Genomic DNA, 144179 nt, shown 5'->3' with positions numbered 1-144179 from the left:
GTATGCTGTGGGATGGTCTGTATGTCAAATTGCTCTGATTGGTCAATAAATAAAACACTGATTGGCCAGTAGCTAAGCAGGAAGTATAGGCGGGACTAACAGAGAGGAGAAAAGAAAGAACAGGAAGGTAGAAGGAGACACTGCCAGCCGCCGCCATGACAAGCAGCATGTGAAGACGCCGGTAAGCTACAAGCCACGTGGCAAGGTATAGATTTATAGAAATAGATTCATTTAAGCTATAAGAACAGTTAGCAAGAAGCCTGCCACAGCCATACAGTTTGTAGCCAATATAAGTCTCTGTGTTTACTTGGTTGGGTCTGAGCGACTGTGGGACTGGTGGATGACAAAGATTTGTCCTGACTGTGGGCAAGGCAGGAAAACTCTAGCTACATATGTACACGTGTGTAATATACATGTGTGGAAGCAGATGCTTTCCTCAACCATGGTCAACTTTCTTTTTTTTTTTTTAATGTGTTTGAATGTTTTGCCTGGATGTTTATGTGGGTACCATGTAGAAGCTTGATGAGTTCCACATGAACTAGCAGTTCAAAAGCCAGAACAAGGAGTCAGACCCTTAAAACTGGAGTTACAGTTCTGAGCCACCATGTGAGTGCTGAAAATTGAACGCAGATCACCTGCTACAGCAGCTAAGTGCTCTTAACCACTGAGCCATCCCTTCAGCCCAATGTGGTCTCTCAGTAAAACTAGAGCTTACTGATTTGACTAGGCTAGCTGGTCAGTGAGCCCCAGGGGTCCTCATCTCTACCTCTCCAGCACTAGACATATAGCAGACATGCAACACCACACTCAGCTTTTCTGTGAGTGGGAGGGATAGAACTCAGGCCTCCTCCATGCTTATGCAACAAGCTCTTTACTGACGGAGCCATTTCTCTACACGCCCCCCCCCCCCCCCCCCGTGTTAGATCTTGAACCATGAGGAGCTAGACAATCATCACGGACCCTGAGGGTTGAATGATGTTTTCGCTTCACCTCCTTTACCTGTGGCTCAATACAAACTAAGCGACTCATTGAAGAGGAGATGGATGAGCAGAATTCCGCTGACCTATCCCTCCAGTGAGCATGCAGCCCTTGGCTAATTCAAGGACTGGTGAAAGAGAATCTCATATGGAGAGTAGCTGCGCCCTAGTTTCCTTTTGTGTGGTGGCCACAGAACAAATCTGTAGTGAGAAGGATGGGTGCTGTGTATTTATACAGCTCTCAGTATTTCAGAAAGGTCCCTCAGGTGCTGCAGTCAACAGTCACGCACCCCACTGCTGGGAGCCATTCATTTCCTCGTACTCCTCATGCTTCTAAGTAATATAGATCACGTCTCTCAGGACTATGTGATCCTGGGAAACTCACATAAATGTCATGAGCCTTGGCATTAGCATCATTCTTCAAATGTCAAAAATAGACCTTTAAGCTAGCTCCTAGTTATAAATGTAATGGAAAGGAAAACACACACACACACACACACACACACACACACACACAGACACACACACACACACACACACACACACACACACACACACACACACACATCAACACTGACTGTTCTAGAACAGCCATGAAACTCCAACACAAGCAGCCAAGAATGGCTTTTTCTTCCTCTGGAAGTGAAGTATCCTTTTGTTAATTTATTTGGTTAGTTTGTTCTCTCTCTCTCTCTCTCTCTCTCTCTCTCTCTCTCTCTCTCTCTCATGTGTGTGGGTGTGTGTGTGGGGGGGGTGTATGATAGTGCGTAGTGTGTATGCCTGTATATGTTGTGTTTACGTATCTGATTTTGCTCCCCACCCCCACCAACCCTGGAGCTACACACAGGGCCACACTCAGCTTTTTATCTGCTCACTGAGGACCTGAACTCAAGTCCTCACACTCACCGGGCACCCACTGAACCATCTTCCCAGCCCTAGACGTGAAAGTATCTCTAGCCCATCCTTGTTCTCAAGGAAAGAAATGAAGTGGTGCGGATAGAGCTAAGTCTTCATAGCAAGCCGGAACTGGGTGTTAGCCTGACAGGAGCACCACTGTGAGATCACACCTCAGAAGCTGAGAACTGAAAACAGGCTATGGGAGTATTCATCACAGGGCCGGGCACTTTCAAAAGAAGAAATCTGCAAAGGAAATGATCAATGACCAAAAACCTGAGAAGTAAAACTTGAGGACCTTCAGGAACCCAGAGTCTATCTAGGTGATTTGAGGAGGCACTATGGTAAGGGACCAGATGAAAGAGAAAATAAAGCTTCGTGTTTCCCTTATTCCATCCCTGCGGGGTTACTCTTACATGAGTTTTTTTTTTTTTTTTTTTTTTTTGGTTTTTCGAGACAGGGTTTCTCTGCGTAGCTTTGCGCCTTTCCTGGAGCTCACTTGGTAGCCCAGGCTGGCCTCGAACTCACAGAGATCCGCCTGGCTCTGCCTCCCGAGTGCTGGGATTAAAGGCGTGCGCCACCACCGCCCGGCATGAGTTTTAACTGGTGGGTGTCATGTAAATTCCTTTCTCAGGCAATTCCATTCTGAAAAGTGAACATTACCTAAATGGAGTTTTCTCCTGTCTATAGACCACTCTGCTCACAGCAGGCTGTGGGTGTGGAAGACTCCAGTCTGGTGCCCATGAATACCACACCCACTTCTCACTCTGCAAAGGAGATGAAGCTTTGTCCAGCATCCTTATTAGTATATCTGATGTTGCTGCCTGATGGAATCCCTGGTGATGCTGGAATTTTAAATGAAGGCTGGATCTTTAATCACTAACCCACATGAACTTCTTTCAGACCCGTCATCATTTTCAAGATTCACTAAATAAACAAACAGCCGCCTACCTATCCACCTCCCATCACATGCTCCGACTGCCAAAAGGCAGGCAGTTTCCATGGAAGACTACACCCCCAACCTGCCAATCAAGGCGTCTTTAGTCCTCAATGTCTCCGCTGCCAGCTCAGTGATACATTTACTGGTGCAAATGATCAGCTAACCAAAGGGCTCCTGGTTCACTCTTCCAGAGGCAACTTTCTTTCCAAAGGTGAGCTAGCCCTCGGTTCCTCAAAACAACTCTGCTCACATCCAGCTTCCCACGATTCTAGAAACCACCACTAAAGACGTCTATCCTCTCTTTTTCTCCCCAAGCCTATAAAAAGACAATCCTTGAGTACACAGTAGACTTAAATGTAAAATGGGCAGATTCATGCTCTTGACCCTCAAAACCCCTGCTGTATCTTCCCGTCGGCAGAGCCATACCCTCTGCCGTGGCGCTTGGCTGTGTCAACCTGGCTGAACTGGAGTTGCCGGTTTTTTCCAATCAGACACTAATCTGAGTGTGGCTGTGGAAGGATTTGGCAGATTCAGTATAAGCCCTCGCTCAGTTGACTTTAATTAAGGCAGATCATCCTGCAGCTTGGGTGGGCCTGGCTAACCCAGCAGGAAGGCCCTCCGAAGCTTAGAGAAAGCTCCTCCTCCGAGAGGAGAAAGCCAGGATGAGCGTGGTGGTCCAGGTCTTCAGTCAGCGCTGGGAACTCTGGGTCAGAAAGATCGCCGCTTAAACTACAGTGTGAATTCTGTACCCTGTCTCAAAATTTTTTTAAAAATCAATTAATTAGTTGGTTTATGAATACAAAAAGCCATGTGTGAGCCATGTGAAGAGCTCCTCGCTGAGCTGTCTGCCTCTCCCGCCATCCCCATTTCTGCAAATGAAGCACTAACTGATCCCGCTCCTAGTCCACGAGACACAAATTCACTGTAAATACTGATCCTCACCCCGGGCCCACCACACACATACCCACGGGAATGTCCTTCTTAAGGGCCCTTAATCAGGACTGCCCTGTTCCCCTCTCCCATGTCTATTGCAGAGATGGTGTTTCTTGCCCAGAAGACTAACCTGTGTGTAAGTATAGATTTATTTTTTTATTGTTCTGTAAGTGTGCTTATATGAAATCTCTGCTAGGAGTACAAATGTTAAATTCTGCTTAATTATGTATGTTCTGTCCAGTGTTGTCCTGGGTGGCGCATGCCTTTAATCCCAGCACTCTGGAGGCAGAGCCAGGCGGATCTCTGTGAGTTCGAGGCCAGCCTGGTCTACAGAGCAGAGAGCCAGGACAGACATCAAAGCTACACAGAGAAACCCTGTCTTGAAATATAAATAAATAAATAAATAAATAAATAATTGTACTGTCCAGTTTTTACTGAAAAGAATTAAATAATTTGAAATTGGGATGCTGAGGCTAACTTAAGCCATATAGATGATCATGGTATCAATTTCCAAATGAACTGTCTTCCCACATCTCCTGTATATTACCTCACATATGTTCAGGCTTTAGATGGGTCACCATGAGGTGTTTATGCCATATGGACATAGACTTAAGTACAATAATCTTATGGTATACATTTATAGAATTTTTCCATAGATGCTACTTCATACAACCAGTGATTTGACCCCAGCAGCATAAGCATCAGCTGGGAACTCGATAAATAAATATATATATATATATATATATATATATATATATATATATATATATATATATATTCATGCACACCCCAATTTGCTAAATCAAGATCCCTGCCAAGGAGGGGTACCCAGAAATCCATATTTCAATTACTCCCTGTGGAGGAGACTGACACCCTCTAGTGTCACTTTAACTGAAGACTGAGAATCTAGCACTGGTAACGTGCAGACAAACGTGCAGATATTTATACACGTATAAATATCGTGTATATTTATACGATGAAGTTGAAAGTCAAGAAAAGATACCATTTTACTGGGTTTGAACTAAAAGGCTTCAGTATGAAAGCAACTACAATCCACAAACAAGGCATAAACTTCCCCTCTGGACAACACTGGAATCAGCCATATATTCAGAAATATTGTGAAGTTTCTCCGTGGTGCTAGATTTTCTCAGAAATTAAGACGAACGTGTGCACAAGTTACTTTGCACATTACTGCAACAGAACATCTATGATGTTCACACTTGCCTACAGGCCAATCAACCAGAACAGGATGATTCTAGTTCACAGTTCAAGGACGCCATCTGTCATGATGGGCGATGGCATGGCAGCTAGAGCCTGAAATGACTGGTCCCAATGCTTCCACAGTCAGGAGGCACAGAGAGATGGATGCACTGCCTTCTTTATTGTCTCTTTTTATTCAGTCTGGAACCCCAGATGTTCTAGTTAGACTTCCGTTGCTGTGATAAACACCAACCATGACCAAAGGCAACTTGAGGAAGAGAATGGTTTGTTCAGTTGATCTTGTGGGAAGTCAGGGCAGGAATTCAAGCAAGAACCTGGAGACAAGAACTGGATTAGAGACCATGGAGGAACACTGCTTAATGCTATGGCTTGCTCTGCATAGCTTGCTCAGTTTGCTTTCTTATACAACCCAGAACCACCTACCCAGGAGTAGTGTGGGGCATTTACCCACCAACCCCACAGCTTCCCAGAGTTTTCTTGAGTGTGAGCAGCAGGAAATATTAGATAGAAGGATTTATAGCGGAGAATCTTGCAGAGATGAACAGATAAAAAATAAAGGATAGCCTTGAGAGGGCCTGGAACCTATTCCAACGGGCCCCCACTGTCTCTGCCCCAGGGTTTTTATAGAGACGCCAAGGGGTGGAGCAAAAGACCTCCTCCCCCAGCACAGCCAAGTGCAGGCCATCTCAGACACCTGCACTCAGGCCCGTGGTCCTGATCATCCTCTATGCGGACCTGCTGGGTAAAGCCACAAGGAACCCAAGAACGGGCTCCCACAGAGTAGCACTGCCCACACTGAGCTGGGACCTCTTCTGTGGAACATTAATCAAGAAAATGCCCCCCCACACACTTGCCTACAGGCCAATCTAATGGAGGCATTCCCTCAACTGAGGGTCCCTATTTCCAGATGACATGAGTTTGTGCCAGCCTAACAAAAGTCAACCAGATCACCAGCCTATGAGATGGTGCCACCCACTGGTGGGTCTTCTCATCACAATTAACCCAAACTAGACCCTCCCTTACAGACATGTCCAGAGGTTTGTATCCATGGTGATTCTAAATCCCATCAAGTTGTCAATCAAAATCAACATTACCACATATGCACATAGAGATGATGTTGGGAAGTATTAGCTTTTGGTTATTCTTCATCTGTCCATCCTCACGTTTGTGTTCACCCGGCTACTGAGCAGAAACCGTATTCTGTGTGTTTGTCATTAAAACACAGAAAAAAAAAATGAAGATACCTGTAAACTTTTACTTGTAAAAGACTTTCTTTTCCCTGAAACCATTTCCCCATACCACCAGCCCTCATCCCCAGTAGTGACAGAATCCCCTGCCTACAAGAGATGGGTAAAGGATGCAAAGCAAATGCCATGAGTTGAATGTGGTTGGCTCTTCAAAAGTCCATGTGCTAGAAGCTTGTTCCATGGTGTAGCAGTGTTGATGGGGTATTTAGGGGCATGGGGCCACATTCCAAGATTCATGTTCGATGCTTATCTCTCAAAGTGGGTTGGGCCTCAAAAGTATGAGTTTATCTTTGCAAGTATGGGGTGAGACTCCACATGCATGTGTCTTTTCCCTTTCTACTTCTCTACATGTTGTGATGCAATTAATGGTGTTTTAACTGGAATGTAAATGCCATGGATGAAGGATGCTAATGCCATGTTGTCTGGATATGCAAGTCAGACCCCACCCACCCCATCCATTGTGCACAAAAAAAAAAAGGAACCTAGGGCAGAAGCAGTGGCTCAGTGGTAAAGAGCATCAAGTTTTGTCCTCAGCATTTATGTGATAGCTAACAACTATCTGTAACTCCAGTTCCAGGGAATCTGACACCCTCTTCTGGCCTCCACAGGCATTGCACATATATTGTACACAGACATACACACAGGCAAAAATATTCATATACATAAAATAAAAATAAATATTTTTAAGTTGAGGAGGCAAATAAATGTCTTTACTTATAAAATACTCAGCCTCAATTATTTTGTTATAGAAACACAATGGTTTAGTAGAGTAATTTAAACCATCACTTAAAGGATGAGTTTCACAGAGAAAAATTTAAAAACCAGTGTTGAGTGCAAATCAAAAGAGAAGAAAAGTAATGGAACAAAAATGAAAGATGTGAGTTCCCTGCAGTCATTTCCGTAGAGTCACACATAGCCTCCGGGGAGATCTGTCCTGCAGGCCACTGACCAGGCCGAGCACATGTGGGTACACTTCCCTACAACACTCAGGGTAAAATGTCAAATGCCTTAGAAGAGTATGGAAGGTCAACGCGGAATACTGGAGAAATAAGGACCAAACTGGAACCATCTGTGAGTGTTAACCTCAAATTATGATTTTCCTCAGATGATGACAGCAGGAATTCAATATCCCTCCTTGAATTGATGTCATTTCTAGGTGTCCCTCGGGCTGTATGGAATATCCAAACTGTCCACACTCATTTTCTTTTACCCCCAAAGACAGGCAACCTCTTCTAACGGGATCAGACTCCACTTATGCTCTAAGGACCTTTCCCTCTGCCCACCTCCTCTGCTCCTTTCTTGATTCTGTTCCTTTCTCCCTCCCCTACATTAACTGGTCTTCTTATTTTATTCAGGGTTCCTTCAGACCACTGTGCATAAGATGCTCATACCATACGGACCAGCTCCGATCTGGTCAAACAAACTCATCTATCATCCTCCCTTCCTTAGAATCATTCACAACCAGCTGTTTAGTAATTTTATTGCTTGTGTTTCCTGTGTCTTTAGAAAGACTGTGAGAACAAGACCACTGGAAGCAAACTTCAGAGAGCTACTTTCAGTCTTTACTTCTGTTCTGGAAAAGCTTTTTGTCATCTGTATAATAAATGAGTCAAACTGTTGCCATGATGGTTTCTTCCCACTGTAAAATGTCACTATTCTCATCGTGTAGCTAAACTGGGATTATTAAGCCACAGAAATTAACTTTGTTTCAAGTACAGTAATAAACTTCTATATTTCAAGAGAAAATTTGCAAACAACAGTCATACCAGGTAGCCAGTCGGAAGCACTGTAGCCAAAGTAGATCCTCCTTTTGTCTTCCAGCCTTTTTCATACTCCCCCTTGATATGCTAACGTTTGCAGTGATACAAGTTTTTCTCCAGGAACTGCGGGAAACTCTGCACAGCACTGCCACTATTCTGTCATCCTCTTCCACCTTTTTCTTGTGAATTCCATGCAACGAAGTAGCTCTTGTTTCTGGGCCTTCCCAGAACCTACCATAAGCATGCATCCCACTATGGCTTACATATGAAATGTCCCCAAAGGTTATTGTACTAAAATCCTAGGTCTCCACTTGGGGAAGCTCTGGAAACTTTGGAAGATGGGGCCTATCTAGAGGAGGTGGGCCCTGAGGGTGGGACTATGGGATTATCTGTCCCTGACTCCTCCCTGTCTTGTTCTCTGTTTCCTGTTTACCATGGTGGAGGCTGCATAGTCCAGGCCTCCTCTGCCATGATGGACAAAATGCCTCTAAGACTATATAACAAAACAAGTCAATCCTTCAATAGGGTACTCAATCACAATGAGAAAAGTAGCCCGTGCATTTCTAATAACTAAAGATAAAATTCTTAGTCATAAAATTGTACTACCACACTACAAAAAGACACTACAAAAAGGAAACTTATATGTGTTTTGCTGAGCATAAGAAGCCAATTCAGAAAGGCCACAGATTGTATGATCCAAAGTATGTGGCATACTGGAAAATGCAAAACTATCTGGCAGGTAGAGACCGAAGGTTCAAGGTCATCCTCAGATACATACTGAGTTCAAAGCCAACTTGGATTATATGATTCTTAAATAAATAAATAAATTATTTAAAAGGAGAGAGAGAAAGAGAAAAAAGTCAGTGGATGGCAGAAACCTTGGGGAAGGAAAGAGAGAGGGGCAGTTAGTTAGATGGGGCCTTATGGAAACAAAGCACATGTTCTATGTGATACATTCTGGTGGATGCAGAATGTCACACATTTGCCAAACCTATGGGGCTGGACAAAGCACTCAGAGCAGTCACAAAAAGTGACCCCCTAAGGAAAACCTTAAGTTAATAGCCTTGTGTCTTAGTTAGGATTTCTATTGCTGTGATAAAATACCACAACCAAGAGCAACCTGGGGAGGAAAGGATTTGTTTCACCTTGAAGATCACAGTTCTCAAAGCAAGAGTCTGGAAGTGCTGGGCAGTGGTGACACGCACCTTTAATCCCAACACTTGGGAGGCATAGGCAGGCAGATCTCTGTGAGTTCAAGGCCAACCTGGTCTACAGAGTGAACAAGGTCCAGGACAGGTTCCAAAGCTGCACAGAGAAACCCTGTCTGGAAAAACAAAGAAGAGTCTGGAAGCAGGAACTGAAGCAGGGCCCATGGAGGAGTGCCACTTATTGCCTTGATCCTCACAGCTGCTCGACCTGCTTTCTTATAGAACTCAGGAGCACCTGGCTGGAGTGGCACCCCCCAGAGTGAGCTAGGCTCTCCCACATCATTTATTAATCAAGAAAATGCCAACGTCCATAGACCACCCTGATGGGAATATTTACTCAATTGAGGTTCCTTCTTCTCAAATGACTCTAGCTTGTGTCAAGTTGACAAAAATCTAACCAGGATGTCACGTATCAAGATTAGGTCATCAGTTGTAACCAGTGCACTACAACAGTGCAAAGTTTAATAAGGGAAACTGAGGCAGAAAGGGTGGGGGGTCTATGAACACTAGATATGTTCATTTTCTGTAAACCTAAACCTGCTCTAAAAAGAATGCCAATTTTAAAAATGGTGAATGACCTCAGCCCACCATCCATCACACCACCTCATGTCACTTGGTTCTGTTTAAGGGAGTTTTAGTGTAAAACTGAAGGTGGCTAGACTGGACATTGACAAGATGGGGGCATCTGGACTGAGCATAGAAAATGTGACGGGGAAGAGAGTGGACATGGAGAAGTTGGAGGCATTCAGACCGGCTCACAGTCCCACACTGACAGTGGAACAACCTTTCACACCCCTACTTCTGATCTAAACAGGATTTCTATAGCTGGCTTGCTTGTTATTCAGCTCTTACCCACCTTTCGGTTGGTTTCTTCATCCAGTAACATCTACTCATTTTTCCATACCTTTTCCTACGGTTGGGCAGTACTGTCGAATCATTTTCTTGTCTGTTTCACTAATTAGCAATTGACTTCTAAAAACACAGCTCATCTTCAATAAATGCACTTACTAAGTAACTGGTCAATTAGAAAGACTGGCCCCCGGGGGATTTATGACATCATTAGGTCTCCAGTGTGGCCTTGTGCAGTCACACTCAGGTCCCATATATCAGGAGGAGAATCTGTAGTAGCAGGGGGAGGTGCCCTGTTCTGTTTGCCCAGCTGTTGGGTTCAGCCCCAGGCCAGTGAGTCCATCTCCGCAGAACCATGTGCTGTCACAGCCAGATTTATACTCTAATTATTTGCCTTTCTTTTGCAACCGCTACAGTTTAGTGGTCATCGCATTTTCTTCAGCCCTAGTATCCTTTTTCAAATTGACTGCCATACCATTAGGTTTGTTCAACTTGTTTCTTCTTAGGAAGGGAGCTTTGCAAAGGTATCTATCGATCTTCTCTTGCTTAATAAATACACTGAGTGTTCTTCTTCAATTGTCTTCTGTACGTGAAGCAGCACTTTGTTCTCATACAGAAACCCTTTACACACAGCTACATCCATCACTGATAGAAAGCCACCTGCTTCAGCATTCCTGAACACTCCTCTCTGAGGACCTCCCCAGAGAGAGGCAGTGGGGATGATGAGCTGCTGCGGTGGCATCCTGAAGGACAAAGGCAGATGCCTCACTCATAGCCTCACCTCTGAGGAGTGATGACAAGAATACATCGTGTGCAGCAGTGAAGACGTGCGTGAGGATACAATGCCTGGGCTTAAAAACCAATCTCTCTCTCTCTCTCTCTCTCTCTCTCTCTCTCTCTCTCTCTCTCTCTCTCTCTCTCCCTCCCTCCTTCCCTCCTTCCCTCCCTCCTTCCCTTCCTCCCTCCCTCCCTCTCTCTCTCTCTCCCTGCAGAAGCAAAATACACACGATTTGCTTTAACTAAAGGAGACTGTAGGCTGTTCTCCACAGCCAGTTAATAGCTCAATAAGTGAAAACAGTGAATACAGAATCCTTCAGTTAGTTATTGCTTATGGTAATGTAGAAGGAAATTCATCTGCGTAGGTCTCCAGTAAAGGCTGGTGGGATACAGCCAATGTAAAAGTCGTATTTTAAAGAAATATTTATGAGACCACAGTGAGACGTTAATACAATAGATGTTAATGTAATCTCTATCAGAGCAGTTAGAGTGAAAGAGTGGTGGACTGGGAGATCGTAGCAAGTAAGAGTGTTTGCTGTGCAAGCATTAAGACCCGAGTTCAAATCCCCAGAATCCTCAAAAAAAAAAAAAAAATCAAGGTGTGGTTACAAGTGTGCCTATAACCCACCATTGTGGAGATCACTGGGGCTGGCTAGTCACCCCAGTTCACTGAGTGACCGTGTCGCAGTGGAGAAAGGTACAACATGACAGAGAAGGACATCCATTCTCTGGCCTCTGCATGCACATGGGCTCACATGCCCCCCCCCCAACCTTCATACACACCAAAAAATAAATTTAAAAAATGACGTCAACAACAAATGCTTAGACTGGTGCCGAGAAGAACTCTTCCTGATAGGATGCAAAACAATACAGCAATCCCGGCATCATACTGAGCATTTCAGCTTATCAGTTAAAAAAAAAAATTTACTCACCATATGACCCAGTGTGGTAGTTAGAATAACAATGGCCCCACAGGTTCGTATGTTTCACTGGTTGATCTTCAGTTAGTGGAACTATTTAGGAAGGATTAGGAGGTGTGGCCTTGTTGGAGGCAGTGTGACACCGGGGGTGGGCTGTGAGGTTTCAAAACCCCATGCCATCCCAGGTAGCTCCCTCTTTGTCCCTCTGTCTCTCTCTGTCTCAGCTATTGCTCCATACCATGCCTGCTGCCACCAACCCTCTGAAATTATATATAACGTTCATCTTTATTTGTGATAGCAAAGAACTGAGACTCACTCATATGTCCTCCAGTGAGCGGATAGTAAACTGTACATTCAGTGAAATGCTACACAGCCATGAAAAGGGCTGAGTTATGGATTCGTGCAGCACCTTGGATGACTCCCAGGAGCATGAGTGAAAAATGCCAATCCTGGAAGTACAGTATGATTGCAGTTATGGAACATTCTCAAAATGTCGTCCACCCTGCTTTCCAGGGTGAGGGAAGAAGGGACAATGAAGCAAGTGAAGGGTTAGCATGAGTGAAGTCCCTAAGGCAATGGAAGAGTTGAGCATCTGAGTAGTCATGGAGATTCACAAATCTGTGCCTAAGTTCCTGTGTGTACATTCACTGTACTGGTGTTAATTTCCTGGCTTTGGCTTTATACTATAGTTATACACGATGTTGCCTTGGGGATAAATAGGATGAAGGGATGCATGGGACTTCCATCTACTATCTGTAACCAGTAATTATTTAAAAATAAAAAAATTAAAATAGTATCTAATAATATATTCATGCTATAAGCCACATATTGAATGTAAGTACAAAAAAATGAACACTTACATACCAAAAGTTACTAAAAAGAACAACACCCTATTGGTGTGGCCCTGTCCACACCTGAAGCAAAAGTTGAGTATTGTTTCTTTCATGTGCTTTTCATAGCTTCCACAATATCAACACACTAATTCTATAACTGGTGTTCAGAATTCTGTTCTTTTGTTTCTTACCAGAAGGACTCTACTTGAAGACATCAAGTGAAGCATGCTCTGCTGGAATTAATGATCCAGAAAAGAGCTGCTGAAATGAAAGTAATCCCCTGAGACAATCAATGTGCCCCCTCTCTCCAAGAAAGATGGGAAAATTAAAACCAGGTAGAATCCAGCTTTGGGGAGAAAAGCTCTACTTCAGTGAAATATACCTTTTATTAATGAGTCTACTTAATACTGTGGCTGTAACATTTAAATCAGATACACTATTTTGATACTGACTCAAGCTATATTATTGATTTCCTTGGGCTGTCCTTGATTACCTTTGGTAACCATCAGGCAGCATGTGTACTCATACTTAATATAAACTACCATATGACACTAGGAGAAGATGAACCACCCATGTGATAACTAGAAAATTATCCTGAGATAAGCATAAGGGTTAAGGGCTTTATTGAAGTATCTTCTACTTGGTAATTACTCTAAGCTCTCTTCCCTTCTTCATATCCCATGAGCTTCATTGCTGTTCTATATAACAGATAAATTATTCATACGCTCTATATTTATACTTCATTTTTCCCTTTGGATAATCTGCATTTATGAACTTATTTTTTGTAAGTATTTCTAAAAGAGGCCCCGCACATCTCCAGGATGAGTTTAATGACAAGAGATAACAACGGTCTATGATTTTTCTCCAGCTATTTATGAAAACAAAGAACAGCTTATTTATTATTCAGATGTAATGCTTCTATTCATCAAAAAGGCATTGATTTCACATTTTCAGCTGAAATAATCCTAAATTATTTTAAGTCATGAAACAAATACCATCCAAATTGTAATTTCAAGATAGGCTCACAATCAAAAGGAAGACTATAGTGAGTTGAAATTCAAATCAATGTTTCCCTTCTCCACATCTTTTTAAGCTAGAATTACAGAAATGAGAAAGAGAAAATTCATAAATGCAACAAGAGAAAATTCTCCTTACCACCTGATAGTCATAGCAAAATCCTGTCCACTGCTCTTTCTTAAACAGAAAGAAACACAAACACAGAGGTCTTAGTTGGAAGGATAAAACAAATACACACATGATAGACAGGGTGGAATAGAATGAAAAATACAGACAAGTGTAAACCTGAGCCCTGTTCCCAGAGAACTGTGGTCAATTAAGAAGCAAGTCTGAGTCCAAACCTCCAAACTTCTGGACTTCAAGTCACAGCCCTTAGAAGGCCTGATGTCCACTGGTTGTTGCCATTGAGTTGAAGGACAGAAATGCCAAGAGGACCAATACCACATCCTTCCCTTTAGGCCTCAATGAATGTCTATTTTATTTGATATTTCCTACCTTCCCCAGAATAAGGTGGTAGACCCTAGGCAAGTCACCACCTTAAAGACTTAAGGGTCCTCTGTCCTTGAGCATTTTCTCAATTTCTTCCAATGTCCCAGCTCAGTCACAGTTAGATGAGTGATTAGTAAATTTTTCTGGAATCTGCTAGTAAGAACTCCTTTGCCATATGGATAGCACTAATTGAATTCAATGGGTTTACTCAATTAATTAATAAGGAGGACATGAAGTTGGGAAGGTGATGGATTTGGGGAGGAGATGTAGCCATAAGTTTTCTCAGGTCCCACCAAGCTCCATGGTCCCATGTTCCTCTGGTCCTGCCTGCCCCACAGTCAATCAGCTGCTTATAAAATAATCATTCAGAGGCTTAATATTAATTATCAATTGTACGGCCTATGGCAGGCTTCTTGCTACCTAGCTCTTATAACTTAGCCCATTTCTATTAATCTATAAGCTGCCACATGGCTGTGAAATTACCAGTCTGCTGGCATCTTGCTGCTACTTTGGCAGCAGCTGGTATCTCTTCCCACTCTCCTTTCTTCTTCCTGTCTCTCTCTTGGATTTCCTGCCTGCCTCTAAGCTGCCTTGCCATAGGTCAAAACAGCTTTATTTATTAGCCAATAGGAGCAACACATATTCACATCACAAAGAAAGACATCCCACAGCACTTCCCCTTTTCTGTCTAATCAAAAAGAAAAATTTTAACTTTAACATAGTAAAATTACATATAATAGAACAGTTATCAAGCAAGAATTACAGTTACAATATCTAGTCTATTTGTATTTTTCAAAATTAAAGAAAATATTCTATCATCTATCCTATATTTGTGAGTCTTAAGTTTCATATCTAACTGACCTTTTATCATAACCAAGGAAAACTATAACTATCTAGTCTTCAACTACATCAAAGACCCCAGAAGGATATACCATTATCTAAGTAAACAAGAAGTGCATTGTAAGCAACTTCCAACATTCTGGAATGACAGAGACTGTAGCTAGTATTTTCCTGGTCTTGCCTGGCCCACAGTCAGGACAAATCTCTCTCACCCACCAGTCCTGCAGCTGCTCAGACCCAACCAAGTAAACACACAGAGACTTATATTACTTACAAACTGTATGGCCACAGCAGGCTTCTTGCTATTTAGTTCTTCTATCTTAAATCAACCCATTTCTATTCATCTATAAGTTGCCATGTGGCTCGTGGCTTACCAGTATCTTAACATCTTTTCATGGCGGTGGCTGGCAGCATCTCTCTGACTCAGCCTTCCTGTTCCCAGAATTCTCTTCTCTGCTTGTCCCACCTATACTTCCTGCCTGGCTACTGGCCAATCAACATCTTATTTATACAAAGCAATATCCACAGCAAGAGACAGCTGGCTGCCTGGACAGTCACCCAAAGTTCCTCTGCAATGTTGGGGCATCCATCTTCAGCCGATAGGTCTAGAGTTTTTTAGTGGCTTCTCCCTGTGTCTTGTAGAATATCTGTCAGTCTCTTCTGTGAAACAGGAACCTGAAGGACCATCTTGCCTTGTTTTGGCAAATTTTACTGGTCATGTTTCCATGGGTACTGTATGTCCACTAGATACAACATTTTGCCAAGTAGTCCAGGAAAGAACAGTTTCTTGCCCAAATGATTAACTTTTGCCATAAAGGAAGCAAACTCCATATGGAGTTTCTTCGATGCCCATCATCCTCTTTGAAATAAATCAGTGCTGCCAAGAGCAGATGTGTCTCATTGCCCAGAAAAGTCTAAGTCTTTAAAACATTTAAAATGCCATATTCTGTATGTCTTTGAAGTGTTTGAAGATTACCTACCTAATTGAAGCCTATCTACATATACCTAGAAAACTTAACTAACATGAGTATAAGCTTGATTATCATAGATGACTAATTATTAATCTGTATTTCTTAATTATACATTACAATTTTAAATGAGCTGCATAAACATAATATCTCAAACAAGAGCAGAAATACAGATACAGTATAACAATTAAATTTGTATCAATAAACTAAAATCCATAGCAATTTAAAATATTTCAAATGATCTGTTGCTTTTTAAAAGTAGATTCAATAATCTACCCTTTTATCCTATCAAGGAGATGTGATGAAAGGTCCTGGGTGGGACGAAAGAGGGACAATGACAAAGGTGACTGTGAGACACACTGTGTATGTGTATGACATTTTCAAAGAGTAAATAGAGGTTTAAAAAAATATTTTGATCTCAGCTACCTCCCCATTCACCCCAATACCAGCTACTTCATCTTCTGGAACCATATAAATAGTCCAAATGCCTTTGCATCATTATTATCCATTACCAATAATTACTAATACTCTTAAGTTTTAATCCATGTCCCAGAAACTCTGCTAAGAACTCTGTATGTACTGCCTTATCTGGTCCTAACAGCTTCCACCAGTAGGTATGAAAACGCAGCCCCGTTTATAAAATAAAGCCAGCCACAGCCAGAGATTCTGAAAAACAACTGAAGATCACAAAGCCAAAGGGTGGCAGGGTCAGGATTTGAACTATCTACTCTTAAGCACAGACTTCCCTCAATGCATGAGATAATAGCTGTGTGCACTTTCTGAGTCTGCTCTCATAGAAGCAAACCTTCTGCTCAGAACAAAACAAAACAAAAATGCATTCCAGCCAGTGCAGTAACTGTGAGGGTACTGCCTCAGACACCCAGGCTGGACTTCAAAAATAGCGTAAGGGGAGAGGGTAAAGAGATTTTATCTGTGCCATATTGGACCTGCAGTAGGGAAGGCAATGTCAAATTACCCACAGTCTCTCTCTACAGGAAACTGTCTAGTGCCCGTGCCCTTCTGCCTAACGTATGAAGAACCACAAAAGAATTTTAAAGAACTTTGCTGTGATGTCTGTGACAATGAATTTCTGTAGGATATAAACTTCTCAAAGTGTAAACTTTTCAAAAGTGGAGGTGCTGTCCTAGGTTTGTAACACACACACACACACACACACACACACACACACACACACACACGATTTTTAATTAAGTGAACGGTAAAAAGAGTAAGCAACAATCTATCTATCCACTCCCAAATGGACCTTAAAAATATATCCTGCTTCAAACCTCAAGCGAAGTTACCCCAGTCAAAGCAGTGTGTCTTACTGTGGGCTGTCAAAGTAACAATCCCTAAGATAAAGTCTGAGTGCAAACAACAGTTATGTCAGGAATGAATCTCCAAAATCAGAGATAAAGAACTGGAAAAAGTAAGATGGGGGATGGTGGGGGTGGAGACGATAACTGTGATGGTTTTGTCGACTTGACACCATCTAGAATCACCTGGATAGAGTCTCAATGAGGGATTTTCTAGATCAGGTTGGCCTGTGGGTATGTCTGGTGGAGACTGACTGTCTTGATTCTGTTCATGGATGAGGAAAGACCCAGCCTACAAGTAGGCAGCACCTTCCTCCAGGTTTGGGCCCTGAATTGGATGAGAGTGGAGAAAGTAAGCCGAGCATGGGAATGAAAGCACACATTCATTCTCTCTCTCCTCCCAGAGTGGGTGTGACAAGTTCTTTCAAGTTCCTGCCTTGCCCTCCCTGTATTGATGGAGGATAACCTGGAATTGTAGGCTAAATAAACTCTTTCCCTTTTAAAGCTGCTTCGTCAGGGTAAGCATCCGAAGGAGTGCAACCAACAAACCACCCGACCCTTCTCAGTGGGTGGAAGTGAGGTTCTGAAACCAAATGGAAGTGGCCATCTGTGTTTATCTGCCAGGACTACTGTCTTCATTACTTTTCTCATTCCTGGGGGGGTGGGGAATGATGGAAGCATTTTAAGGTTGTGAATTGCAGAGGTGAGGAGTGGAGTTAGTTCAGCCCATAACAGTATTTCCCTCCTCAAATGGAGGGTTAAACTGAGAAACTCTTAGTTCTCTGGAGGATATCAAATTCCAGGGCTAACATTCCAGGGCTAACATTCCAGGGCTGGACAGCTGGCTCAGTGGCTAAGAATACTTGCTATGCACGCATGAGGACCTGAGCCTGATGTAAAGGAACTGGAGTTGAGGAATGTATGTAAATACAGAGCCTGTGCTTGCCTGCCACTGGAGAATATAAAAGATGGTGTTCAATGTGGGGAAGAACAGAGCTGTAGAAACAGCCTGTGTTTGGAATGTCAAGGATGCATACATTTCCCATGGGTTCTGTGAGTTCTGGGAGCCCAGGCATGAGATATCTTCATGGAATGTGATGAGCTACTCAGTCACAATGACAGAGTATGGAGAGAGATGGGAGAGGTCGATGATATTACATCTCCTGCCACATCATTCCTCACAAGAACCCACGCACAGACACCATGAGCCAGCATCTGGGAGCTTGAAATATCAACAGCCAAGAGGAACAAACAACCCGAGCCAAGTAAAGGTTCCTCTTCTCTTTCATCCTAGCCTCTGCTTCCCCATGTCCCAACCCCAGAAGAGCCAGGAGCTGGAGACAAGGAAGAAAGAAAGGGAAAGAACAGCATTAAAGAATACCACAGCTCTTTCCTAGACTAGAAGTCTCCACATTGAAGAGCAGAAGCTCAGAGCTGAACATGAGAAAGGAGATTTTATTCAGACATTTCCAATTCTGAACTTCCTTCTTCAGCCAAGTTCTTCTTCTTTGTTTTGTTTTGTTTTTTGTTGTTGTTGGTTTTCATTTTCAATATTTATTTGGTGACCAATATTAGTCATATGCTTTGTTGTTGCTGTTTTTTGTTTGTTTGTTTGTTTATTTGTTTGTTTGTTTGTTTGTTCTGAGATGGTTCTCTCTGTGTAGCCCTGGCTGGCCTAGAACTCAGAGATCTACCAGCCTCTGCCACCTGAGTACAGGAGTGTAGTTAAAGGGTTAAAGCCTTTGCCACCATGCCTGGTCCTTTGCATTAACAGTCAAGAAAATACAATTACAAGACAGACCTGGTGAGTGCCACCCACCTGTCATCCCAGCTGCTCAGAGGCAGAGAAAGGGATATCACAAGTTAGAGGCTATCCTGGGCCACAATGTTTGAACCCAGCCTAGACTACACTATGAGACCCTCTCTCAAAATAAATTCCTAAAAGGGGTGAAGCTATAGTTTAATGGCAGAGTGCCAGCCTAACATAGAACAAGCTCTAGTTTCAGTCCCTCAAACCACACATACAAAAAAAAAAAAAAAAAAAAGGAAATAAAAAAAATACATTTTCAGAATCTAGGATCCAGTCTAGAATCAAAATTAAATATTTTTCTTCCCCTGGCCCTTTTTTTAAATGTTTTTTAAATTGCCATATTGTTATAATGCAAGCTTGTGCCTGAATTACAGCCTTAATAAAGCAATGACAGTTTTATGTCTCAGAAGCAGGATGACCATATTAACCTCTCCTCAGTGGAGTTATGAATTGCACATTCTGCCCACATCCCTTCAGTGTGGCTTCCAAGGCACAAGACAAGGGGAAGCTTCTAGAGAAGGGAAGTGTGCATGTTTATCATCAGCCCTGTGGGAGAGTTTGCATAATTACTGGAATGATTAAGGCGGTGTTTCTCTGAAATAGAGGAGTGTACTAAGTTATAATCTGTTTCGTGATGATGCATAAGACAGAAGTGTGTGCTGCACCTGATAGAGGACCCCTCGGGTCGCCAAAATAAATAAATAAGTGCAGAGAGGCTGGAATGAATTCAGAAGTGGGTATAAACAGGAACTTCAAGGGGAAATGAGCTTTGATTCTTGACAAGAGAACCGTTTGTGATCTGAATGAGGACGGCTGAATAGAAGAGGGAGCTGTGTGCTCCTGGGACAGGAAGTCTCTATTGGTTTCTCTCTAATCCCATGTTGTAAAGGCAGCTTAATGGAGAGCGGGGCCGGCAGGCAGCGCTCTGATGAATCCTGAGATTGGAGTTAAACCTTCTCTAATCTGACTCACCAGCATTTAATCTTGTAACCATGCATCCTTAATCAAAACTCGGAGGGAACCTTTAATCTTGTACAAATAAAACAGAAGACGATTAGGGCACTGGCCTGCCTGCTTCCCAGCTGCTCCCCCTTCCCTGTTTTCTGGACACTTGCCACTGCTCTTATCCCCCAGAAGCCCCCGTTACAGAAAAACCATATTCTGAAAGCTGAGGAGCATGAATATGAAGAACACGATAGTTAATAATTCGTGTCAGTCTTGCATCTATTCATCTATTAGTTCTTGTTTCCATGGTTAATGAGCACCTACTTCTCATCAGTCAGTCACCATTTTACATGTTAATGTGAAGCGTGAACAAGATGGACACATCTATTTTTACAGAACGCATTTTAGATTCTAATAAGGATTTTATCGCCCTTTCTTTGTTAATGCAGGGGATTTTGGAAAATGAATATGTTTTGATAGGGGTGAAGAACACCACAGAACTTTCTCCTGTCTCAGAGATGGTGAGGTATGAACACTTCACCGTGTGTGACTCTTTCATGGCTGGTAAAAGAGTCCGAGTCCTTTTAAAAGACTGGGAGCCCGCAGGCACAATTCATCACCTCGCTGGACGATGTAGGCAGCTAGGCAAAAGGTCCCAGGAGTGCCTCAAGGAGCTCTCCCGAATAACAAACAAGTCCAGAAGCAAGCAGGAGAATGCCTGGAAAGGACAGTGTGGTGTCATCCTGTGACATTATTTCCCTTGACCATACCACATCCTGCTGAGTTCAGGTAACACCTCCCTCCTACTACCATTTAAGGCAATCTGTTTTAGAAATGTGACTAACATTTTTTTTTTAATTTTTCAGCCTCCAAAATCAGTTCAGGTAGAGGATCCAGATTTAAATGATCAACAATTGACCACACAACCCAAAAGGCCACAATAGAGTTAATTGATTAACTAGAAAGCATTTATCTCAACTGTGGTCAAAATAATTGTTACTATAAAGTACAGATCTTCTGAAGCAAGAAACATGCTTTTGTATTTGAAAGTGTTTTCTATGTCAGATCTTTCTAAATGTGCTAAGAGAGGCATGGCGGGCCTCTATTTATTCCTCCATTGTTCCTTCTTTGAGAATGAATGAATCGGATTCACGGGATGCTGGTAAGAGGACAGTATATTGAAATTTAAAAGAAAAAAGTAATATTCTGCTCTCAGATTTATTGTATCCACTATCCTAAGATATTGGGCAAAGCTCACTGTGGCAAAAAATTAAGTGACAAGTTCCACAATGGAAATAATATTTTCTGTTGACATTGGTGTATGCAAGAGTGTAAGCAATTCCCAGATGGTTTATTAACCAGAGTGAAAAACACTTCCCTCTCTTAGCTGTTCTTTTTGGTTAAGACCAAATAGATCACCAGAGGTATGCTGAAAGCCAGTGGGAGGCACCAGACACCACACTCCTTCATTTATATTTACTATTTATCTCAAAGACCCTTTGGTTCAGAGAAGGGGACTATTAGTTATCTGTCAATTGCACCTCATTTGTGAAAAGATTTTGTGTGCAAAGAACACGTAAACATAATGCATACTAGAGCAAGCAAGGTAGCTCACCTGGTAAAGGTGCCTGTGGCCAAGCCTAACACCCTGAGTTGGATCCCTGGGACCTGCATGGAGGAAGGAGAGAACTGACTTCCACAAGTTATCCTCTGACCTCCATAGGTGGGCTGTGGTATGCATGTGCCCACACATACAAGTATTTTTTATTATTATTATTTCGAATGGGTAATAGATAGAAACACTGAATAGAGACTGACTTGGCAGGGCTGGTATATAGCTCAGTTGGTAGAGTGCTTACCTAGCATGCACAAAGCCCTGGGTTCAGTCCCCAGCACTGCATCTAATGGAATTGAAAAGAAGAATATAGAAATAAAAAAAGGATAGGATCGTTTCTAGGTATGATGGAGGGGTTTATGATAGATACGAGGGAGGGAGGCCAGAGACAGGGATAGCTAGGAGAGTCCAGAGGGCACACGACCCTGAACTGGGTCATATGAGGAGATGGGAGAGGGAGAAAGGAGAGCCAGGAGACCAAGAGGCCAGGAGGGTAAAGGGTATAAAAGGACCAGCAAAGCAAAAATGTCTCAATCAAGGTAAAGGGTGGGTAGGCCAGCCAGGCCAGAGGGACAGAGGGACGCTGAGAGAGCAGCCAGGTCCTCTTTGATATTTTAAATAGGCATCTCAATTAGCAGTTTGTCCCACCTTTGAGACCTAACATAGACCAGGTGGAACAGGCTTGTAATCCCAAAACTCAGGAAGTGGAAACATGAGACTCATAAGGTCACTCAGAAAAAGAACCTAACTGACCACACTGTAGCCAATCCAGCAATGAGGAGGGATGAACCACAGGACACATGCTGTGGGATGTCATTCCATATGCTGTGAATATGTGTTGCTCTGATTGGTTGATAAATAAAACACTGACTGGCCAGTAGCCAGGCAGGAAGTATAGGCAGGGCAAGCAGAGAGGAGAATTCTGGGAAAAGGAAGGCTGAATCAAGAGTCACCAGCCAGACACAGAGGAAGCAGGATGACAAGGCAGAACTGAGAAAAGGTACCAAGCCACATGGCTAAACATAAATAAGAATTATGGGTTAATTTAAGTGTAAGAGCTAGTCAGTAATAAGCCTGAGCTAATGGCCAGGCAGTTATAATTAATATAAGCCTCTGTGCGTTTACTTGGGGGATGCGAGTGGGAAAGATTTGTCCCTACGGCCAGCCAGCCAGGATACAGGAAAACTTCTGACTACAGACACAGGCATGGAGGCCCTTGATCTGAACAGAAAGCAATGAAAATCCTCAGGGTGCTTCGCTTCCCCTTTCATTCTAGAATAGCAAAGGGGAGAGAAGGGGAGACGGGGTGCAAAGACCATGGCCACTCCCCACCTCTGCTAACCCGGAGCCCAGCACTCTATTTTCAGGTGTGTGTCTCCCTACACAAAACACAGCAGCTCCCAGACAGTCCCTTTCCTTTCTAAAAGAGAAATAACACTTTGAAATATTTGAGACACAAAAGAGGAAATAAGAAGTCATCCACACATGTTTTTATGTCCCCATCATCTTGTTTAAGAAGATACTACCAGCCAATCATAGTCAAATCCATTTTCCCATTTCAAATTCAGCCTTAGCCTCAGTTCCAAAGCCAACCTCCTAAGTATTTCTTATACTTTTACTCCACAAAAAATACCCCTAAATAATTATATGTTGTCTTATATGTTTTTAGCCCCCATGTACAATTCCTTTTCATCTTTACACGGTTGGTTTTGTGTGTTTTTCAATTATTATGTATTCTCCTGTAAGCTGCTTTCTCATGCAGTGTTATATTTATTCTTTCATGAGCGCAGTTGACTCAAGGTCGTTGCCAACTGCATAGTTCGTCACTGCATGAAACACTACATTAAGTTACTTCACTTTGCTACTGATGGGCACAGAGTTCCTTCTATACATTTGTTCACGAGTCCTGTGGCTCTTCTGTATATGGGAAAGATTTCCTGGGGGGTGTTTAGAGGACTGGACGTACTGAGCCGTGGCACACTCCGTGAAGCTTCATCTGTACTAAGTATTGCAAACTGGCCTCAGAGCGGCTACCAAGAGACACTTTTGTGTTCCACACAGTGGCAGCCATAGCTTTACATCCTTGTCAACACCTAATGCTGTCAGATTTCACAATTTCTGCCAATATGATAAGTGAGACATGATTTCTCCTGATTTCACTTTCTTCCTAACTTCCAGTGAATTACTAATAGTCATTTATATTCTGTTGTGTGTGACATTCCATTGTCTTTCTTTTTAGAAAGACACTTTCTTTACTTTACTTTTTTACTTTCTTTACTTTTTCTTTTACTTTCTTTACTTTTTCTCCCCATTGGCATGTAGAGCTTTTACGAAGGATGGATAGTAATCTCTATTGATTACACATATGATTCTTCTGGTTTTTCTCTTATGATATGCTTTTATGCCAAATCAATTAACAAAGTATTACTACAGTTTATACTATGTAGACAATAACTTGTATTTTCCTATCTTATTTAATATTTATTCAGGCACATTAAATTTTTGTTAAGCTTCTATTTCAAGTTTACCTTTTCTCAGTACATTTCAGGGTCAGACCTTAGCTTCACTTCCATACATGGTACAAAAGAGTACAGAATAGTGACTAAGAACACAAAGTCTGAAGCCGGGCTTAGCATCACAACTTTTCAATCTGTCATCTAACCTGTTTGAACATCGCTAAAATGGGTAAAATAATACTAACACGTACACAAGCAAGAAGCAAACTCTCCTTAGAACACACAAAGGTAATTCAAAACACCTACCAAGTTCACAGATGCAATTGTTGATGCTGTCGTCGTGTTCATTACCACCACCATGTTACATGAGTTCTGCCTGTGAGCAGTCAGTCTCCCCACTCCTCTGTCACCTCACACACACACACACCCCGCCTGCCTCTTCCTCACTGGCCTAACAATGTCATTCTGTCCTACATCGGTTTTGTGGATGTAAGCACTGTTCTGTTTCCTGACCCTCCACTGACCTATTTATTCTCCAGGGAACTTCAAGCCAACATCTAACACTCCCTGAAGCTGTGGGTCTTGTCTCTTCTTTCATCCACATTCCCCTTCAGCACTATCACTCTTGTCTATTAGAGAAGTCTAAAGCGAAGGGTGCTAGTGGTTTCTTGTCGTTGAAGCAACAAGCTCCCATGAATTAGGTGGCTTCAAACAACAGGGACTTATTCTCATAGTTCTGGAAACTGAAAGTCAAAAAGCAAGGTGTCAGCTGAGCGATGCTTCCTCTGAAAGCTGTAGAAATTTCCTACCTCGTGTCTTCCTGGCTATTGGTGATCTGCTGGCAATCTTTGTCCCTTGGCTTGTGGTTGCATCACTCTAACTCCCCATCTCCCCAGGGTGTCTTCTCTGTATCCCCTACATAGATCTCTTTGTAGACACCACTGCATTCCAGGATGACCTCATCTTAGCCAATAACATACATACTGTCCCTGTTTCCAAATCAGGTTACAGTCTGGGTTTCTGTGGGTTAGGACTTCTTCCATTTTAAGCAGGTAGAAAATACAGCCTTCTCAAGACCCTGGGCTTTAATCAAAGCTTCTAGTCTCCACTCAAACGTCTCATTCACCGAATGCTAGCACACTGTTTTCATGAAGGGATTCAACATTCCTGCACCCAGTTGTTCCAACATGGACATCCTGTACAGCAAGTTACTGCAATCCTCAAATGCTAACCAGTCCCCTATGGGAGTGTGAAGAATGAAGGTTTCAGGACTACCTCCAGAGACTGACTCCATAGATCAGCACTAATGTGGAAGTTAAAGGCCACACCCTGGGAAACCCTGATCTTGACAGTAGTGTTAGATGCCCATCCTAAGGAAGGGGTGATTAGTGGAGCTGCCAATATCAGCCCTTAGCACCCAGGCAGCTGCTTATGAACCCACAGGTCTTGGAAGAAGATGTTCATGGAGGGCTAGAGTATGCTTGATAAATACTCAAGAAGTTGAATTAATGTTCCTTCATGATTTACAAATTCCACCTGATGGTCAACTTCCCATGCTTATGGTAGAGACTCATCATAGTCTCTGTGACTGTAAAGGAGAGATGTAGGGACAGTGGATAGAAATTATGCAGAGACACGTTAACATACCATACAAGCTAAAGACTTTCTGCTCAAAAGGTGTTGGATTTTGAAGCATTTCAGATTTCAGATTTTTTTCCAATGAGGAATGTGCAATTAGTTTAGTCTATGCAAATTTAAAATCTTTGAAGCCAGAACAAATTCCAGTTGCAAGCATTCAACCCATACTTGGCAAACAGCAGGTAGGTAAGGAATGTCTTTTCCTCTCCTTCATGGTTCCACTTCTCCAAATGCAAGAGATGTTGAGTTGTCCTACACCTCCTCTTTTAAACATTTGTTCTGATTTACTGTCTGCCTGCTAATAAAGAAATACAGAAGGAAAAGGCTGTCTCTAAATTACTGGATCAAGACTTAAATGTGAATCCTAATCCACTCTTAAGGTGCTGTTATCAGATTCAGTATATTTGTTTGAGTTTTCTAAGAGTACATCACCAGACTTTATAATAGGGAAAGAAATTGTTTTCCTGGGAGATAAGATTAAAAAGAAACAATTCACCTTTGAGAGAGAGTTGGGCCACTTCACTTACAGGTGATGGAATTTAAATGAAGTAGGGAAAGATGAGTGTTTGTGCTTAGATGGTTTCTCTTGGGTCAGAGGCTACCATAGAGTCCAGGAAAAAATAACTATCCCATAATATTATGATAAAAGCAAGTCTTATTCTTTCCTTAAGAAGACATAGTATAAATGGGACATCTGCCCAATAATGCATATTTTTAAATTACAATAAGGTGAAGACTCATTCACCCAAAATTAATGGCAACAGAAAGTCATTATAAATTCCTTCCTGGCTTCCCAGAAGGCTTTCTTAAGAATCCTGACCTGTGGCATCCTTCTTCAGTGACCTTAGGCAGGTTATCCAAGTCTCCAATATGACTACGTCATTCATAAATGAAGATCAGGAAACACTGACTTCATAGGGCCATTACTAAGATCAAATAATATAATATCTACCAAACAGTGAGCACAGTACCAGGAAAACCTTGAAAATTCAAAAAGAAAACCAATTTTAACTATATATGTATATGTGTTAGCCCAGGAATGACATCATGGAGAACTTCCTATTTAAAGGGTGTGGTGTTTTGCATAAGAAATGTCCGCCACAGTCTTGGACATTTGAACATTTGGTCCCAGTTGGTGGCACTGTTTGGGAAGGTTTAGGTGGTAAAGACTTTCTGGATGAAGTATGTCAATAGGGACAAGCTTTGAGATTCAGAGCCTTGCCTTTTACAGAGTACTCTCTCTGCTATATGCTTGTAGTTCAAGATATGAACTCTCCAATTGCTGTTCCTATTGCCATATCTGCTGCTTACCACAATGCTTCTTACCATGATGGGCTCTTCTCCCCCAAAACTGTAAGTCCAAATAAACCCTTCCTCCTCTAAGTCGTCTTGGTTATGCTGTTTTATCACAGCAACAGAAAAGTAACTGATACAATGGATGTTCAGCTATAGACCCTGAAACTACTACTCCTCTACAGAGCAAGTACCACATTTTGATGTTATCAGAATGCTTCTCCTCTGCTGCCATTTTCCTAGATGTTTCCAAAATCTATTACTCCCTCAAATAGAGAAAGCATAAAAACTAGAAAAAAAGAACTTGTTGCCATAAGACTAAGCACCTACCTATGTTTTAAAGCTGGACAAGGTGACCCAGTATGAGGAGTAGGGTCCCAAAAGCCTGTAAAAGAGTCGGAGATAGCCCCTGCTCCCACTGTTTGGAGTTCCATAACAGAACCAAGCTACACAACTGTAACATATATGCAGAGTGCCTAGGTCAGTCCCATGCATGATCCCTGATTGTCAGTTCACTCTCTGTGAGCCCCTATGAGCCCAGATTAGTTGATTCCCCAAACTCTGCCTCTTGTTTGGCTGTGGGTCTGCATCTGTTTCTATCAGGTGCTAAATAACACCTCTCTGATGACAATTGAGCTAGGCACCAATATGGTCATAGGAGATGGCCAATTCAGGCCATGTATCTGCTATTATTAGGAGTCCAAGCTGGGATCTTCCTTGTAGATTCCTGGAAGATTCCCTTGTGCCAGGTTTTTTCCTGACCCTGAAATCTCCCTGCCCCCTTTCCAGTAGTCTCTTTCAGTACTCTCCCTCTCTACCCCCAACAACCTGATCACCCATGTTCCTATTCCCACCTACCTGTGTTCCACTCATGAAATCTCTTCTGTATCTCCTTCCCAGGGAGATCTGGGTATCCCCCCATGAACCTTCCTTGTTACCTTGTCTCTCTGGGTCTGTGGATTATAGCATAGTTATCCTTTATTTTACAGCTAATATCCATTTATGAGTGAGTACATATCCATTATGAGTGAGTTCATCTTTCTCAGTCTGGGTTACCTCACTCAGGATAATTTTTTCTAGTTCCATCCATTTGCCTCAAACTTCCTGGTGTCCTTGTTTTTAATAGCTGAGTAATACTCCATTGTGAAAATGTACCACATTTTCATTATCCATTCCTCATTTGAGGGACATTAAGGTTATTTCCGGGTTCTGGTTATTACAAATAAAGCTGCTATGAACATAGTTGACCAAGTGTCCTTGTGATATGATTGAATATCCTTTGAGTACATGCCCAAGAATGATATAGCTGGGTCTTACGGTAGGTTGATTTCCAGTTTTCTGAGAAACCGCCACACTGACTTCCAAAGTGGCTATACAAGTCTGCACTCCCACCAGCAATGGAGGAGTGTTCCCCTTGCTCCACATTCTCTCCAGCATGACCTGTCATTGGTGTTTTATTGATACTTGTGGGAGACCTGCCCTTTCCTAAATAGAAACACAGAGGAGTGGATTTGGGGGTTGGAATAGAGGGGGATGATTGGAGGGACTGGAAGGGAAGAGGGAGGGGAAACTGTGGTCGGTATATAAAATAAATAAATAAACAAACTTATTTTTAAACAAACACAGAGACAAAAAAGAGAAAAAAATCAACTTTAGTAGCAGAATATTCTATAGGTGACAGTTTTTAGCATCCCACTCTCAGAAGGCTACCAAGTCAAGCATAAGGACTGGGAGAATGATGTATCCTCAGCACACCAGCATAATAGCAGTGAGTGTTGCAGACACACTGAATAGGTAGCACCTACAAAGACCTGCCTTCAGCAACATATCACAAAAGACACAAGGTACCAACTCCTCTCGTCTACAGCAGACATCAAATCTAAGTGGTTTTCTCCTTGATGACTAAAGAAAAAGAACAAGAACTTGGAGTTTTGCAACACATCAGAAAAAAGGGGAAAGAGGATACCAACTGTAGCCTCAGAGATAGAGCTCACCTTTAAAACCTACCTGCTAAAAGGAAGTTACCAGGAAATGGGTAGCTTTCAAATTATCACAGGAATACTAGACTCCTACAAATCCACAAGGTAGATGGGTTGAACTGAACCAAAGAAAAGATTGAAATTAGAAACTGAATGAATTTCAAACTCAAAGTTTAAAGTAAAACGGCTGCTGCATCAAGACAGATGATGGGCACAGGGAAGGCTGCAGGAGAGACTTAAAGATTAATAGCAGGAAAGAAAAGCTGTAGGAAGCAGATGTCACCATGACAAACCCGATACATCTTATGAAGGGGAAATCATAGCAGCTCTTAAAGTGGGAGAAAGGCAAAATGAGGAGATGAGCAGTACAATCTTGAGGCAGGGTTGGGAAAACTGCCCAAAAATGTTAGACTGGAGTGACAGCTGGTGCCTGTAAATACCAGCATTTGTGTGACTAAGGGAGGAGAAGGCTAGACTAGGCCACAGTGTGACAAGCAAAACAATAATCAAAATAAATTATTTCAAATGTTTGAGAGCTTATGAACCCATAAGTATGTAAGTGAAAGGACTCACTCCCCCACGATCCATGAAATAATTAGATAAATATATAAATAGTAAAGTGAACAGAATGTTTTATATCTTTACAACTTAGGACAAAGGGGCATCCTAGAGATACTCATTTGAGATAAAGTCTGGTTCCTAAGAAGAGACATCGTCAAGGAGGTCAAATACCCCCACGTCAATAGCAAAAATTTTCTTTTTTAAAAAGAAAATATAGAAACCTAAGAATTGTTATGTAAACAACAGGAAAACAGAGTAGTATTAAAGGTCATACATCTCATTAATACCTTCCTGAAAACAACTACCCTAAAGATAACTGTCATTACGACAGAAGAAGCTAGATCACAAGCCCGAGAAAGTTGTTTTAGAAAATAAATCAAATAAAGAACTTTTAACCATATCACAGGTGAATTTAGTCTGAATGGTCAAGTATCATTAAAAATCCAGATACAGCCAGGGTGGTGGTGGTCCACACCTTTAATCCCAGCACTCCAGAGGCAGAGGCAGGTGGATCTCTGTGAGACCCAGGACAGCCAGGGCTACACCGAGAAACCCTGTCTTGAAAAAAAAAAATCCAGACACAGGCAATAAAAAGCATAGAAAAGGGAAAAAAAAAGTAGAAGTTTTAGTAGTTTCACAACAATAAAGCAGAGTCGAGTATAACAGGAAGCAAATGCGAAGGTGCTCGAACATAATGTGTTACAGGGAATGAAAATAAATGATCAGGTGTCCTTGATAGCTAAAGAGCATGTGTTAATGAAGGCACCTTCACATTTTCAGTGCAGTGACTTTAGGGACAGCAGGTGGGTGCGGAAGGCCCAGTGACTGAGGAAATGCAAGCATACAGAACAGCTCAGAACCACAAGTGAGACAGTGAAAAGGGGGCGGGGGGAGGGGGGACAACACCAAGTACAACCTCCTGCTGCATCAGAGGTCAACAAGTCTAGCAGTGGCTTTAATACTCGTGGCTTTGTTCCTTTCTCTAAAAGTTCAAGAGTAGATATTCCGGGTGAGCTTGGTCATTCCATCGAATCACCAGGGCCAGATCATGAGGTACTTCCGCTTTGCTCTCCTGGAGTGGTGCCCCTGTCTACCATGGGTGTTACAGCTCAAAGCATCATGTTTTTATTCTACCTCGAAGCAAGGGAAAAGGAATATGACCCCTGTTCTTCTGAAAGCGTTTTCCAGAAGTTACGCCTGTCTCTTCAACCTTCACTCCTTATTTGTAATTTCGTTATGGGCCAAACACACCCTACACACTATAGAGGATGCAAAATGAATGATGATCATCAGGGAAGCCCTTTGGCCTTTGCCCCTGTAAACACCAGGATGCTCTTTTTATGTTTGGGTCATCTTAGTAGATCAAATCAAGGAGAAAGGGGTTTAAAGAGTAGTATTTGAGCACGACCAAGAGGGCTCAATAGGGTCTTAAACCCAATCAGAAACCAGCTGGTGACGCCCATAACACCCATGCCAAGATTTTGCCCATGGGCGTAGCTTTGCCAAACCAATCTTTATTGCAGCTCACAAGATTCACAGCTGGCTTTTCTCCCCCAGCAAGCTGTGTAGCACCTTCTGGTACTGAGAGCTAGCCGTCAGGGAGGAAGCTTCTAGGTCAGTACCAGCTTGATTCCTTCATGTCCCATGACCAATGTGCGTGATGTCTTCAACAAGAGGCTTTTACCATCAAGTGCTGGTGTCTAATCAAGAGCAAGGGCCATAGCCTGAATTGTTTAGGGGGCATCTATGGGAACCCCTGACCAACAAGTCAGGAAGAGGAATCCCACACCTGGCACTGAGCTTTTAATTTGGCAACCTGTGACTAAGCAAACTATAAAAATCTATTAACCTTCATTCCACTTCATTTTTTACATTGAAGTCAATTTTAACCATGAGAAAAATGAAAACAAATACCACAAGTAAGTATGGACTTTTTTTATAATTTTGGCATAGCGAGTATATGTAAGAAATTTTTAATTAATTTGATGCTTAAAGGATTAAATTTATAATTTCAATATCAAAACCATGAGGATAACAAAGATTGAACACAAAGATGATCTTGGAAATCATACTTTGACCATATATATATAAGGGTAACTTAATTTCCATAATATATAAAGAAAGGTAATAAGTCAAAAAGAAAGATATGACACTTCCATATAAAGATGAGTTGAGCACTTAAAGGGCTCATCTTAAAGAACTACTAGCTGGCAAGTATAGATTCAAAAAAATCTTATTTGAGTAATAATGAATGAAAGTAAAATTGAAACAATGGGATACTTTTTCTAACATTAAATTATAAAATCTTCAGCTATCACTGTACTAAGAAATTGCAAAGATACTTTGAAATATGAAGGCCCACTTCATAATGGAAGAAGAGCAACTCGGCAATAAAATTCAAATTTTTGTTTTCCCATTGACCAAGCCAGGCCCCTTCTAAGAACTCCCTCCAGGGAACATGCACATCACATCCATAAAACACCTACAAGGATGTACAGAAATGATAGGAAACTGAGCCAACCTGTTAGACAAAAGGAGGTTTAGAGATATAACTACCAACCTCCAAAATTGCCCCTTTCTTTATCCAAAGGTGCTTTACACTTCTTCAGTAAGATTAAACCTAGTTTGTTATTTCGAATCATATTGCACAACAAGATATTCAGTCATGAAGAACACATTCACTGGGGAAGACAGAAATGAACAGACACATAAAATAACTACAAAGTCTGGAATGGCTGTGAGCATAGTCTCACGAAGATGAAACAGGAAATAACTGGCAGAGGCCTGCTTTAGTTACATTGGTCAGAAAACACAGTGCCGGAGCAATACTGAAGCTGATTTCACAGAAGAATTCATACACAACAGTGCCAGAAAGAAGCATCCTGATTCCAGGGAACAGCTTACACAAACATCTTGAGGTTAAAAAAAAAAGACTTGAATGCATCTTCAAAAGTGACTCCCATACAATGGGAGATTATTGTAGCCTCAGGTTAGAGAAGGATGCAGAGGCACAGCCAGCCTTTGTGAATTTAGATTTTGTCATAAGTATAATGAAAAGCCACTGAAGGTTTGCAAGTGTGATGCCCCTAATGATGTAGAGAAGATGATCGCTCATAAGTGCTGGGTAGAAAATGGGTCCTAGACCAACAAGCAGAGAACTGGGAGACATCCAGAACTGGGGTGCTGACACAGTCCAGGTGAGAGAAGGACCATGATCAAGATTAGCTAGCAGCAGAGCCAGAGAAAGGTGATGGGTCGAGATACTTCAGGGAATAGAGTATAACTCGGTTGTTGGATGCCAGAGAGAAAGGGTTTTATGGGAAAAGGAAAAAATCAGGAGTGACTCGGGTTTCTGGGTTGAACAACTGGAAGAAATTGTGCTATTTATTAGGAAAAACCACATGAGATGGTGATGGATTTGTTGGGGTTGAACTGTCTATTGGAAATGGTGTTCAAAAAACTTGCCTGGGTTGGAGGTCAGTGTTGGAGTCTTGAGTCACAGTGATACTGTAAAAGCTGTGAATTAATGGAGTCATCCAAGAAAAAAAGAGAGTAAAGGGAAAGAGAAGAGGATGCTGGGCATGAAGAGATGCTAACACTCATGTGGAAGAGTGGGAACTCGAAAGAAAAGGAAACAACGCAGGGAGCTAAGAAACAACAGCCTGGTGGTAGACAAGGGCTAAGATGTGCAGTCCAGACCTGCCAACTGCTGCGGAAGCAGGGAGATGAAGACAGAGGTACAGACGCTGCTGTGGCTCTGTGAACTGCTGCTGATCCTGAGAGAGACTGGGGAGAACCCAGGGAAAAAATGGGTTAGAAAAAAAAGTCTTCTTAAAGATGTAGAATCAATACCACTAGTAACCTTTGAGAAAGCTGGAATGCAGGGTAATGGAGCTGCATTCAGGACCTTAAGGGAGACAGAAAACTGAGAAAGGGACTGTGTTCGCCGGTGTGTTGAGATGGGTGGAGATAATGGAAGTGGCTACCCAAATGGTCCAGCAGAAAGCTGGCCAAGGGAAAGAGCCAGCGGTCATGGCGAAGCCTCCCATGGCACCTCCTCATTGTGCACAACTTGCGTGCCTTCGTGCTTCCGTTAAAAAGCATTCTTTGAAGAGTTTCTTTGTCACAGTGGGTATCCACCTAATGTCTAGGGCACCAAATGAAGGAAATAAGTCCATGGGTCTCTGGTAATAGGCATCCATGTAGGTAAAGAATCTACATGTAGGTACAGAAGAAACAGATGTACGGGGAAGATGAGGGAGAAAGGCACCAGAAAGCATGTATGAGGGACAGCAAAAATAACATGGTAGGAAGCATTTAATAATGTACCTATGAACAAAGAATGAAAGAAAATGTAACAAGATTTGTTGAGGGCCAAAAGCACAAAGGATTTCCATTTTCATCATTATGATCAACATTTACATCATACATTTCCTGTGATAGGTATATTTAGTTTCTAAGTATGATTATCTTTTAACAGTTTCTAGCATAAAATTAAAGCAGGCATATACTTAAGATAATCATGTTAAGATTCAGTTGGAAGAAGTGAACATTCAATTTAATGTTTTGTTGAAACCCACTGATTAAAATATATTAAATATTTAAAGGTATTAAGATATGAAAATACTTAAAATTAATAAGCAAAATAGATAATAAATATGAAAGCTTTATATTCAAATCATATTTTGAAAACTTAAAATCATCTGGTCATAATTAGATATTTCTGGACTCATTCTGAAAATTTGGGAATTATAGTTTAGAATCCTGCATTTATCTTCTCTCCTTTATGAGCCATGCTTCAGGTTAAACAAATAGATGTGAAGAAAGTGTTTCCGTACACAAGAATTACAATCAATTCAGAAAGAGAGATGAAATAAAAAATATCATTGTTAGGGTCCTGGGAGAAGTCCCACAAAAGACCACCACCCATGTATGCAATCAACAAGAGCATTTATTATCTCAAGAAAGATTCCAGTATACTGGGGCCAACCATACCACACAAAGGCAAAATGACAATGACCCTGAGAGGAGCTTGCAGGCTCCTTTTAAGCACAGGCAAGGGGAAGTCCTAAGGCAGTAAGGTCACTTTAGAATACAATTGGCTTAAGTAAATACCAATCATATTAGTATGTTCTAATTGGCTCGGGCTAGTCAGGGGCTGGTCAGGGCTACAGTTTTCCACTCAGGGGCAGGCTTGGACAAGTCCCAGGCTTTGTCCTTATTTGGTTATTATCTCAGGTTGGCTTAGGCCTGAGTACGTGCAGTTCTCTTTGCCCGGCTGACAGGGTGTTGGAGATTGATTGTCCTTCGTTTGTGGCTCTCTCAGAAACTGCATGTTCAGTTTCAGGAAACTGAAACTGAGGCCTGATCTCTGAGAGAGGAGTGAGCAGTGTGTTATGGCATCTGCTTGGTCCTCTCAACCATCTTGCAACTCCCTATGAAAGAATGAACCTAGGCAATAGTCAGTGGTGATTGTAGATGTAAATCTTAAAATGGATAGGAAATGCTAATCCCATTAGACCCAACAACCAAAGTTGGAGCGGAACACACAGAAGTCATGGCTGATGGTGTGATACAATAGTGAATACCCAATAATGGTCATGAAATATTTTTGACCCTTACAAAAAAAATAAACCAACATTTAGTAAAGCTTCTGGACTTATTACCAGTTTATAAGAAGAAAGCATAGGCTGAGTGGACATGGTAGTGCACTCCCATAATCCCAGAACTGAAGAGGCTGAGGAAAGAGTATGGTGAGCCCAAGACCAAGCTGGAATGTATAGCAAGACCCTGTCACACACATGCATGTGAACACATACACAAACACAAATACAAATAAAACTATAAATACAAACAAGTCAAATAACACAACAGGATAAAATAAAGCTCAAGATGTGAGAAATCATTGAAAAGGAAAAACAAAAAACAACCTGTTAAACAGACAAATGGTATGATGGTTTGGATGAGAATGTCTTCCATACATTCATATGTTTGAATGCTTGGTCAATAATTGATGGAACTGTTTGGGGAAGGATTACAGGGCCTGGCCTTGTTGGAGGAGGTGTGTCACAGGGTTGTGGATCAGATGTAAGCTCTTAGCCACCATGTCTACCTGCCTGCTGCCATGCTCCCCACCATAATGGTCATTGACTATAACCCTCTGGAACTGTGAGCCCCCAAATTAAATGCTTTATTTTATAAGTTGCCTTGGTTTGGCCATGTGCTCTGTCATAGCAATGACGAAGTAACCAAGACAAATGGCTTGGGAAGAAAGAGGGAGAGATATTGTTAAGTAGTAAGACTCAAATGTGGGTCACCATCAAGATTCAACCTCAAGATTTAAAAATTTTATAATCTTTAAAATTATAAAAATAATTACTTTTAAAACTAAAAGATATGTAAGTCAACTTTAATTAGGAACTTTTGGCAGTCCTAACTTGAATACATATGCTATTTTGAATAAGATCAAGGAATTTAAACACAGGAGACTGGCATATTTAAAATAAGAAGGTTATCAGGTATGATGATAATATTGTAATTATGTTCTTTGGAAGCCTGTATCTGTAGTTTCATATGAAGTATTCACAGATGAGAAATTAGCGTAATGGTACATGTGGACTGATTGAATACAATTGGGAGTATTGATGATTTTAGAAGGAGGTTCATAGCATCATCAAGTGTCATCCTATTCTCTGTTATTTCAGATATATTTGAAAACATGATTAATGGGGAAAAAATTAAACCAAGTGAAAAAGACAGTGTGGCATTAAAACCTAAGACTTGAGACCCGGGGCACACACAGCCCTTTCAGAAGCTTAAGTCAACCTTCAACTTCATATTACACACAAATGTCACTGTGTGGTTACTCGTCTGCACTGACATTCTCTGTTCCAAGATTTATAATGAATGGAGCCACCCAGCCACCTGCGAGGGCTTCTTGTTTCTATCATTTGGCAGAGAAAAGAACACATTTCTAGAAGAACACATTTCTAGAATCCATTCAAATATCTACCAAAATTCAACCTTTCAGCAGGTGAGTGACTATGATGGGATTAAAATTCACAGCCAATTACTTCCTAGCAAGCAATTCAACCAGTGGATTCACTTGAGTTCCTTATAACAGAAGACCAATGAAACCTAAGGAGCAAGTGGCTGTGTGCTGCTGAATGCACAAATATTGACTTACCGTGTCCCACCAGGCTGTAAGATTTAGTGCCCAATCTGAAAGCATGCCATGTAGATACCAGGACACCATGAGGCAGCTAAGAAGCCTCTATAGGAGGCTGAAGCCTTACCGAAATTTCATTTCAGATACATCCAAATAGGAGAGGCATATGGCTGTCAAAATACACCAGTTCTTCTGATTCTTTCTTTCTCTCTCCTTTACACCATTAGGACCTGGGACCTTAACAGAAAGAACTTCTATGGCTTTCTCACAATGGTCTGCACTGGAAATACTATCTTGGCCAAATTCAACAGAGAGAGGGGGGGAGGGAGGGAGGGAGGGAGGGAGGGAGGGAGGGAGAGAAATTCTTACAAACTTGCATATGCTTCAACACCAGCAGGTCTAAGGAAGTGTTCTTGAGTCCAGTAGCATTCACATCCCCTGAGAATATTCTGTAAGTTCCACTTCATACCTACAAAACCAGAAACTCAGGCCAGGGATTAGCACCCTATGGTTTAGCCAAACAATTCTGATGAAAAACAAAAGAGAAAATTTATACATTCAGGGGAACTAAATGAGACTTGAGGAAATACTGTGATTCTGTTTAACTCTTGAGAACCTGGGACGGAACACAATAAGATATTCTCATTTAGCCCAGGGTGAAAACAGAGCCATTAAAAAATCAAAAGACATCATCGATGTGAATTAACCATTGACAAGGTAAAAGTGAAGGGGTCAGAAATATGTGTCCAGTGATTGTGAACCACACTAATCCTTCAGAGTGAGTTTAATTCTGCAATCCCCAATTTGCCAATACTCACTGGCAAATGAATGTGTTCATTAAACAAGTCCAGTATCTGTTTCTTCAAACTATATATATATATGACACTCAGAAAGATAGTATTTGGGGAGTTCTCCCAAGGATGTATAACACTGGCATCACACTGCAAGGTAATATGCATGAACAGAATTGATACTGTAGAAGACTCTAAAATGACTCCTGAAGAGTTAGGAAGGCTGACAGCTTCTACAGCATTCTTTCTTTCCATCTAGAGAGAAGAGGAAGAGTCTTTAGAAAGATAAAATGAAAAAACACATTCAAAGACTATGGGTTTCTACCACACATCTCAGTTCCAATGTGAAGTAGGTCACCACTTGTTTGGAATCCAAACCATGTGCTCCTTGTATAGAGCTTTGCATCTTCTCAAACCCGCTGAGAAGGGCATGGAAAGGTTCATGTACTTGGAACATCTCAGGGGAAAAGATGTCCAGAAAGCGGCTTCTTAAGTAGGAATTTGAAAATGCTGTCATTTCCCCAGAATACATATGATTTCACAAAATTTAAATCCCTAGGGTTTTCCTCTTACTTTTATTTTTATTAGGTTATAAAACTAGTGAGATAATGATTCCCACTAAAAAGAGTTATTTTCAGGTTTTAAGCGATCACCATATTTCAAACTCTTTTCATATTATCTTAATTATGGTGAGACTGCAGAGTATTTATAAATGTAGAGGAAAGTCACCCAGATAATAATATTTCAAACACTCCCTACATTCTATTTAATTAATAAACCCACAAGCCATCTTTTTGCAGAAATAACTGCCTTAAGCTTCAAAAAAGAGTTTTCAGTTTAAAAGTAGCAAAGTTTAACATTTGAAAGTAGGTTGTTTTATTACTGTCTGTGGTAACAGAAAAAAACTGGAAATATTAACAGAAGATAATCAAGAACAATCCCTCTTGACCATTTTTGTCTGTGTGTGTGTGTGTGTGTGTGTGTGTGTGTGTGTGTGTGAGACTGACTGTCTGTCTGTCTGTCTGTGTGTCACTGCACACGTGTGGCAGTCAGAGAACAACTTGCTGGACTCTGCTTTCTCCCTCCACAGTCATGTGGATCCTGGGGAGAGAACTCAGGTCCTCAGGCCTGCCGGCAGGTGCCTTTCCTACTGAGCCATCATCCTGCCTCCTCCCTCTTATCCCTTTACTGCACACAAAGGACTCTTCTTCTTCCCCTCTATTTCACCATTTTGTTGAAGGCCTTTATTATTTGGATGATCTGCATAGGACTAAAATAATTTTTGTGGCACATGTAGCCCTCGCATCTGCAAAGGAGCCAATCATCCTCACTTGAGCTCTGCCTGATGCAAGGGCAAGCACAGGCATGGGGTGGTCTGTGATGGGGACAGGAGTCCTGTGCACACTCTCATTGGAGGCCACGTCCAGGGGAAGCTAAAGGCACCCCACTGGGTACCAAATGGGCACCCCACTTTCTCTGGTGGCCCAGAGTTGGAAGTAGGAATAAATTCCTGAAATTTTTAGACTCAGAGGAGGATACTTACCTCTGTGGGCACAGGGCCCAAACCCAGAGGACATTTCACATCATTCCCCTTGTGTGAGGACCTGTACAAGTGGAGACAAGCTGAAAAAACCGAGACTGATAGTCCCTGGACAGACACAAGCTTGATTTAAAAAAAAAAAAAAAAAAAAAGGTGAGGGGAAGTGGGGGGCTGTAGCTAGAGTTTTCCGGCCTTGCCCACAGTCAGGACAGGACAAATCTTTGTCACCTGCCAGTCCCACAGCCGCTCAGACCCAACCAAGTAAACACAGAGACTTATATTGCTTACAAACTGTATGGCCATGGCAGGCTTCTTGCTAACTGTTCTTATAGCTCAAATTAATCCATTTCCATAAATCTATACCTTGCCAAGTGACTGGTGGCTTACAGGCGACTTCACATGCTGCTTGTCATGGCGGCAGCTGGCAGTGTCTTTCTGCCTCAGCCTTCTGCTTCCCAGAATTCTCCTCTCTCCTTGTCCCACCTACTTCCTGCCTAGCCACTGGCCAATCAATGTTTTATTTGATATACAGACCATCCCACAGCAGGGGGCTGTAAATCGCTAAGCATACAGATGGTCTTCACTAGCAAGCGTATCAAGAGAACAAGGTTCGCCAGTTCTAGGAAAAGAAGATAACGGGATGTCCTCACAAGAGAGTGCGCTTACTGTGAAGGCATCCTGGCACAGATGCAAAACCACTGTGAGCACCAAATGAAAACGTTTTCCAAGGAATCTGATCCAGGAGCCGGTATATTCACGGCCCCGCCCACTCCGCCAGTCAGTAAGTAAGCAACGGACGGGCCACAATGGCCCGAGGATCACCACTTTTATCGTGATGCCCAAGGCACAGACTTGTTAAATATGCTCTCTTGACAGTCACCTCACTCTAGATCGGGAGAGTTGGGATGCCCACAGTTTGTGGCTGCCAAGAATGAGGGTTTGAAATGTAGTTTTGTAGACATGCCGGTATTCACTTCCAGGATGGCCACCGGCTGAGTTGGGTCAAGCCTTATCTGAGCGCATGAGAACCTTAGAGAAGTGAAATTAAAATGCTCCTGGTGGGACAAGCATCCGCTTTCCCGGACAAACAGATGATCAGGGAGCTGTGGCTCCAAGTCTTAGTCCGCGTCAGGCACCCAGGCAGACCTCAGGAAGGAAAGTCTCTCAATGTACACCTTCTGCTCTAACAAAATGCCACCTGGAGTGGTATGTGTACAAACCACAGACATCTATTTGTCACCATTCTGAAGGCTGAGAAGTCCAAGTTCAAGGTGCTGGCAGATGTAGTGATTTTGCGTCCCCCAAAATATTGTGTGACCCTAATAAACTTATCTGGGGTCAGAGAACAGAACAGCCACTAGATATAGAGGCCAGAAAATGGTGGCGCACTCATCTTTAATCTTATGCGGATCTCTGTGAGTTTAAAGTCACACTGGAAACAGCCAGGCATGGTGACTCACGCCTTTAATCCCACCAAGTGAGCCTTTAATCCCAGGAAGTGATGGCAGAAAGCAGGAAGGTATATAAGGCATGAGGATGAGGAACTAGAGCCTGGTTAAGCTTTTAGGCTTTTGAGCAACACAGATCAGCTGAGAGGCATCTAGGCTGACGAACAGGATCAGCTGAGGAATTGGCGAGGTGGGATGGCTGTGGCTTGTTCTGCTTCTCTGATCTTCCAGCATTCACCCCAATAACTGGCCTTGGGTTTGTTTTTATTAATAAGACTCTTTAAGATTCCTGCTACAGGCAGATATGCTATCTGGTGAGGGCCACCTTCCTGTTTCTAAAACAGAGCCTCTCGCCAAGTCTTCACACACTGGAAGGGAGGAGAGAACAGGATGGAAGGCTGAACACCCCCCCTTTTGTCTTTCATAAGGGCAACACCCACACATCCTAATAACCCCCCTAAAAGCCTCAGCTTCCAACACCCTTGCATTGGGGGTTAAGCTTCAAGGTGAATTCTGGAAGGAACATGAACATTCAAACCAGGGCAGAAGGAACTTCCTCAGCACGGGAGTTGGAGACTCTCCAGAGGGACTAGGAAAGACAAAGACAGCCCCGTCTCAAAGGACGGTCAAAGCTCAAAGGACGGTCGGAGGGATAAAGAAGAGAATCAACTTAATTTCTAGTAAATTCAGGAAAACAGACTATTCATTTAGTGTCTGAGCTCCCCTACAGCCCAGCTAAAAGGCCATGAAGAAGGGGTCACTGGGACCATTTCAGAGCAGGGATACTGTCCTTGACACTTCATGGAGAAGCATTACAAACAAAACGTCTCCTTTCGCGGCCTTCACCGGAGGACAGCTCCTCTCTCTCCCACGCATCTTTAGTTTCCCCTGTTAAACCTGAAGATGTGTCTGCTGGGGAGCAGCAGTATTATAGCTTTAGGCCAGATAGAGCCGCTCTCTCTCATCCACTGGGGTCGTCCATCCTGAGAGTGTGCTCAGTGTGTCTACAGGCATTTCTGAGCCTACTGACCTAAATCTTCCGGGTATAGATGAAGACAGAGACTATAACTCTCCTGTCCATACGCAGTAATATTGGATGAGAGTTGCTGGAGACAACAGAGCTGCCGGGGTTCAGTCTGCTAAGATATCTTGGAGATTAGGAGAGAGAGGAGAGACCGCCTGTGTGCCTGCATCATCAATGGGGCGGAGGGCAAGTGAGAACAGGGACTTCACAGACCTCGGGGTGTAAGGAAAGAGGAGGAGGCATCTGGGTGGAGCCCAGCTCTTGCATCCTGCTCCCTAACACTATTAAAGTGATGGCATTACATTCAGTGACTCAGACAGTCACTGTCAGCCTGTCCACTGTGTGATATGTCAGCAGCTGCATGTGAGAAAACTTCTCAGTGAGAAAAGTGGCCATTGAAATCTTTGTCCTGAGGTTTGCAGAATTGGAAAACACCGTAAGGATAGTTGATTAATATCCATTTACATTGTCTTGCCATAAGCCTCCCCCCTCCTCCGTGAGAAGGCACTTATCAGTCTGCTATCCCTTGTTCCCTAAATCACTGCTACAGCACGAAGATTCTTTGAGAGTGAGAGTCCCCACTATGTCTCCACCAACTAGTCTGTTGTACTAAAGTTCTCTCTACAACTGTCTTGCCCTTTGAACAATGGTGTCACTTCATGTGGGGAGACCACTGAGCCTATTCAGTAACCCAACCATCTGCTTGTGAAGCAGGCATGTGTTCATCTTCCCACTCCTTATGGCTCCAAGCAGGGGAATAAGACCTTAGATGGCAGGAAGGACAGCTGAGGGGAAGCCAAGCCTCCTGGTGTTCGCACAAATGGGAATAAAGCTTGGGCTCAGATGCACAGTGCACAGCACAGCAAGCTTGAGCTATCTTGTACCTGAAACAAGGTCAACCTAGGGCAGGAGCCTGAGCTATAGGAAATAGCAGGGTCTGTTACTGATGGCAACTGCTTTTCAAAGAGTTGACAGAGTAGATCTCCCACGTTAGGGAACTGGATAGAAATGGGAATAAGCCACACTCTGACCCCAAATGACATATGAAGAGCTCACAATGAACTCCAAGGAGGACCCACCTGATTTCTTTTCCATTGCTGAGAATCCAATCTAGGTCATCACACATCCTAGGCAAGTGGTGTACCTCTGAGCTACATCCTCAGCACTCTTTTCACATTTTATTTTGAGGCATAGTCTAAGTTGCCCAGATACTCTGTAATCCAGGCATGGTCTTGTAATCCTCCTGCCTCAGACTCTGAGCCACCAGCTCAAACTTGACTAGTGCTTGCTTTTTTTTCCAATATGCAGTGGTACATTTTTTAATTATTTCAATTATTGAATTCTATGGATAGAAAGTAAAATTTCTACAAAACCTCCCCCATGAATAAGCATTTGTCATGCTAAATTTGGGAGAGACTTTCTTCAACAAATGATGTGGCCCTCAGGTCTGGAAGCACAATCATAAAGCCAAAGCACCTAGGAGGGAGGTCTTGTCAAGAGTGACATTCCAGGACAGTTTTCCCTTCAGGCTCAGAAGAAGTTGGACAAGGGATATTTATCTAAATTCATTCTTTTGTAGCTTCTCAGATAAGCCGGTATAATTTTTATCAACTTGAAAATGGATAAATTACAAAAGAGAGAGAAAAGCTTTCCCACGTCCAACCTGCCACCCTACCCTTATCCTCACCTCTGTGACTCTACAGCACCCACTGGACAGGCAGCTAAGTGTTACAGAGTAACCATGTCTCTCCAAAATCCATCTTTTGAAGTCTTAATGACCACAGCAATGGTGGTTGGAGATGGAGCCTTAGAGATATAATTGGGTCCTTGGAGTAGAGGGCTTATGGTAGGAGAAAATTCTGTCCCATTTTTCCATGTGAAGGAAGATGTAATAAAGAAATGTCTGTCTGCAACCCAAAAGAAGGCTTTTTGGTTCACCTTTGGTTTGGTCCAGAAGCTGACTCTACTACCATACTGTCCCCTGCTTGGCTTCCCAGCCTTTAGAGCTATGAGAAATAGTTCCTATGGCTTATAAGATACTTGGTTTAGGTTACTTTATAATAGCAGCCCAAACCAACTAAAGGAAGGAAAGGCAGCTTACAAAATCATCTAGCAAGAGGCCAGGCAAGAACAAGCATGAAAAACCCCATCATAATGAAGACACAGGATCTAGGTTTCCAAATGCTTGCTACCAAGACCCATAATAAGAAATATGGCATGCCATGACTCTGTGGGCATGGACAAGTACAATCTATTAAGGTTTCAAAAAGCAATATTTACTAATGGTGTGTAATCCACATGGATAGTTTATATTCTGTTTTCTCAGTGCTGGTTCATGACCCATATAAATTGATTTCTGGACCCTAGCTGTCTACAAACAGCAGGATAAACAATTCTTATGAAAAGGAGATGATCCATAAGAGGGAGGGGAACATGGGTCTCATATGAACTAACAACATGGTTTTTCTTCATGAAATATGACCCTGTGTCCACAGTTCCTTCTTTTCCACAGCTGGGAATCATATATCCCTGACAACCTACATGACAGAAGAGTTATTACCTCCAAAGTTCATACTGCATGGCTTATGTTCTCTACCTCCAATTCACACCTTCCTAACTCTACCCATTGTATGGTTACATGAGGAGTGATGTCTTTATAATTACTTGTATGCCACTGTGACCAAAACATGTCCCAGAAACAAGGCCAAGAGGGAAAGATTTCTTTGGGTTCATGGATTCAGAAGTTCCAGTCCATCATAGCAGGGAAAGCACACTGGAAAAGCTGAGACCACACAGATGGGGTATGTGGCAGGGGCTAGTCTCACCACAGTAGACTAATAAGCAAGAAATGTGGTAGGATCCACCCTTCAGTGGCCAACCACCAGAAACCCACCTCTGTCAGCCAGGCCATCACATCCTAGAGGTTCCACAGCCTCCCAAAGTAATAATATCATCTAACAAAACTTAGAAGAGACAGCCCATGATGGCATGGGAATTTGTTAACTATCTCCCACCACTTTCGCTTGACTTGTGGAGTTAAGATCTTGGGTCAACTGAAGTATTGCTGAAGGAAGACCTCTCAGAAAGTATGTTCTCATTGGTATGCAAGCCTGGTAGCCAGGTCTGCTAGTTTAATATGAATGAAGTAGTCTTGAGGAAGACATAAATCTTGTAAATGTAACAACTGTAGGACAGTAACGATATTCTTTTAATTCCCACCAGGGGGCACCATGCACAAGGCATTCAATACCAATGACACCATATGGTTTAGCCAAAGTTGGTGGCTCTGAAAAAACGGTCATGCATCAGACCATCTAGCACACTTCAATATCAGACACCAAAGAAAAAGAATTATTCGAATTAATGTTTGTGAGTTTTGAGTGTCTGAAGAGTTCAAGGTCACGCTGGAAACCAACACATCAGGTCTTCCTTCTAAGTGAGTGAAATGAGCTGTGTCGTCTTTATGCTTTTCTCATTGATCTTTAGGTTAGCATGCGAAGGAATGGCCTTCATTGTGGCATTTCACTAGCTTGTGTCATCATGGTTCTTCTCGTTCCTCTTCTCTCACTGCCCTCCCTGGTGAACCTTGCCTCCCCTCTTCTCCGGTCGTTACCTCCCTCCCCCCAAATAGTCCCCATTCTTGCTTTCATGTCACATCTATTCCATTACCTTCTCTTCCCCCAACTCCTTTTTATCTCCTACTTCCTTCTCATAACCCTCTGTCTAGCTTCATAACCCAGACTCAGGGACACACATACATATTTCAATTCTGGGACCCACAGGAAAGACCAAGAGTGTGATGCATGTGTCTGAGTCATGCTTCTTTCACTTAACGTGATTTCCAGTTGCAACAACTTTCCTGTCAATGTCATGATTTAATTTTTTTAGCGCATAATAAAATGCCATTAGTATAAGAACCACATTTTCTTCATCCATGCATCTGTTTGCAGACATCTATGTGGGGCTCATCGCCTACCTACTGTGAATAATGAAGCAATAAGAACAGGTATGTAAATATCTCTATACTATGTTGACTTAGGAACTTTCAGGTATATTCCCAAGAGATATCTAGCTGAGTCAGTCATAGGGTAGTTCTATTGTTAATTCTTTTAGAAACCTCCACACTGATTTCCACAGTGGCTTCACTGGTTTACATTTCCTCTCGCTGCCCCTCTTGCCACATTCACTAGCATTTATGGTCCTTTGTTTGCTCAAGGACAGCCATTCTGTCTGAGGTGGGATGACACCACAAAGCAGTATTAATCTTCATTTCCTCATAGACTGAAAATGTTGATCATATTTTATGTATTTATTGGCCATGTGTACCTCTTTTGAGAACTGTTTATTAAATTCATTTGCCCATTTATTGATGGTCTTATTGTTTAATTTTTTGCAATTCTTTATACAGTCTAGTTATTTTTAAATTACGTTTGGATTTTTGTAAGTTTGTGCTGATGAGTGAGTTACCTTCACTTATGTCTGTGCACCACACGTCTGCCTGGTACTGACGGAGGTCAGGAGATCAGAAGAAAGAAATGGATCTCCTGAAACTGGAGGTATGGCTAGCTAGCTGTAGCTACCTCTCTATAAATGCCCCCAGGCACATCTCCAAGTCTTGTTTCCGAGGCCATTTTGCTATTGTTGAGTCTGCATTGAGAACTAGCTGTCATCCCGCACCACTGTCTTCACTTTGGTATTTTTCCTTCTTTGCACACCAGCTGCCTCTGCTATCCACACTTGGCTGTCCTTGAGCAAACAAAGGACCATACATGCCAGTGAATGTGGCAAGAGGAAATGTAAACCAGGGAAGCCCATCCCTGTGTCACGTCAGACCCTCCACATGGAAGCACCCTTCCAATACCTTTGGGGTAACTCGTGTTTCGGCTGGCAGGGAGAGGAGGCCTCCTCCCCGTGGGTTGGTAATGTGAGAAGCTGCATGGTAATGGAGATTGGTGCAGGGAGATCCTGTCTGTTTATTCCCGAGACTTGCTGAGGGTCGGTCACCCTGCGGGAGGGAGGAAGCTATAGATGCCGAGTCTCACCACCACTGGAACTTGAGTTCTCAGGTTCTACAGAGGTGAAAGGCAGGTTGGGAGTTCCAGAGACTGATCCTCCCGATGAACTCAGGCTCCGAGATGTCACACTCATGGGTTCTTCTCAGTTGATGGAGCCTGTGCCCAACCGTGTACTTCCTTGCCCGAGCCAAGCCTCCTGCCACCTGCAAGCTTCAGCTCATCCGTGGGCTTTCTGCTCACACCCAGGCCTGCTAAGATGAGATCTGCTGCCCTCTGGTTGTTCCTTCTTCTCAGCCTCCCTTCCCATCACCCCTGCTAGGTCAGTTTTTCACAAGTTATCTCTCAAGATGGCAACCAGAACAGCCAGTGACCTCCAAGGCTTATAGAATGACAAAGGGATTTATCTCCACTGCTGATCCATCTATCAGATCGGCAACTAGATTTGAGGCCTGTGGGACTGTCCTGAGGGCAAGACAGCTCATGTATCACCTAGTGGCTTCTGGTTTGTCCTTCCTGCCCGGGCACTGCACAGCTGGTGCTGTCTCAGCCCACCCCTGTGCTGTGCCATCCCCTCCACGTTGAAGTGCCCTTCCAATGCCTTCCTGGATTACTGAGTCTCTCCAGCCCATCGTCTGCTGGTTCAGCCCATCCCTGTGTCACGTCAGACCCTCCACATGGAAGCACCCTTCCAATGCCTTCCTCAATTACTGAATCTCTTCCTCTAGCCCATCATCTTACACAAAGGTTTCACGGCCACATTATCAGCTGTGTGCTTTTCAGGGACTCCCTGTTCTCATTGGCAAAGTGGTGGGGGAGGGGGTCAGACCTGCCTTGAAAGAATGCATTATATAGAATGCAGTGAGTATCCTCTACAGAAATGGACAAAGAGCAACGTTTTTCCTTGTCCTCAGCCACAACTGGCCTCCTTTGCCCACCCTGTAAGGGTACAGTCCTCATCTCACACCAGCATCGTAAATACGAGCTGCCAGACCCTGTGATTTCTGAAGTTTCACAAACAGCTTAACAATTTCACAGCAGTAGCAGTTTTGGGGTTTTGCCATGAACCAGTGGGAACAACGTGGCTGTGAGATCTGACAGAGCGGTTTCAAAATCTAGATTGATGAAGTTGGGGAATTCCTATGAAGTCTTACACACCAGCTGAGAGCATTTGACTTGCCGAAGTCGCTTCTGTGAGCCAGAGCAGATTCCCGCTGATACCAGCCGGCCAAGAATAAAAATGGTTGCCTGGAAAATTTAGAGGAAGTTCTCCACGTTACCTGCTGCACATCAATTTTGTTTTTGTTTTTGTTTATTATCTGGGTAACTGCCTTGGTTCCTCTGCTTGCCTTTACCAAGAGGCAGAAGAGGAGGGGTCATTGTCTATGGAGGCTGCCTTTCCAGCCCAGCAGCTTCTTCAGGCTGACCTCACAACCCCCTGCAGCAACTGCTTAGTTATCTGTCAGTGGCTCCTGCCCATCACCACCCAGTCTGCTGCAAACTAATGAGGCCTTTCTAATTGATCTGGGTCCCTGACCTTGTAGAATTGGGAGGATTGTTTTTAATGCATTTTACATGGTCAGATCTCCTCTTTTAAAAATACAATAAGCAGATTAGCTTCCTAATGTAAAAACTGGGGAGTCTCTAAGACAGAGGTTTTCAGGATTTGCCAACGGTACAATTCTTCTCTCAAATACAGTTCTTGATAACCATGTATAAGTCAAGCCAAAGTTCATCAGATAAACTCTCTAAATTGGTGTTCATAAGCCCAAGGGCAGATGTCGCCAGAGTCTCTGGACACGATAGTTTGAAAAAACGAAGAGGCAAAAGTTGGGAGTGAGGCTGTTGAGAGAGTTAACGGATATTTATAAGGCAGAAGTGACATTTCAGGGGACTATAAATGAACTATTTGGCATCAGCCTGAAACCTCCAAGAGCAAGTTCAAGTCTGAAAATCCAAAGGGTCCACAGACCTTCAGGAACTCCCTGCTGGGTGTCAGTCAATACAGTGTTTAGTCTTCTGTATTCTGTATCTTTGTATGTTGGGAAATCATGACGTATAAATCAAGACAGGTCAAATTACAGCACAGTAACAAATGAGCCCAACTCTCAGCTGTTCACAGCCGCACAGGCTTATTAGTTTCCTAGGGTGTTCTAGAAAAAGAGTTAGAAGGCGTTATCGGTTATCAGCACAAAGACTGAGCAAATAGCTCACAAGACTACGGTAACTGGGAAGTCCTTTGATCTGCCATATGCAAGTTGGGAACACAGGGAAACTAGCTGGGTCTGAATCCAAATGGCTGTGAGCCAGTGGACCAATGGTGTGTCTGTCTGAAAGCAAAAGGCAAACAATGTCCCTATGTGCACGTGGAAGGAGGTGAATTCTCCTTCCTCCACTTCTGGTTCAGTTCAGAACATTGGTGGACTGACTGAATGATACTCACTTAACCAGAGAAAGCCATCGAGTTTACTGAGTCACTCATCCCAATGCTAAGGTCACCTGTAAGTGTCCTCACAGACGTACACAGAAACAAAACACAGCTGGTGATATGGCCAGAACTTGAGCAAATGCAAGCGACTCATAAAATTAACCATCATATCCATACTACATGCCAAGTTAAAGTGTCTCTGGCTTGTATAGGTAAGAAAGAAGGGACAGAGAAGAACAGTGTAGTGCTTCTTGGTGTGTCTGCCCAGGATTTTTCCTGTCTACCTTCCATTATCCAGTACTAGTCAAATGGCCTTTGCTGGATTTAGCAGGGTAGGAAAGAATGACCCAACCTATTGCAAAAGATGATGGAAAATTAAAATGCTGTGGATATCGCTCTGTATGCTGTGAGTGTGTTGCTCTGATTGGTTGATAAATAAAATGCTGATTGGCCAATAGCCAGGCATGAAGATAGGTGGGATAAGGAGATGAGGAGAATTCTGGGAGCAAGAAGGCTGAGTCAGGAGAAGCCAGTCCAGGGAGCAGCATATAATGGCACACAGGTAAAGCCACAGAACATGTGGCAACATATAGATGAATAGAAATGGGCTGAGTTTAAGTGTAAGAGCTAGTCAGTAGTTAGCCTGAGCTAATGGTCGAGGAGTTTTAATTAATATAAGCTTCTGTGTTTTTATTTGGGTCTGAGTGGCTGCGGGACCTTGGGACTGCGGGACCACAGGAGCCAGGCAGGACCAGGAAAACTTCAGCTACAATAAAATACTCAGCAAGTACAGATATTGTTCACTATGCCATTAGTTATTCTTAGTCTGAGCCATTGCTTCAGAGGTACCAGGACACCCCACATCACTGTTGATGCCTGTCTATACAATCCAGGTTCTGGTCTTCCCTAAGAATAACTGGTCCCTCCCTCTATTCTCAAAGTACAGAAAATACTTGGATGGCTATGTAAAACAGTTAACTAAGGGCTTGATTATAACAAAGAGAACTATAGTACAGAACAAGAGAAAATGCGGCACAACCATCGGCCATGCCCCCTTGCTGCCTTTAGAGCCAGTTACTTCCTCTAGCCCAGTCCTGGCCATGTGCCACCACTGCACACTCCCAAATCCTCCTAATAATCCGCCACTTTCTCACCCAGAGGCAATTCCATCATAGCAACAGAGAGGTGTAATTCTTCACAGAATGCGCGCAGCCCTAGAAGGCTTTCTTCAGCTATGTAACATGTGTGGATCGGCTTGATTCTAGGTGGGGACTTGGGCGTCGTGTAAACAAAGGACTCATTGCATGAAGGATAATTTTACTGAAAGATAACGAGTGCCTCCTATCTCAAAAAGAACAAATTATGAAATGGTCTAAAATAATATTTTTCTACTTCACACAAAAAAAGAAGGGAGTGATATGTGATATATATATATATATATAGATATATATATATATATATATGAATAAAATGAGTATGTTTTGAGGAAGAATCTCATGATATAATTTGGATATCCAGGTAAGTATTGATTTACATTATGCCATAGGGAGACTTCAATATTTTATGTAATTTCTTAATTAACATAGCTAAAGATGACATCTTAGTTTGCTGACATAATTTGTTACAGCATTCTCTTCACTTGGTTGTTTTCCCTTTACTATAATGAATGAGATATCAAACTACTTCATGCATATGGATCTTGCCTCTATTAGATTATTTTATGGAAGCAAACTCTTAACGATAAAATTCCTGGGTCAAAATTATGATTATTTTTACCTTGTACTAACATAGTTTATATCTCTAGCCCAATTTATAACAACCATTTATAAATATATAATAACTAAATACTATGTAACATTTTTATTGTAAAAGATTAACCCAGTTTAATTGATAACTAATAGGTGAAATATAGGTGGTGTTTTCTTCTAACATGAAAAATTATTTCCCCAAATAAACTTAAAAGCTTTGCATTAAGATGAGAAAGCTTCCTTTTAATATCAAAGGGCTATTACCTAGAGGCACAGTATGCATGGGTCATAACCCTTTTTCTGCATTTATGCCAATTTATGAAAGAAATAGTCTTCTTTCATTGTTAGCTTCAGCTGCCAAATTGATAGAAACCTAGAGTCATCTAGAAGAGGGAACCTCAACTCAAGAATTTCCTCAATCAGATTGGCCTGTGGGTGTCTGTGAGGTATTTCTCTTAATTTCTAATTGATAAAGGAGAACCCAGAGTATTGTGCGCAGTGCCATCCCTAGGCAGTGGGCTACATAAGAAAGCTACCTCAGCAAGACAGATAGAGCAAGCCAGTTAAGCCACCCTTCCATGGTTTCTGCTCCAGGCTCCTGCCTCATTCCGGTCTTGGCTTCCCTCCATGATGACGGACGGTAACCTGTAAAATGAAATAAGCCTTGTCCTCTCCATTCTCTTTTGGTCATGTTATTTAACACAGGAATAGAAATCAAACTAGGACACCCATCCCAAAGCAAAGAAAGGTGATCAATTTATACCTCAGAAGTAGAGCTGACCAACTAGACCTTAGAAGTGAAGCTGTCTTGAGCTCACCAATGGTTTTCACAGAATTGGAGGATTATCAGGATTACAGTCTCTCCTCCATCTGCCTCTCTCAAGGCTTCAGCTCATCCCTTACAGCTCTGGGTCTAAGGAAGGGGACTACAGGAACTTGGAGGACTGGTACCAATGCCTCCATCCTTCCACAAGGCTACACCCTGGCCAGAGCCTTTGTGTGGGTGCTATGAATGTCTGCCTTGGCATTGAATTTGTCTATATGACTCATGTCAATGACACGTGTAGGAGTCATAATATGTCATGGTAGACTTTGCAAGTTTTCACAGGTTCTCAAGGAACACACCCTAACCAGTCTGTTGTAGGGTAAGAGGAATATACAACAGATACACAAACCTCTAGTGTAGACTACAGGCACAGACAGCCTGGCTTCTGCAATACAACGAAACCAACCTACTGTCATCTTATACATATGTAAGCAGCATTGCTGAGGCTAACTCAGACCAGAGCCTGCTGACAAACCACTAGACCTGCAGATACAAGACTGACACCAAGATCAACGCAGTGTGAATGGGAACAGAACCCATGGAAATGAAGGTTCCAGGAGGGAATGAGATGCCCGCCCCCTGCCTGAAAAGAGGATTTGTCAGTGAAATCTGAACACCCCAGAGGACTAGGTAGAAAGAGCCTTGGTAAGTAACTAACCTGGCATCCTGAGAAGAAAGTCTGAAGGTCCATAATTTTTAGCTAGAAAACAAACAAAAATCATTGCCACATGTCATTATTTGGCAAGGGATATTTTATTGATACACAGTCCCTATAACCTGTTCCTGGTCCCAGAATGATTTTACATCAACTTGAAGATAATTGAGAACTGAGTAGGAACAGCTGGGTTAGAGTTTCACAGAACAAAGACTGAAAAATCCTTTAAAATTTAGCTCCTAGGAAATAATGTTACATCTTTATAACTATGGGCATATGTTGATCCAACTTTTCACATCTGTAGTAGGAAATGGGGTTAAGTGCCAAAAGTCTTCCTTTGCTTGTCCTGTTAAAAGCACTTAGGGCAACTACAAAGTGATTCCACTTTCTTTGAATTAGTAATAACAATGGGCAAGTTCCTGTGTGTGAATAGAAGGCTTAAACCTGCAAAGAGTGTGCAAGAAATGAATATTGAATGAGAAAAAAAATATTATTTGGGAAATGAAGCTCTGTCAGGCTTGGCTACTCTACCAGAAAGTTTTCCATTACTGCCATAAATACCTGAGATAATCAGTTTGATAAAAGAAAGAGCTTGAAATCAGAACCTGAAGAGATGGCTCAGTGGTTAAGAGAACTGGCTGATCTTCCTGGAGGACCCAGGTTCAATCCCATCTCACACCCATCCATTAGTCTAGTCCCAAGGGATATGATGCCCTCTTCTGGCCTCATGGGTCATTGCACATATGCAGTACACATACATACATATGTATATATCCCCATACATAAAATAATAAAAACAGTTTTGCTTTGTATCGTTTTGTTTTGTTAAGAGAAAGAAAAATCTTTGTGTTGAAGTGATGGGTCAACAGATAAAGAACTGCACAGGCACCTGAGTCTGAATCCTCAGAACCCACATAAAAGCTGAACAGAGTAGTGCGTGCACCTTTAACCCCAGTGCACATGCAGGAAGCTGGGAAGTGGAGACAGGAGAATCCCCAGAGGCTTCTAGTCCAGCGACCTGGAATACTCAGCACACAATAAAAGAGCCCGTCTCAAACAAGGTAGAAGGTGAGGACTGATGCTGGCGGCTGTCCTCTGATCTCTTCAAAAAATACAAATATTTACATTGTATTTTTACATATATATATATATATGTATATAGTTATCTATATATATATAGTTACTATATATATATATATATATAGTTATCTCCCAGTCACTCTCTGAGGCTACAGCCAAGCCCTAGTGGCCTTTAGGTTTTTAAAAATTCAGACCATAACAACATGCAGCTCATACTTGAGGCTCACTTGACATTTCTGCTGGACAAAACTTGTTGAGAATCATACGTTCACTGAGCCCTTGACACCTGTTCATTTTATGAAAATGGTTTCTGGGCTTTCTACATTGTTCTCTGACAGTGGCAAAATTAACTCTGCAGGTCACCTAGAATGTGGCATACTGATACAGTAAATCCCAAACTTTGCACTTGCATACCCTTAACAGAGCAAAGTTCCCTCTACCTAAGAGCCAATCATATTTAATGGATAAGATCTTACTTCAGCTTAGAACAGGGCACAATGTCATCTTGAAAGAGGGGCTTCTTTTTACGATAATTACTTTCACTTCTCTTGTGTGGAAAAACTGAGGCAACATATGGAAAGCAATCTTTATTAATAATTATATAAGAAGAGCACCAGTCCTGAAGAGGACAATTTTGCATATGCTCCCTTCAGATAAATCACCAGGTCCACAGTGAAACTACGTAAGTATAGCCAGGCTTTAATTTAATAAATTCACTGAGTTATAAATACCCTGACCTTGTTTATAAAGGAAGCTAGTTTGTTCACTTAATGAAGACATCAATTTGCCATTCAGCTTGGACTGATTGCTCATTAGCTGCTTTGCCCTGACCAACAGCTCTGACTTAGCAAGCCAGCCTCTGTAGCTGATCGTAGGTAGTGATGTACTGCCACCTATAGTCATAAAGAGAAAGACACTGCACTGCACCTTCTGTTCGGAGAGCCACAGCTATCGACAAGAACACAGTACAGGATGCTGCTGCCGATGAAGATGAGGATAAAAAAATAAAATAAAAATTACAATCCCAGGTTCATAACTGCAGTCTTCCCACCACATTAAAATCAGTGTAAGAGACTGATTACAAGCGAAATTCAACTAAGCAATATCGTATTACAGCTGCAAAGTCTTAGCCCAATGCCCAGGTGGGACAGGTGCGAAAGGACCATAGCATTGATAACTTGGATGGCACAAGGTCTGTGAGTTATTTTCCAAGTAAACCCCTGCTTGTGTTTTCTCTGAATTCATGCCAGGGATTTTTCTCACTTTCTTTACTGTTTTTCCTGTTCTAGGATGCCACCATCAGCAACATTGTGCTACCTAGTTTTATGTCAACTTGACAAAAGCTAGTGTCATCAGAGAGAACCTCAATTGAGAAATGCCTCCATAAAATCTGCTGTAGGGTATTTTCTTTTCTTTTCTTTTTTTTTTTTTTTTGGAAGGTTCTACATTTTATTACTGGACAAACTACTCCCCCAACTTAAAACACGACCCAGTCTTCAGGTTAAAATGTTGAACTCCACGTGGTAGGATTGTTTGATGACCCACAATTCAGTATAAACTGTCTTGCCATTGCGTGAATCCTTACAGACCCAGCTTTGTTCTCCTCCAGTGTCTTCTCTTGGAGTTGTACCTGATTCTGTTACCAGTTTTCATCCAAATCCACTGAGGAATAGGACGATTTTGCTTTTGTTTCTTGGCCAGGAATCACTTGATTCTGAAAGTCTTGTGAGAAGACATGGTGAGAAGCCAAGGCAGGAGCCCACCGCACGACAGAGAAGGAAAGGAGAAGAGCGTAGGGTATTTTCTTAATTAGTGATTGATGAGGAAGCGTCCAGCCCTCTGTGGGTGGTTCCATCCCTGGGCTGGTGGTCCTGCGTTCTGTGAAAAAATCAGGCTGAACAAGCCATGAGAAACAAGCCAGTTAGCAGCACTCTTCCATGGCCTATGCATCAGCTCCTACCTCCAGGTTCCTGCCTGTTTGAGATCCTGTCCTGACTTCCTTCAAAGACAGATTAAGGTATAGACATGTAAGCTAAATAAACTTTTCCTCTCCAAGTTTCTTTTGGTCGTGGTGTTTCATTACAGCAACAGAAACCCTACCCAAGACAAACATTCATTGCAATTTTTGAGACTTTCTTGAGTTCCTGGAATCTTAGATACCTGAGATGTATCTTACCTCTGAGATGCTTATATTTTACTGGAGTGAGATAGATAATACACATACTGTGAACTGTACAAAATAAAACATGCCCCCAAAAATTTTTCAAAAAACCCACCCTGATTCTATAGCATGCAGAATGGTGGCAGGTGGCATGGAAAGAAGTATATGGGGCTGGAGGCAGGATAGAATAATGGATGCAGGATGGAGTCCTAATCAGCTAGCCAGGAGCTTTACTGAAAAGTGACAATGTGCAGAAGTCACTTGGAAGGCAACTAGTGGACTGAATCTGCAGGAAAGCTGAAAACGACTGGCCAATGTCCCATAGAGAGATGGTACCCAGAGTACTGGAAGAGCCTGGAGTCCCTAGGGGCACAGGCTTGAGAGGCAGGGAGGAAGCCCATGGCCTTGGAGGCCACTGTCAATGTTTCAGCTTCTGGCTTAGAGAAATGAAGCTTGCTTTTAGATACAGGCAGATGTAGTACCTATGGCCTTTTCTCATTTTTTTTTAAACTATGTGGCTACTTTTATCATGATGTCTCAAGAATCACAAGGACTCAGAACAAATATTAACAAGTCACTTCACTTTTTGTAGGCTTCTGTAGTGGGTAGCCATTCTAGCTTGGTTCTGGAAGTTCCAACCCCCATTGAGACTCCGGCAACTGTCACGCCTACGAGGCGGGGCGAGGGGAGGCGCCTGGGGACCCCGAGAGCTGGATGGGCCAGCGCTCGCGCTGGGCGCTCTCTCGGTGCCGGAACGCTGACCGGTGCAGATTGACTGTGCAGAGCTCCGGAGAACACCGCTGGATTGCGATACACCTTCCCCAGACCCTGCGACCTACCCAATTACTTAATTTGTGAGTTACGCCATTTAATAAATATCCTTTTAACTACGTGGAGTGGCCAAAATAATTTCTCCAATATCTGGCGCTCACGTGGGGCAAACTCCAAAGGCCTGGGTGGCTCCCGCCGTCTCCTCCCTAGCTGGCGGGTACCTAAACCCGCCTGCAAAGTTCCATACAACCAGGGAACACCTACACGGGGGCTGGGGAGATGGCTCAGAGGTTAAGAGCACTGACTGCTCCTCCAGAGGTCCTGAGTTCAATTCCCAGCAACCACATGGTGGCTCACAACCATCTGTAATGAGATCTGGTGCCCTCTTCTGGCCTGCTGTCATACATGCTGTTTACCTATGCTCTATACTTCTCTGGATTTTAGTATGTGTTTCTTGCTTGATATTGTTTGCATTGGTTGTAGTTACATCTTATCTAGGTCATTATCTCTCATTATTTCTGGACAATATTTGATAACCATTCCTTTGTATATAGTCTTGTATTAGTTTAGAACCTTCTTATTTAGACAAAAAGGGGGAGATGTAGTGGGTAGCCATTCTAGCTTGGTTCTGGAAGTTCCAACCCCCATTGAGACTCTGGCAACTGTCACGCCTACGAGGCGGGGCGAGGGGAGGCGCCTGGGGACCCCGAGAGCTGGATGGGCCAGCGCTCGCGCTGGGCGCTCTCTCGGTGCCGGAACGCTGACCGGTGCAGATTGACTGTGCAGAGCTCCGGAGAACACCGCTGGATTGCGATACACCTTCCCCAGACCCTGCGACCTACCCAATTACTTAATTTGTGAGTTACGCCATTTAATAAATATCCTTTTAACTACGTGGAGTGGCCAAAATAATTTCTCCAATAGGCTTCACTTCAACATTTTGTTTCATAGATAGCTTTGAATGTACCTGGTTAAAAGCCACCCTGGATCCATGAGCATTTGGCTTTTGCAGTTAGCACTTATCATGCTCACTTATGAGCGTTCTAATGCTGTTTTGTGTTTGTCATAAACATTTTGTTGGTTGCCTAAGACTCTTCAAGAGGGGCACTGGCTTTTGATGTTATTGTGAAGACTGAGTGAAAAAGCAAGTAGTAGTTGAGTACAGGTCCAGGACAAGATGAGCACTCAATAAGCTATCGCACTAAGTAGATGTAGAGTGATATGCTAAAAGTTCATTCATGGCCATCTGCTATGAAAAAACGATGTTATAATGAAAGTCTTAGTAGAAAGGCATTTTACTGATTACTCTTCAATAGACAACTCCAAGGATTCTGATTACTGGGTCAAGGGTTATGGTAGTTATATTAGTTCACTTTTTTTGTTTGTTTGTTTTGTTTTTTGTGGCTGTGATAAAATACTATGACCAAAGCAACCAGAGAAGAAAGTGTTGCTTTTGGGAAATGTTTTGGAAATATTACCGTTCCAGAGGATTAGAGTCTATTATGGCAGGGATGGCATGGTATTCCAGTAGGAAAGGGAAGCAGGGTGGTTACATTTTTCTCCGCATACTGAAAGCAGAGAGAGAACAGGAAGTGGGGTGAAGGTACCTCGCAGCCCACCCCCAATGATGCACTTTCCCCAGCAAGGCTCACCTCTTAAAGGTTCCACAGGCTCCTGAAACAGTGCCAGAGGCATGATGTTCTGGAATTTTCTCTGCCAAAGAATTGGTTACTGCTGTAGTATTCACAATAGCTAGGAAATGCCAGCAGATTCCACCAGCCTCAGGCAGGTTCTCAGGACATGGGCAGAACACATCAAAATATCACACAATGGCCTCTAGTACCATCATTACCAGAGTCCTCTTTCCCTTTGGAAACCCCATGAGCCTGGCCTCTACTTTCTACATTGTTCTCAGCTGTCTTTCAGGCTTCTACGAGAACTGATAAATGGGACTGACTGAATCTGGAAAGCTCTATATGATGGGGAGGGGGAATAATCACTGGAATTAGGAGCAGCCCACAGATGGGAAATTGTCTTTTCAAATGTACATATACGACAAGGTATTCAGGTCTAAGATGTACACAGAACGACAAGGATGTGGGAAATGGCTTAGTCAGTTAGTGCTCTCCATGTAAGCCCAAAGGCCTGAGTCCAGATCCCCAGCACCCATATAAAAGCAAGCTGCTGCAGCATCTTATAGTCCTGGCACTGGCAGGAAAAGACAAGAGGATCCCCATAGCTTGCTGGCCAGCCACTCTAGCCAACTGATAGGCTCCGGGTCCAGTGAGACTTCCTCAAAAGACAACATGGAGAGCAACTGAGGAAGACACCCAGTGTCAACTTCCGGCCTCCATCCTGACATGAGCACACATTCACGCCTCCTCACATATTCACACATATGCATAGTCACACACTCACCTGAATATAGACAGAGAGTGGAAGAGAGCTACAAAAAGTTAACATACAAAACCCAACCAATCAACCAGTGACCTAATGAACTAAATAGGAAGTTCTCCAATGAAGAAATACAGACAATAAGTACTTTAAAAACTGGAAAGAAAAAAAACCCCTATGTCATCATTAGCCATCAGGAACACGCACATTCAAACTGTTCTGATATTCATTAAGAATTGCTATCATCAAAAAAACAAATGACAACAAATACCAGTGACTGTGTGGAGAAAGAGTGACTCTCCCTTACCACTGGTGGGAGTGTAAACTGCACTGAGAAAGTCAATGAGGAAGCCCCTCAAAAAAACTCAGTGGAAGTAATACTGACCAGCTGTACCACTCCGGGGAACTTACCTAAAGGATTCTAAGTCAATGTATCTCAAAGATGCTTGCACATCCTTGATTACTGCTGTAGTATTCACAATAGCTAGGAAATGCCAGCAGATTCCACCAGCAGATGAATGGATAATGAAACTGTGGACATATACACAATGGAACTGTATTCAACTGCTAGGAAAAAATGAAATCATGGTATTGGCAAGAGAATGGGTAGTACTGGAAATCATTATGTGATGTGCAATATGCCAGATACAAAAAGACAAATCCCATGTGTTTTCTCTTATATGCAGAATCTAGATTTGAATAGTGTGTGTGTCTATATATGTGCACATGCGTGCATTCATGAGGAGTGTGTGTGTGTGTGTGTGTGTGTGTGTGTGTGTGTGAGTATGTGTTGTGGTGATATATTTGTAATCTAAGAAATAAAGCTTATCTGAAGGTCAGAGGACAGAGCCAGTCACAGAGTTAGCCACAGAGGTCAGGCAGTGGTGGCACACACCTTAAATCCTAACACTCCAGAGGCAGAGGCAGAGATCCATCTGGATTTCTGTGAATTCAAGGTCACACTGGGCTACATGAGATTAATCCAGTCTAAAAGAGAAACAGCCAGGCAGAGGTAGCCCACACCTTTAATCCCAGCACTAGGAAGGTTGAGACAGGAAGTGATATGGCTGGGCAGAGAAAGGAATATAAGGCAGGAGGAGACAGGGATTCACTCTCTTGCAGAGGCTCTTTCAAGCTGAGTAGTTGGTGAGGTAAGAGGTGGTGGCTGTGGTTTGCTCTGCTTCTCTGATCTTTCAGCTTTTACCCTGATATCTGGCTCTGGGTTTTTAATTGTAAGACCATTTAGGATTCAAGCAACAGTGTGTGTGTGTTTACATCTGTGTGTGCAAGTGTGTGTAGGGGTGCACATGAGTGTTATAAAAGTATAAAGAGGGCTATGCATGGTGAGGAAGAGATCTCAAGGAAGTGGTGAGAAGATATCGGAATAAATGTGACATGGACCCAGACTGTTTGTAGGGAGAACAAAGACCAGCAAGAGTAGGTGTATTGGAAAATGGAGCTGTAAAAGAAAAATATATAAGTATATTTGTGTATTAAAATGCCACGAGGAAACATCACTTTGTATGCTTACTTTAAAAACAAAAAAAAAAAAAAAAACAGCAAAGAGGAGGTTAAGTCTGATGTGGCCGGTCCATAATCCTAACACTCAGGCGTCTGAGGCAGGAGGATTGTAAGTTTAATGCCTGGATGGGCTACAGGGTGAGTTCAAAGCCAGCCTGAGCAGCATACCCTCTCAAAAGAAAAGGAAGAGAAGGGCCAGCGATGATGCTCAGTGGTAGGGCACCTTCCTAACTCCGTACAAGGCCTGGGTTCAATCCCCAGCACAGAAAAATTCAAAATCAACTAGTCATGGGGATTGGGAGAGTAAAATGAAAACCATAAAGAACGTTAAGACACATTGTTCTTCAACATTCCGTGTAGCTGGGCATAACCCGTCAGATCTCCGTACTCCCGAGCAGAAGGACAAAGGGGGCCTCCATCGTCCAGCAGCGGCCCCCGTGAGCAGCGCGGCGCTGTCCCACTCTTCACGCTTCTGAACTCTCTCCTCCCTCTGCCAAGCAGTGTGCCTCAGGCAGCCACATAAAGGGGCACAGAGAGCTCACAAAAGGACCACTGTGTTCTTTATTAGCCATGACTTAAACACGTTGACCCTTCAAACAAAAGAACTGCAGTGGTGTGTGACAGAAATCCCGGAGCCCCAAGCAAAGAGCTCAGCTCTGAATCCTCAAAGGGCGGCTAACATGGCGGGCACGCGCATAACCACACAAGTTTCTCCGATGTGATAGTGTTGCGGCCACTTGGACCCACGGAGAGCCAAACCAGCCCCACAGAGAGAATTCCGTTGGAATTTCAGCTAATTACTACATACATAGATCATCCTGTCCATGTTTCACTTGCTTTCTCCCGGGATCCCGCAGCTGAGTCCATCCCATCAACTCCCTAAAACCACAACTCAAGAGCTGTATGCTCATCACTAAGGTTCTAACAGAGTTCCTTGAACCTTTGCCCTTGTGAGTCACCATGGCATTCTCTCACTCACTAGCAACATCCTCCACTCTCTTAGTCAGGAAAGAAATAGGATCCTTGCCCATTGACTCCTCTGTTATTTATTTATTTATTTTTTTTAGCCAGCTTTTCTCCATTCCACCGATCTGTCATTCCTACATTTCATAAATCTAGCCTCCTTTGCAAGCACATCTCTACTCCAGCCGACCACAGCTTTGGCCTGACCCTAGCCAAAGCCTCTCATGGGTCTTCCTAATTCCATTCATTCATTGTATAAGCCACTGCCCTCTAAATAGCCACAGAAATGCTCAGAAACTCAAAGCTGGTCATATCACACAGGTCGAAAGTTTCCTCTTAGAATGAAAGAGATCCAGAGTCTACACAATACTTAAGAAGATTCAACACTGGTGCCCCTTCCTCAGTTCATGCATCCCACTCCTCCATTCTGAAGCCATGCATACCTCCTCTAGATCTGACATACACAGCACACCACCACAACGAATATCCACCCCACCCCACCCACACCCCATGCTTGGTGAAAGCATCTTGCCTCTCTCAGCATCTGCAAATGCCTTTGCCTGGGCTCTGAGAACCAGTCCCAACTTTCTGCTCATGTCTTTGAATTCCATGCACTCGCACCCCTCCTCCGTCCTAAACTTGAACGTCAATCTCAGCTTCCTTCTTTCGCAGGTCCCTCACTCCCCAGGAGCCCCCTATGTGAAACAGAATGTAGAGGCAACAAGGAGTCCAATGAGGAGGTCCTCCGGGCTCAGTGGGGAGATGGAAAAAGAAGCTCAGAGGAGAATCTGGGCATCATATAAGGAGCACGTAGGTGGATGAAAGCAGTTTTGATGTAGAACCAACTCGCACTGCTGGTATTTGGGAGATGAGAGAGGAAGTAATGCAAGAGATGACTCCAAGGCATTGAGTCAGCAAAGGAATAAATGAATGGTAGTGCAATTTGCTAAAATGGAAATGACTCAAAGAAATGCAGGATTTACATCAGGAAATCTTTTTTAAAAAAAATCCATCTTGGTTAAGTGATGGGATTATTATACGTCTAAGCAGAAAGAGAAAAGGCACCTGGAGTCCAAAGTTGAGATGTCTTAACACCTCAGACAACTACTATGTATCAAATCACTCCTGAAACATGGCCCTATTAACAACAAGGTTATCTCGTTAATGCTCATGGGCTCTGAACCTACGTGACTGGTGTCTGTCCCGCGTACCTGAAGCTTCAGCTGGGAAGACTAATGTGGTGTGGTGACTGGGATTAAAATTATCTGGAGGCTTTCACTCAAATATGAGGCTCTGAGTTGGAAGCCAGGCTCAGCTGGTATGGTCAGTGGGTGGAGTACACTTGGCCTTTCCACATGGCTTTCTCATAGCTTGATGACCTCAGAACATCCCGGCTTGCCCATGATGACTCAAAGTTCCAAGAACAACTGTTCTGGAGCCGAACAAAAGTACAAATAACCTTCTGTGGTGCCATCACATCCATAGAATAGCACCCTACCGATCAAAGCAGGAGTGAGAGACCCAGGTTACAGGGGAGGGAACGGCACCATTGCCTCTAAAGACTCGAAAACATCAAGCTGGTGAGGTTCAGGCAAGAAGACCAGGAGTTGAAGGCCAGCCTGGGCCACATGTGACCCTGTAGCGGGTAAAAGAATCTAGACTTTCCCTGCATGTGAGAAAGAAAATGGGAAGGAGTTTCTGAGTTTAAGAGGCCTGCTTCATGCTCAGCCCATTTTCTTTCTCACCAGAAAGAAGACTGGGTATAAAGTTCAGTGGAGTGTGTTTGCTTAGCAAGCAAAACCCAGGGTTCCAGGCACAGTTCTGCAAGAGCTGAGGAAGAGAGGATGGGGCGGGGGGGACAAGGAAGGAAAGAAAAGAGCAGCTTCCTATGAGAAAGGTCAGGCAGAAGGAGATGGACCACAACTTTATTAGCAGCGGCCTCAGGCTCACAGTGACTGAAAACAACTTTGGCTCATGCTACATACCTGGTGGGTAAGAGCAACCAAACGCAGGAGATACAATGAGGTCCTGTTTTTGTAGACAGTCCCTTCCTCCCTCTCAGGGTGGGTATGGCTTCAGCAAGTCTCAGAACCCCAGCAGCAGCTTTTACTAAGAGGGTAAGGACAGTTGTATTTTCAAACAGTGAAAAACACAAAAACGGAAAGTTTAAAATATTCGCTAGTTTGGGAAATTGGACCGTGTCCCACGGAAACTCAGCACTCCAGCTGCCTTTGAAAATCATGAACTACAGCAGATAGATAGCTGGAGCCTGGCAACACATCCCACATGTCTGTTTGTCTCACTTTGTGAATCTCGTTCACTCCTGCTTGGTCTCAGGGCCCTGGGATCAGCCCCCAGGGACGGCACGTGGTCATTTCTTTCTATCCCAGTGCCACACTCCCTCTTCACTGGTCTCATTGTTTTTTCTGCTGTGGATCCCCCCTGCTGAGACAAGCCATGAAATGACATCCTCCGCTGCAGCATGGAGAGGCATCTTGTAACTGACATCGGGCAATGGCCTCTCCACCCAGGCTCTTCCCTGTACAAACACGGACTTTGTCCCTTGTCGTGAAGGCAGGTGCTTTATATGGCTTTAGACTGGCTGACCCCTGTGGCATACTTACAGCTCACCCCTGTGTGGGCGCCTCCAGAGTGCGATGCATGTCAAGGTGAGCTGCTTCTCCACCTCTCTCTCCTCCACCTGTTCTCACGGGCAGCTCTGCAAGCCTCTTTGACATTACATTTCTTCAAGGAGATGCAGGATTTCTGGCATGGTAGAGTCCTACACCCCCAAATTACATATCAGAGGAACTAGGGAGAAGGTTCAGCAGGTGAGAGGGCTCGCTCTGCAAGCATTAGAATCTGAGTCCAAATCCCCAGCATTCACATAAAAAACTAGGCATAACTGCATGCCTGTAGGAGGAAGGAGGGTAGAGAGAGGCAGGTCCTGAAAGCTCATTTGCCAGACAGCCAATCTGAAACCCTGAGTTTCCGGTTCATCAAGAAGTCCCGTCTCATAAGAATAGTGGAGAGTCATGAAGGAAGACACCTTACGTCCTCCCTTGGCTTCCACACAAGAGAGGAAGATACTCTGTGTCTTCCTCTGGTCTGCGTTTATGCATGCCTGAGCATATGGACGATGTATACAACACACACAGATGTACACACAAGCCAGCATGCACATGCACACAGATGCACACACCATACTTTCATAGGCACATACACACCTTGCTTATGAATGCACCCATAACCACGCCCACACCACGCCCCCCCAAAGGACTCACATATCAGCCTGACCCAAGGACCACTCAAAGAGCAGAAAGTTCACACAAGCCTAACAAAAGAGTAGGCTGTCAGTCTCTTCTGCCCCTTGAGAAGCCCACCTCTATAAGGGGCTCTGTGGAGGTATCTCTACTTGATATTACTCCACAATACCTTCCACTCCTAGGAACCTGCTTAAAAAATATGGGGTCCTATATAGGCTTAGAACTAGAAACAACCTGGCCAAATGAAGAATTTTAGTACTAGTTTCAAGTCCCGCATTTATCATTATTGATTCTACCTCTCCCCATCTCTCTCTTTCTCTCTCTTCCTGTCTGTCTCTCTCTGTCTCTCCTGTGTCTGTCTGTCTGTCATCTCCTCTCTACCCTCTCCTTCCCTTTCTCTCTCTGTTTTGATTTAAGATACAGTCTCATTCTGTAACCAAAGCTATCTTGGAACTCTCTATGTAGTCCAGGCTGCCGTGGAACCTGGGGCAATTCTCCTGTCTCCGCGTCTCAGGTACTGGGATTGTAGGTGCACACCACCACACTCAGCTGACATCTCTAGTGTGTGGGGACACTTGTCTCCTGTTATCCAAAGTTTTGAGGCTTGCACTGAAATTCCAAGGTGGCAAAGCACACCCAGCACACCCCTATTCTATAGACAATTACATTTGCCTTAATTTATCAGTGCTACACATTCTAATCAGTGTTGCCAACAGAACTTACCACAATAATGACAGCATTCTAAGTGTGTACTTTGGAAAGCAGAGCCCAGTGAGCCCTTGAAATACAGCCAGTGACATTAAAAATTTACATCATGCTTCCAGCCTTCATTAATATAAAGCAGCCACGTGTTTATTCTTCTTATGTCACTTTTCTCATCCAGTATGTGCATGTTTACATCTCTGCTAGTTTTTCATCTATCTCAGTTACAACATAAGCTAGGCAAAGGCAGAGATTTTGTCTCTTTCTCTCAGGCAGTGGTTCTCAACCTCCCCAATGCTGTGACCCTTTTATACAGTTCCTCATGTTGTGCCGACCCCCAACCATAAAACTGTTTTCGTTGCTACTTCACAGCTGTAATTTTGCTTCTGTTATGAATCATAATGTAAATATCTGAGATGCAGGATATATGAGATGTGACCCATAAGGAGGTCGCACCCCACAGTTTGAGAACCACTGCTCTAAGGTATCTTTAGAGCCCAAAGCGTGTGTGGCTTTTTCTGGGGTATGACAGTGTTTTTCTGTGTGAATGAATGAGTTATCTTCTGGATTAGGCAGGCACTCCAAGGAAGGAATGCCATGTCCTCTGAACCCTGGGTGGATTTATGAGTCAAGGTCTGAAGCCAATGTCAGAGGCGGAGCCTGAGGAAGGCTGAACTGTGTACTGCAAAGAGAACCGAGCAATGACCAGAAGAAAAGGGGGGTGGTGCCAGTGTGCTGGCACACGGCTAACGCAGCATGAGTTGGACAGACGATGAAAACGCCCGGATGCAGCATTCCGTTGGAAGCTACCTGTGTTGCTGACATGTAAACACGGCATCGCCCACATTTCCAGTCAAGTCTAATCGAATCATAGATTAACTTCTTTACTTACCTCATCCGATGGCACTCAAGCAAGTGTTGGGGAGGCACGCCCCCACCAACGTTAAACACAGAATAAGACAACTGAGACGCTCAAAGCGTTTGATGGAAGCAGGCACCCAGACAGCGTGACCATGAGATTCTAAGTCAGGGAGAGTAATAACACCCACACAGGCCACAGAAACGTCACCTGCCCTGCCACGGGCACATGTAAGGAAGCCATGTCCAAGAGAAATGTGTTTTCTTTTAGCTGTCGCGCTGTCAAACATCAAACCCGGGCTCCAGCACCCGGTGTCTCTTATGACCAGGACCATGCACTTTTATTCCTCACAGTCCCTTTCATGAGGGCTTGGATCTGTGCCTGCGCCATTGCCTAAATCTGTGTCGTTCCTTTAGTTCTTGAGGGCATCCTTCATCCTGACGCTACTCCGAGCACGCCACGGCCCTCTGCCCTCCCCGACTCCGATGAACACAATCTGCTGCTACGTACTTTTGGCTGGCCGACTTCCCCAGCTTATCAGAGCAGCTACGTGCTCCGCTCCTTGTTCCTGTAAAACTGAAACTCCAAGCATGGCTCCATGCTCCACTCCCACATGCGACTCCTCTGTGCAGCTGAAACAGAGCAGTCAGAGCAGACAGACATCCCGCTCTCGAGGAAAGCTGTGGAAGACGTCTTGGCAGATTAAACTTCCCACCGCGCCCTGAAAGACACCCCTTAAGGACTGAGCACTTGTAAACACCAGATAAAAAGCTCAAACAAGGCCAAAACATGGCTTACAAAAGTGACCTCCCTCAGAAAACTTTCTGTTAAAGGCACTAGTGGGCTAGCCTGTATTCACCTTTTAAAGCCGCCGTTTAAATCAAGGCCAGTGAAACCTTCGGCATGAGTCTATCACAAAGCAAGATTCTAGCGGCATTTCCTTTCACATGGTGAATGTCATATCCGAAGCCTGCTATTGAGATAGCAACTAGAAAATTGCTTGCGTCCTGGTGTTCAGAAAGGAAATGAACTGTCCAGGAAAGTGCTGACTTTCTAAGAACAATTCAAAGTAAACTTAAAGTTGAAAACAGTCAACGCAGAAAAGATGGCTGTTTAAATGAAGAAGGAACGCACTCTGCTTGGTTCGGAAACCCTCTCCGATCTTTTCATTTAGACCCGAAGAGCAACACACAAAACAGAGATGAGGGCGATGGAGGAAATGTCTCAGAAGCAAATACTTTGATTTTTTTAACCTGTGTCCCTTTTAGAAGTGCTGTACAGATGGGAAGGCAAGTTCGGGGCTTTTATTGGGGTCTATCCCCCTTGAGGGTACCCTGCTGTCTCCCTCAAACTTTTCCACGTAATTTCCTCCACATCTCCCCCACCCCAGTCTTCTGATAAGTTTCCCCTCGACCTCATCCCTCACTCCAGCCCTTGAGAGGTGGGGTGCCTTGAGTAACTGATAAATCAGGGGAGAGACCTGGTAGCCCTCACTTCTCCTCAGTCACTTTTCTCCTTGGAATAATGTTCCCCCAGCCCCACGACCGGAAACAGTATAGGCCATGCTGTGCTGACGAGAGGAAAACGTCTCTCCATGAAAATGAATGTAGGGAAATGATTTCCTTCCAACCAAAAAGCCAACTGCTATTGAACATCTGTTTGCCTAATTCTGGAATCTACCCCTCAAAACTTCACCACCATCAATGGGTTTAATTCGGTTTTCCTTCAAACATCATTTTCTTTCTCTAATTTCAACTCCAGGAGTATGAGAGACATTTAAGAGGCACTGCAGAAAGAAGGTGTGAGAAGCAGAATTTGACAAGTGAAACTTACGCGTTTATGATCTCTGAGCCATTGCATGCTGCACAGGCTCAGAGAAGGCGTGACCAATTGCTTTGGCAGTGAAGTTGGTCTAGGTGGGCATTTTTAATCTGGAAGGTGGCCAGAGTGTAGAGGTTTAGCCAGCAAATGTGACTTCCTGTTGTGTGATATTTTGTTTTTGACTGTGTTCTGACAAATAAAGCTCGCTTAGAGTCAGAGGGTAGAGCTAGCCACTAGCTGACCTAAATTAACCATAGAGGTTTGGAGGACTGTAGACAGAGAGGAGACAGGAAGTAGCAAGGCAGGGCAGAGAGAGGATCTCAGCCCTTTGGGACTGAGGAAGACAAGAGGTAGGAGGCGACTGGTGGTTGCTCCCTGCTTCTCTCATCTTTCAGGTTCTTACCCTGATATCTGACTCCGGATTTTTTCTTGATAAAGATTAATTAGATTAACACTTCAGTGGCCTGTGGTAATCATTTCCTCTTTTCCTTGGGCCTTAGAAAGGACCATTTAGAGACTTTTAAGCCAAAGCCACTGGAACCTCAGCAGAAACATGGTCATCACTCACAGGAGAGTCCTTCAGGGAGTCTATCATATTTGGCCCAATGCTAAGAGTCTAAAGAGACTGATAACAATGATACACACACAAGATGACCAGAGCACTGTGCCACGAGTGTTGAAAACACGCAGAAGTGCAGGGACTAACAGCAGTTATGCTGGGAGAAGTGATACTCCCAGAGTGCAGCACCTGGCCCGCTCTGTACTCTGTAGAAGACACTCAGTGTGTCTGCAGGAAGGAAGGTCAACCATTTCGTCAGCCTTGCCTTGACTTCTGCCAGTCACTTTCTTCTTTGGGGAATCTATTACCCTCAGAACTCCCACCCCTCCATCTCCAACCCAGTGGGCTTCCCTTTGAAATGAGTGTGCAGTGTAACTAAAGTCAAAATGTGAGCAGTGGGCTTGTGGGAGTCCTCTCCAGCTCCAGCCGCTGTACAAGGCACAGCAACACCCCAGCGGCAAGCTTTGTGTTGGGGGGAAGGAGCTTGGATGCTGCGGCTGCAGCTGCAGTCTTCGGTGAAAGAGAAATTGTATAAGACTTTAAAGCATAAATGGGAAGAATAAGTACTGATTATTCAGTTTCCAAGGCAACTGGGTTCCAAGGCAGAGTACTCTTAAGGTTCTAGCTTTTGAGAGAGAATTCCAGGCGAGTGGGCCACACCAAATTTCATACTATTAGTCAAGGAGTGAACAGCGGAGATTCCAGCCTTGAAGACAAGTGGCTTCTCTTCCGTAGACTTTGTGTTGTTTAAACCTACTTGGAGACCAGCCAATCCTGGGGGGCAGCAACTTTCTTAGGCCACTTCCCGGTGGCCCTGGCCTGATCACATCTGTGCTAGGGAAAGGGCTTCAAGCCCTGAGGGAGCTTGCTCGGGCCCCCTCAACCCCCAGAACTGTCCTATTGGAACAGGAAATGTAAATCAAGGCATCATACAACGGTGGGTTTGTCTCCCACCATGCTTACAGTAAAAACCAAGCCATATCTAAGTAGTCCCAATAGAGATTGTGAGTTTCAGAACAAACAAATCTCTCAGAAGTAGAAACCAGTTTTTTGTTGTTTTTTTTTTTCCAGATATCACTGAATTCTCTTATTACATCGGCAGTACTAGGTACTAAGTTCAGGGACTATAGCTGTCTAGGGTAAATGATTGACAGCTTGGAAATTAGCTTACTTCAAATAAATGTGGCTGTGGGCCATGCCTGTGATAATGGTATAACCCCTCATAGTCTAAACCAATGGTTCTCAACCTGTGGGTCATGACCCCTTTGAGGTCAAGCAACCCTTTCACAGAGGTCACCTAAAAACCACTGGAAAACAGATATTTACATTACGATTCACAACAGTAGCAAAAATATACTCACGAAGTAGCAGCAAAATAATTTTATGAATGAAGGTCACCAAAACAGAAGGAACTGTATTAAAGGGTCACAGCCGAGAACCACTGGGCTAACCAGTGATCACACCAGACACCCAACCTTAGCCTTAACCCTTTCCAGGTTCCTCTGGGAGCTTCCACAGGGCAGCAAAGCTAAGGCTGTCTTGCTATGAGTGAATGAATATCCGGCAGGGCAATTTGGGGTTCTGCTTTTAAGTTTCTGAACTCGGAACTCAGGTGGGCAAATTAGTTCTTTAATTTTTTAATTATTTAATTCTTCTAGACTTACATTTTTAAGCTCTGGATTTTAACTTCCCAAGGGACTGGATCTTTGAATTTGTCCCAACTAAAAGCTGAACAGACTTTTGTTCATCTGCAGAGTAAAACGGCTGTACAGTCTTTCAGGTGCACCTCTCTAATGGGCATTTTCCTGCATCGGCATTCATTGGCTCCCAGGCAGAATCTCTGACATGCTCCTCATGAATGGAAGGGACAAAGAGAGAGGGGGGAATTATGAATGGAAGAGCTGAGATTTCACAGACTGGAGTACACAAGGAACTTATGGGTTTATTTAGTTACTACTGTGTTGTTGGATCTACTTCAGAGCCTTCCGAAGGACCAACTTATCTACCGGCCACCCACAGCCCAGAACATGACAGCTTGAAGCTGGCACCTGATAGGGGAAGGGGCTTCCTCCTCCTGGGTGTCAATTAGAATTCCCAGAAAGTAGCTGTGTCCGCAGACAGACTGATTAGAAGTTGGAATGTTACAGGTTCAAATGTTAATTACCCATCCCAGGCTAACTTTTTACTCCCTTGGATGGCCTCAAAACCAGGCAGGTGCTCAAAGCTCAGATCTCAAGGCCTTATTGGAGCAACAGATTCGAGAAATCTGTGCGTGTTTCATGGATAACCTAGGATGTCATTCTTCAAGATACCACAGTGTCTCTCATTGGCCTGGGACTCACCAAGTAGACCAGGCTGGCAGTCACAGAGCTCTAGGGATCTGATCGACTCTGCGTCTCTCAATGAAGCACCCATGGCCATGCTCGACACTTCTTATATGGGTTGTAGGAATTGAACTCAGGTCCATGGCAAGCACTTTACCAACAAACCAATCTCCTCAGACCCTTTACATGCACCTAATTTACTGAAATTAAGTAAATCAAATGCAAGGCTAAAATCTGTGTTCAATACCAGAGCACTGGGGGTCTTTTTTTCAGACATCAACTAATCAAAAATTCTCCCCTACCAACACATAAGCTGACTTGTAGTAACTGATCAAAGGATTACCATTCGGAAGTTCACATGCGTAGTGAGACATGGAATGTACAACTCTATTCAATTAAGAGCAGTATTAGGAACTTTATTTAACTGTCAGTCTACCACCAGCATCTAATACTTATATTTTGACACATTTAGACAAGCATATTAGGAAGAAAATGTAAATTAAATATTATAAAGTGTACTTCTAATGAAACATGGGCTTAATAGGTCATGAATATATAAGTTCAGTGGTTTTATTGCAGTTAGAAAAATTATATTATGAAAGATACAAAAAAATCAATATTATTATTTCTGTTTATTTTACAATCAGTATGCCATCTTCTATCATTATGGCTTTAAATTTTCATTCTACCCAACAGGTGCCAAAGAATAGTTTAGTACATGCCTTAATAAAACAGTTAAAATATTTACAAATTCAAAATAGATGTTTTTGTAACTGAAAGGTTCACCTGAGAATTCACTGTAACATCGCCGTTTGCTTCTCTTTTGTTCCAAGTTGTTAATGTGGCCGAGTGTCCTCACACCATCCCCACTATCCCCTGTATCATATATATTGAATTCCTAACTTAAAACTGGCTAAGCATCAAGCTACAGTAAATTGTTATAAAGCCTGCAGGTGGACAACCAATGTTATATCCATATTTGTTCTGAATATAACAAGTTAACAAAGTATTTGCTTGTAACTATAGGATTCAAATAAGGGGTAAAAATTTAAGATGACATTATTGTATTGAGCCAGACATGACAACTTTAAAAAAAAAAAATCACCAGGCATTGAGAAGGCTAGATCATACAACACGGAGCAATGATTGTGTGACTAGGCAAAACACAAACTAAAAACATTGTCAAAACACTGCATGAAGGAAAAGGCATACGTTGTACACATATCCTATCATTTGTCTTCGGCATCCCCCCCCAAAAAAGAAATATTGCCTTAAAACAAATTTTCTTAGAAAAAATTCACGTTAAAATAGGCATAAATGTGTAATGCTATGCAATATACAGAAAACTTACCCACCTTATGGCCAAAAGACAAAGGTAAAATCTTTCCTGTCCATCTAATACAACTTGAAAATCACATAGGTATGAGGTAGTGTAGTTACTTGTATTATATGCTGGCTGTTAAAAGTAATGCTAAATCTTAAAAAATATTACACTTGGCCAATTACCAAACACCATTAAAATTAACCCTTAATGCTAAACTGTTCATAGGTAGAGAGAAATTTAAACCAAGTGTCTTAAAAAAAAAATCTTTAAATTGAGGAGAGAGCTAGGTTTTATCATAAAATGTTAAGTAACTTTCCAAAGCAAACATTTACAGTTACATTTAAAGCAAAAAAAATTGTCATATGTACACACAAAAACCGGTGGCGGACAGCCGAGTGTACAGTGAGGTAGGAAATCAAGGATTCCATTGGCTTGTATAGGATTTTACACTTTGTAAACCAGAGAAATTCTCATATTATTTTGTGTTAAGTTGAAATCTAAAATTACAAGTATCAAATAGCTGCGTGGGGACATATACATATGTACACAGCTCTTCTGTAACATGGGATGCACTGTCACAGCGAGCATTCTCTCCCAGAAGGACTGAGTGGACTCTTCAAAGTTTCTAGAAAATAATTCTTCCAAAGACAAAATACACACTATCCTTCCTCCCTCCCTGCACCCCAAGAAAAAAGGGCATCATCTGACAACTATGAAATTGTGAAATATTGATGCTGGTCCCCGAACCTTCTCAAGCAAACGTCAGCTTGCTACCGGCCGGATACCACACTCAGTTGGCTCTCTGGTGTGAGTGCCCCCCCCCCCATTAGATGCAGCAGACAGTGAAGGTCAGTCTCTTTCAGATATGTGACTTGGAGAGATGAAGTCCTATTGACTGGTCCCCTGTGCTTTCAAACAGGACTCTACAAATGCTTCTGGAACATCCTGAGAGACTCCTTCATCAGAGGTGTTTGAGAACAGAGATGCTTCACACTTCCCGATTTTTTCCTATTGTCAAAATCCACTTCTACAGAATGTTATGAGATAGCTTGAAGATTAGCTCCTTCCCCAAAGTCTTAATGAATTTCCTATGTACCTTTTACATGTAGCTTAAAGAAGCTCTCAGAAGATTTTGAATATCCTGTTTTGACTGTAACCTGCCTCATGAGATTGGGTTTGGAATACCCCAAATCTGCTATCAGCTTGGTACTCAGAACATTTCCAATTTTAAGGCATTTCACATTCCTTGAAGAGGGATATTGAACCTATATATATATATATACAGGTTCCACTGCTGAGGTCTACAGTGTGAGATTCCAGAATGGTTAAGAATTACTGCAAAATGGTATGGGGTAGATGCTCAGATTATTATAAATTCATTTTCTACCAGCATTAAAATAAGCACAAGACTGACTTTTCAATGTCCAAGTCAAAGTGATGTGTGTGCCTTTACACCACACCAAATAGGGGGTGGGAAAAAAGAAAAGGATTCAATCTGCTTCTCAAGTGCCAACCCGTAACGGACTGAGACCGAATTCCATGGTTTCCAACGGCAGCAGAGCTGTGGATTCACGTCTGCTCCGACAAGGCTTTTTACACACCACAGCTCTCCATTAGGATGCCAATGCCCTCTTGGGCATCGGTGACCTGCAACGAGATGATGTGCAGCCTCTCACAGTGTGCAGCTTTCCAGAGCTGTGGCAACTATGGTTCTGGCCAGCTTGTGCACACTCACACCATTCAGCCTCACTCCCATTTCTTCCTCCAGGGGACAAGAAGGGAAGAGAAAGCTCCTACCTGGCCTAGACATGGCAGAGACTGCAGAGGAAATGACATTTATCTACTGCTTATGCAGCCAGAAATTCTAGTCAATACTGAGGAGAGGAGGCCTCCAGCTCGGGCCGGCTACGGCCCTTCACTAAGTCCTGCCAAGGCAGCCTCGGGGTCACCAGGTCCAGCCCATGCTGGACTTTGGTAGAAGCTGAGGAGCGGAGCGTCAGAGTTCAAAGATGATTTCTTTTCCACGTTCCAGCTCTACACAAACACTTTCAGAGCTGATGATACCACCTTCCTGTCTACAGGAGTTTGGGATACAAGCTCCTGAGTGACACCACCACACTGCTTGGGGAGAATTTGTCTTTTTGATCAGTATACTGCTGGAAGGTAGATGCTCGAGCTTCCGCAGGCCAGGCAGACCGTGTGCACATGCTTTGAGCTGTTGAAACGGACACAGCAGTTTTCACTGTCGTGGTTACTTTTGAATACTGGGAGATTATGACTCTCTATTTTCACATGTGATTTTTCAGCATCCAAGAGGTAAATCATGTCATATCGCCTGTGAAAATCAAGGGGAACTCAGGGTCACCTCAAAAGAGAAATCCCCTCAACAGGAAGCTACCAGGGGGAAGCAGGGCTCCTAAGCAAGAAGGCATGGCCATACGCAGCTCTCGAGACAATGCCAACACTTCAGTAGGAAATCCACGGGCTGAAGGGTGCTCACGCGGTTTACTCATCAGTAGTACACTTGTCCGTCATCTGCTGACAGAAGTCTGAGATCCCGCCACTCTGCCGACAGGGTTCTAATAGTGTGGCCTGCTCCAGGGCAGCGGCAGCGGCTGGCGCCGTCGTCGGGGACTCGCGCGCCAGTTCCTGGCCTGCCTTGCTGCCCCCTGGCCCGCGGGGAGGTGGTGCAGCCGGAGGCGCATCAGACAGGCTGAAAACTGAAGGAAAGGCAAGTTCACCATCGGGAATGCTTTTTCCTTTCTCAGAAATTAAAAAAGAGAGCGGGCAGTCTGAGGCCGAGTACTTGGCGAGGATCTGAATCTGCTCTTGACTCAGGGCGGCTTCCTTGCACACTTGTTGGCAAAGTCCCGTCAGGTTCTGCTTTGTTTCACCCAGCGTTGACAAGATGTGATCTCGTTCCTTCAGCAGGCTCTCCTTTTCGCTTTGCTGTGCAGAGGGAGAGAGAACACAATGGCTCGTGTTTATTGGGTCCACCGACACTTCGAAGGCAATCAAACATTCAGCATCTACCGTGTCTTCACACGGTATTGCTTCCCTTCAATCAACTCCAATACACACCCACATCAACTCACCCCAGAGACACTGGCGCATCAGGGATTACGTGCAGCACTACTCACAGGAGCTAAGTCAGAGGACTGACCGAGGTGTTCAGCCACAGAGGAAGGGATGAAGTGGCATAAATACACAATGCAATTTTTTTCCACCATAGAGAAATGAAGTTATGTGACTTGCAGGAAAATAGATGCAACTGAAGTTTGCATTAAGTGGATTAATGCTACAAGCCACAAAAGTATACAACGTGGGATTTCAGCTGATTATGACAAAGCTAATACCTGGAAGAAGCCAAGGGCCTTCCAGAGGTCAAGCTGAGGCTCAAGGAGCCATGGTGATATTTGGCTTTTGATTATCAGCCGTTTCCTGCTATGAGTTTCTTGTGTGCTGTTGTAGCTTTTCCATCATTTATTGGGCACCTTATCCCCTCTACTAAAGGAATAATTGGATAACCTTGTGTGCTGACAGCTATGCACAGCCAGAACCCCAGTTCAAGCCTCCTGTAATTATTGTCATTGGCAGCATCCGGCCAGGACCGTCCCCAGATGGAGGAAAGTACCTTATCAGAGATGCCTCTGTACTAAGAACAGACTTAAGTGTCCAGACTACCCGTTTGAGAAGGCCTGATGGATGTGCCAATTTAAGCTTAACTACTGCCTTTCCCAAATCTTTCCTGTAGTTCCAGATCTCCCTTTAACTATCACCAGAGGCATCTACCTGTGCACAGGTTGCCTAACGACTGAGCACACTTTCCCCCACCCTGCAGAAAAACAGCAGATAGCTTGGATAGGAGCCACAGGGGGGAAAAAAAAAAAAAGGCAGTTTTATTTTCTCCCATTGACCTAGCAACTTATAGATTCTTAACATTTTCTACCAATCACATTTAAGACTATAGTGGAGCACATAAGATCCCTCTTCTTAGATATTACCTGAATTTAGCCTTTAGTTAATTCATTAGTCACTTCCCTTTTGGGTTGCAAATGATAATTAACAATTACTGCCCCTCTATGTGATTCTTATCACCCCTCCGTTTGACCCTGGAAGCCTGGCTTTGCACTGCCAAGGGAATACTGCTTGTAAGTGTATGTATAAATATATACATACACACTGGGACTCCCTGGGCACAGGAGGACGGAGAAGAAGATAAGAGCTCTGTGTGCTGAGATTCTATTTCCCGAAAATAGTCCTCGCTGTTCGTAGTTTTCTCTCCTGAGCCCCTGGGACGTGTAATATTAAGGTGGGTCCCTCTAATATTAAACAAGAAATTAAGCCAGTGTTCGAAACACAAATGTTCTCTCTCATATGTAGGTCCTAGATTTTAGATAAGACACATAAAAATCACATGTGATATGAAAGCAGAAACAAAACAGGCCTAGAGAAACAAAGGAGCCTCAATGAGTGGAGGTGAGAGGAGACGTATTCAGGGAAGAACATGCACTTGCATGGCAGCATCTCATGTTGGGTAGTGTGGTACCATGCACCAGGAATGCGTACAATTTAAAATTGAACACAAACATACATGTTAAATACCCAAAGCTCAGGATCCTTCCTCCAAAACTCCTACAGACAGGCCTATGTTGGAATTCATAACTTTTCGCTTTATAGAAAGATAACATAGGTGTGCACACGAGTGCTCCAGTGCGTGCGGAGTTAGCACCCATCATTAAACATCTTTCCACTTTTAAATACAACACTGAAATATCAAATCAGGCAGAAAGCACGGGGAAACTATTTATAGCTGGTTATCAGATTTGACTGGCTTCTAGCCAAGATGCTAAGACAAACTCACTGTTCTGAGTGTTTGAATTTGAACTGTGGAAAAGTGTGACCTTGACTCTGTGCAGACACCAACATGGTGTTCTTAGTTTAGCCCCAAGATCCACCCCTCTGTAAGACTCAGCTAATGCCTGCTTTCCTGTGCCTATGAGCCCAAGACTATGGTCAATGTTTTTAAATATGCCTCTCAGCTATATAATCCACACAGTGAGTTGGTAAAGAAGGAAGACTGTAGCATATCCATAGATAGGATGGTTGGGAAGCGAGTTTCTATACTATAAGGAGTGGAGGGGCTAATCTGAGTTTGTTTTCGTTAGTGTGGTTTTTTAAAATCTCTACAAGTCCACCACAAAATGTTTTCAAGTTTTCCCGGCTCTGTCCCTTCTGCCCACATCGGGAATCACCGCGAACAGCGTGCCCCTTCCCACCCATATCCTGCCTCCGCTTTCACACTCCACCATTTCACTTCTGACCTAGAGTGAGCTGGGCAACCTCATCCTCAAGCTGCTTGTAAAGTAAGAGTAAATACATGTTAGCAGACGGCCAAAGGTTTCACCTGTGAAGACGATAGGACTCGTGTCTGAGGGAGCCAGGGGCCACCCCTGTCTGCTCTCTGCTCAACGGCAGGTTCTGGAGAGCAGGAGATGCTGGGGACACTGAGATGAGGTATTCACAGGGATAGTTTCTAACTGTAATGGTGAATGTCCCCTCAGGCACAAAAACAGTTTAAAAGGCAGTAAGAGCTTTGCCGGGTGCATAAGTAGATATTACAGCTGCACACATAAATAGCTCTACAAGGGCATGTGAGAATTCAATTATTAATTGTTTTTTCAAAATATTCAGATATATAATTTTTTAAAAAGGAATTCCTTCGTTACAAACACAATATAAATTTTTATAATGCAAAGTAATTCTCCAATTTGTTCAGATTTCTAGATTTGTTTCAAAATAAAAATAAGAGCAGGTCAAGAATGAACATGTGCACACTCGTGTGTACGCTAGGTCTACGTTCAGCCACTTCCTCTTACACAGAATCTGTCAGTTACAGGCTTCAGATAAAATCAAGCTGCAAGTGTCAGGGGACAAGAACAGCACTGACTTCTATTCCTGAGAAAAAGTAATTTTAATGCCATTTGTACCCTCCCTTCTTTGGACCTCTCTCAGAAGCTCATCTGAATAGAAACAAAGACCCCAGAAGAAGATGAGAACCCTCTTTTCTCGTCTCTTGGTTCTTCTATCAAAGCTGAGATGAAACCATTCTAAATAGCAACAGAAAAATGCCAAGCGATGTTGGCCTTTTAAATTAGGAAAGATTAACTTTAACAGTGACCATTTGGGCTCCCTCCCACAAATAGGAACCAACGCTTAGAGATGGCACTAAGATCATAAATACTATGTAATTTCTGTATCTTCATGCAAATATCTATCTATATGATCCCTCCATATTCACATTCCTCCTGCCCGACTAAGTAAGAAATGACTCCATTCATTAAGAAAATCCAAGAAGAGTCTGGGGAGATGGCTCAGTGGGTCAAGAATGCTTGCTGCCTAAGTATAAGGATATGAGTTCGAATCCCCAGAAACCTCTCGAAAAGCTAAGTGTGGCCATACAACTGCTGTGGGCCCAGTGCCGGGGTGGGGGGAGGGGAGAGGGGGAAGGAGGGAGGAGGGAGGAGAAAGGAGGGAGGACTACTGCGGCTGTGGCCAGTCACTCCAGCAGAAAAAGGGCAAACTGCAGGGCTGGGGAAAGGCCCTATCTCAAGGGGGAAAGGCAGAGGGCAATGGAGAAGGGCACCTGATATCTTCCTCTGGCCTCTCATGAACACATGGGCACACACAGCAAACATACATGCATGCATTGAGTGTACACACACACACACACACACACACACATGCACACACACACACACACACACACACACACGCACACACGCACGCACACGCACACACACAATTTTAGAAATTAGAATGTCCCACAGAAGATGACTTGTGCCCAGAGCTCCAGAATCTTTCGTCTGTTCCTCTCACTCCACGCAGCTCTTACATGGCCACACCTGCAGCCATTAACTGGTGTTTCCATTTCATTCTAATTTTAAAACGTAAATTTACCACGGCAAGTCAGAGTAGTTGGTAAGTAGTAAATTAACGGAATCCAACATAGTCACTTCATAGCATTAATTATCAGCACCCCCCAAACAAAGGTGGTTCAGGAGTTCAAAGCCAACCTAGGAAACTTAAGTGAGACTCTGCCTCCAGACCTTTTTCAAAATGGGGGCGGCAATAGTTCGGTGCTTACTTTTAACATGCCCGAGGCCCTGGGTTCAATTCGGGGGAAAGAGGGGGGATGATGTCTAAGTACCCCAACCCCAAAACGCAACCTAACTCCTTAGGATTACAGTCATGTGCGGTCTTTGACAGGAACATGTTCTGAGACATGCTTTAAGAGGCCACTGGGCCACGGCACAAACATCCCAATGGTGCCACCTGCACCACAGCTGGGCCGAGATAGCGCCTGTTAGCTCCGGGGCCCCAAGCTTGAACAGCGCGTTCCTGACTGGAGCCGAAGGCGGCAGCAGCACACTAAGTGTTTGCGTAGCAGCACCTATCTAAACGCGAGAAGGGCAGAGTGAGGATGTGGCTCAGAAGGTTAGGAATGTACACTTGCACGGGCCTTGCACAGTGCAGCTTGCAGGCCCGGACGCCGCTCTGGGTGGGAGCGCGGGCCGGTGAAAGGCCTGGGAACAGGACCGCGGACACCAGGGCCCCGGAAACTACGCATTCAGGCCCTGCCAAATGTTTCAATGTTGGGGTTTTTTCTTCAGGAATAAACTTAGTTTATTATAAATTGTCTCCTTTATACTTTAATTTTTTTTTTAACTTTTGACTTTTTTGAAATAACACTCAGCTTACAACACAGAAAAACAAAACAAAACAAAATCAAATGGTGATGACAGGGAGTTCCGGGCTTGTGCCTAAAATAAGTACAAACGCTGTGCAGCTATACCAAAGTATTTCTCTGTCCTTAGCCCTTCTCTATTTCCATTTTTCCTTTACTCTTTAAAGTGTTTCATTAAGAACTAAGACACATGCACTGGCCCAGCCTGCATCAGTGTCCCCGATGACACCGCCACACTTTGCCCCTCTGGAGGGTCTTCAGGGGTGTGACACACACGGACCTGCCCCTGCTGTAAGAGCACCAGGTCTGCCAGACCCGTCCTGAGGCCCTGCAGAGAAGGCTCGGCCTGCAGAAATCGGTGCAAGGTGGTGTGCTTGTCTCCGGACTCCATCCTACCTGCAGATGAGTGGGTAACGGACACTCCTCTCCGTGAGGGAAGCACTCCGGGGTGGGGGTGCTTTTTTTTTTTTATTACTATTACATTTATTTACTTGGAGGGGGTCACGTGCCATGACACATCTGTGGTGATCAGAGAGCAGTGTGTGAGAATCCTCCTGATCCACCGTGTGGGTCCCACGGGTTAAACTCAAGCTGTCTGGCTTGGCGCCAAGACCTTTCCTCACCGAGGCAGCGTGTTAGCCTGGGAGCTGGGAGCAACCCACTCACGGGTTCCTGGATGCATTGCGGGTTCTGGTTCCCCGCTAATCACAAGACCTGGCTCCTTTCTCTGGCCTCCACCACCGCAGCTTATTCCATCCCCTCTTCAGATGCTTCCTGGTTTCTAGCCAGAGTCCAAATCAACACAACAGGTAAATGGGAAGCCAGCCATGTTGGCTTCTGAGTTCACAGAAAGGTCTGAGGAACTACCAGCCTTGCACTGGAAAGCATGGATCTTTCTGTTGACCAGATGAAAGAAGACTTCTGAGCTGGGAAGGGAGGGGAGGAGGGCCTACCGGAGTTCACAGCTGTGCTGGTTAGGTTTTGTCAATTTGACACAAGCTTTCGTCATCCCACACAAACAGACCTCAACTGAGAAAATACTTCTGACTGACTGGCTCATAGGCAAGCCTGTGAGGCATTTTCTTGATTAATGATTGATGTGGAAGAACCCTGCCCATTGTGGGCGGTACCACTGGTCTCCTCTGCCTCAGTTCCTGTTTCCAAGTTCCTTGAGTTCCTGCCCTGGCTTCTCCTGATAATAGACTATGATGTGGAAGTGTAAGCCAAATGACCCTTTCCTCAAGTTGCTTGTGGTTGTGGTGTTCATCACAGCAATAGAAAGTGAACTCAGATGACAGAAGACATCAGGAAGGAAGCCAACAGAGGCTGAGAAAACCAAATATAAGTAAGTGATGATATGGTCGTACCAGGAAATACTAGTATTTACTGAGTGCTAACTCTACAGTAGGTACTTGTTGGGAGTTCTTCTGACACATTAATCCATTTGCTCTTCACAAATGAGCATCTTAACTGTAAAGTGGGAAGTAACATTATCCCACCCACATCCACACTTTAGACTGCATCTCCTATCCTCCCCATCACCCCAGATATATGGTCCAGCAACCCAGTTTCTGTATTGGCCCCCAAATATGGAACCTTTGAGCCAGGCAACGGAGAATCGCCAAGCTACTTTCAAACACACAGCACATTCCCTGTGCATGAAATAGAGTAAATCTTCATCAGTCTTGTTTATTTGTAGGAGAGTGAGAAAACTGGGTAAATGCTACAGATGACTATAAATTATGACCACTTGAGGGGAGGGGGAGGGGAAGGGGGAGAGAGGGGAGAGAGGGAGAGAGGGAGGGAGGGAGGGAGAGAGGGAGGGAGAGAGGGAGAGAGGGAGAGAGGGAGAGAGGGAGAGAGGGAGAGAGAGAGAGAGAGAGAGAGAGAGAGAGAGAGAGAGAGAGAGAGAGAGAGAGAGAGAGAGAAATGTAGGAAGCAGCAGAGAGCACTGTAGTTCAATCTTACGCCAGCTTCTAAGAGTTGCATGTGGACCAAAGTGCGAAATGCAGCTATTACAGTAACTAACAACAAGCAACACTCTATAAACTCATCCATCCAGAGAAGCTGAGCACTGAAGTGGGATAATAGGAAAGGTTACAGTGCGGAAAGGTATGCGTAGGCCAGCTGGCTGTGTGAAGCTGTTCTGGGGTCCCAGGAACTCTAGTTACTCTGCATTCTCATCCCATTTCTCCTTCATCTTTTTAGTTATACTATACCCTTTCCCTAAAGTACATACATAGTATGTACATAATAAAAATTTATGTTCCACTACTCTGAAAACCACAAAGACATCTTTTCCATTATACTGTTTCTAGTCTCACTCAGAGCTACAAACATTCATGCTTGAAGACCAGTTACAAACACAACTTTAAACTGCCACCCATGATTAGCAAGGACACAAAACCGAGTATCTGGGGACTCTTGATTGCCTCCAGGCTGCTGCCCTGGTGCATGGCCCATAGACAGCCCTCAGCTGGCCTGGTACCAGAGTTTCCTCTCACACAATACTTTCACCAACCACAGGAGGGAAACAGAAATGGGAGCAAATTAATATATCTTCCAGTTAATTTATGTTTTGATGCTGGAAGAGACAGGTCCGATAAGCAAGCACTCCTCACACCGAGGAGCTTGCTGTATCTCAGAAGTTTCTATTCAAACCACAACTTCACCTCGGGATTGTTCCTTGGCACAGAGACACTGGCTCATCTGCTTGGTTTTGGTATCAACCCAAACAGGTAATTCAGGTCCACAGTTCTACCCAACTGGAAAACAAGCTTTTATAGACATCAAACATCATAAAGTACTGTATAATTACTTTAATCTTTATCCAACCACTAAGGATTAGAAAGAAGTCATTAAATTGAAAAATCATTAAAAAATAAAACAACTACCCAGAAAGAGTTCCCCACCTCCACATTTGAGTACATCATGCTAGAAATGTAGAATGCATACATAATCAAACAGTCAATGAAAACCTTGTTCTACATCTTCTAATCTTTCTACACACCTTAATTTCTCTTAAAATGGTATTTGGGATTTCAGTAACTATTTATTCTACAAAATCAAAGAGCTGGGATTTAACAACATCAAGAAACCCACCCACTCACCAGCTTCTCAATCTCTGACTCCAGGTTCTGAATACAGTCAAGCTTCCTCTTGCGACAGCGCTGCGCAGCGATTCTGTTCTTACTCCTTCTGCGGATGTCGTGGATACAGTCCAGCTGCTCTGGGGTCAGCTTGTGCATCTTCAACAAGGACTGGAAATCATTCCGGGAGAGCGAAATGATTCGTTGAGCATTAAATGGCAGTTTTACCTAGGATGTGAAATAAACATTAGGAACTACAATGAAGACATGTATTGCACATTGGCTACAGACGAAGACATGCGTTATATTTTTCAGGGGGTTTAAGACGGTACCAAAACAACACAGACCTTGGGGCTGGAGGGATGCAGAGGTTCTGAGGGCTTACTGCCCCTGCAGAAAAGCTGAGTTCTACGCCAGCCACCACATCAGGCAGCTCACTACTGCCTCCGACTCCAGCTCCAGAGAGCTCCTACCCTCTGCTCTCTGTGGGTACCAGCATACATGTGCACATTCCCACACAGCCACACACATAGGCATATGCACCTAATTAGAATAAACCCTTAAAAAACAGGCCTCTGTGTCCAGTTTCTACACAATCCACCCCAGAGGAACTCAGAGTTCAACTGACAACTGCCCTGGGGAAGCGGTTAGAAGTCAGACACTTGAGCAAACGAGACGTTCCCATCACACAGCACTGCACTCAAAATGGGAATTGTCTTACTAGTCTGTATTAGCATGGACTTGACTACCTACTATGTTAGCAACTTCTCGAAGTTTCTGCCTAAAGTATTTTTAGTATGTGCTCCTCATTTCCCCAAATAAAACCCACTTTATCTTTGAATATTACCACACAGCAGTGACACTACACAGTACTGGAATAATTATGCTAGACATTGCTATAGCACTTCAGAAAATTTCATATGACTTATTGAAAAAGCTATACATCTCACTTGCCAATGGACTATTGGGACTATTTTGTCATCTGCCTGTTTTCATGGACCTAGTGACTAATCCCTGTGGCCTTATAATCCACCTCCTCCCAAAGCCAGAAGATTAACACCCTCTAATTACTACAAAGCAAAAGACCATGAATGGGACATGGAGAAATGGGTCCTTTGTACATGGCCGGTGGGAATCAGTAAGCTACTGTGAAAACCGGCATCGAGCTTTGGAGAAAATTAAAACCATGTGCGTGCCATGGAGCTCGCAAGTGTTTGTGCAAATGAACTGAAATCAGATCTCCAAGTGATGTTTGTCTTTCTACACTCAATGCAGCATTCACTCTCACAATGGCCAAGACGGACAGACTGCCTGAACATCCACGCACAAGTGACTGGATAAAGAAAATGTGGCATACATGTACACTGTGACATACTACTCAGCCTTCTAAAAAAGAAGGCCTGCTATTTGAAGAACAGTATGCTAACTAAAATAAACCAACTTCTGGACAGTGCACCCTACATTATCTCACCTACTCTAGGCAGTGACTATAACAGCAACCAAGAGCAACAGTAGAATGGGGAGCCAGACTGGGAGCGGGGAAATGGAACCCAGGGGTTCAGTGACTTTTCACTAAAAAAACAAGGTACAGAGATACGTACGCCGTGTTAATACAATGGCTAGAGCTAACACTGTGCTGGGCACGTAGGAACCCTTCCAAGGACAGGCCTCGAGTCATCACAAACTTAAAAAGCAAATAAAGCACACAAAAAGCAAAGAGTATGATTAAAAATTACTTAGAAAAGCCAAGTGAGAATTGCCTCTGTAAAGAGAACACTGAGTTTTGCAAACTAAAGAAACCTAATTCCTAATGCATGGCTCCCTACTTACTGTTACTGAAGCAGAATCTTACACAAAACAGGTATTAAGTAGTAAATAGAAACGTATACACTCCAAATGCACAGGTCAAGCTTGACATGACTAATATAAGTCAGTAGCTACATGTAACTCATGCTGAATTATTAAAATATTCATTAAACTAGCCGGGCGGTGGTGGCACACGCCTTTAATCCCAGCACTCGGGAGGCAGAGCCAGGCGGATCTCTGTGAGTTCGAGGCCAGCCTGGGCTACCAAGTGAGTTCCAGGAAAGGCGCAAAGCTACACCGAGAAACCCTGTCTCGAAAAAAACAAAAACAAAAACAAAAACAAAAAAAAAGATATTCATTAAACTAATGCCTAAGATGGCTAAAGAAAAATAAAACAAAATAATAAATAAAAGCAATAGCTATAAAAAATTAGGTCTAAGAAAACTTGCCCTACATGCCACAAGCCTGCAGCTGCTCACAGCCAACCGTGGCTCACATACCACAGACTGTTTCCAGGTTTGACAGACTAGGTGACGCTTTCATACAAAAGTCACCATTAGCCACCAATGACAGAACTGCTATCCTTTCTCCCTACAGAGGCATCTGATTACAAAGTTACACAGCCCGTGTCGGGGTGCCCTCCACGATCTATACACACACCCCAGTGTGACATACATGCACACGGCAGCTTTTCAAACGCCATGCATTCCGGTCACGTGGTCTCCTCCTTCCTCCCTCCCTGCGCCGGGCACAAGTGCACCTCCTGACAAATGGCTGTCGGAACAGCGAGAGCCCACCTCCACTCACCTCACACTCCTGCTCCCTGGCGGAACAGGACTCACTGTCGCCTTCTGTGTCGGTCTCCGAGTCATCGCCCAAGCTAATCACGCACGCGTACGGACAGGGCTCCTGCTGGGGCTCCGAAACGTAGTCGTAGTTTCCGATTTCCAAGTTGCTGGAGCAGGCTTCGGAACTCAGAGTACTTATGAAAGGGCAGTTGACGGAACTGAGAGTTGTGAAAGTTCGCTGGCCTGGCTCTGGGCTCTCGCTGATCCTGATACCCAACCAGGGACACTCAGACCGCCTCTGCGGGTAGCCCTGTTCTGAGCCCTCTTTGGCCGCAGCGGGTGACAACTGCATTTGGCAGGCCGCGTCTGTGCTGCAAATGTCACTCCAGAAGCCTTTGGCCAGGTGCTCTGCCACCTCCCGCTCCACACTGCTCCGATCACCGGATGCAAGGCTGCTGCTGTCTTCTTTGGGGCCCGTGTCAGATTTCAGGTACAAATCCTGATTTTCACCAAACGGCTTCTCTTCCTGGGCATCTGGACCCGACAAAGGCTTTTCTGTTTTCACTGTTTTACTTTGCATCCCAGCAAAGCCCAAGTCACCAGACTGGTCATATGTGTGTAACAGTGAGAGGGAATAGAACCCATGAGGGTCTGCAGAATTGGGAGGGAAAGAAGCCGCTTCCGGCTGCTCTGCGGGGCACTGGGAAGCGGGGTCTCTGCGCTTTGTCTCCTCGCTCTCCATGGCTGGCTTCGTTCCTTCACATTTTAAAATCACTTGTAAATCTGCACAGCCTTGTGCTCCCCCTAAACACTCAAGTTCAGACGTCTCATTTGGCTGGACAGAAGCAGCATGGACATCTTTGATGCCCGATTCTAGAGTACGGATCTTGTCAGTTCCAAACGCTTTCTGGAATTTTCTGTATTTGGGGCATAAAGACGGCAACGCCAGGGCTCCATCCTTTTCCAGGCACATGGACTGGCACGTCTGGCTGGCACTGTCCTGGCAAGAGGGCGATGCTTTCACATCGCCCTGACACCTTTGGGGGTCACACTGAGGAGTCTGAACATTCTTCTTTTCCAAGAACTCCTCTGCTTCATCGATTTCTAGATCTTTCTGGTCTGAAAGTGAAATTTTAAAGTCTGCTTTCTGACAGTGTGAGGAGAAGCATTTTTTTCTTGCACATTCTTGCTGCTCTGCAGTGGAGTCCAGAAACTTAAACTTGAGAAACTGAAAGCAGGCTTCCTCGATATTGTGCACACTCAGAAACTCCACACACTTGCACACCTCCTCAACGTTGTCCTTACTTAAAATGAGTTTGGCAGTGTAGGCAAACTGAATTAAAGGTTCAAATCCTTTAACGGTCACCTGTTAATACACAAGATTGAACAGACACGTCATTTAACAGCTGTCTACCCACGACAACGGTGGAGAGCAACCGGGAGATGCCAGCTTCTCTACGATAACCAAATGGGTCCTTTAATTTGGAAGAGAAGTTCGCCCTCTACGAAACGCACAGCCGAGGGAGACTGGTAAAGCGGAGCCCCACTCCATTCAAGGGGACTAAACCTCCACTTCAGGAACTCCACTCCAACACAGTTTACTCATTAGGACATCACCACGATTTCCCCGTGTGCAAATAAGTCGTCTATGAAATAAAGCAGGACAGACCCACCCACAGCCCTGCTATGGCTCTGCCAGGTGTCTGAGGTTAGCGCAGCTCCCAAGGGCCAAACAACGTGAACAGTAATACACTATAGAGTGGAATTTTTAAAAATGAAAAGTACTTGTAAAAATATCTTAACTATCAAAAAAGCACAATAAACCAAAGTATTGGCTAGAGAGAGAGGTCAGAGATCGTGGGCACTTGCTGCCCTTGCAGAGAAGCCTGAGTTTGGTTCTCCGCACCCACATGAGGAAGACTCACAACCACATGTAACTCCAGCTCTGGGGATCGGGTGCCTCTGCTAGCACCTGCACTCGCATCATACACACACACACACACACACACTCTCACACACACACACACACACTCTCACACACACACACACACAAACTAAAAAAAATAAAAATGGAACAAATCTTTTAAAAAATGGTTAAGTACTGTCTTATGTTAAATATTTCTAATAAAATTTTTAATGATCCGGATTGCAAAGGTTCTAAATCTCTGCCTTTGTACTGCTTCAGCAAAGACTCGAGAGCCCTGGGCAGCTACACCTTTGAGCAGACACCTGCGCATTTATACTGAGAGTGTATTTGCAAGGCTGGGGTGAAAGAGCCTGCAATGTGCAAAGAACGTTCACCCTGGGTTCAAAATACAAATTACACTTAGAACTTTGTGTTACTATCAAACTGACCAAAATACTGGGACTCTTCTAAAACATGCTAATCTTACAGCATTTAGCTTGAAACTGCTAAAATAAACACCACCAAATTCTTTAAGAACAATGAAAATGGCCGGGCGGTGGTGGCGCACGCCTTTAATCCCAGCACTCGGGAGGCAGAGCCAGGCGGATCTCTGTGAGTTCGAGGCCAGCCTGGGCTACCAAGTGAGCTCCAGGAAAGGCGCAAAACTACACAGAGAAACCCTGTCATGAAAAACCAAAAAAAAAAAAAAAAAAGAACAATGAAAATGAATGCTGGGAGCGATATCAAATGGACACCCACTTTAAAAAATCACTAGGTAGTTTCCTATCAAACTAAATGTGCAAAACGACCTTATGACCAGAAATTGCACTTTCGGTTTTTTATCCCTAATTAATGAACTTACTTTACAAAAAAAAAACCTATACCAACTTTTATCTGTAGCAGATAAAAACTGAAACTAATCTCAGTTCCTTCAACAGATGAAAAGGTTTTAAAAAGGAAAATTAAGACGTAACTATTATAGTATTCATGAGCAGCACAGAATAAACTACTGGTACGAGAAATTTGGATAATATCAAGGAAATTATCCTAAGTGTGAAAAAGGCAACGCTAACAGGGCACATAACACTGCAGTGTCCCACTTACGGACGATTTTGAAATGACAAAGCTCCACACAGGGACAGAGAAGTGGTTACCGGCATCCAGAGACAGAAGAGGGGAGGGAATATGGGGCCCAAGCGTGGGAAGGAATTAGCGTAAGAAACATGCAGGAACCTTGGGTGGTCCAGATCCTAACCGATGGTGAACAGGAACCTTCCCAGAACCTCTAGAACCTAGTTAATGCATGTGACACCACAGCCATCTGATCACCAGGAATGGATGGTGTCCACATCAACATTCCTGTTGGAACATTATTCATTTTTCAAAATATTATCAATGGAACACTAAACAAAGAGTAAAAGGCAATTCTGCATTACTCCTTGAAACTGTACTTAATTTATAATAATCTGAATAAAAAGTTCAATTAAAATTTCCCAAAATATGCCAAATCAACCAAATAATATATGCAATATTTTCAACTTGTCACTGTGATGAAACAGTTCAAATATTTGAAAACTTGTGATTTATACTTCATCAGAACAAACATAAAACATCCAAATATACACACAATACATACGTATATGTATTGATATATACATCGTCTCTTAAAAATCCATCCAACAAACATTGTTCTACCTGTAAAGCCTCATGAGATAGTTTGAAATATGAACTGTAGAAAGCATGCCCCACCGTGAGTCATGTTCTTCTGTAAAATCAATGATCCGGTACCCTTGACTCACACCCCAACACTACAGCCCGAGTCACACACGAGGCGCAGCACCAGCAACCAGCTCCACTCTGGATCAGTTTGCAGTTCATCCAGTTATGCCCAACATCACACAGTATGTCACACACAAGAAGTTCTACACACTTCCTCCTCCTCTCCTTAAAACCCTTTGTGTCCAATGTCAAAATATGCTAAGAGCAGTGACCGCCAAAGCACATGCTCCAATAACAGAGCCAGGAAGAATCAGTGCCACGCCACCTAAGACAAGCCCCTTCAGGCTAGCACAAAGACAAAGACCCTAGTATTTACATGCGTAAGTTACACAGACTGGGGGTGGAAAGGTATATGTGAAACAGGCCTTTACAAATAAGACAACAAACTATTTTGTTTTTTAACGTGTTTGTTTGTTTGTTTGTTTGTTTGTTTGTTTGTTGGGTGCGTGGGTGGGTGGGGGATGTGGGAGGGTGTGTGCCAGCACACATGAGGAGGTCAGAGGACAACTTGCAGGACTCAGTTCTCTCCTTCCACTATGTGAGACCAGGGAATCAAACTCAGGTCAACAAGCTTGGCAGCAGATGCCTTTATCCGCTGAGCCATCTCACTGGCCAAGACAACACACTTCTTTACTCCCAAAGTATAAGGACCATCTCAAGAAAAAGAAAACCAGGGGAAAAATACACTTGCAGAGTGCCTGCTTTTCATGGGAGATGTCTCAGGAGAGAGAGAGTACACACAGCTTGAAGCTGTCAGGGTGTCCCTCAGAAGGACAGAGTCACACAGCCAGCACCCTCTAAGCCAGAACCCTTCCAAATGCCTGTAATCTATCAGGTGGACTAAGATGTAGGTATTGTACCCACATATTCCACTGATCCACAAGTATTAACACCCAAAGCCATCGTTTCACATGTAAACATTCCTGTAACAAAAGCCAGAGAAAGGTTGCGACAGAAATGCTCTTCGAGATGCCTGTCTCCTCAGGGAGACTAGAGTTTGTGTTCAGCTTATAACCAGAAGGTATCTAGGTAACAACAGGTTGTGATAGCCAGCGCTGCGGCCCCTCACCTCTTCAGGCAGTGTGATGGTGAGCTCGGCATCGGTCTGGCCTACAATTCTCGAGTGGAAGTAGCTGCTGCATGCAGCCAGCACCGAGCGGTGGGCTCGGAACCGCTGGCCCTCCACCACGACAGTGACATCGCACAGCACATCCTTCTTCCGCTGGTCATTGAGGCTGAGCAAGACGTTGGTGCTGTGCACAGAAGACTCATAGGCAAACACTGAGCTCTCACTCACAGACATCCTGGGTGGCAAACGGGACCAGGGAGAGCAGTGGAAAGCATGCTTCTAACTGTCATCGACCTGCAAAGACACGGGGAAGATGTCACTTAACAAATCCTGTGGGTTAATGTGTTTTAAACAACAAACTGTCAGCATGAATTAAAATACGTACTTGTCACCAACACAAAAGTGGAGACAAAAGTCTCCAGAGGGACAATGTAGATTCATTCAACAAACCTCAAGTAAAGCAGGATGATGACAGTAATTCTAATTTCTTTTTTTTCTTTTTTGAGACAGGGTTTCTCTGTGTAGCTTTGCACCTTTCCTGGATCTCACTTTGTAGACCAGGCTGGCCTAGAACTCACAGAGATCCACCTGCCTCTGCCTCCGGAGTGCTGGGATTAAAGGCGTGCGCCACCACCGCCCGGCGTAATTCTAATTTCAAAGCAAGGATCTTAGAGAGAATAGAGTAAGAACTTCCTGAGCCCAGGACTTCCTAGATGTCTGAAAGTAAGTCCACTCTGAGAATGGGTCTGACAGAAGCCAAGGGCTGGCCCAAACCTTCAGTCCAAATCCCACCCTCTACTTGAAGACAGTTCATGGGTGTGGCCAGGGAAAGGTCACATTGGGATGGGGTACTCCACCATTCTCCATGTCCTGTTCACCACAATGGAGAGATTAGGCAAAGGCAGAGTTTCCCATCCAGAGGCTCCAATCAACACAAGGTCAAGTTCATTCGGAAGCACAGGAAAAAAAAGGTTCCCATGTGTCAGGACACATTTTAGAACTCGCTTTCCACATGCTGCATTCTGTGAAGCCAAAGTCAGGCAGAGCCACATTACCACCAAGAACATGGTTTATCATGCGCAGAAAGCCTTGGTTTCCTCAAAACATTACAAAGTATGACAAAGTCATCATCATTTGGACATAAAATGGCTTCCAAACATTTTTTGAGCACATGCACAATACTGGCACTCAAAGCAAGGAGGTGCCCCAAATACACATATGCATATTATCCCTGTCATGACTATTCTGATGCATACACCGAGACACACACGAAACCGTAAGAGTCTAAGGGATGCTATTTTCCTGCAGTTCCCATGGTCTGTGCGGAGCACTCCCGGTAGTGTGCACCTCACAGATGAAGCCCATAAGTCCCTCTGCATCCTTCATTCCTTCTGACAGCTAATTCACTGGCTGACCCCCAGAGGGTCTGTGAAGGAGACGCTGCTGTGCCTTCAGATTTCATACAACACAAGAAAGGAGAGATCAGAACTACTGAGTTCACTCAGACCACAGATGGTTCCACTTCAAAGTTCTGATGTGTTAGCTGCAAATAAACACATCAATCCATAAATTCTCTTTGTGTTTGCTTTTACACAGGTAAAAGGTTAAACTCCACAGAAGTGTAAATGAAGGCACAATCTTTCAGTAAACTCTGTCTCAGGTTAAGGATCCAGTCTTCCTTTAGCTGACCCAGCATACCACATAACATCACTGGTGACTTCAACATTAAATGTGAAGGTGAATGGAACTTTGGGGTTATACCCTTACAGAAGGAGCAGTCAGATTCTTCTTAAAATGGTTCTTCATGATTCAGTTATCAACAAGAGGAATTATTAAGAACTGCTAGGAACAGTAGAGATGAGCTTTCCAAACTCCTGTTATCTCCTATAGGTGGGAATTGGGGCCACGAGTGTCCTCCTTCAAGGCAGCTGTCCACACTGGCCTGCCAGCCAAGGCCAACGCCAAAGCTACCACCCAGCCCATGATGGCTCTCACACTTTCCAACCACCCAGGTTAAAACCTTTAAAGTGTGTTAGTCTTACACTTATCACTGTCGTTCCAGTGAACACCACACAGCCAAGGGAAAGTATAAAAGCTTAGAGACTGATGTTGCCAGCAGTGTGTGATGTCGGGAGCTCCATCTGTCCATCAAAGTTCTATACATGCCCTTCTCTGGCCTCACAGTGGCTTTCCAGCTTGCCATGTTTCTCTTCTCCTTGGAAAGACAAATGGCACACCCTAACCTAAAGGTTCTTTGGATTCCAAGGTGACTCCAGCAAGAGCCACCCCATCACTGGTCTGGTAGTCCATTGCTTCTCTGAGGTACAGTGGGCCACAGCTTCCTTCAGACTCAGAGAGAATCGTATCTGGTTTATCACCTCTGCTCAGGCATTTTTCAGTAACAGATTTCGTCACGGGTTCGCATCCCTCAGGTAGGATGTGAACATTCACACCGGTAGGACGCCAACCCCAGGCGCAATCAACCACAGCTGAGAGCAACTAGCATCGGGAACCGAAATAAACATGAGGACCCTCTAAGAAGGACCAAGCACAGCTCACATTAGGAATTTCACTGCTCCCACGGAACTCTGGGGCCCACTCCTCACACTTTTCTCAGCCAGGTACACATATACAACTATACAATTCTATGCTGAGTCCTGGAGCCTCGGCCTTACCAGTGAGGCCTACACTTCTCTCCAGCTCTAACCCAAGCACTCAAGTCCTGTTTCTACAAATGTGTGTCCTTCTACACAGCTCCCAAGCTTGCACGTGTACTAATGCAGCTACATAAAATTAAAATACAAAAAAAAGGCTTCATATATTAGCATTTAATCCTTACCCCATACAAAATACTCAGGTATTTTCTACTTTAAAAAAAAAATAGTCCAAGGGACTGGAGAAATGGCTCAGAGGTTAAGTGCTCTTGCTATTCTTGCAGGAGGCAGCAGTTTGGATCCCAGCACCGACTCTGGGCAGCTCACAACTGCCTGTACCTCTAACTACAGGGTATAATGCCATCTTCCAGCCTCTGAGATCATCTACACACTGGTGTGCATACACTTACACAAATGCTCCCCCCACACACATAAATAATTAAAAATCTAAAAAGTAAAATGATACCAGTTATGATCTACTCAGTTTAAAGATTCACAGATGGCTGGTACTAACTAACAGCTTGGGACTGAGAATCTGAGATTAACTGGGATCGAGTCCCAGCTCTACAACAGCCGCATGGCTTGGACAAGCTCATCAATGTGCTGTAGCCCAGCCCCTCCATCTGCAAATCAGGGATGATGTCACCACCTCCCTGAGAGGTTGGGAAGTTTCTGTGGGGTGATGAACAAAAGGGACTGAGCTCACAGCAAGCAAACAATACACACTAGCTGTTCTTTAGGAAGACTTGACATTGACGAAGCTCACACCATTCAAGTAACCCTGTTTCTAAGTGGTCTTCCTTGCTGAAAACCTTAGGATAACTCTTCAAGTTTATCAAAAGTATACCTAGTTCCTTCACATGGTCTTAAAAGTCACGTGGTTGGTGGGCTTCCGGTCTGTTCACCAGCCCTCCCCTCTGTCAAGTCATTTTGTCTTGTCTGTGCTACGCTCCAGTCACACCCCCCTCCCTGCCTGCCACGCTAACACCCTCCAGAACCCAGAGTCCTCCCTCTCAATGTGCCTGCCACTTGGATGACTTCAGGCGGCTTCAGGTCTCAGCCTAAATGTCACAACTTTGTCTAGACTGAGCTCTGCCACAATCCAAGTACTCAGGCCAGTACTTTACCCGGCTATTAGTACTTGCTGCCGAATGACTTGACACTTTTAATACAATCCAAACCCAGATCATATACATTTCCCAAACATTCCGTTTGTGGGTGGAAATGCACTAATCAGGGCTCACAGAAGGAAGAACTTAGGTGGCTTTTCCAGAACTACAAAAGGCCAAAAAGATCCCAGCTCAGACCTCTTGGAGCTACGAACACTGCAGAAGTGGTTGAGTAAGGGCCATCAACTGGAAACACCATCTGGACAGTGACTTGCAGGGATACAGATACCTTGACCTCTGTCCTCATTACAGCGGGGCCCTACCCAGGGGTGTTCTGAACTAAGTAGTTGATAATCTTTTTTACCCAACACCTTAACTACGCAATGATCCTGCATAGCTCCTATCCATATCCACCAGGCACGGTCTCACATTTCTCAAACCTAAAAGCGCACTACCGCACCCCAGCTGCTCACATCTGTAACCGTTAATTTATTAAACCCAAACTTAGACTCACTGCACTTGAATGGTTCTGTATTCTTGGACAGACACCATTGTCTCAACTCAAGCCAAGGTGTGCTGACCTTCACAAACTGCTGATTCACTCCCTCACGCTGACAAAGGATGAACATGCAGTTTAGAGCTTCCTGAAGTTCAGTTTCGTGGTGTTCTGTTCTCTACCCATGATGGACAAGTTACATTTTAATACAGTTACTGTTTGGCTGGTGTTTTCACCTTCAGAAGGACACTTGAAAAATAAGACAAGAGGCTGGGGTTCATCGCATCTTAATACCTTTTCAGATAATTCACAAAGGAGAGAACTCAACCTGAGATGATCTAAGATGGCAGGGCCAGGTCTGTAGGCTGTGGCTTAGTGTGACTATAAAGTCGCAAGCGTACACAGAACTATTTGCCACACGAATCTCAAGACGATGATGTGTGTTACATCTCAGTGTGGGGGTACAGTAAACAAAACTACCACCCAAACATTCTGTTGTCACTGAACAGGGACACAGGTTCTTCCTACCAGGGTCCCCTGCGTGTGCCACCCTATGCACCAGCGGTCACCAGAACACAATCGAAAGGAAGACCCAGTCAAGAATGTGACTTAGACGCTCAAAATGAGAATGAGACCCCAGGGTAAATAAGGCAGCGGCGGTCACCAATTCACACAAGACACCCAAAGGTACTTACAGTCATTATCAAAATAAAAGCTGGTCATTTGTCATTTAAGCGTACTATTTAATTAATGAGAAACAATAGTGTCAAAAGGGTTTTGTTAATCCTGTGTGTCTGTGTGTGTGTGTGGGGGGGGAGGTGTTGTGTGGGTGTGCATGAATATCCGTATGTCCAGACAAGTACTGACCAACAGACATCAGAAATCATATTTAAAAACATTTATCATGGCTTTTCTAAGTGGAACCCTGGATCTGCAGCTGATCCCACCTCCTGAACATGTCTCCTCCTTTCTGGTAGATTCTTTTTTTCAAGGCTTCTGCCTCTGCTGTCTTCATCACCTCCGGTGACTTCACGTCTACCTACCTGGAATGCGGAGTTTTGGATGGCAAACTCATGGACCCATTATCTTTCTTGATCCTTCTAATCCCCCAAGCCAGTTCCTATATTCCACATCGAGCTACCCTATGTGAGTGTCCTGAAATCTGGCAGCCAGCCGCCTATCATCAATCTTTCAAGTAGGTGACGGACAACTGACACACTGTGGTATGTACACATTTAGTCCTTCGCCTCTGGGGCCTTTTTTTCTTTAAAATGTTAAAAATTAAGATGAGGTAGCCCAAAGAAAAGAACCCTCAACAACATGATGTTTTCATTATTATTATTCTCAAGTTTTCAATGAACCTTAACATCAAAAGCTTTGTGGAAATTTAAACCAGCACCGTCTTCCAGAGCCCTTGAGACTTTGCCTCACTGACCGGGGAAAAGCCAGCAGGAAGAAGAAACCAGTAACCGAGAGCCGCTCTTTCCTTTAACCTCTTGGGGGCTTAAATATCACAGGTGTTCAGCCACCCACACCTCACAGCACATCTCTGAGGTCAGCTCCCTTAGCCTCAAGGAAACCTAGAGTAGGACTGGACAGGCAGCACTGGTGAAGTGACTTTTTTTAAACTCAAAGGAAGAAGAAGGGCAAAGCAGAGTTGCCCACAGCACCATCCAAAGGGGTGTGTTTCAAAGCGAGGAGCTCAGGAGAGCCTGGAGAGCTGGAGTCGAATGTTCTGCAGCTTACGAGGTGGCAGTAACTTCTCTAAATTAACACTGTACGTCAGCATACAGAGCAGTAGGCTTCAGCACAGCACTTTCAAACACTTGGTTCTGATTGCCCCCCCCACGCCCTCCCTGCACCCCACCCCTGTTGTGTCTTCCTGCCCCCCACCTACCTGGCCCTGCTTTTGCAGCACTGAGGCGCATCTTGATTTGGGCTTTTCCCTGTCTTAACAATTACGTGGTTATGTAATGGCGGTTTTGTTGGGTTTGTTTTCTTGGGGGTTGTTTGTTTGGGTTTTTGAGTTTTTGAGAAAAGGACTGATCTGGAACCCACTCTGTAGACCAGGCTGGCCTTGAACTCAGAGATCTGCCTGCCTCTGCCTCACAGATGCTGGGATCAAACATGTACACCACCATGCCTGGTCTGTCATATATTTACTGGATTAAATGTTGTATTTGAAATTTTAAGACAAAGTCAGGCTCAAAAGCGAGGAGCTGGAACTGTTAGAGAACCTGAAAAAAGTTGTCTCCTACTCAGACATCAGCAACAGAAGGTTCTTCATACCCCAAATCTGCAAATCTATCTTTGCTCGTTCAGGTTCCTAAGTTTGGAAAAGCCTGGAAGGCAATTCCAGAACAATATGAAAGAAAACAATAAACATTAAAAAAACAAAAAACAAAAACAAACAAACAAACAAACAAAAAAAAAACAGAGTTCAAGCTGCAGAACTGAAAACAAAAGAAACCACCACTTTACCTGCCATCCTCCCTCAAAAAAACTGTAGAAACAACTGGGCCTTTTGTTTGCCCAATGCACTGGCCAACTACTTAAAGTTTAAAAGGACTGTTGCATCTTTTATGAAAACACGTACTAGCCACTAGAACTGGTCCATACCAACAAAGCATCCTTCCTGAATCCAGACTTCTCATCAAGCATCATCAGCCACCATTATCATCTGTGGGCTACACATTACACACGATGAGCTGCCTGTGTTTGAGTTATACACTACAGTGAGCTTTTATTTTGTTAAGATTGGTTTGTTCAAACATGTCTCATTATGTAGCCCAGGCTGGCCTCAAGCTCCAACTCTTCTGCCTCGGCACCCCAAATTTCAGTAAGCTTTGAAAACTGCATATACACATGAGAGCAACACCAAGGCATATGGGTTTCTGTCACTCCTCAGAATCCACATGGCTCTTTCAGTCGCCTCCTCTGTACGCCTCTGGCTATGGGGAGCCAATGATCTGTGTCTATCACCATCACAGTACAGTAACATGAATTCCCCTTTTGACATGCAAATAGATTGTATCATGTACTCGTTTTTAAGTTTCTTTCACTCAGCTGAATGCTTTCAATACACACTGATGCGAAGAACATCTGATGTTTCTTTTTGTTGTTGCTGTTGGCAAATATTCCATTATACAAATATGCAACAATTTGTTCATCCACTTAATTGGTGATAAAGATAGTTAACTGACCTAGTCTCAGCTTGGGATAACACTAAAATTTTATTAAACAGCTGCCTGGACATAATACACTGACTCCACGTTCCCAGGGTAATCATCTAGGAAGACAGGAGCGGAGTGATATGGGAGGTGTATGCTCTTCAGCAATCACACAGTAGTTTCCCAGATGGACTAAGTCATTTCGCTTTGCTACCAGCAGTGTGTGGGCCGATCCATACCAGCTCTACACCAGCACTAACCCTTGGCGCTAATCCTCTGAATCTTGACTCTCCCGGTGTGTGCAGAGTATTTCACCGTGGTTCTTATTTGTCTTCCTAAGGCTAATAACACTGAGCATCCTCACATGTGCTTGTGTTGGCCGTTTTTCATCTCCTTGCATGAAATATACTAATTCTTCCTAGACATTTTTTTTATTATCTTTGAGTTGGAAGAGCTAGTAGAATTATGATCAGGGTTGCAATAAAACTATATTTATTTAGGGGAAACAGCTGACAAACGAGCTCCCAGCTCATGAATAGGACTTCCCTCCCCATGTTCCAAGGACTTCTTTAATATTTCTTAATGTTACGATGATGCTGTCTAGAGCAAAGGAGGTTTATGCATCTTCTATTAAATCTATTCCTACGTGTTTTATGGTTTCTGTAGCACTGTAGATAGATTTGAGCTCTTATGCTTTATTTTACAGGTTTACTACATAATTGCAAATGTTATCTCTGAGATATGAACCAAAACCCAACAACAGCCTGAACTAATTCATGAATTCTGGGGCTTCTTTGTAAATTCTTTACTGTTTTTCTCTGTGCACACTCACGCCATCTGAAAACAAACGAGTGTGCTTCTTCCCGCCCTTCCTCATGCCTCCTTGTCTCCCCTCACTGCAGTGACTGCCCATGAGTGGTGTCCCGACTCACTCCCTCATCAGGAAGTGTGCACTGCCCGCCTCCAAGGTGGGATAGCTAGAGAGTTTTGGTTTTTGGTTTGTTTTTTTGATAAACAGGTAATGGGCAGAAAATGACCGCCCCACTTAACCTAAGGCTCCCACAAGAAATTCAGAAGGGGGAAACTGAAAATCTCCCAAAGGGTGAAATTCTGGGTCACTCTGCCTCCCCAAAGCCTGTGTCATGCCTAAGTACGCACTTCAGACATCCCAATATCCACAACCAGATGCCACTAAAGAGAAGGCAAGAGGATTCTTAGAAAGGAGCGAGGCCTCTTATGGCCTCACATGTGGAACGGCGTCCACTGGGGGACAGAGTAGTGCCTGAAGTACTACTCCGTGTCTCCCCAGCCCGCCAAGCAAGCTACTTCATGTCTCTTTCTCTTAAAAACAGAGACAGTCATTTTTCTTGGGAAAAAGAGAAGGTATACTTAATATGTTTAGGATAGCACCTGGCATATGATTTTATTTTTATGCTATAAATGTTGTGGTTTTGATGCACAGGGTGACATCAAAACAATTCCGAAAGAAACGCATTACCACATAGTTTAGTTCACACTCAATATTAACACAGGTAAAAATCACATAAACATTGTTCATTGGTTCTCAGAGAACGGCATCACACTTATAGGACAGAATGAAAATTATTACCAGCCTTGACAAAGCCAAACTTTCGCTAGGGGATGGAATCCAAGAAGGCAGAAAGAGAGGTAGTATTTCTGCATGACTTATAAGGTAGGGTTCAACTGATCCTGTCATATTAATGAGCCCAAGAAAACAATAAAAACACATTTAGAGCTGAGTGGGAGGGGTTCTCAGCAGCAGAAACAAAACTAACCTGACTCTGAGGGGGAGGGGAGAGAGAGAGACAGGAAATCAACAAAGTCTCAGATTGACATGCAAACATCTTACAGACCCAGAGGTGGTCACCTAAAAGCTCAACGCCGGGCGGGAGTAGATTCTGCATCTCCACAGAATTACAGCACAGTGAGCCAGGCTGTTCCCTCTAACTTTTTATTCATATTGATTTCACTAGAAACAAACTTGAAAGGTGTTCACAAAAAGAGTAACAAAAAAACAATCTGATTCAGTTCAACAGAAATGGCTGGTAAATTGGCTGTGAGAACTGATGAAACTTCTAAAGATTTTTCAAATAGGAAAGGCGTCTGAAAGAGAGAAAAATCAATCTTAAACTACGATCTTAACAAAAAGTAGGTTTTAGCAAAAATGAGGAGTTAAGGGAAGGTGGTAAGATACCGTAAAGGGACCAATACCAGGATTCCCATCATCACAGTATAATATCCCTCTCGAAATTTCTTGACACACCCTCCCCATCCCCTTTGTGATAGCTGGTCAACTTGACAAGATCTGGAATCACCAAGCCCCTGGGCGCACCTGTGCGGGCTCTTCTTGATCAGACCGACTGCGGTGGGAACGCCCGGCCTAAAGTGGGCAGCGAGCGCCCGCCGGCGGCAGCCGAATCTCAGGACCGGCTTCGGCGCTCTGCCCGCTTGCTTTTGTCTCTTACCGGCTGCTGCTACCACAGTCCCTGTCTCTCCCCTGCAGCCATCCCATGCAGGTAGCAGAGCTCAGATTCTTCAGCCTCCCCACACGGAATGAAAACCAGCTCTGGAGGAATCCCCCAGGGCTTCGGCACACGATTGGGACTGCAGAGGCGTCCAGCCTGGTGTACTGAACAGCCCTGCAATCCTTAGTCTTCCAGGATCCCAGTTCATGGACTTCCAACCTGCCCCTCTGGCATCTCAAATTTAACATGTGCAATAATACTGGGTGCCATCCATCACCACACTCATTAGGATATTCATCAAAATATTGAGGCAATTTTTTTCTTTTTCTTTCTTCATTTTCAGCATTCAAATTGTCAGCTATAAACACACATTACCTTATAAATTTGAAGCAATAACTATAAGCATAAAAGTATGCCTTCGTTAAAAATGTAGCTCACGTTTATTTTAAATGTCGATTAAATAAAAGGACAAGTAACATTTCTGTCTTCACAATGGGATTTTCTGTACCCACCAACAAGGATTCCATCAACACTGGAAAACCCACCACTGACTTTATAGCCTCACCATGACTACCAAAATACATATTAAAATTTACTTTAAAAAGTGGCTGGGGGCTAGGGAGGTGGCCCATGTTAACTCTGCAAGCAGGAGGATCAGAGCTGGGGTCCCCGGCACCCATGGTGACAGTTCACACTTAGGAGCCCAGCACCGTCAGGGGAGCACAGGGAGGTGGAGCCAAACACATGTCTGGATTGTACTGACCAGCCAGGCAGGCCAATCAATAAGGCCCAGATTCACTGAGAGACCCATATCAAAAAAGAAAACAAAAAACCAAGGGGTGGGAGTGATAGGGGAAGACATCTAGCTCCCTCATACACAGACACGTCAGCCATTAAAGCCAATCAGAGGTTCCATTCATTCGCCTTGACACTGACATCGCTATGTGAACGCTGGCTTGGGGGAACACAGACACAAAGGAGAGAGAAGAGCTTTAGGGAAAGTTTTACACACAGATAAAGAAGCATCCCGTGGCAGGGGGTGGGTATCGGTCTCCCTGCAGAGAACTGAGTCATTGAGATAAATGAGCTGGGGAAGCTATCTTGCCACTGGAAGAGAGCAAATGGTGCCGCTATCTCCAGCCTTGATCCACAGCTTCTGCAGAACGTCTGACTTGCCAACGAAAGCAGCATCCTCCAGCAAACCACGCAGTCATCTTACCACTCCTCAGGCTCCTCTGACTTCCCCAAATGTAGGCTTCTCCTCATCTACGATCCCCTGGCTCATTTCACTGCAACTGGCCATCCTATGACAGAAAGCTGGGCTCTCAAGGTGTAGCTTCTAGAAAGTTCTGCCAGTGTCTAGAGAGGTTCCTGGTATATAAAGCCGTAAGTTTACGTTACAGTAAACCCAGTATCTGACAAGTATGTCACAAATGCTGAGATAAATTTAGCAACCCACCCTACTATCTACAGACTCATCAGATGTGTATCTGAGTTTGGGAAGAGCGGCAGCATCCACGGGGAGACGAAGAACAAGGCACCATTAAACCCCCACACTCATCACCCGCACCCTGAACGTCACAGTGAGAGCCGCTGCAGTTAACAGCAGAGGGCTTGGGTGGACAGGCAAGCTCCTAGCTGAGCTCTTCCGCCAGGAACGACTCCTTAGGTCAACCTACTCCAGGGACGCGGTGCCCCAGATGCCTGAGGCCTGAACCCAACTAGACCAGGGATGACAGGCAAGCCCTCAGGAACAAAACACACCTCACAGAAACTCAAAGAACTAGAGCTTGACTGGTACTTGTGGAGTCCTTTACCACAAAGACATAGCGGAGTACAGAACGTTGCCAGTGGTCACGGTCGCGGCATCAACGGGAATTTCCTTGTATTTCTCTCAACGACAGCTACACCCGAAAGCATTTCGGCCAAGATGCCTCCTCAGCAGGGCCACACGCTTTTCACCATTAAAAGTCTTGCTAAGAAAAAAAAAAAGTAGCTGGGCGGTGGTGGCACACGCCTTTAATCCCAGCACTTGGGAGGCAGAGCCAGGCGGATCTCTGTGAGTTCAAGGCCAGCCTGGACTACAGAGTGAGTTCCAGGACAGGCACCAAAATGACACAGGGAAACCCTGTCTTGGAAGAAAAAAAAAAAAGTCTTGCTAAGCCAGGCACACCTATGACCCCTTCTCAGTGGAGAGGAGGAGGCAGGAAGGTTGTGGCGTTCCAGGCCAGCAAAACCCTACCCAATAACAAAGTCTTTTACTAAAATGGAAAAATAATTCTTAAAAGAGCCATAAACTAGTTTGCTGATTCTTCTAATTTAACAGACGGCTCCTACACAGTGGAAAACTGTGTGCTGTGCCGAAAAGACACCCCAGGAAATACAGTAAATAAACATCAGTACCTTGGAAATGACACCTGAGCCAATACACAATAACAGCTTTTCACTGCAAAACCAGTGCTGAAACATAAAATATACACTAATAAAATCACCGTTCTTACCGAAAACCACTTACTCTGGAATTACAACCTAATAAATGTATTAAAATGTTAATAAATGTTTATAGCTAAGTATTTTATAATCGACTCTCTGAACTGACTGAGCTGACTTCTAAAAGACGTTGGCATCCTTAGCAGAGGGAGAAGACATTAAGCACAGGAGGACACCAGCAAGCATGGAAGTAGGTGGGTTGGGGGACAGGTGGGTGGGTCTCCCTACTCCTTCGAGGGGACGTTCAAGACTTTGCCTCCTCAGTCAAGAGCACCTTCCTAGGGTGTCCAGGAGGTAGACAGTCAGTTAGACAGATTAGTGGAGAGGAGCGAAGGAGGGCAGAGCCCTCGCTCTATTATTTAATCAACAGCCTAGGAAATGGCCCATGGCTAATGTCCACGATACAAAGGACAACCAGCAGAAAAGGGACCTGCTATAAAGAAGGAAGAATGGGACAGCAGAGCGCAACCATCCAACGCCACCGACCCCACCTCAAAAATGAACGAAAGTTGTTTGTTTAAAGTAAAATGACTTCATCAGATAGTTTGGTGGTCTGAATAAGAATTGCCCCCCATAGGCTCGTAGATTGGAAGGCTTGGTCATTAGGAAGTGGCACTACTTGAGAGGAATTAGGAGGCGTGGCTTTGTTGAGGAGGTGCGTCACTGGGGGGGGGGCGGGGCTGTGGGGTTTCAAAAGCCCAAGCCAGGCCCAATGCCTCTCTCTTCCTGCTGTCTGTGGATTCAGATGTAGAACTCTCAATGACTTCTCCAACATCATGTCTGCCTGTGTGCCTCCATGCTCCCTGCCTTGATGAAAATGGACTAAACCTCTAAAACTGTAAGCCAGCCCCCGAATAAATAAGTGTTGCTGTGGTCATGGTATCTCTTGACAGCATTAAAACACTGACTAAGACAGAAACCAGGAATACTTGTTACAAAAATATTCTTTTCAACAAAGAATATCCCAGGGCTTTTAAGAAGATGCATCTAAACTTCCTTTTAACAGAATATAATTTGCACACAACTTCAGTGCATTATGAACATGTCCCATCTGTCCCAATGCTGAGAAGGGAGCCTGCATCTGGCCAGCTTTGGGGCAGGCTTCTGTGCCCTAACAGCAGTTGGTTACTGGGCAGCCCCTGTTTCTTTGTTTCCCAGGTTTGTCTTGGGGCAGGGGCAGGTTTTAATACCCTACAAATGCATCCTAAACTCTGAGGTTCTGAGGAGAACTAAGGAAGGTCTATTCTGAGAGCGATGATTTGAAAAAAGGCGTTAGGTATACAAGATGGGTAACATCTTCACAACCCAAATGATATTTGCTCACTCCAAGTCACTTACAGGTAAAAAACAAATCACAAGACCAGTTTCCTTTGTATCTCAAGAGGTAAATTAGAATAATGAGTTAATTCCATCCACTTCCTCAGTCATCACAATGTATGGAAGAAGAAACTCAAAATCTAAGTGTTTCAACTTACTATACAGTCAACAAGTACACATAATACCCTCTCCTTCAAGCTGCTCCAAACTGCCAAGTTTCAAAGTCCACAGAACCAAAACTAGCCCATACTGGGTCACTCCGCAGCCATCAGTAGACATCTTAGTAAGCAAACACAGCCAAGGCACACCGAAAGACAGCTGTTCACCAGCAGGACACTCACACGGGGGGGGGGGGGGGGGGGGGGCGTGAAAAGAAATTCCAAGTGTCTGACACACCTTTCTGAACAGAAACAACTACAGCTAAAAAACGAACTCACTGTCTTTGGGTCCCTAGCATGGGTAACTTCTCTACAGGCTCGTTGTCTAAAGACAACACAAGGCTTACAAGCTGAGACTGGAGGGTGCATTACACATGCTCCCTATAAACTGACAGAGTCCAGGAAGTAGAACTGAGAGGCCAGTTCCATCTCAGCACTAACAAGCAGAGAGGGAGTAGCCAAGCTGCTAAATCTGATGGGTCAGAGCATCCTCAGCTAGGATGCAAAGGAAGAGCCAGAGAGAAAATTCTAAGTACTTTTTATTTCTTCAAAAACCAGTTACATTTAACTGGCAGGACACCATGGAGTGCTCCAGAGCTCAAGGCTGAGTCCATAAGCACCAACCTGAAACCTTGCTACCAAATTACCATCAGTGTCCATTTGAGTTGTATTTCTAGTAGCAACACCTGCCCAATGCACGCCACCAGCTCACCTGTGGTGGTGGCTGCTAGTTCAGCTCCCAGAAGCTACCTAACGAGGCCCTGTAAGTAAGAACACAACCTGCCTCATTCCGGACACCATAAAATAGGACCTAACAATTTATGTCCTGACCACTTGGTTCACAGTAACACACTAGATGCTCAGAGCAATCTATGGTACAGATATCATCACCATCATCACCATCATCATCATCACCATCATCACCACCATTTTTCAGAAACACAAGTAAATTAAGAGCTAGCTCCAAAGCCTAAAAGATGATGACTTAGGCAAAACTTGATCTTTAGCAATACAGTTCTACATCTCCCACTCAGAGTTTATAGCTTCTCTGTCAACTGTACAGGGACCCCAACTTCAAATCTGTTAATGCCATGCACTATGGAAGCCAGGGGTCCAGGGTGATGCAAAGTAGTAATTTGGCTGCAGTTTTGAAGTTTACTCTCTGCTAAAGGCTTGGATTTAGGAAACAACACTCAAATTATCCATGCTCTGGATATCAGCTGAGTCTCTCCTTTGACATATTTTTCTAAAATCTCATAAATCATCCATCCCACCACCTAAAATAATCTTTTCATTTTGCTGGCTCTTCAAGAGACACGTTCAGGGTTCAGGGTTCAAGGTTCAAGCAAGAGTCCTACTAACAGAAAGTCAGAAAACTGAAGGGGTGGTGGATGGTGACTGTTCAAAACCTCAGCCATGGACAGAGCAAGCCACGCTGTGAAGAGTCCTGCCATCTGGTCATGTCAACAAGTTTTGTAAGCGTTATTGTGAGAGTCACCTCCACAGTACAGAGGTACAAAGGCACAGGCCTTGAGGTAGAACTGAATGGTAAATAGCAGCCACACCTCCTGGGCCAGTGAGATGGATCAGTGGGTAAGGGCACCTGCTGCCAAGCCTCAGGGCTGGAGTGGGATGTCCAGACACATGGCATGGAGGGAGAGAACCTATTCCCACAGGTCATCCTCAGACTTACACACACACACACACACACACACACACACACACCATGGTACCTGTGTGCCCATACATGTAAACAGAGAGAATACATTAAAACAAAAAAATGTAAAATTAGTAACCCATCCTAAATGTCTGACATTTTAAGGAATACCACTTTCCCAAGGGATTATCTAAATGCACAGTTTTAATAATTCTCAAAAGAGTATAAAAAGGGGGGGGGGTGGACCCATAGGCTCTCAAAGGGTAAGAGAACACTGTCACTTTAAAAACTTTGCTATAAATATTACTCTCCAGCGTGTAAATTATCAAGCAAATATTCCTGCTATCCCTTCTGCTACTCTTCAGATCACACACATTCAACCACGCACCCACTAGTCTTACCTTCAAAGTCAATAAGATGTTGTCAAATTTAACTGTATCATTTCTTATTCCGATCACTAACTTCAACAATGTAGCCAGAAATTACCACCATCTATTCTTTACCATATTAAAAACTACATATGAAGTGAAAATTAAATACTAAGAATATTTTGAAATAACTACAGCTCTCCGGAAGAGATCAGAAATTAAAAACAAACAAACAAAATAAAAAACCCTGTTGCAATTTCGGAGTTAATGGTATTGGCAGTGGAAAGTGAATTGTGGATCCCTCAAGAGAAAACGAGATAAAATGCATATAACCACATTACTTAATACACAAGTAATGCTGTCACTCTGCTTCTTTAACTTTTGGGCTTTTATTTTTAAGTATTTTTAAAAGCGAAGTTTGGGTATTTTCACTGCAGATAAAATCATCCTGTATTCTACCTGACAGCTCCTAATATCTGAAAGATGCATGGTTGATAATCCCTAAATCTAAAGCAACAAAGTAACTGTTTTCCTACTACAAATGTTTTAAAAGAACTGACCATCCATAATAAAGAATGCATCATCATTCTTGGGCCCATAGAATGGCTGAGTGGGTAAAGGCACTCGCCACCAAGCTAGGTGACCCCAGTGTGATCATCAGAGCGCACAGGATGGAAGGGGAGAATGGTAACTGCAAACCGTCCTCTGCCTAAATAGATGCAGAAAGCAAGAATAAATAAGTAAACGTAAAGAAAACTTACAGGGCAAAAAAAAAAAAATTTCATTCTTTTGGTCAAAGGGAAGAAGCCAGCTCTCCTCCCCCTCATACATGTTTCCACTTCTAAACTTTGCACTGAGGACTGACTGGTATAGGTATGTGCTCATTTTTTTTTTTTCAAGCAAAGAGCAATCACACAAGATCCATAAAATCAAGAGAGTGAGACAGACACATTCTGTCTTCCCATAGACCCCCGCACTCTAGGCTTGACCCAAGAGAACCTGCAGACTTCGTCCTTTACCACATCTCTGACCCTAGCAACTAGTTATGCAGGAAAACCTAAAAACCCTGAAAGGAAATCCCCTTTGTGACCTCATCAAAAACAAACTTTTATGAAGAATAACTTAAGCATGTCTTCATTACTCAGCATCAACACTAAAAGCGAAACAATTACTTAAGGACACGAAGAGAAGGGAATGTTTCGTTCCAATACTGTTGAAAGCCTTTCTTCTATCTGAAATCTCTCCAGCACAAATTGTTTCTCCCGCAGTAGGCCACGAGGCTGCTGTTTAAACACCACCTCGGTGTTATACTTGGCCACGTCCTGAGCGTGCTCTCCCACGTCACCCACTGATTACCTGTATCAAAACACACAGCCCGCAGCTGGGGGGCCCCCCTCCGGCCTCCAGAAGCAACCCCTCCTCGTGTGTGCAACTCAGCCTTTTATAGTGGAGGCATGTGATGAGCGTATCTGCACCAGCTGTTCCTAATTACCTCTCAGACTGGGGTGAATGACTCAGCAACACAAACTCTTTTAAAGAGTCACCCTACCTTGTTATCCAACCAACGTTGCGAACAAAGGGAAGCCACTTGACAGATCCGTCGGTTAAACAACAATACAAGAGGCGAGCACGCCTCCAAAGCCACCCAACTCCAAGATGACTCACCAGGAGCCTTTCCCCCCCTAGACTACCTTACGATGTCCAAAGCCAGAAGTGGCAAGCGCCTTCAAGCCCAGCCCAGGGCTTGCACCACACCACTACCGCCAGAGCAGGAAGAATAGGCCAACCCATACCCCTTCCCATTTCTCTGAACGTGTGTAGCGTTCAAAGGCTCGCCCACTAACAAATCTAGGGTGTCCATCCTTTAATCTTTCTGAACTGCCTTCCATGTAAACCCAGTGGGCTGAAAGGAGTGCTCAAAAACCTAAACAAAGACCCAGCAGGGGCATCCTCCACGGAGAGCAGTCACAACTGTATACAATTCTCCAAAAAGAGCAGCCTCCTGCAAAAACAGCCTTTGTTCTTCCAAGCCTGTCGCTGGAGCTGGATTTTCCCACACACGTTCTTTCAGAATTACTACGTCTGCCTTGACTCAGCCCATGCTGAACGTAGAGAGCTCACTACATAAAAGCCATCGGCGCAATTCCACCAAATGACACCAAAGTGCCGGAGAAGAACGAGAACGCGCTGGCCCTGGCGCTACCGGACACGGACACAAAGCTGGTGTCGTTATTATCACCGAGACCCACTTCTGCCCATGCAGTGAAGAGCCTAGATCACAAACGTGCGTAAAGCTACAACAAAGGGAAGCCCGGAGACCGCAGGGTGGTCCTGGCGTCCGGGCTGGCTCGGCCTGGCCCCCCGCACGCAAGCGGAGCGGGACGCGGCCCGCGGAGCTCGGTGCAGGGCGGCGCCGGCTCGGCCGGTCCGGAGAGTCCGCGCAGCGCGTAAACAGCGCGCAGCCTGCCGCCCCCCGCTCCCAGGCCCGCGCGGCCGCCCGCCACCAGCCCGGTTGACCCCCGGGAAGGACGGGAGGACGACAGCCCGCACCGACCGAGCCACTCACCGGAGCCGAGGCGCGGCGCGGCCCGACTGAAGGCTGCAAGCGGCGGTCAGGTGACTCACTCCCTCCGCGCGGCCGGCCGCCGTCCCCTCCCCTGCGCTCCGCTCCGCTCCACTCCGCCACCGCCGCCAGCGCCTCCCGGCGCTAAAACCCCGCCCCGCCCCAGGCTCCGCCCCGTGGCCGAAACCCCGCCCCTTCGCTGAAACCTCGCCAGCCCCCCCCCCAGGCCACGCCCCGTTCCAGGCCACGCCCTCCACTGGTAAGAGCCTCCCAGTCTCTCTCTCCTGGAGCCCGTAGTAAACTGTTGCGTTCTGGAGCTTGGAGCTGAGAGCCAGGCCTCCAGCCCTGCCTTCCTACCTCTGCCTTCCGTGGTAGGGTGATAAACCACCGAGGACCACCTCCTCCTCACCTGCTGAGGGAGGAAAAGAAGGGCTGACGCCTCCATAGCCCCAAGGGTTGTTGCATTGCTCAGGGAACATCCCACCACCACCCCACAACAGGTCAGATAAGGATCTTCGGCCCCACGCCCCCCCAGAAACCGTGGAAGCTCGGTTCAGCCATGCTCCTGGGCTGCTTTCCAGTGGGGGGGGGGGGGGGTGAGAAAGCCTGGTGTTTGAACTTGCCGAAAGGAAAGGGGTGTGTCAAGAACTTTGGCGCTGGGCAGGACTTTTAGGAGCAGGTGTGAGAGGAGGAGGCTGCCGCCCATCTCAGTGATCACTAACTTCAAGTTGTGTCCGATGAGGCCTTTCCTTGAAAACCACAAGGCATGTAACCTGGGGTGTACTTTGCTCATTATAACCCACTAATATGAAGGATTCCTCCGATCAAATCCCTTTGCGCGTGCACGCCACACACACTGATTTGAGAGTTATCCCTGTGCCTTTCCTACTTGCCTGAGTAATCTGCACTCTTTTTCTTTTTCTTTTTGTTGTAGTTGTTCTTGTTTTCAAGACTGAGTTTCTTTGTGTAACCCTGGCTGTCCTGGAACTCACTCTGTAGATCAGGCAGGCTGGCCTCAAACTAGCAAATCCACCTGCCTCTGCGAGGTGCTTCGCTGGGAATAAAGAAAGACCTGCGCTTATCTGCTTGCTGTGGGCGGCTGCATTCACCAAGGAGCAAACACGTTGTGCTCGACTTCACATCCGGAATATGCTACAAAGTGTCTGGGATCTCCATCCATGCTGTAGCTACCAGGAAACATGGACCCAGTTGCAACGGCTGGTGGTGTCAGCCCTCTCCCCTCATGCTGTCATGGTCATGTTGTCATCCTTGGCTGCTTATTCGGGCACTTATCCAGTTGTTCTTTAGTTTTTATTATGTCCACAGTTGTTCAAAGCAGTGTCTTTCTGCGAGGCTGCATGCACACGTGGCAAAGCTTATTGGTCTGTAGAAAAAGTGGGCTGCTCTGGCCAACCTGATTAGACATGAAGGAATCGCCACCCCTAAGGCCTGTAGGCTAGGCCCTGAAACCTGTATCCCTGGAGGGCTTGTGGAAAGGAATCATATTGCTGGCTTCTGAGTTCAAGTGGAAAAGATGGAGAAAAAATGGGTGGCTAAAACACCAGCAACCCCCAAATGCATGTACTCCTTAAACACAAGCAGACAAGCCCAGGGGCTCCAAGAGAGGGGTTACTACCAAATAGTAATATCATTTGCATGATTGCATCCGTTCAGTGCAGAAGCTCTGTGACTTAAGGACATTCAGCTACCTCCAAAATAGGTGAGAGGATGGTATAAGTGACCAGAGATGACAATGTGGGTGTTGAAGTGATGGCTTCATGAGGAAGGGATAGCAGAGAAAAAACCAGGACTTAGTTGAGATGAATGTGGTCCAGCAGGCACTGGAGGGATCCAGGGATGGAGGTCGGTGGCATTTTCAGATGCCTGAGTTCATGATACAGGTATTTATTTCGTGAGAAATGAGGGAAGACACTTAGGGAGAGACCATGCAAGAAGGATGAGAGCTCTTATAGACACTCAAGAGTTCTGAGGCTTCATTCACTCTCCTGCCGTTCTGAGCCAAGGGAGCTATAATCTGCCTTCTTTTCACACCTCTAGAGAGCATTGCTTTGGTAAACTGCCTTATGCTGTATTAGCTCACCCAGAAGCTCCCTCCAAGCATGCTTATCCTGACTTGTCCTCCAAGAACACCTCTCCTAGCACGGGCTGCCCTGGCCCCCAACTCTGTGGCAAGGAGTAAAGAAAAAGTTACTATTACTTCTCCTGTGATATGGACAGGTCTACAGCTGTGGCATAATCCTTCTGCACACTGTGAAGATGCGTTGCTCTTGGGGAACTGCAGATATCTGCCTTAAAGGTTGGTGCTTCTTTGTCCCATAGCTATGGATTCCTAGTCCCTAGGAAGATTTGCCTATGAAGCAGAGACATCCTAACCTGTCGATCACTTATGCTCCTTGCCTAACAAAGTGATGGCGAAGTTCTCTGTGTGAGCAGCCTTTATCAACACACTGTCCTTCTCACACAGCACTACACATGTGCAGTATCACATTTATTCCAAAAATAGTGCTCTTTTCAGACATTTCTCATCTTTATTCTCTTTTGAAACATTATACTGGCTTTATCACAAAAAAACAAAATTGTGTCATTAAATTAACACTGAAAAGCATTTAAATAACTCCAAGACACAAGCCAAGAAGAGATTTGTTCAAAGAAATCTAAACATATCCACCATCATTTTCTCTTCCAGGGACAGGATGCCTTGCATGGCTCTCAACAATGAAAAATCCAGATCCTACCAGAAAGCAGCACGTGGTGACCAGAAGGGAGAACACGGCACAATATCTGGACGAGACATAACATATATCCCTTATCAAATGATAACTGAACTCCTCCTTTTTCCCTTCATCAGGGGACATCTGCACATTCACACTTGCTACTCACCCACATTCAGCTCTGTGTCTTATTTCCTAGGACACCCTCCTCATTCTCTAACCCTGGCCCGGGACGTCCATCATCATGCCTCCAATGTCTTGAATTTCTGTAAGTAACCATCCACTAATTCCATCAGCAAAAACTCTGGATGGGGGGCGAAGTCCAGGCTTTAACCTGGGAGTCGGGGGATGTTGAGACAAAACAAGCAACTTCTACCTGCAGAAACAGGTAGTTTAACGCTATTTAACGCTCCCCTTGGAAGTGAAGAAGACTGAAGTCATAGCCCCCCACCCTTCATTTGGAACTGCAAGTGTGTGTGTGTGTGTGTGTGTGTGTGTGTGTGTGTGTGTGTGTAATGCATACTTTATTTGAAGAGAATGAAAGGCTCCCTGGAGAGCAGTGTTCACCTGGTAGCTGAAATGAGAAAGAAGATAAAGAGAAGATAGCCTCTGATTTGTGATGCCCACGAAGTCTGTAGTGACGCTGGAAGGCAGAAACCCGGCACGGTGGCACACGCCTGCCACCACAGCTCTCGCAGGATCATGAGGTTGAATTCAGTCTGGCCTCTACAGTAATGCCCTTCTGTTGAATTCAGTCTGGCCTCTACAGTAATGCCCTTTCTGTATTCCAGGTAGGGCACTAATGATAGATTCTTTCTCCCTATCTTGGTGAATCAATAAGTGTGAGGATTACTTATAGAATGATGAGTGCAGGGTGACTTTCTAGAGGGTGGGAAACCTCTAGAACAGCGGTACAACGGAAAGAGATCAACCTGGCATGCGTGACCACTTCTCCACAGAGGCACTGATGGAGTCCTAGTTTTCCAAATGCCCGGACACCAGACAAAGGAAAGGGGAGTTCTGGAGCAGAAAAACTCCATGTGACAAAGACCAAATCCGTGAACAAGGTGATACTGAGACAGCAGACTTTTTTTTTTTTTTCTGGCTGTTATGGAACTAGGTCTGTAGACCACCAGGCTGGCCTCGAACTCACAAAGATCTGCCTGCCTCTGCCTCCTGAGAGACAGAAGATGATTGACCACCAAAGTGGATCAAATACAAGAAATATCCGCACTTCTACAGTCCAGGAAAAGGCTGTTGGGGGCTAAAGATGGCCATGGAATTTGTCACCCTCCCTGTCCTCTCAAATTTGGGCCTGCCCCGGGGAAAGCAAGGCTGGATCTAATCTTTCAAAGGAGTGGCAGTGATTTCCTCTTTTGAAATGACCTCCCTTAGAATGTCATGCTGAAGAAAAAAAAAAAAAAAAAAAAAGCCACTTTGCTGTTAGAAGGCCAGCGTGGGATGCATACCGCCTCTTCCTTCTAGCCCCAGCAGTCACCAGCATCAAATCCTAGTCTGGTGAGTGGGCCTCTGCTGTGGAGTGCTGTCCTCCAAACATAACAAACCATCACCGACGTTATCAGAGCAGCTGGGAATATCCCCAGGAGACCTTCAAGATGGGGCCGACTGATGTTCCCTCATAGCAGAAGGGGAAGCGGCTCTTGAGTCCCTCCTCTGAGATGTCAAGGACTCCCTCTTGCCCCTCCTTCCTGCCAGCTGTTTGTCATTCTGCTCTAGCTGCTTGTTGTCTTGGGAGATGCTAAAGTAAAGCATAGAAAGTTCACTGAAGGCTGGGACTCCATCACGCAAAACAGGTTGATCTCTTTCAGTTGTACCGCTGTTCTGGGGTTTCCCACCCTCTAGGAAGTCACCCCTCACTCATCATTCTGCAAGTAATCCTCAAACTTATTGATTCACCAAGATAGGGAGAAAGAATCATTACTCCGATCTATCATTAGTGCCCTACCTGGAATGAAACTGAAAAATATATATCCTTGACAAACTGGGGTCCAGGTAAAAGAGCACTTGAGCTTTGGACTGGGATGGCCACAGGGAGAGGGAGGAGTACTGAAATCCTAGAGAAGGAAAGAGTCGTCATCATCATAGACTTCCATCACAACAGCCTAGTTCCTGGACTGGAATGCCATGAGTAAGAAATGCTTTGAGTAAAGAAAAGATTACCCTCTGCGATTTAAAATCTATAAATGAGATCTGGGATGGAAGAGGAGAGATGTCTATACTACAGAGACACGGAGAATGTAATTAATTGGAGGTGGCTAGTTTGCACCTCTCGCTACTCCAGATTGCTCCTTCAGCTTCTCCACCCTGGCCTGTGTTCTCCGAGACATGCCCCTTAGCATGCAGACTTCCCTGGTCAGTGTCTGTGTATAATAGTATGAGTCGTTGGCAGCTTAATTGCTTCCCCACTGCACCACGTGGGGAAGTGCCCATATTCCTTTCTCAAAAGCCTCAGTGCCTTCCAGGCCACCCTCACCTATCGTTGATAGCCAACAAAGGCATCGCTTTAGGGGTAGTGATACCTCCGTCCCGTTTTTTTTGTTATCTCCCACATAGGATGCTCCACCCTCCCACAGCATGTTCTGTCCTCCTCCCTGGAAGTGGTCTCATCAGGCTCTGGCCAGTTTCCCCAGGGATCATCAGGTCAGGAGTTGGATGAAAGCGCAGTGAATACATTAACGCATCTAAACAAGAGACTAAGCTGTAGGAGAAAGAAGTTAACCCCTGAAGCCAAGGAAAGAAAGCCTAGGGTACAGATGCAACCCTGTACGCTGCCTAGGGGTGAAGATGCACAGCCACAGGCATAGTAGTTGATCCCAGGCACTCCTACCTGGGAAGGCAGGAATACAGACGGCCATGCTCTGAAACATCTAGACCCTAGCCATCAAAATCATTCCTCTTTGATTCTTTCTAATGACATCTGGTTTTGCAAGTAACATACATTTGCCTACGGAGAGACATAGAATAGTGGATAAACAGTTCTATTTGACATACATATTGATAACAGTCTCATTGTAAATTACCCATCTTTCCAGTGTTCCTGCCTCTTATGCAGCTTTGTGAGTGTATCTTTGAAAGCTGAATCACTACTGATATGTTGATAGGTCAAGGTTCAGAATCAGCAAGTTCAGAGTCATAGTGAGTTTGATGAGACAAACTCTGGTATAGCCTGGTCAGGTAGTCCATACTTCCCAGAAACATCATTGATATTCATTCATTCATTCATTCATTCATTCATTCATTGGTGTTCATGACCCCCTTATTCTTCATTACCTTTCTCTAACTTCCTTTATGAGAGCCATTATTAGGTGCTTGCTCAAAATCAGTTTCTCCTTCATCCTTTCTAACACAATTCTAATTAAGTATGCCATATACCCACTTAACACCTTCCCAGACTCCTTCATCACATACCCAGTTCTGTTCAACAGGAACTTAAGGGATTTTCAGAAAACCTCTTCATTTCCTGAAACCAAAAGACCAAAGCAGTTGTCACACAATTTTGACCCTGGCCTTCCCTCCACTGAATGACTGGAGAAGGAGTCATTTCAATCAGTCAAAAGTATAAAAACCACAGAGTCTCAGGCCAGAAGAATAGGACATGTAAGCTGCAATTCAGGTCCTCAGCTGCTTCCTTAAATAGATGACCCATCACAGTTTCAGGGTTTACTCTTCTTATTCAAACAAAGAAATCCTCAATTCTCTTAAGCTTCTAAAAATGAGTTTCCATGACAACTGGCTAGAGAGTGTGGCCCTGTAATCTCAGGGCTTAATCGCGAGCCCCCCATATTCTTCTGATACACTTCAGGATAAGTAGGGGTAAGTAGACTATTAAGAAAGTAATGGATCAGACTGAATTTTTAGCACAGCCGAATTCAAATTCATTTTAATTCTAGCCCTACCTTATGACAGGAGGACATGAAAACTCCCGAAGGTTGGTAGGTGATAAGGATGTAAGCCCTGTGATTGTACTAGTGCCCTGGTACAGGATTCCTGGGGAACTCCCTCACCCTTTCTACCACGAGGGCAGAGAAAGAAGGCAGCCAACTGGAAGGCAGAAGAGAGAGCTCATTAGAGCCCTGATCCTAGGGCCAGGCGTTGCTGGTGCACTTTAATCCCATCACTCGGGAGGCAGAGCCAGGTGGATCTCTGTGAGTTCAAAGCTAGCCTGGTCTACAGAGCGAGATCCAGGAAAGGCACCAAAACTACTCAGAGGAACCCTGTCTCAAAGAACCCCCCCCAAAAAAAAAAACCCAAAAACAAAACAAAAACAAAAAACAAAAAAAAGAACCCTGATCCTAGAACTCCAGCCTCTGTGACTGTGAGTGTGGTATTGTGTTACTGCAGTGTAAACACTTGAGACACTCAGCCCATGGGTGTGATCTGGAAGCTGGCAGGTGAACAGCGGCGTGATAGTGATGACAATAAGAGAGGAGCAGATAAATGGATCTGACCATGAAGTTATGGAGACGGTTATTATTGACTTCCAGATCGCTCCTTCCTCTTGGGGATCAGTAGATCACCAAGAAGAATGCCGAGATGTCAGTAAAAATACTCTAAGTTTCAGGAAACGACTCTTTTGAGACATGGGACAGCTGCCAGAGAGGGAAAAGGGGAAGTTCCGATCCTTCAAAACAAATTCACAAGTTTAAGCTCTGTGTAAACACTGGGAGAGCTTGAGAAACTGTGGAACTATCCTGACACTTCAAACTTTTACCCCATTTTGGTGCATTATAGAACAGAATAATTAATGAAGAGCAGCCTAACTGGCAGACTGCATCAACTGCTAAGTGGGTAAAACTTTAAAAATGGGGTGCATGTTAAATCCTCTGGTTGAAAGGAACCCACAGAAAGAGGAGACATCAAATCCCATTTAGTTAAAGGAAATATCTTTCTATACTAAAAATTTTATATAAGTCAAAGGAACATCTTAAAATTTGCATTAATCTTAATAATTCTGAAAGCATCAAGTTAAATTAATTAGAACACTGAGAAATGGTCCATTGGCTAAATACAATCTTAGAGAAGTATTTTGTAGCAGGGTTGGGCAGTCGAAGGGCACTGGATGCTAAGTAGAAGAAAGAGGACAGAAAAAAAAATCGTAATTTTTGCTAAGCTAACATTAGACCCTTTAGGACACACGTTGCCCACTCAGTAAAATTCTTCTTAAATGTCTGTTTTTAAGTTTGATGCTGAAAATAAAACATATAAATACATTGTGATTAGTAAGGATGTGGAGGGATGTCCATAGGAAAGTGCACACAGCAGGAAGGATGCAGGTAGAGCTTTACCCCATTCAGGATGCTGAATGTGTCCTAGGCTTTGTTTCTGCTGATACGGCACCTTCTAACGCAGATTTAAAAGGAATCATCCTAAATGGAAGGATGACTTGTCAAGCAAAAGGATCACAGCAGGTGCCACGTCGTTCTTTGAGCTCCTTGGTCAGGAGCCCTTTCTTGCTCCAGAGACCTTCTCCAAGGATCTTGTAAATAAGTTCGGCCAGTTTAAATGTTGCCCTCTTACAATGATTGACCTGCGTGGCTAAAATCTTTAGTTTGTGTGCCCTGTGGTGTGCCATCATTTCTAAAGCTGGACCGATTTCTTAACAAAGAGGGTGTTCTAATCAATCTTACTGTGATGTTCCACAATGACAAACCCCTGGACTCTGTGGAGTCCACCCTGGAGGTCATCTCAAGCAATCCAGGGATGGTATGGAAGAGGAGTCAGGAGGGTGTGAAGTTGGACTTCCTGTTTCTGACTCACCAAGTTCAGAGAACAAGTGTTCAGTAGCCTTGAGTACTTAGTAGTCTCATTCACAGTGACAGAATGTCACTGATGAGAAGGCAGAAGGAGCACACATCAATGCAGGACCAGGAAAACTTGTGATCAGTAGACACCAGGGTAAACCAAAACAGAACACAAGGATATTATTAGCCCGGGTTCTTCAAAAGGGATATACCAAGATGAGATTAAACATTCAAGGATCTGGTCAGAGGGAATGTTTCTATGAAATGAAGTAGAGAGAAAACTAGAAGTGGCTGGCAAAGCCTTAAGACTCTGTAGCAAGTCTAATCCCGGAGATGAAGACTGTGCAATCTAATGAAGGATCAGCAACACCCTCAGAAAAACCCGTGAGCCTAAGTCAGCATCAACAGAATGGTCATGGCTCCATGAACAGGGTTGCCAGAGAGCTCCTGCACTCTGCCACTGGTCGGGTGCAGCCCTTGGGGGCTGTGACCTCAAGCAAAGTTACTCATGCATTTCCAAGATTAGTAATCAGTAGCGCTGATCTACAGCTGTGTTCTTACCATTCATGCATTGGGGAAGGGTGCTTTCTCATGGCCCCTTTATCACATTCAAAAAAAAAAGTCTCTGTTGGAACATCTCCTTTATTCTCAATGGTTTGAAGAAAAAATTAATTCAACTAGTCACCTTTTTTTTTTCTTTTGAGACAAGGTCTCATATATCCCAGGCCAGCCTCAAATTCACTATATAGCAAGCTTGATCTTGAACAATAGATCCTCGTGCCCCTGCCTCCCATTGACTGCTGGGATAACAGGTGGGTGCCACCAAGATCAATCTACAGAGGACTAAGAATCAAACCCAGAGCTTCATGCACACGGTGCAAACACTCTAAAACCTGAGCTACCACCCCAGCCCATTGTTTAGCTTTTATTGAGGACTTACCTCTACCAGTAGCTCTGCTGAACACTTGATGTATTTTTTTCTCTTACAGTCCCACACCTGAGGGAGGAAGATACCACCATTACCAGCCTACAGAAAAAAAAAAAATCACAGTTTAGAGATGTTGAAGAATGTCCCTAGTAATACAAACCCAGAAAGGAGTAACATCAGGGTTCAACTTAGGTATCTGACTCCTGAAGCAAATTTTTGTTTTAAATAATGTTTTTATGAGAATCAAATGAAACTACCCAGGTAAAAGCCCACAATGCATTGCTCAGGTAGTAAGAGCTCAAAGAATACTTTGTTTGCTTAGTAGTTGAGCCAAGATTCAGTCCCTAATGCTAATGTCTGTGTCTTGGTCACTGATCTTGAATATCTATCCATGCAAAATCACCATTCCTATCAGATAGTGCTGGGCGTAGCTGGAAGGAGTACTTACAAAGCAAAGTGGAGCTGGAATTATCTGTCTTCTTTAAAGAAAGACTATCAGTCACACAGATAGAATTCAATGATAGGGGAGCCTAGAAATGCCAGGTATGTTTCCTTTCATTCCCCAGGGAAGAAAGTCACACAGGTGTGGCCTGTTTCCTGCCTATTCATAACTGGAATTATGTAAGATTTATGAGACAGAAGTGCCAGTGAGAAAAGGATGAGAAGAATCACACTCGATCCAATTTTAAAAGAAAAGAGGGTGTTGTAGAAGCCTCAAGATCTTCACTTCTGGCCAAGATAGCACAACAGGAATAAGATTTCCTGTTCTACCAGAAACAAATAGGCAAACACGTTATAAAGGAATGCAAAATGGTAATGCCTTTACATGCGGGAGTCTAGACACATGGGACAGTGTTCCCTGAAAGAACAGACCTATCGAGGACTATGGGGGTCCAGCCCCTTGATAGTCCCCTCCCAGGGTCCGGGAAGAATCTACAACCAGCTGATAATTAATCTTTGATTAAAAGAAATGAATCTATGTACACGAAACTCCCTAGTCCATATACTTTATTATTCTGTGTGAGTCCTTCCTCTACAAGCTTCTATTCTGCTCTCATGCCTAGCTCCTTTCTTGCCTGATTTCTCTCTGTGTTTATTTACTGCTCCATCTAAGTTCTGTCTTAATTCTCTCATCTGAATTCTGCCTCATCTAGGTCCTTTTTATCTCATTCTTACCCAGCTAGTACTTCCCCATCTGACTCTTCCTCACCTTCCATCTTGTCCACATGCTCTCTCTGAACAAAATCCTCCTTGTCCCTCTCCATTCTCTGTCTCTCCGTCCCCTTAAGGAGTCCAGTGATAAACCCAAGCAATAGCAATCCCCTGGTCAAGCAAGGTCACCAGGCTTGAATTCTTGTGTGGTCATAAAGGTAGGTAAGAATTTTCCTCAGGCAGTGACCATCAGGTTTCCAGGGTCAAACCGAGGGATGATAAGAATCATATAGAGGGGCAGTAATTGTTAATTACCATTTGCAACCCAAAAGGGAAGTGACTAATGGGGAAATGAATTAACTAAAGGCTAAATTCGGGTAATATCTAAGAAGAGGGATCTTATAATGGATAATCTTACCCATTATAGTCTTAAATGTGATAGAAACTGGTAGAAAATGTTAAGAATCTATAAGTTGCTAGGCCAATGAGAGAAAATAAAACTGCCTTCTTTTTTCCTGTGGCTCCTATCTGTCTAAGCTATCTGCCATTTTTCTGCAGGGTGGGGGAAAGTGTGCTCGGTCGCTAGGCAACCTGTGTACAGCTAGATACCTCTGGTGATAGTTAAAGGGAGATCTGGAACTAGAGGAAAGATTTGGGAAAGGCAGTAGTTAAGCTTAATTGGCACATCTGCCAGGACTTCTCAAACAGGTAGTCTGGACACTTAAGTCTGTTCTTAGAGAGTACAGAGGTAGCTCTGATAAGGTACATTCCTCCGTCTGGGGATGGTCCTGGCCAGATGCTGCCAATGAGGATAATTACAGGGAGGCTTGAACTGGGGTTCTGGCCGTGCATAGCTGTCAGCACACAAGGTTATCTAAATATTCCTTTAGTAGAGGGGATAAGGTGCCCAATAAATGATGGAAAAGCTACAACAGCACACAAGAAACTCATAGCAGGAAATGGCTGATAATCAAAAGCCAAATATCACCAAGGCTCCTTGAGCCTCAGCTTGACCTTTGGAAGGCCCTTGGCTTCTTCCAGGTATTAGCTTTGTCATAATCAGCTGAAATCCCACTTTGTACATTTTTGAGGCTTGCAGCATGGACCCACAAGGGATAAGTATTGTGAGCATCCCCTGACTACTGCACAGAGAATTCCCAGGCAGAACCAGGTGGTTAAGCTTAGAGCTAGCAGTCTAGGATAAAAACAAGATAGCTAGAATTTACATAGCATAAAACAAGGGAAGGAGTTGTTGGGAGGGAGGGGGAAGAGAGAGATGGAGATGGGAGAGAGAGACAGAGGGAAAAGAATCTACTTACTCCAGGAATCAAAAGAGTTCTCCAGCCCAGCTCTTGAGTGTTAGTTGGTGCATGCATTTGGAGAAAATGCTGGCAGATGGGAAAATAATTACACAAATTTAACAAAAGGCAGAGAGAACAAATCCTACAAGGCACACACAGCTGGAAATAGTGAAGCATCTCCATGCCACGGTAGAAACCCCATTCACAAAGCATACCGTAGAGCAGTTGTCAGGACGTTGATTTAGAATTAGGACAAAGTCGGCTCTGAGAAGTTGCTCTGGTCCTGTTCAGAGAGGCTCAAAGGTTTGAAAGGATCTATCAAATCCTTAATTATCAAATTCAAGAATATTTATGGAGGGGCAAACCTGTCCATTCAAAGTGAACTGCTTAAAAAATGTTGAAGGAAATTAACAGCACACTAGACATTAGGAAAGAAGTATTAGTTTGAAGATGCATCAACAGAAGTGATCTGTGGCAGTTTGAAAGAAAATGGCTCCCCAAGGGAGTAGCAGTATTAGGAGTTGGGGCTTTGTTGGAATAGGTGTGGCCTTGTTGGAGGAAATGTGTCACTGTGGAGGCGGACTTTGAGGTCTCATATATGCTCAAGCCACACACACCCAGTGTCTGAGACCACTTCCTGTTGCCTATGCAAGATGGAAGGACTATCAGCTCCTGCTCCAGCACCCTGACTGCCTGCATGCCACCATGTTGCACCATGATGATAATGAGCTAAACCTCTGAACTGTAAGGCACCCATGGTCACGTGTTACTGCTATCAAATATTATATAGTATACATAATTGTACACTTTATACACTCTATGTTTTTGTATATAGTAGGCTTTTTAGACTATTAACAGCACCAACCAGTGAGTAATGTATTGTGTGACAACACTAGAATGTCTATATCATCATTAGGTAATAGGAATTTTTCATCTCTATAATCACATTTGGACTATCACTGACCAAAATGTTGCATGCAGTGTACACTGTGTTTGTTTGGTTTTACTTTTTCATTCAAACAGTACTATTACAGATAACCCCTTGTCACTTAGTTCTTTTTACTTCTTATATTTGTAAGTAAAATTCATCCATCAGTGAGTCTTACGGTACTTAAGAGGAATGAACATTCCATTGTGTGGTTACTCAGTGGTTCTCTACTTCACCCTCTGATTGTGGGGCATTTGATTTCTTTCCAGGTTTTAGATGTTACTGAATGGTGCTATAAACTCTCTTAAACATGTATAAGAGTTGTTTTATTTTTATCTTCCTAAGAGTAGGATTTATAGGTCACCCGGTACGCTGGTTAATTTTAACTGTCAACTTGGCGCAATCCAGAATCACAGGGGAAGGGATACTTAATGAGGAATTACCTTGATGACGCTGGCCTGTGGGCATGTCTGTGGAGACTGTTAATTAATATAGGAAAACCCAGCCCACTGTGGGTGGCAACACTCCCTAGGCAGGGCTGCCTAGGAAAAGAGCAGACAGCAAGGATGCATTTACTATCTCTCCGCTCTTGGCTGCGGATGTGACATGACTAGCTGCTTAAGTTCTTGCGTTGGTTTCCCCGAAATGATGGACTGTAACTTGGAATTGTGAGCCAAAGAAACCCTTTTCCCCCTGTGTTGCTTTTCGTCGGGGTTCTTGTCAGAGCAATGGATACAAAACTGGATCACCTAGTATATGCATGTCTACCATTAAAAGATACTACTATCTACTTTCCTAAGTGATTGCACCTGCTTACGTGCCCGTGAGTAATGTGAAAGAACTGATTGAATTTTAAGGCTTTCTCTTTCTTTTTCACAAAAAAACTACCCTAGCCTTACTATCCTTAAGTGTATATAAGAAATTTAATTCTTTCCTGGAAAACAAGAAAACTAAACTAACAGAAAAGTCATATCTGAGAAAAACAGCTAGGAGTTCCAAGATATATAGAAATTGAGTTAGCTTCCAATAAGGCGATGACATTCCTCAAATAAGTGTAAGCTTTCACTTCATTTGGTTAAACAGGGAAAGTCTCCCGCAAACTGGGATGAGTTGATCACTGTGTTGGCTCATTTTATGTCAGCTTGACACAAGCTAGACTCATTTGGAGGGCTGGAGAAGTGGCTGAGAGGGAAGAACACTTGCTACTCCTCCAGAGGACCAGAATTCATTTCCCAGAACCTAAGTCAGGAAGCTCACAGCAGCTTGCAGCTCCAGTTCCAGGAGATTCATCTGATCTCCACAGGCACCTAACCACGTGTGACATACATACACATACCCATAAAATAAATAAATACATAATCGAGACTCATTTGGGAAGAGGGATTGTCAACTGAGAAAATACCTCCCTAGAATTTGCCTGTAGGCAAGACTATAGGTGCATCTTCATGATGAGGGACTGATGCGGGTGGGCCCGGGTCACCGCGGGTGGTACAATCCCTGGGCAGATGGTCCTGGACGGTATAATAAAGCTGACTAAGCAAGCCAGCAAGCAGTTACTCTTCCATTGCCTCTGCTTCAGTTCCTGCTATGATTTCCCTGGATAATAGACTGTAAGCTCTGAGATGAAGGAAACCCTTTCTTCCCCAAGTTGCTGGTCATGTTTTTGGTCATGTTTTTCATCACAGCAATAGAAACCCTAAGGAAGACCTTGTCTGATGGTTGTTCAGCCGGCTGTCAGCCAACTTGGTCCCTGCATCCATCGGCTGTCATTGCAGCAAATATGTGAGATGGTCCATTGTTTGGACAAAGGTTTGTCCAGCCTCACAGCTTTAGAAACCCTGGTGCTTCTGCAGGGATGCAACACAGCATGGTACCAGCACACAGAGGAGCAAAACAGGCCCGCCCAGGGCCAAGAATCAAAAGACAGAGAGAGGGGAAACTCAGAATGCCATCATCCCCTTCAGGGTCATAGCTCTTCTCCCTGAAGCTTCTCCAGTCTCCTTCTGCTGTCTCCCTGGGAACTAAGCCTCTGAGGAACCCTCCAAGATCACACCATCGCAGTGCCTGGGTTCTTCTCTTTGTCTGAGCTCTCTACATAAGACCTCTGAGGAAAATGAGAAGGCCGGGAAGGGCAAAGCATAGGAATGTTGGGTAGTTTCTAATTTTCTGAATGTTTTCAGTAAGAGAAATGCCACAAATCTCTACTGAAGTCATACCTCAGGACTTTAAGTAGTAGGTTCTTAGAACTCTAAAGTAAGCAAGATGAATTTGAATGCTAATTGTAGAGGAAACTTTCCTCAGGAAAAAAAACTGTTACATGTACTTAAGTAAAATTGGGTGGCTTTTTTGAAGTGATGTGGACAATTATGAATCTGCTCTTCAAAATGCAAGCATAGTCATTTAATTGTTTACATGGTGCTTATAATAGGCACAGTACTGTAGAGAAAATTTACATTACAGCCATACTTTTATGTACTATGTTTTTGTAGTACATAGAAGTTCTTTATATATGGTATTTTTATTCCCTTTGTTGGAGTCAAAGCATTAAATTACATATTTTGAAAGGGTTAAAGAAATTTTACTTACAGCGCCTCTTTTATGATATTTTCAGTCAGAGCTATGAATCACTTCATGTTGAATCAGCAACCTAACCCATGATTATATCATTAGCACTATGACAAAACACTGTTTTTAAGTGATGAAGTTTCTGCAAATACACCACTAGTCCATCTTCTGTTACTAATGGCATAACACCACAGATTATGTAAGTTATACATAAAAGAAGTTTATTTGGGGTTAGGATTCGGGTCAAAGGTCAAGGGTCCACAGGTGCTGATGGCCTTCTTGCTGGCAGAGTTCAGAGGTGACTTGGGGTATCGCATAGTAAGAAACAGGAAATCAAGAGACACAGCCCATGCTGGTTTTTATAGCAGACCCACTTTCAAGCTAACCCATCAGTTACATGCATGGAGTATCAATCCCATGATAAGGTCTCAATTGGCCCTACTTTTGATTCTCATAATGGAAATTAGGTTTCCACATGAGTCTCAAAGGCAACAAGCTTTATTTAGGTCACAGCACACTGCAGATAAAGGAAGCATATACTTATATTGCAACAATATACAAGATGCAAAGTCCATAGTTTCCATCCATGCACATATATTTAATGTGTATAGTGCAAAGACTCAGGGAAGAGAAGGAGCGAATCGTGGCTGCTAGTAACAGGAAGTTGCTCTCTGTTTCTCTGTCTATTTTTAATGCATGCTTGAATCTTCCAGAAAGTTTGTTAAAATGCAAAGTCTGACTATGGAGTCTGTCTAGAGTGGTTCCTGAGATTTTTGGTGTTTCCAACAAATAATGTATATGCTGTGGGGCTGCAGAGGCCACCTGTGAACAATGAGTCTCACCTATATGAAGCAGGGAGCACCTTCCCACCATAACTCCTGTGCCTTTCCCTGTCGTATATTCCTATAGCAGATCATATCTGCCTCTCTGAATTGTCTTCCCCTTTACTTTGTGGTGCTGTTTTCTCTGTCTCCTTACTGCATCTGGGAGTGCATAGAGCTTGTCTGTCTTCTTCACCTCTTTATTTCTGGTGTTGGTGACTTGATGAGCCATTGCTAGTAAAGATTTATTAGTTAAGTAATACACATGCACGAAGTTATAATGTGTGTGCTTTGGAGGTTACCAGATATATTCCACATTTATTATTGGTGACATAGGTCACCAAATGCATTCCATTTACATGACAGACAGGGGATCAATGGCTAGGAGTATGGTACCATACATGAACTCACCAGCTGGGTTACACTTGCAAGGAATATGAAGTCCCCTGTCCCTGTGTCCTAGGGTATCATCACATGGGATTAATAATTACTGTGCTCCAGTCTTGGTGCAGTGGGAAGGGGCTTGGACCTGCCTAGGCTCAGTGTGCTGGGCTCTACTGACTCCCCATGGGAGACCTTGATTTGGGGGATGTGGGGATGCGGGGTGGCTTGGGACAGAGGGCTGGGGGTGGGAGGAGGGAGGAGGGGGGATCTGTGGTTGGCATGTGAAGTGAGTAGAAAATTTCTTAATAAAGAAAATTGAAAACAAATTACTGTGCTCATAGTACTGGGTGAGGACTGAATTACTATCTGCGACAGAGAGTCATGTGCATACAGGTACATAGTAAACACAGTATGATGGGAACCCAAAAGTTATGCTGTTTTTAGCATGGATAGGTGTAATATTTATGAAGTCTAGAAGCTTCTTAAGGTATGAGCCATATCCGGTGCTGTGTGTGGAACAGATCAAGCCCATGGGCAGATGGATGGTTTCCAACCTTCTCGGAGACACTGAGGATCTGTGTAAACCTACCCAGACTCTCTGAGGGGAAGGTGGACAGAACCAACAGTCAGGGTTCTGGCCCAGCTAGCTCCACCACTGTGCAAAGTAGCTCTGCCCTCTCTTTGATCTCATATTGACATGCCCAATAAGTTTCTCCAATAACAATTAATTTAAGAGCCATGGGACATGCTCATCTCCGAATCCAATTCAGCAATATCTTCCTCTCAATTTCTCAGAGGGGAAGCAGTAAATATACCAGCATTGTTTATGGTCCCCAGAAGCCATCAGGGAGATCTCAATATGCATTAATACCATCTATTATTCATACCTCACAGAGTCGTGCATATTATCAGCTCTGTGTCTAGATGATGGAGACCATGGTTGCCAGTCTGAGATGAACTAGGGAGTGAGAACACAGACGCCTTTAGCGGTTATGTCTTTGGACACTAAGCACTAAAGCAAGGAGACAGCATCTGAGGAAAGAGGTCAGAGGAAGAAGTTTATAGGGGATCCATGGGGTGGGGGTCGGGGGGCTGGTTTCAGATCTATGCAATGGAGCCGCTTCAGCAGCGACTCACCACCCTGTAGACGGTGCTTCTCCTTGAGGTCTGTGATGCTCCATCCTGATTCCCATCGGTATCACCAGGGAGCTGGTAGACAAAAGCAAGGCCTGAACAGTCAATGCTCAACCTGGGATGGGGGAGGGGGGGCAGCCATCTTGTGCTGTTCTTTGACTCCTCTGGGCAGGTCTAACGGCCCCTTGGTCCTGAATCTCACCTGAGACTTTTTTAAATTGTTTCAAATCACCATGTCTAAAATATATGTTCATGAGCTTCTAATATGTTTTACACAAAATTTGTAGTTAACTCTTACAGAGATGTATATTGGTTTGTTTCTGTTTGCATTTGATACATTAAATGTTATGGTCAAAGAATATTTAGTAAACAAATCTTAGGGAAATTTTTTGATAAATGTTTTGTTTTTATAATGCATATTTGTCTTTCATTGGAGAAGTTATATAAGGTACAGGTGCATAAAATATATAAGATGTGTCAGACTAAATTGTTAAATTGCTTCCAAAGAATTTTTCAAAGGGATGTTGATATTTATTTATTTGGGAACAGTAGATCACTGTCATGGAACACCACATGATACAGTATTTAAAACGATTGGGGCATGGGGAGGTTTTTACAGGCAAAAATGAACAGAAATGTATCAGGTAGTTGACAGGTGTCCTTACAGAAGTTCCTTTAGTCTATGGCTGTGCTGGCCTCTGGACAAAGGTGGTGGGTGTTCCTGTCAGCCTTTTGTGATAGACAAATGTGCCTAAGAATTTTTCCTTCAAAATCTGCTGGTTTTATTTACTGTTTCTGATAAGTTGATGGGAGTGACTATGTTTTTCTTCTGACATCTTTGACAGCTCTGTCACACATGTGTTATATGGGTAAATATACTCAACACAAATCCCAGAACATTTGTTAAGTTAACCACATTCACAACCTGCTAGCCAGATGAATAAAAGAACAATTTCTAAGACCATCTCCCAATGGTAAGCTCTGATTGGCCTCTGTAGCAGTATTGAAATGGACGTGGGTTATGAAATCTAGATCCATGTGACTTCAATACTGGTTCAGACACCCCACCACCACCACCTCTAGCCTTTATGGCAAATACTTGAACTTCTCTAAATCTGTTTCTTCATGTAGAAATGAGGATGGTGTCATCTGTTTCTCGTGGCCTCTGGACAAATGAGTGTGATAATTATAAATACCCCAGCAAAGCATCCAGCATTAACTGTGACTTTATCATTTATCTTGACCCATCTACTGACCTATGTACCAGCACTTGGCTGCGACTTTCATTGTTATACAAAAAAGTTGTATTACATCTTTGTTGTAATCATTGTATTACATTGGTGCTCGAATTTCTAAAAGGTCTTTTAATAAAATCCTGGTGCCAGATATTGGGGTAAGTGCTGAAAGATCAGAAAGACAAAAAGGAGCAAGCCATTGCCATACCTTACCTCACCAACTCCATGAATGCATCTGGGGACCTATGTTACCAATAATAAAGGTGGAATATATCTGGTAACCTCCAAAGCACACACACTATAACTTCGTGTATGTGTATTACTTAACTAATAAATCTTTACTAGCAATGGCTCATCAAGTCACCAACACCGGAAATAAAGTGGTGAAGAAGACAGACAAGCTCTATGCCCTCCCGGATGCAGTAAGGAGACAGAGAAAACAGCACCACAAAGTAAAGGGGAAGACAATTCAGAGAGGCAGATATGATCTGCTATAGGAATATACGACAGGGAAAGGCACAGGAGTTATGGTGGGAAGGTGCTCCCTGCTTTGTATAGGTGAGACTCATTGTTCACAGGTGGCCTCTGCAGCCCCACAGCATATACATTATTCGTTGGAAACACCAAAAATCCTCCGACTGAAGTCCTCTTAGTCCTCACCCAAAGGGCTCCTGGTGAAAAAAAGCCTTTAATTCCTGTCTCCTTGAGCCTTGTATAACTTTCTTGCTAGGGTTAAAGGCATGTGATTCCTAAATACTGGGATTAAAGGTGTGTGCCACCACTGCCTGGCTCTGTTTCTCTCCTAGACAGAGTCAATCTCATGTAGCCCAGTGTGGCCTTGAACTCACAGAGATCCAGATGGATCTCTGCTTCCTGAGTGCTAGGATTAAAGGTGTGTGCCACCACTGCCTGGCCTTTATGTTTAATCTAGTGGCTTGTTTTGTCTCTCTGATCTTCAGGCAAATTTTATTAGGGTACACGATATATCACCACATTACATCTTTGTTATAAGGACAGGGATGTTTTACTGCCTGATATGACATTCTAACATCTATATCACACGGTTTAGAAAGCGTGTTCCACACCTAAATCACCATGGACAGTGTAAACCCCTGTGGAATATAAAGCTATTTGGCACAAGTTATAATGTGTATAAAATGTAATCTTCTTACTTGGTGGGCTTGATATTATAAATATAGTATGAGGAAAGCTGAAAGAGTCTTTTAAATTATTGGCTTGCAGTCGAATCCAGACCAGGCCCTCTGACTCAGGGTGCACTGCCTCTGAGCAAGGGCGGCATTGGACTTGTTCATTCCTGTAATTGGTATTGCATAGATCACTGTTTTCCCAGTAGTTGTTTCCTATAGACAGAGGCGGCAAAGCCAAAGAAAACACAACAGAGCCTAGGTGCCACTCGGGTATTGCTATTTTTCCGAAGTAACAAATTATACATTTTAAAGATCAGGCATACACACATCCAATATCGTTTATGTCTTCACCTACGTGTCAGTGTGTCAGTTACCTCTGCCAAGAACCACTGGTTATCAGATCCTGGCTTAATCCCAGTTTAAGTAACTCTAATTCATGCTGAAGCTCTTAATTTGGAGACTGGGCTTCTCAGAAACTATCTGGCTTCCTGGAATCTTTGAGCCCAAAGACCCTGAAAAAAGTACTCTCATGATTTCCTTAAATAATGCTACTTACAGCTACACTCTATAATTTATGGTGGAAAGAATTCTGAGTCTCTCTCTCTTTTACACACACACACACACACACACACACACACACACACACACACACACACCAGTACCTTGAATTTGAATCTCTCAGACTCCACCTGTGTGAGAGGTACATCTCTATTCCTTATAAATGACTCAGCCCGCTGTATATTCTAGAAAAGTCACCCCCTGAGTGATGGGGGCAGCAAGGGGCCGATGATTATCTTAGGACCCTCAGGTACAATGCACAAAAATACCAGTGGGTACATACTACCCACATGGTGAAATAAATATGTATTATACATTATTCACTATATTATACACATACATCTATATTACTTTCGAAATTACTTTGGAGAGATCTAGGAGGACGATATACACAGAAACTGCAAATTTGTTTTAATTACTCAGAACACCCAGGAGAAGAAGTATAAAACAAACAAACAAAAAAAAAAAAAAAAAAAAAAACTCTAGGATTGAAGAATGAAAATAGAAAGGCTAGATCACAAAGAAGTCCTCAGAATTCATTAAGTTGTAGTGACTGATTTAAAAAAAAAATGTCACAGAGGAAATCCCAAGGGATAAGATTTTCCTGCTGAAGATAAAGGGAAGGAAATCCTAAGAAAAACAAACAAGAAATGATTGCGCAATTTGCTAGAATTAAATAAAGAGATGTGTCTGGGACAAAGTCTGTAGCAGGCAGAATCATGTAGGCATAGCCTCCAGTAACTTCAGTCTGGAGTCCCGGATGAGCACGTACCAGGAAGCTGCACCTACCTTCTTTCTACAACACTAGCAAATTTTCACCTTCCCGAGCACAGGCCAGCAGATCAGAGGGCCTGCTCAGCAGAGTTCGAGTCCTAGGATGGTTCCCTGTGTTTCCATGCCCCCTTCCCTTCGCGCACGCGCACATGCATAGCAGCGCTTGTGTTGAGGTCAGAGGACAACTTGGTGTAGTTGTTTCTCAAGGGCTTTTACCAGTCGGTCCCAGAACGTATTTTAAATACTGACTACAGCCTGATGATGTAGGGATTTCACACTTGTGAGTATCACTGCACTGTATCTTCCGATGGATAAATGGCCAAACGATCCCAACTGAGGACTGGCTCTTCCCACCTTCCCTACTTGGCCCTCACTCAATCTGACTGAAATGTCTCAAGGGTAAGTTAGAAAACCATGACTACAGAAGGGAGCAGAGGGGAAGGTCTAGCACTCGCGGGACATGTCCTATGAACAGGGCTCTTTCTGTTATATTCTTCTTGTTTGAATTACCATATCCGTGAAGGAGAGGGGATAATTTCTATGCTACAGTGGGGGCCATTGTTTAGAAAGTCCCTGGAGTGCTGAGCTCTTTAGTATGGAAGCCAGATTGAAATGCTCAGTCTGGCTCCAAAGTCTACACTCTTCCTATTACATCACATTCTGAAGTCTTTAAGTCCAAAGTCCTTGAAAATAAGAATGACATTTTCTTTCTCACACTTTCTAAGGGCATTGTGAGGATCCAAGAGCCATTTCAAAGAAAATGATGCCCCCAAAAAATGACAAAAAGGGAAACATTTTATGAAGGTCATTTCCTATGGAAAATCCCCAATACTTTGACGCACTTATCCACTTGACAGTCGAAGAACAAAACAGTCAAAGGAAAATCCATTAAAAATCACATATCCACATCCTCAACAAAGAAGCAGGTGGTATAATGGAATAACCTAAGTTTCCATAATTACACTCAAACCCTGCCGTCCCAGGCTCTCTACTTGGGCAAGTTATTCATTACCTCAGCCCATCAGGTGTCCTGAAAGCTATAGATATTAGAACTTGTTTTCTGTGTTTGTTCTGAGGCATAAACAGCAGACATAGAGAGTCTAGTACAGGGGGGGCCCAGTACACGGCATGACCTTCACAAGCTACAGTCATCCTTTGAATCCCTGCTTAAATGGAGGATGATTCTGATGGATTGCCAGCCTTAAAAACTGTTCTTCTTTCTCAATGGCATTAAAATTTACTGATTCCTAGCTTCCTAGTCCTCACTAGCCTTCCCCTTCTGCCAAAAAAAAAAAAAAAAAGTGGCGTACATTGGTTACTCTTTATTTTGAGAAACATGTTTCAAGATTCTCAGTGGACATCTGGAACTCTGGAGTACCAAGTCCTACATGTAGACAGATAGCATGTTTCTTTCCCATATCGACATATGCACATTTAATGCCTTTTCCACATATTTTGGTAAGAGGGCATTTTGAGAGAAGGTCTCATTAGGCAGGCCGCTAGCTCACTATGTAGCCTAGACTATCTTTGATGTCATGTTCTTCCTGCTTCAGCTTTTCAGTGCTGAGGTTAGAGGTGAGCACCACCGTGCCTGGCTGCCTTGTCTGTCTTAACTAAATGTTTATCACACACTGTGCAGTTTGAGATGACACAGCAAAGCTACCCCTGTGGTCAGTAAATCTCCCCCTTAGGTTTATATGTGGCGGGTGGTGTTAGGAGGGGGTGGAGCCTCTCGGAACTGATGCCTCCCGAGGAGTGGCGGATCTTTAGGTCACTGAAGGCATGTGATATTTCCCTTTCTCTGTTTCTTGGTTCACGACACAAGCATTTTACTCTGCCACAAAGGCTTCCCAAAGTATGGTACCTACAGCAGAGACCCAAAGCAGCTGGAACATCCAGAAATGTGGTTTAAAAACAATTTTTTGAGCCTGATATGGGAGTACTCACCTATAATTCCAGCACTTGGGAGGCAGAGGCAGGAGGATCACTTACAAGCCCAAGGCTTGTCTGAGCAAGCTGGGGGTTCAGGCCAACTAGGGAGAGATAGTGAGAGTCTATCTCAATGGGAAAAAATTAATTATTTTTTTCTCTCTTTATAAGTTAGTTATATCAGGTAGCTCATTGTGGTGTCGTAGAGAAAATGAATAAAGTGCTTCACAATTTCGTGGACAAAAGGTTCACAGTTAGGAGCTTTAGGAAGCGGCCCTGGATGTTCTTCTTTCCCTATTAACTTCAATACTTTTCCCCTTTTCATTTCATGGAAAGTTGAAGGTCTCTGGGCTAGATCACTAAGTAGATTCAGTGGTAGCAGGAGGAAGGTGCAGATGAGGCCTTGCTGATTGGTCATTGTTGGCATGAAGGTGTGACAGAAAACCCAAAAGAGGTCTTCAGCCTGCTCTAGTCTCACGTGTAGAGCCCAAGATCCCTGTTCTCTTCTATAGTCAAGACCACAGAGAAATACAGGATACAAGAAGCCATGACAGGCACGGAGAGAATATCCCATTCCTCCCTCCAAGTCACAGAGGGCAGATGGTGTGAGCCACAGCCTGAGAGAAAGGTTGAAATGAGCTGCCCTTCAAAACTGAAATGTCCAAGTGAACAGACTGATGGTCTGGTTAAACACTGCTATGTGACTTATCACCTCAGAATGCAGCGGCATCAAATGACGGCCTCCAATGACAGCTGAGCCAAGAATGAAGGCAAACACATCGGGACGGTCTTCTGCATCACCGTATCTGAGGCATTAGCTGGAAAGAGTGGAAATGCAGAGGCTGGAACTATATGGAGAGTTTTTTTATTTGTTTTATTTTTGTTTTTGTTTTCTTCAGACTACTGTACCTGCTGCCAGTTACAGGATGATTCAAGGGCTCAGTTTTTGACCAGAGTGCTTCACCATGGCTTCTCCTTGTTCTTTGAGCCTTTTCACATCCTGGAACTTCAGCTAATTAAACTCATCGCATCATTCAGGACTCTTAAGAACAGATGAACAGGTGTCACTTTTTTTTTTTTTTTTTTGTAACCTTATCTTCAAAGTCACATAGCTCCGCTTTAGTGGTTCTCTGGCCAATCAATCAGTGATAATCAGTTCACCCAGATTTAAGGAGAGGAAACATAAATTATACCTGTCAGTGACAGGGCAATCTCAGGAAAATTGCATGTACATAAAAAGGCCTGAGCTAATACCCTCATGAAATAGAAAATCTGGCCAGTGTGTTGGCAAGACCTAAAACATCCAAGAGTAAAGAAAAAAGTAAGTATTGCGTAGTTGGGGAAGAAGTTATTTAAGTAAAAGTTTCATGTTCATACCACACCACATGAGACTCTCCAACAGACCATTTGCAACAATTTGCCATCTGCAGGAAGAAACCAGATGGTCTGTACACTTACATGAAAGCCGAAGCCAAAAAAAAAAAAAAAAAAAAAAAGCTATGACTCAAAACTGACTGTTGTGATCTGCTTGCCTTTTAACTTAGGATGCTAATGTCTTTCAGAGATACGATTAAGTAAGAAGGTTCTGAGTTTAGTATCCTTTTCGGGGTTCTAAGAAAAGAAGTGTACTTCTAGTAAAGATTTTTATTAGCAAAGTGTATTGGTATAGAATCCCATCAAACATATGTGCTGGGAGAGAAAGAGACGAGTTTCCTCTCATATGTGAAAGTTAAAAAGTCAAAGTAGAATGTTAATCACGGGAGGCTGGAAAGGGACAGAAAGATGAGGGAAACAGAATGCTGGATACCAAGACACAGCTCAGCGGAAGGAATAAGTTCTCATGTTCTACACCAAAGATGGACAACCACAATTCACCATAACCCATCACATGCTTTAACAAAATCAAGAGGGCTGGAGAAATGGCTTTTTCTCTGCAGAAATGAGGATCCCCAGCACCCACACAGAAGCTAGCACAGTAGTGAACACATGTCATCCCAGTCTCCTACAGCAAGGCAGAGGCAGGAGAATCTCTGGGAGTTCATGGGCCAGCTCTCCTGGCAGGTGCAGCAGTGAACAACGGAAGAGAGGCCTTGGTCTCAAACAAGATGGAAGCAAGGACTATCATTAGAGTGGGTCTTTGACTCCACCTGTCACCTACACGTGCACGCACACACACACACACACACACAGAAGGGGGGGAGAAGAGAGAAATGTCAATTTTCCTAATGTGATTGGTGCACTCTGTATGCACATGTTGAAATATCATACCATGCCCATTAATACGTACAGCTAATTTGTTAAAATTTTAAATTTATTTATTTTATAAATGCACTATGATCTGTTTTTCAGTGATATTTAGGAAAATACATACCTCACTAAAGGTCACAAAATGAGCTAATGTAAGCTTCATTTTTAACTTAGGGCCTAAAACTCCTCCTAAGTCAGATGCTCCTTGGGGAACAATGATTGGTTCCCCAAATAATTTGTCTTGTTAAAATCATTCCGTATGGTTCTCTGTAACCAGAGTGGTCAAGAGAAGTGACTGGACACCTTCTCCGCATCTGGCAGCTCCAGTCAACTGCACTCACTTTTTCCCCAGAGCGATGACTGTGGATCGTACCAGCTCTGGCCTTGAAAACGGTCCACAGACACTGAGAACAGATGGGCTTCTTGGGCTTCAACAAAACACCTCCTTCCTGCCTAATGCAGGTGAATAGCGTCTTAAATAAGCCATAACTCTTAGTCCAAGGGCTAGCAGATCAAAGACATTGGAGCCAAAGGACAACGAAGCATTTGTATTTCAAGGAGGTTGACAGGCTCTAAACTTTGTTTAAAGAAGTTTGCACCTATTAGAAAGCGATACCCAGGCCAAATAGCATGTCCCATGCTGGCATCCATAGTTGTCTATGATACCCCGCCCCCACCTCCGGATAGGCAAGCGCTGCAAAGTGGATAGTCAGACTTTCAAGTGTGGTGACAGCAGAAAACTGTCCCACAATGTGGATAAGATCAGAGGAACAAGGGGCAGTGTTAATTTCAGCCAAGTATGGGGAAAGAACCACAGCCCACATGAAAGAAATGCCCCCCCCCAGCATGCCACAGGCCCGTGTATCTGAACACTTGGTCCCCAGTTGGTGGTGCTGTTTGGGGAGGTTATGGGACCTTTAGGTGGTAGAGCCTGGCTGAAGGAAGTATTTCACTTGGGTTGGACTTTGAGGATATATAGTCTTGCTTCGCTTCCTATTCTCTCTTTCTCTCTGCTTCCTGTGTGTGAATGAAAATGTGATCATCCGGCCCCTACCCTTGCCTTCATGACTTCCCTGCTGTCTTCATTACTGAGGAGACACCATGACCAAAGCAACTTACAGGGTGGGGAAAGCATTTAATTAGGGGCTTGCTTACATTTTCAAAGGACTAGTCTATGATTATCATGGAAGGAAGCAGACAGGCATGGTGCCTGCGCAGTAGCTGAGAGCTTTATATCCTGATGTGCAGCTATCAGGCAGAGCGGCAGGGAGAGGGAGAAGGAAAGGAGAGAGAGAGAGAGAGAGAGAGAGAGAGAGAGAGAGAGAGAGAGAGAGAGAGAGAGAGAGAGAGAGAGACTGGGCCTGGTATGAACTTTCGAAACCTCAAAGCCCATCCCCAAAACACACCTCATCCAACAAGGCCACACCTCAATCCTTTCCAAACTGTTCAACTAAGTGTGGACCAAGCATTCAAACATGAGCCTATGAGGACTATGCTCATTCAAATACTACCCATACCATGTTGGACTCTATCGCTCTGGAACTGTAGTTAAACTAAAACAAACGCTTACATCGCTTTTGGTCATCATATTTTGTCACAGAAACAGAAAAGTAACAGATGCACAAGGAAACGTGAATTTCTCCCTAAACATCAATCCTTCTGAAGGATCAAATGGACACCTTTATTGGTCCGAGTGTGGTGCATGGATATGATGGGACAAGGACAAAGTGGAGAGAAAGATAGGTGAGCAGACATTGCTTTGGAGACCAGCACCCATTGCTTAAATAACTCATGGAGAACATGAGACAAGTGGAAGCTCAAACATGCTAGAGAAAATGCTAAATGCTTTTGCAGTTTCTTAGGAACTTTCATATAGGCACAGGAACTCCACTCTAAGAATTTACCAAAAAGAAATTAATATTTCTGTGTTCCATACTAGCCCATGACAGTTAAGTTCAACTGTGAACTCGATGTGATTCAGACTCATCTAGAAGATGGGCCTCTAGACCAGTGGTTCTCAACCTTCTTAATGCTGTGACCCTTTAACATGGTTTCCTCATGTTGTGGTGACCCCCAACCATAACATTATTTTCATTGCTACTTCATAACTGTAATTTTGCTACTGTTATGAATCGGTATGTCTTTTGGAGATAGACATTTGCCAAAAGGGTCATGATCCACAGGTTGAGAACCGATATTCTAGACATACCTGTGAGGAATTATCTGGATTAGATTAATGGAGGGGTGAAGGCCCATCCGCTGTGGGCAGCACTGTTCCCTGGAACGGGACCTGGGCGGTATAAAAAGGAGAACATGAGCTGAGCACAGCATTCAAATCCCCTTTCTTCCCAACTATGGCGCAATGTGACCAGCTGCCTCGGGGTCCTGCTCTTTGACCTCCCCACCATGGCACCCTGGACCACAGAACTGTGAACCGGAACAAACCCTTCTCTTCCTGTCACTCTGTCCGTTCATTTTACCACAACAACAGAAAAGTAACTACGACATTTCCCCAAACAGGAAATAATCCAAATGTTCCCCAATGGCAAGTCATGAGCAAAACCTGGTGGATTCAGAGAATGGAATACTACTCAGTGATAAGGGGAATTCATTCCTGGCACGTGAGAACACATGGATGGACCTCAAAAAAGATTGTACTAACTAAAGGAAGTTAGGTATGAGTAGCTGTATATTCTGTGGTTAATGTATATGGCATGCCTGGTAAAAACCCAACTACAGAGACAAAAAACAGATCATGGCTGCCTGGGGCCAGGAGCGGGAAAACTGCAAATTGATGACAGTGAAGTTGCTGTTCTTTGAGAACATGGTTTTTTTTTTTCTTGTAATTTTCAAAAATTTGACACATAACAGCAGTATATACCTTTGGTACAGTGAGATAATCCAAGGCATAGAGACAGTGGATAGTGAGCAAAGCTGGCTGATTAGCATTTCCCTCCCACAAGTTATTTACCATTCGCCCTAGTTTTCTTTCCTGCCGCGGTGACAAAATTCTCAGATGAGAGCCACCGAAGGGAAGAAGTGCCCGTTCTAGGTCACAGTTACAGGTTAGAGCCCTTTGTTGTGGGAATGCAAGGCAGCGGCTGCTTGCAGCGTGCGCACAGTCAGGAAGGAGGAGCTGTGGATGTGGGTGCTCAGCTCGCGTTCTCCATTATACGCAGCCCAGGATCCCAGAACAGGGAAAGAATGGTGCGCTCACAGACTATTTAACCTTTGTCGGCCTCTGGTGCCACATCTGGAAAATGGGCATAATAATACTAAATAAAGTAACTGCAATTGTTAAAACTGGGTTACTAAATAGGAATATGTTAAAAGAACCAAGATAATGTGTTCATCAGGATTATCATTAGCAAAAGATTGACTTTCGTATGTAATCTATTGAAGAGGTGTTCAGAAACCAGGTTGCATAGAAACTCAAGCTGTGCTGCCTTCCCCGAGGGGATAGTATGCAGCCATTAACACATCACTGAATCTCTACATTAAGAATTAAATAAGTGTCTCTCCACAGGAAATTCAAACCTCTAACACCAGCATTTCAGCTTTAAGATGGTTAAAAATGAAATTTACAATAATAGTACAAAGCATTGCCCGACTTTTCTGCTCTCTACCTCCCAGCTGCAGCTCGATGTAACCAGCTGCTGCACATCCCTGCTGTCACTGTCGCTCTGGTGGCTACTCCATCCCTGCCATGATCGAGACCCCAAACCATGAGCTCCAATAAATCCTTCCTCCTCTAAGTTGTTGTGTCGAGTATTTGGTCACAGTGACAAGAGAAGTGAATATAACCTGCTTCCACGCTCACTCGGGTGACTGTGCGAAGATCACTAAAGAGTCAGCGTCCTGAGAATGAGCAAGTGAGTGCAGGAGAGGGGCAGTATATGTAAAGAGTATGGAGAGTGTTGTCCCAGTTCCTGAAGTGACTTCCCATTCCGCTAGCGAGTTCTCACAGTCCGAATCAAGTCACTAGGTCCAACCCACAATCAGAGCAAGATTTCGCAAAGGCACGGACACCAGTGGGCTGGTGGAATGAGATTGGCCTTCATGCTGACACAAACCAAGAAACCATGAAAGACACAGTTAATATCACTTGGCCTGTTTTAAAATACTTCAGGAGGTGAAGAGAAGGCTCCGTTGGTAAAGTACCCGTTGAACAAACATGATGATCCTCAGCACCTACATGAATGTTGGGCATGGTAGTACACATCTGTAACTCCAGTTCTTGAGTTGGAGGATGACCAGCAGATCTCATGATGATAGTGGACTAAACCACTGAAAACGTAAGCCACCCCATTAAAATTTTTCCTTTATAAGAGGCGCTGAGGTCACGGTATCTCTCCCAGCAATGGAAACCCTAACTAAGGCACATCCATACACATACAATAAAAATAAAATAAAATAAGAAAGTGTGATCTCCAGCATCCATGCCAGTGCTGGGTGATTGTGATGGCTTACCTGTAATTCCAGAGTTCACAGTGTGGAAACAAGAACCCTCCAAAGCAATCGGGATGACTAAACAAGGCAAAAACGGTAAGCTCTGGGTTCAACAGAGAGGTTCTGTCTCAGTGAACAAGATAGAGACAAGTCAAGGAAGAGTCCCCATGTCAGCCTCAGGCTTCCATATGCACAGGAACACATGTGCACATACACCATACACATGCATGCGCCTACATATATACAGACTACACAGCATACCACACACATAGACACATGCAAAAATTTTTTTTAAATAAGTGTATAATCTTTGACCCAATAACTCCAGCTGTTACCCTCTGAAATTCACCCAGGCACACAAAGGTTACACACATGTGTTTCATTTTGGTTATGGTCGAGGCTACTACGTCTTAACCAGGTTGTATCTTGCTCAGATATCCTGGCAAGGTCACAGGAAACTGGTGTGTTGTGCATGCAGGGGAGGGATTGTTGAACCGCAGTACAAGCTCCAAGCACCAAGCTAAGCATTCTGGTGTGGGACGCTGTCAGGATGAAGTATCAGTACAGAGCCTATGCAAGACGTGATGACAGACTCACACAGCTTGGTTAACTGGTGGCGTACAAAGGCAGAGGATGGTGCAGACAAGTTAGAGGAGGTCAAAACGCAGAGATCTAGGACTAGACAGGCAAGGGAGGAAGCACAGCGGGCAGGTAGGAGCAAGACAGCAAGATGAAAAGCTTACAGGAGGGAGCTAGCTCTTAATGCGCAGATGTGAAGTCAGCCTAGGGAGGAAATGTACCAATTTCCTAGGTTTCTCCTTCCCATTTCCTACACCTGCTCCCACTGGGTAAATGCAATCCACAGCTGCCAGAGAGGTAGCCATGGATGTGGTCCCGATGTAAATCGCCTGCCAGACACAGGTGAGCTGGAGAAGGGGGCAGAGTGGGGGTGAGAAGTGACTCGAGAAACCCATCCATCCCAGAAAGAAAGTGGCAGTTCTTATTCACGCCAAGGCATCGAAGAGTTGGCAGACCTCAGTGACTGTATTTTACAGTTACAGAAGTAACTTATGTGTTCACAGCAGGGAGCCATGATACAAAAGAACATGACTGAGCCACTGAAACGTTTGTGTGTATACATATATGGACCAGTGTGATAAAGAGACTGTTCGGGCATTTTACTTACATTTATGAATGTAAGTGATTCATAGCAAGTGTGGATATGTACGTGGAAATGCAGCATGCAGTAAACATTATATTGTATAAGAACATAATTTAGGTGCTGGAAATTTCGGGTAGGGTAGCAGAGATTTTTGAAAGGGATTATCTCTAGGGGATGATGGGAGGGTGGGGAGGATGGCTGAGAAGAGCGGAGCATAGGACATGTCATATTTTCATTCAGTATTAAAATGACAAAAATAACTTAAAGGGTTATTTGGCACAATTTTTAATGTTTAGCAGAGATGTAATAATACTATGGAAAACACAAGTGTTGTTTAAGGCATGATAAAATGCTTACATAATAAAATTATAAAATAGTTCCTAAAAGAAATATCAGACATTAGCAGAGACTGCGTATGGCTGGGGTGATCGGCACATTTCTTAGGATCTTCTAAATGTCTTTAATAAGAATGTGATACTTCCATAATGGAAAAAGAAAGTTTATTAAGGCAGGCTTTCAAATTTTGAAAATGGATGCCAGTTTCTTATGTAGAATCCCAACCATGAAAAAAAAAAACACTTAAATATGTCTGGAATGAATTTTGAAGGCAAGTTTAAAAATAGTTGAAAATACCAAATATAAAAAGATATGCAACTGTCATTAAGTTCACTAAAAAAAAAAAAAAAAAAATCTACAGAGAATGACTGCCATCTCTGAGTATTTTTAAAAAAACATACACACTAGCACCTTTTAAAAACAAATTCTGATGTCTTAGTGTTATTTTTCACCCAGCAAAAAACCTGATTACAGGAACAATTTGAAAGCTGGAGATCTTGGCTTGAAGCATGAAGATAAATAAAATGTTAGTCCCGCCTCCAGCTGAATAGTCTAGGTAAAAACATCTGTGTCTGTAGCCTTCAGATAGGGAGAAATGGATGGAAATCACATGACTTCTAGACTTGGGAGGGAACCCCAGGTTTCTAAAATCAGGAACAGGAAAGGGGAAAGGAGTGTTTGTTTGAGGTAGTGCTGACTCCCGCCCACGTGGCTCTGCACAAAACAAAACCCATGTCGAAACGAATTTCGTTTCTCGTTGGTGACTACAAGAAACATCAGAGCACTTGTCTGGCTTTTAAAGGAATATTAGCCAACTTTCTTCTTGAAAGAAGAAATGAAATTATCCAAAGTAAATACCCTGGGGACGTAATGAAGGTGGAGAACTAAGCCCTTCCTGTGTGAAGGAAGATTCCATGCTGTCGTAGCTAAGCATAAATAAAAAAAATAAAATAGGATATACTCACTGGGGGAATTGTCTGCTGACAGAGAGGAAGACTTAAAATCTTCTGAACAAAAGGCAAAGTTCTACAGGAAAAGGATTACCATGTGGTAATATGTGTTCTACCCTTTGCTATTTCTTGTGTGTGACAAGAATCACCACATAGCCAAGGGGAAAGGCAACTGGGTGCCACATGAGATAACACTGGGCAGTTTTTCTCTTAAATACTTTGGAAATGTAGCATTGGGACATGGGCCTAGACCAGCACCTGTCTACACCTGGGGAGTAGTGAAGCCAGTGTTTTTAGCCAAGGTTGAGACAGGCTTTGGGACTGTTTCTTCACCTTCTTTCTCATTAGGATTTTGAAGTCTAAGGAATTTCCATGAGGCCAGCCATAAGACAGAGGAAGAAGTGTTTCCCTTTTTTTTTATTTTTTTTATTTTGTGTAACCAATTTAAGATATGGACTTTAAATATAAACTGTGACTAGGGCTATAGTTTCCTGTGCTATTTCTCAATAAGTAAAAAAAACAATTCCCAAGAAGTGGTTAAACTGCTTGTCACATAAGCATCAACTTAAGAACTGGAGTCTGGATCCTCAGCACCCACGTGAATGCCAGGCAGGCTTGGTGGCTTGCCTGTAATCACAGATTTCTGCGGCAGAAACGGGGGATTCCCCAGAGTAAGCTGGCTCTGTGTTCAATTAAGAAACTTTGCCTTGATGAATTCAGTGGAAAGAGACCCAGGAAGTCTCCCTATATCAACTTCCAGGAGAGCCAGGGCTACACTGAGAAACCCTGTCTCACTCACCACCACCCCCAAAAGAACACCTGTTCTGTTCATGACTGAAGCTGAGCTTCCAGCAGGACTCAGCTTCCCTTGGCCTCAGTTGCAAGTACCAAAGGACCACGCCCATGACCCCAGTGACCAGTACTGTGCATCTGCTTATATCAATGCAGGTTCAAGGCTATATTTGCAACCTGGCTTTTTGTCTACCTCTCTCCTCTGAATATCATTTATTTGGACATTTTAGCTTTACATTTTATATTACCAAGATACTCCTCTACACTAAGTCTATAGAATGAGTTTTTTCTCTCATAACTCCAGTTTTTTTTTTAATGAATGGATAACTTTTAATTAACAAAGTAGTCTATACATGGTTTGTTCTTAGTGTGTATGTTAATGTATATACAACCATGCTCTGTGGGTTATTTTCCTCAGTTTTTAACCGCACAATTGTCAAGAATCATCAAATGAGAAGGCGGTCTAAGCTAGGAATGGTGGCATGTGCCTATAAACCCTGCATCCTGGAGGCTAAAGAGGATCTGTAGTTTGAGGCCAGCTTTGGCCTCAGAGTTACACAGTGAGTTCCAGATCAGCTTGTATTACATAGTCACTCTTTCCTCTCTCCCTCCCTCCCTCCCTCCCTCCCTCCCTCCCTCCCTCCCTCCCTCCCTCCCTCCCTCCCTCCCTTTCTCTCTGTCTCTTTGTCTCTCTGTCTCTGTCTGTCTCTGTCTCTGTCTCTGTCTCTCTCTCTCTCTCACACACACACACACATTGAAGGGGTCAGGGAGAAAGAGAAACTTTAGGTAGAAAAGATGAATTTTAGGCACATTCATGGAACATTTCTCAAAATTGTATCAAAGTTACATGATTCTATCTTTTCATGGTGAAATCACTCAGATGAAATAATGTACTTTAATGTACCTTTAAAGGTAGCCATATTCTCTTCACAAAATGTATGTAAATTAATATCTACAAGGCAGGCTAAAATTATAGGCTCAAGATCAAACACATATATATGTATATATATTTGTATATATACATATATATATCTATATATGTGTGTGTATCACTGGTTCTCAACCTTCCTAATATTGTGACCCTTTAATACAGCTCCTCATGTTGTGATAACCCCCAATGATAAAATTAATTTCATTGCTCCTTCATAACTAAAATTTTGTTACTCTTATGAATTGTAATATAAATATCTGTATTTTCTGATCGTCTTAGGCCATCTCTCTGAACAGGTCATTCAGCCCTCAAAGTGATCACAACCCATAGGTTGAGAATCACTGATACACACACACACACACACACACACACACACACACACACACACACACATACACACACATTTTTGCTTTTGTTTTTAACGTGTAACTGACTCTGTAGTGGAACAGGGCAAAGGATTCGTGGGCCAGTTCTATGTAAAATACAACTTTGGGCAATTGATTAAGCCTTGGCCTTCTGATCTAGAAAGTGATAACACGTCCACCTCCTCACCCACTCGGTTTGGTGTGGCAATAGAGGGGGAAACCCCCAACTTAGGAACTCGTAGTGATGCTGGGAGCTTAGTTCTGTTATTCTAGTTTGGTACATGGCCCTGAGCAGCAGCTGGGAATGGCACCAGATGCTGAAATTTGTTGTAACGTTATGGTGGTTGGGGTGGTTGTGGTTTTGGTGGATGAGTTTGCAGAGATAGGGAAAAGGCTAGAGGCTGGTTCACTTGAAGTTATCTGACCGAGATCTGCTGGGAGGTGAAAGTACACAGCCGCTTTGTAGACTTGCAAAAGGCAGAGACTGTGCAGTCATGACATATTTGGATCAGGACCGTGGGTATGAGAGTGGATCATTCATTTGTTTACAGGAACCTATGGTTAAAATGAGTTCACCCTCTCCAACTGCCAGGATTAATGCCCCCGTAGAGCAGGTCGGAGCTGTTTCCAGGGGCATGGCGCAGGCAAGCTGTTGAGAAATGTGGCCTAGTGTGCACAAGATTCCCAGCATAAGTAATTAGAGCTGATGGTCCAGTTTCCAGAAGGATCCAAAATTACAGAGAAGGAGGTGCATGTGGGGTCTGGGCTTGCCCAGCTCTGTCATCACTTCCTGTCTCTCTGGTGAAGGTCTGGGGACTTGGTTGCTGAGATGAGCATTTGGACAGGAAAATTGACCACAGCCGTCAGCAGATCCGAAACTTAGCTGCCTGAGTTTTTGTTTCATGTGTTTCCCAACTACCCTTGGGGAGTGTAAACACACCATTGCTATCTTAATCATGTGACTAGGAAAGCAACCATTTCTCTGGCCTGAATAAGTGTACATCGAAACAGCACCCTCTACCACATGCTCCTGTGCAGTAATAACCGAAAGAGGACTTAAAATGAAGTGCGGA

At 43.8% G+C, this 144179-nt stretch overlaps 1 protein-coding gene and 1 pseudogene across 1 annotated transcript; both read right to left on the bottom strand.

Moving 5' to 3' along the window:
• Positions 1-54609: 54609 nt before the first annotated feature.
• On the bottom strand, positions 54610-54943 carry LOC107402569 (large ribosomal subunit protein eL39-like; annotated as a pseudogene).
• A 15994-nt stretch (positions 54944-70937) lies between these two features.
• Bach1 (BTB domain and CNC homolog 1) lies at positions 70938-108669 on the bottom strand. The gene is made up of 5 exons (XM_006987932.4): positions 108527-108669; positions 90056-90349; positions 85321-86667; positions 82729-82935; positions 70938-74820 (listed from the first exon to the last, which is right to left on the bottom strand). Exons 2-5 carry the CDS (start codon positions 90287-90289, stop codon positions 74377-74379), a joined length of 2232 nt encoding a protein of 743 aa, XP_006987994.1. The 5' UTR covers positions 90290-90349; positions 108527-108669; the 3' UTR covers positions 70938-74376.
• Positions 108670-144179: the final 35510 nt, after the last annotated feature.

This window comes from Peromyscus maniculatus, chromosome 12 (assembly GCF_049852395.1).
Source record: "Peromyscus maniculatus bairdii isolate BWxNUB_F1_BW_parent chromosome 12, HU_Pman_BW_mat_3.1, whole genome shotgun sequence".
NCBI lineage: Eukaryota > Metazoa > Chordata > Mammalia > Rodentia > Cricetidae > Peromyscus > Peromyscus maniculatus.
Note: the sequence above shows the minus strand (reverse complement) of the source record. Positions and strands in the feature narration are given on the sequence as shown.

Bases quoted from the DNA above. Each gene is read 5' to 3' on its own strand.
- Bach1 (XM_006987932.4), bottom strand. From the start codon at position 90,289: ATGTCTGTGAGTGAGAGCTCAGTGTTTGCCTATGAGTCTTCTGTGCAC. The intron at 86,668-90,055 runs GTGAGGGGCCGC...GTGTATTAACAG, and splicing joins CCATCACACTGCCTGAAGAG to GTGACCGTTAAAGGATTTGA. The intron at 82,936-85,320 runs GTGAGTGGAGGT...TTCACATCCTAG, and splicing joins CCAGGGAGCAGGAGTGTGAG to GTAAAACTGCCATTTAATGC.